This window comes from Oryza glaberrima, chromosome 8 (assembly GCF_000147395.1).
Source record: "Oryza glaberrima chromosome 8, OglaRS2, whole genome shotgun sequence".
NCBI classification, from domain to species: Eukaryota; Viridiplantae; Streptophyta; class Magnoliopsida; order Poales; family Poaceae; genus Oryza; species Oryza glaberrima.
This window is the reverse complement of record NC_068333.1, coordinates 16,551,503-16,675,072: the sequence shown is the minus strand read 5'-3', so window position 1 is coordinate 16,675,072 and position 123,570 is coordinate 16,551,503. Positions and strand designations below refer to the sequence as shown.

Below are 123,570 nucleotides of genomic sequence, written 5' to 3'. Positions count from 1 at the left end.
AGAAGTTTATTGAGGCTTCTGAGTACAATTGATTTGCCACTCATGGTTTGATAAATTCCTTTCAAGGCACTAAAAACTAACTATACATGCTTGGTGACATGTAAGGAGTTGCCCCTATTTTAGTTGCATAATGGCTAGTTATCAACGTAATTGTAGGTGTAGAACATTTTAGATAAATATATTTTACTGAAGGAGAGGTTGATGACTTATGCATAAAAAAAGGGAAGGAAAGAAAAAGAGTAGTTTAAAATGAATAAAATAAAATTACTTGCACCTAGAGCTAACATATTGCATATACTATCTTCTAAGTGAGATAACAGTCATCATCTCCAAGAGATATCAAATTTGGCTATCCAAATCTCCATTTAACCATCCATGCCAAAAGATTCCCTCATTCTTGTGCTCCAATAAACTTTCTATTTTGACTCTCTAATATATGCCTTTCCAGCCTTCCCTAGTTAAACAAGACGTAGGTGAACTTGGGATTTTTAGTGTCTCTAGGACAACGTTGCCCTGCCCTCTTCTCCACCACTACCTTGGCTCTTCTTCAATTCTCTAGTGACGAAGACTTGCCTCGACGGTGTTCTGACTACAAAGATGAGTTCTCCTTGCCTCTCTCTCTCTCTCTGTTGTTGCTGCCCATGGAGTTTTGGGAGGAGGTGGGCGAGGTCAAAACTGATGTGGTGCTAGGAAGAATGCAACGAAGTCAAGCCAAACGACGTTGAGTTTGGAATCTTCTGAGCTCGAGATCACTAGGTACGCAGATCAGGACTAGACCTAGAGGCAGTAGAGCAGCTCGTCTCGGTAGAGAGGTAGTGGCATTGATAAGGAGAGGCCAAGAGAGAAGGCGGGCGACATAGTTCGGCTCGGCAGGGAGGTAGCGATGCTGCTTGGCTTGACAAAAAACGATGATGCTCATGTGGGATGAGAGGTGGGGATGATGCAGGGAGGTCGAGGAGGAGGCAATAGCATAGGTAAGGGGAGCTAACTCTGCTTCTATTGCTGGCATGAGACAACCAACGTAGATGAGCGGTCTAACCGGTGTGCATACAGTGGTTAGACCGGCTATGCCAAGGACTTCATCAGGTTAGAGGATAAACTTTTGTTTCCGCTAAAAGTTTTTGTTCTTGATATTCGTACCATTCATCCCTCTCTGGTAGGCTTGGTTTTTTGTGTTCGATCCTATAAGGTGAACAGGGAGGGAACAAAGCTAGGATCTACCAGCTAAGGGTGTGTTCTTCTCCTAAATAATATGAGTGAATTATTTGAAATTTACACAGAGCTATACCATGTATTTTTCAAATTCAAATCATGAACTTTAACAAATTTGATTTGACATAGCTATGTGTAAATTCTAAATAATTTATTCATATTGATATGGACACTTAATATGTATTGGCATTTGGTGGAATGATTGAACTTCGAAGCCCTCACAACAGTAAAAATATTGAGCACCATAATGGTGTTTATAGCTTTTTTCAACTAATATCAGAAGTTTGTGCATTGTTTATCAGATAGCAACATAAATAACCCACTTTTTAGGGACCGCTACTCCCTCACCATCGCCGACTTCATCGTTTCCCGTGCCACCGCTTCCGGCACTCGACGGACTACGAGTTCCATCAACACAGGAGTAGAGCGACTATCTCGAGCTCCAGCGCGGCAGTGGTGGACTATGGTTAAAGCGGACTGTCAGGTCTGCAACTGGAGAGCGCTACAGTTCCCATCAGCCGGCCAGACCTTGGTGCGGCAGCGACGACGGCTAGAAATTGGTGTGCACCATGGTATCCCTGTTTCTCTACACATGTCCTGATCGGTCAGTGTTTCTTGTTTCTTTTTCTTCTGTTCTTCTACAAGATTTATTTGATGTGCCACTCTATTATTGTTGATTTGTTTGATGTGTGTGAAAGCCAATAATCAAATATACTACTCTTATTGACTGATTAATTGAAACTTCACCTGAGGGAATCGGATTCAAAACCACACTACGAAGAGTGAGATTGAGAATATTCTAACCAAGATATTACACAAAGTTGAACTATCCAGACTGTATCCGTGTTATCATCCCTATAAATGTTTGCTACTTTGGGGATGGTAGATAATATAGTTACCATGCTGATGCATTCTGATGACAACATACATTGTAATTCCCTATCCTAACATGTATCTGCTTATGAGCCCTCCTCTATACAGATTTTGGATAGACCTATTGTATTCTGCGCCACATTAAATTTCTAAAATTGCATCATACCTTTGGACCCGTGGTGGCATAATTCTGTGCTTAGAATTGTGGAGGTTACAGTACATCCACTGGTGGATTTACTTCGACAGAAAATGGGCGTGGGAGGAGAGGAGGGGGGGGGGGGGGGGGGGGGGGGGTACAAAGTTAACTCATGTATTTTACTTCATTCAGTATACGCTGTACTCAAGCAATTCTCCACGGAATTCACATTTATTCTTATTTATTAACATGTGAAGTGTAAAATCAAAGTGTTTTTGATTCTTTATTCTGTGATGAACAATTGGCATCTGTGATTATCGGTTTTGATATTTGGAGATTATTGGCAAAGTGGTTTTGGAGATGATTGGATTTACAGGTGCTGCTGGATAGTTGGTCCGGTCAGACCGGGCAGTGGTTGCCGGTCAGACCAGCCAGCCCGCGGTCTGACCGGCCAACTCTGTGTCGGTTTCGGTTTCAGGTTGTTTGTTTGGATATCCGTGATTGTTTTTTGTTTATGGCATCTAGATGGATACTATGCGTATGTAATACTGTTGTTTGCTAACAATGAGTCAAGTTGGAGATAGCTTGGTAGGAATATGGTTTCTTTGTTTGATTCATGTGTAGGTGACTTGATGCCTCAGGAGAGTATTGCCGGTGATGGATCGGGAGTCGACTTGGAGATAAGATAACGTCCGGACAGTCAGATATCATGTGGAATACTTAGGCTAAAGATCAATACACGTGGTTGGTGAAGATTCTATATGGCATACAATGGAGATATTGTGTGCGTATGGGATACGGAGTTGAATTTGGAAGGAGTCCAAATTTGGTATGATTGGAGTTTGTAAAGTTTGTTTCTTGTACGGGAAGGTTAGGTGGATTAGGACTTCTAGTATGAGTTTGATTAGTGGCTTTAGGCTGCCTACTTCATGTATAAATAGAGAGGGAGCGTGAGGCTTCCCGGTATCACTTTTAAAAGCATTGAGTTGAGAGTTGAGTTAGGGTTTCGAATTTAGCCAAGATTTTCGTGAGGAGTGCTGTTGTTGCACTTTGTAAACACAGAGAGAAGTAATAAAGTTGTCATCTACTTCGAGAGTTCTTTGATTTGTGTTTGCTAAGGTTCGGCGGTCTAACTGGCGAGACACCGGCGGTCAGACCGGTGGCATCGCGGCGGTCAAACCGGCGGGTATACGGCGGTCAGACCAGCGACGGCTTCAGGAGACAGAGGCGATTTCAGGGCGGTCCAACTGGGAGATCTACACCGGTTAGACCGGTGGATCAACTTCGTTCAGACCGATCTACATCGATTTGAGGGTAACTTTTAATTCCGCAAAAAGTTTGGGTTTTTAGGTATACTAACCATTCACCTCCTCTCTTTGGTTGGCTTAGTTCTTTCTATTCGATCCTACATGAAGGTGAAAATGCCAACGTTACCAGCACAACAGCCAGCAGGTTATCTAACTATCCTAACTCCTGAGAGTAGAGTATGCATTCCTTTTTATTATTTGTCCTCGATGTCCGCTAATTCTGGTCAATTTTGTCCTAATTCATATTTTGGATGGATTTTTCATCAATTAGTTGATGAATTCATTTGTAAGTGGACAACTACGCCACATATTCTGTAATTCAGATAAGTCATCATATAATGCTTTCCTTTTTCAGTGGTTTATAGTACGCTTTCCTGCAGTTAAATAGTTAGTAAAAATATTGGGCTGCTGAAATTGAAATCAGTGATGGAATATATTTTGAAATACATTTTGTTCAGTGACTTCTATTAGCTAGCCAAGTTTTCTTCAGGATGTTGCCATGATTTTACTGCATCTTGTTAACAGAAATGATTTTTACTTTCAGGAGTGTGACTTGACCTTGAGGATCTTGTATATACAGTACTTTTGGATTAGCAGTTTGTCCACTCTAATTTTATTTAATGTATGGTGAAGGTGATATGGAGGAAGACCAGAAGAGTTCATGAAGCTGAAAGCAATTTATTTGTCACTTTTCAAATGAAACAGTTGGTTTATCATCATGAAGATAAAAATGCATTGCCTTTGAGAATTATCAGTCATCAAGCTAGAAGAAAAAATGGTGTTCTTATTTATTATTGCACTTGTTCTGTCCTTGAAAAATGAAGTACAGAACACATGTTCATTCTCACATCCTATATGTTTTGTTCTTGTTCAGTTTTGTGCCAATTCAGTCCCTGGAAGATAAATTGCTAAAACACATGATAATCCTGACATCCTGTGGGAGTGTGGGTGGACCTGTTTTAGGCCTATAGTTATTTGATTAGGTTATTTACCAAAATTAGTTGTATTGGCTTGCTGTTGTTATTTGGGCACACTCTTATACGGGCTAACCCACGGCAGCTGTGGTGCACAGCTGAATTCAGGGGTTGTGGTGATTGACAATCCAATCCATATCATGTTCTTGTTACTGGCATCTTGTCTATTGCTTGATCTCACGTATCAGCGATCCATGATTGATCTGAATACTGCTACAAACAAAACTGGTGCATTTTGAATGTGTCACATTCTATGATCCAATCACACTGCAGGAAAAAGTGGTAACTTTTGCACAAGGCAAGAAACGGTTATATTCCAATGCATGCACTTCTTTTTTTTACAAATGTATCTAACATTACATGGTTGTTATCCCAAAGGTATCTCTGAAAAATGCATAAAAATATGGACGCGCTGTGGCGTGGCCATCGTGCGTCGAGAGGTAGAATGAGGCTTGGGCTGATCTAACAAACCAACAAGGCTTGTTTTGCTTCGATTGGGATAATCGGAACAGACTAAATTGCCCCTCCACCTTATAACGAAGTAAAGGACTAAGATCTGCTTCCAACTACACTACTACCATAACAAGTAGGGGTACAGTAAAATGTCCCCTTTAGATTACCCCACAACTATAACATACCTTCAACCAGGCCCATGCAACTTCTCGTCCTTCTAAGCTAATTATACCACCCAGGACAAAAAATACATCTTGATTCTGTACCTAACAAGCAAGAGAGTTTAGATTGGCGTAAGCATCCATGGTGTAGAAAAGAATATCATTCTACCATTTACCGTCTGAACCATTTACTAGAAAAGATTTAGACGATCGACCTCATCTATAAGCATGAATTCTTTGTAGTCTGTATTTGAAGACCATAGAACCTTTTAGACCTTCTCTCCAGTAATCCACCACATGATACAACCCGTCATAAGTAAATGCTGAGATTTGTTTAGCCCTTGAATAACTGTCATCCTTGCCATTTTGACCTTTGAATCCATGGATCACTCGGACAGGTGTCTTTGTCTTGATGCAATTCTTCAAGGCAAGATTTCCCCTCTCTAGCTTTTGATCCTCACTTTTCTTCTTACCAGTAGGCTGTCCTCCAGAACCAGTGTATATTAGTTCACCTGAACTTGACAATCTATCAGGATAACCTCCAGAAGCAACGATGCTTATTGCAACAAGCACTCCATTATGATCGGCGGTATCGATTCCTCCCTGGTATGGACGGTGGAGACCAACAAGGGCTAGCTCAACTCTGTATAGAAATTCGTCACCAACTTCGACAACACGAACATTTCCCACAATAGGTCCAGGTTTGATAAAGCTCGGCAATTTCCGAACGATTTTATCAGCTTCAAGGTCAGCTCTTAGAACCTTCAACGAGCCCTGTTTGACAGCATGTACAAGAGCCTGGCGTATAAACTGAAACCTCCTGCACAGCATCATGGTTTTCCTCCTATCATCAGCATTCCCACTTCCATGTTGCCCGTGATGCTGCACAGATGAGGAAGCATTGAGATACAACTTAAGTGTTCCATCATGAACAGCTAGTGCCTTCAAAATATCATCATCTTCCAAGATCAAAGCCTCTTTGTCGACAAGGCTGTCCTTGCCCCCTAATCCAGGTGTAGAGACAATCTTGATAGGAATATCTTTAGTTTGATATGCACCTTTTACCTTCAACTTCTTCTTAGGACCACATGGAGCACTATTTGTTACAATACACTCCTCTTTTCCCTTAGAGAAGGGACGTCTATGCAGAGTGTTCAGTGGTGACTTGACTGCTTTTCTACCTATCAATGGTATCTTACTTCTCATCATACAATCACCAAATACTTCTGTTGCAACATTCATGGATGATTTTCCCATCCTATCATTTTCACACTCCCTCGTACCCTTAAAATGTTCTTTGGAAGGACCCTCAGCACAAGGTTCAGCAGCGGCTCTGGGTAAGGTCCCTTTCCATTTGTTCATCACCTTAACATCTTCAGTAGCTGCAGCCATGGAATCATCCACAGCAACATTTTGTGAATCTACATCAGAGTATGCCTCCTCACCCGCTTCTCGGCGGCTCGCTCCGCCGCGCGGCGGCGGCGATCAACGCCTCCCAGCGATCCATCCCCCGCCGCCACCCGCCCTGCAAATCGCCACCACCACCACCACCAAGCCCAAAAAACCCGCACCAAATTAGCCGTTACACACATCATCCAACATGCCATCACATCACAACACGACGAACCGAAGCAGCGAACACGAAGAACAACACAGAGGCGAGGCGTACGGACTCACCTCCTCGTCGTCCAGACACCGGAGGCGAGAGAGCGCGCGGCGAGGCCGAGGCGGCGAGCCGGCGAGCACGGCGACGCAGTTGGGGTTTTTGCGCGAGCAGCGAGAGAGAGACAGAGAGAGACAGAGTTGGTGGGGCCGAGAAGAGAAGGATGGGTGATGATTGGTGAGGCGAGGACACGTGGCGGGCGGGCCGCACCTGAGGCTGAAGGATTGACTCGGGTCCGACTGTCCGAGACCAAACTGGTCCGGCTCGGTCGCGGTGCACGTGGCTGACCCAACGACGGGTGGATCGTGTGTTTGCTTGCAACCCGCCTGGCGCCTTCTCGTTTTATATAGTACCGGTGAGGTTTGCATTGGAGTAGGAGTATTTACTGCGGCGTAAATTAGTGGACTGGTAGTGGGCATTATTGCGGCAATGATGCTGTTCTACGATGGTAGCTGCTGAAACGGCTGCTGCTACTCCCGCCGTTTCATTTCATGATATCATTAGTGCAAGTTTAATGGTATAGTAAACTATTGGCTCTAAATCATTAATAATTAATTTAATAGCCAATTTATACAATAGTTAATTCCTCCGTTTTAGATTATAAAACGTTTTAACTTTGGTTAAAGTCAAATTATTTTAAGTTTCATTAGGTTCATAGAAAAATATAATAATATTTATAATATTAAATTAGTTTCATCAAATCAATAATTGAATATATTTTCATAATAAATTTGTCTTGTGTTAAAAATATTACTACCTTTTTCTACAAATTTGGTTAAACTTAAAGCTGCTTGACTTTGGCCAAAATCAAAATATCTTATAACCTGAAACGGAGGGAGTACATATAAACATATACTACACAATCAATATATGGTCTCATCTATCATACACACATGTGTCTTGGAGTCTGTGTTGTAGCTAGCTATAAATCTGTAGCCCGCTGCTCTTATCTCTCCTCTTTTATCTCCTTAAAATATGTTTATAGCTGGCTTATAGTCTGCTATTGTACCTGCTCTTAGTCGTTTAAGTTTGATCCAGTTTACGCAAGACAAACATATTACCAAAATATATTTAATATTATATTTAGTTAAACTAAATTAGTGTTGCTGATGTTACTATATTTTTCTATAAAGTTGATCAAACCAAAAGTGTTTGACTAGAAAAAAAAATAAAAACAACTTATAATATAAAACGGAGACAATACTATTTAGGGATAGTAACACTCCTCTTGTTTTCCTAATAGATTTTGTACTCACTTGGTTATGTTTTAGATAATTTGGTCCAATTCTAAAACTTCGACCATAATTTTTAGTTTTTTTCACTGAGCGGTCGAAGGACGCCGTCTAAATTTTGTTAGATTTTAAAAGGATTTTAGAATATAAAATCTCAGGAAACTAGTTTTGCCAAGGTAAGACCATCTCATACCGCTTAAAGCAAGACCGCCTCAAGGTTCTTAAACCGCTAATAGCTACCGCCACACACTAGACTAGGTCTGCAACACCATGGCGCTGAACTCTGCCGAAGATACGCACAATGTGCTCCTTCCAGATCCACCAAGTGATCAAGATCATGGCTTTGGTGAGCCATTTTCGAGCACATCACCATCTATCCTAGAAGCAGTCGCGCGTGCGTCGAGGCATCGATGCAAGACCAAAGTCATCAAGTGCTCTGTGCTAGCTAGCGCCTCCGCCGCCTCCACCGGAGGTCATGATGCACCTCGATGCCCGAGGACGCCTCCTTTGCCACGGTCTTCCTCCGGCAGCTGAGCTTCCGCCACCTCCCTCCTTTCTGTTAGGACTTGGGGGTAGAGAGAGAGAGATGGAAGTGGACGAAAGCGAGGAGGGAGACTGACCGAGCCCACTATTTTTTTATTACTTTTTGTTGTTTGGACTAACACGTCACCTAAAATCCAAACCGCTTCGGATTGAGTTAGGGGTTTTTTTTTCTGGTTTGAAAAGTTTAAGGGCGTAGGTATGTCTGATTTTGTAATTTATGGGGTTACTCGGATAGTGTCAATAGTTCAGGGGTAAATTCAGATTTTTTTTCTAGTTCTTACTACGGGCGAAAATGGGATGGGCATTTTCCGACCACCTGCCTGGCCTGAGGCTCACAAGAACATGGGAGAGAAAATGGATATTCGATACTATCCAAGTTCGAATCCAAATTCGTAAAAGATATGTTTTAATAAGGGAAAAGTTGTGTCCACTCGTATTCCCATATTATTATTATACATATATGAAAATCTGTTATAAGTCCATCTACAAACATGATAAAATATTGATTACACTAGTTTATAATATCATAGGTAATATTACATAAATGTTTTCTTGCTTTATCTCTTTTGGTACTTTAATTGCCCCTCTATATTTAATATGCATGAATTGCACATAGAAATTCTTTCATGTATCCGATTTTGAGAAATTAATATGGAATGTGATACGGGACAAGTGACATGTTATCCGATCCGGCACTACCTATACCCGATTTTAAATTTGAAGGAAAAATATAGGTTAGGATAGTACGAGATGGCCAGGCCGGAGTTCTATCGGTCGAACCTTCTTGTTATAGGTTGCCGAAGTGCCTTCCGTGTACTTGCGCATGTGTTCTAGTGCTTCGACTCCCACCCCTTCCAGGAGTTCGAGCGACACTTCACGCCCATTTTCGCCACCGGAAAACATCACCCTTGAGATTCAAAACCATACTATGAAGAGTGAGATTAAGAATTTTCTAATCAATATATTACAAAACAATTTTGCTATACATTTGTCGATAAAATTTCTCCTAAAAATTTGGCAGATGTAATACAGAACAATCGTAATGTAATTATAATGTAACTTGCATGTAATTATACTGTAACTTGCATGTAACTACAGTCTAACTTATACGTAACTTTCACATAATTTTGGACCGTTAGATTTGTTTCAAGATTTGTGCAAGTGAGGAAGGAAAAAAGTTACACACACATATGTCAGAGGATTCGTTCCCACGACTTCCGTTTCACCGAAATAGTATACTACGAAGAAACTTTTAAAAGTTACATACAAGTTATAATAGTTACAGTGAAATTACCACCGTGTTTAGTTCCAAAATAATTCTTCAAACTTCCAACTTTTCTATCACATCAAAACTTTACTACACACACAAACTTCTAACTTTTTCGTCACATCGTTCCAATTTCAACCAAACTTCCAATTTTGGTGTAAACTAAACACAGCCTACATCACAATTGTCCTATAATTTCATTTGTCAAATTTCTAGAAGAGAATTTGTCGACAAATGTACAGGTGATCCCATTCAGTGTACACTGTACTCAAGCAATTCTCCACGAAAGTCATATTTACTCTTTTTTATTGACACGTGAAGGTGAAAATGCCAAGGCTACCAGCACAACAGCCAGCAGGTTATCTAACTGTCCTGACTCCTGAGAATAGAGTATTAGAGTATGCATTCCTAATTCTGGTCACTTTTGTCCTTCAATTCGTATTTTGGATGGATTTTTAATTGAAGCTTGAGATGTGCTCCTATCTACAATCTGGAATAACCTTGAGATCAATTAGTTGATGAATTCATTTGTAAGTGGACAACTACGCCACATATTCTGTAATTCAGACAAGTCATCATATAATGCTTTCTTTTTTTCATTGGTTTATAGTAAGCTTTCCTACAGTTAAATAGTTAGTACAAAAATTGGGCTCCTGAAATTGAAATCAGTGATGGAATATATTTTGAAATACATTTTGTTCTATGACTTCTATCAGCTAGCCAAATTTTCTTCAGGATGTTGTCATGATTTTACTGCATCTTGTTAATAGAAATGATTTTGATTTTCATGAGTGTGATTTTCATATTTGGGCACACTCTTATACGAGCTAACCCACGGCAGCTGTGGTGCACAGCTGAATTCAGGGGTTTTGGTGATTGACAATCCAATCCACATACTCATGTTCTTGTTACTGGCATCTTGTCTGGTGCATTTTGAAGGTGTCACCTTCTATGATCCAAGTACACACTGAAGGAGAAGTGGTAGCTTTTGCACAAGGCAAGAAACGGTTATATTCCAATGCATGCACTTTTTTCTTTTCACAAATATATCTAAGATTGCATGGTTGTTATCGCAAAGATACCTCTGGAAAATGCATACAAATATGGACGGCGCTGTGGTTTGGCCGTCGTGCGTCGAGATGCAGAATGAGGCTTGGGCCGATCTAACAAACCAACGAGTCCTGTTTTGCTTCGATTGGGATAATCGGAAGACTAAATTGCCCCTTCACCTTAACGAAGTACATGACTAAAATAGCCATAGCTTTAGATGATCTGCTTCCTACTACACTACTACCATAACCAATAGGGGTACAGTAAAATGTCCCCTTTAGATACCCTGCAACTATAACATACCTTCAACCAGGCCCATGTAACTTCTTGTCCTTCTAAGCTAATTTTATCACCCAGGACAAAAAAAAATACATCTTGATTCTGTACCTAACAAGCAAGAGAGTTTAGATTGGCGTAAGTATCCATGGTGTAGAAAAGAATCTCATTGTACCATTTACTGCCTGAATCATTTGTTAAGACTAAATAATAAGCTTACTAGAAAAGATTTAGATGATCAACCTCATCGACCAGCATGAATTCTTTGTAGTCTGTATTTGAAGACCATAGAACCTTTTAGACCTTCTCTCCAGTAATCCACCACACGATACAACCCATCATAAGTAAATGCTGAGATTTGTTTAGCCCTTGAATAACTGTCATCCTTGCCATTTTGGCCTTTGAATCCATGAATCACTCGGACAGGTGTCTTTGTCTTGATGCAATTCTTCAAGGCAAGATTTCCCCTCTCTAGCTTTTGATCCTCACCTTTCTTCTTACCAGCAGGCTGTCCTCCAGAACCAGTGTATATGAGTTCACCTGAACTTGACAATCTATCGGGATAACCTCCAGAAGCAACGATGCTTATTGCAACAAGCACTCCATTATGATCGGTGGTATCGATTCCTCCCTGGTATGGACGGTGGAGACCAACAAGGGCTAGCTCAACTCTGTATAGAAATTCGTCACCGACTTCGACTCCACGAACATTTCCCACAATAGGTCCAGGTTTGATAAAGCCCGGCAATTTCCGAACGATTTTATCAGCTTCAAGGTCAGCTCTTAGAACCTTCAACGAGCCCTGTTTGGCAGCATGTACAAGAGCCCTGTGTATAAACTGAAACCTCCTGCACAGCATCATGGTTTTCCTCCTATCATCAGCATTCCCACTTCCATGTTGCCCGTGACGCTGAACAGATGAGGAAGCATTGAGATACAACTTAAGTTTTCCATCATGAACAGCTAGTGCCTTCAAAATATCATCATCTTCCAAGATCAAAGCCTCTTTGTCGACAAGGTTGTCCTTGCCCCCCAATCCAGGTGTAGAGACAATCTTGATAGGAATATCTTTAGTTTGATATGCACCTTTTACCTTGAACTTCTTCTTAGGACCAAATGGAGCACTATTTGTTACAGCACACTCCTCTTTTCCCTTAGAGAAGGGCCATCTATGCAGAGTGTTCAGTGGTGACTTGACTGCTTTTCTAGCTGTCAATAGTATCTTACTTCTCATCATACCATCACCAAATACTTCTGTTGCAACATTCATGGATGATTTTCCCATCCTATCATTTTCACACTCCCTCATACCCTTAAAATGTTCTTTGGAAGGACCCTCAGCACAAGGTTCAGCAGCGGCTCTGGGTAAGGTCCCTTTGCATTTGTTCATCACCTTAACATCTTCAGTAGCTGCAGCCATGGAATCATCCACAGCAACATTTTGTGAATCTACATCAGAGTATGCCTCATCAGCCACCTCACCCTCCTCCAATTCCTGGCTAACCAAACTATCACCGCCATCCGTAGCCACCACTTCCTTTGACACACCACCACAAGAAGCATCAACAGCCATGAATTCCAAACCTGAACCAGTCTTAACGTCCCTCCCACATCCAGGAGGGAAGCGGCGCGTCGCGGATACCATCCTCCTCTTGGGAAGCACATTCGCGGCTTGAGCTAACACTTGCTTCCACCCCAGCAATTCACCACTATTTGCTGCCCCTTCTTGTACAACATCCTCCAGTGAACCAACTTTGCAAGCGACCTGATTCTCATCCGTAGCATGCGAAGATTTGCTGAAGATTTGATGCACATTTGCAATTGGATCACCACCATCCACCACAGCTTCCAACGGCAAATCAGTTCTGTTGCCAGCGAGAGGAGGAACACCACCGTCGCCATCGCGGCCGCGGCCGTGGCGGCGCCCGAGTGGAAGAGCGGCGTCCCTTCCGCAACCTGGAGGAAACTGGCGAACGGAGGACACCGCGCTCCGCTTGGGCGGCGGCGGCGAACGCGCGGCCCGCTCCTCCATCCCCCTCTTCGTCCCCACCTCGCCGCCATTTCTCTTCTCCTCCGTCGCCACCGCCGCGCCAGCATCCCGCTCGCCGCCGTGCGTGAGCGTGGCCAAACCACCGGCCACGGCCACATCCACTGTTCTCACCAGCGCCATCATCTCGCCATCTCCGCCACGAGCCGTCCCCTCCTCGCCGCGCCCCCGCGCTCTACTGGTCCCCTCGCCTGAGCCCCCGCGCCCATCCGCGGCGACGGGACGAGGAGGATGGCGAGGTGGAAGCGCGTCCGGGCGAGCTTCCCGCTGCGTGCGCCGGCTTCTCCATGCCTGCGCCGCCTGGAGCAGCATCTCAGAGACGTCCAGCGTCGGCTCGCCCACCGATCGCCGCCCTGATACAATCACCATCACTGAACACACAAAGAGGACCAAATTAACAGTCACGCATCCCAGGCATTCGACGAAACCCAAGCAGAGGACTTGACGAACAGAAACAGAGGGCGTTCTCCTACCATCCTCCGCCGCGCCACCGCCGACGGCCACCGCGTTCCTCCCCGTCCCCGTCCCCGCCGCGTCCGCTGTCCTCGTCGGCGCCACCACCGCGCCCGCGCGCTCCGCACCTCGTCCGCCTCCACCATGAGCCGTCCACGTCCCTTCCTCCCCGCCTCGCCCCCGCATTCTATCACCCCCCTCGCCTCTCCCACCCGCAGCAGCCACGGGACGACGGGGACAGCGAGAAGGAAGCGCGGCCGCGCCCGCGCGAGCGTCGCCGCCCCCGCCCCACTCCGCCCACCCGCTTCTCGGGGGCTCGCTCCGCCGCGCGGCGGCGGCGATCAACGCCTCCCAGCGATCCATCCCCCGCCGCCACCCGCCCTGCAAATCACCCCACCACCACCACCACCACCACCACCACGCCCAAAAAACCCGCACCAAATTAGCCGTTACACACATCATCCAACACGCCATCACATCACAACACGACGAACCGAAGCAGCGAACACTAAGAACAACACAGAGGCGAGGCGTACGGACTCACCTCCTCGTCGTCCAGACACCGGCGGCGAGAGAGCGCGCGGCGAGGCCGAGGCGGCGAGCCGGCGAGCACGGCGACGCAGTTGGGGTTTTTGCGCGAGCAGCGAGAGAGGGACAGAGAGAGACAGAGTTGGTGGGGCCGAGAAGAGAAGGATGGGTGATGATTGGTGAGGCGAGGACACGTGGCGGGTGGGCCGCACCTGAGGCTGAAGGATTGACTCGGGTCCGACTGTCCGAGACCAAACTGGTCCGGCTCGGTCGCGGTGCACGTGGCTGACCCAACGACGGGTGGGTTGTGTGTTTGCTTGCAACCCGCCTGGCGCCTCCTGCAGGTGGTTCGCTAGCTTCTCGTTTTATACTGGTGAGGTTTGCATTGTAGGAGTATTTACTGCGGCGTAAATTTTTACTGGACTGGTTAGTGGGACGTTATTGCTGTAATGATGTTGTTCTACGATGGTTGATGCTGAAACGACTGCTGCTACTCCCGCCGTTTCATTTCGGGCCTATTCATTTTAATGTCATTTTTTATTTTATCAAATTTTAGTAAAGTTGCTAAAAAAGTGGCTATATTTAGTTTGCTGCTAAATTTTGGTAGCTATATAAGAAATCCTGCCAAAATTTTAGCAAAATTTGATAAGGTTTTTTTTTTCATCAGAGTGAACAGGCCCTTCATGATATCATTAGTCGTTTAGTGGAAGAAAGCTAGGAGGGAGACGTGCCGCTGGAGCCCACTATTTTTTTTAGATTGAGTTAGAATATCTGGGGTGTATAATATCTATTTTATATAGTTTGAGTGTATTTAATTTCTGACGGTGGCAAAAGTTTAGAGGGGTTAATTCAAACTTTTTCCTAGTTCTTACTGGGGTAAAAACGAGATGGGCATTTTCCAACCGCCCATGTGACTCGAGGCTCGTAGGAAGAATACAGGACATAAAATGGATATTCAATATTATCCGAATTAGAATCCGAATCCGTGAAAAGATATGCTTGTATTTCCCATGTTATTAAACACATATGGAAATATATTATAAGTCCACCTACAAGGCTACAAACATGATAAAATATTGATTAATCACTATTTTACAAGATCATAGGTAATATTGTATATTTTTTTCTTAATTTATCTCTTTTAATACTTTAATTGTCCATCTATATTTAATATGCATGAATTGCACATAGAAATAGATTTCCGTGTATGAATCTGATTCCGAGGAAATAATATGAGATAGGATACGGGATGAGTGATATGTTATCTAATCTAACACTATATCTGTACATGGTTTTAAATTAAAGGAAAAATATAGGTTAGGATAAAAAATGCCGTGATCCAACCCTACATGACCCCATTTTACCCTAGTTCTTACCATGGAATAATTCAGTCACGACGGGTTTACTTGACTCCAATTTTCCACACGCTGGATCAAGCCGTCCACTGTTCAGAACTGAGAACACAAACCACATGGGGTCATCTAGCACGGAACGAGGCAGGCAATCTACCTGTACTCCTTGAAGGTACACATGCCAGAAACGGTAAGGGTACTCACTGAAGTTTCCCGGGAAACAGGAAGAAAGAGGGCAAAGCTTATCTTTTGCAACGGAATCATATGTCCACTACTACTAAGAAGGGTTTCCTAGGCGGCTAGAATTTCTTTTCACGCACAACTACGAAAAACATATTTTGTAGCAACCAAAATAGGTTATTGTTGGCGGTCATAAGCTCCGCCACATACCAAGGGCCCATACGGGTGGTAGAGCATCCGTGCGCGAATTTCTTTTCATAAATGGTTAGGGCATCCACCTGAAACTAGATGTTGGTAAAAATTAGTAGGATTTACATATACGGCTCCACAACCATATGTAAAAACTTGATTTTCTTCATCCAGAGAGAGATATGGTTTGTTTGTTATGGAAGGATAGTGGTTTCCCACCAATTTAGCTTTGATGGTTTACTTGACTCCAAATTTCCATACCGTGTGTCAAGCCATCAAACAATCATATATAGCACAAATCACATGGACTGTTTGGTCATCTTGTACAAAATCAGGCAAGCATCCTACCTGCACCTGTAGAAAGTAGTACCAGTAGAAAACGGATACATGCCCAAAACGGCATCCATTATTCCATTAAGTTCCCCGGAAAACACGAAGAAAGAGAGGGTAAGCATATCTTTTGCAACGGAATCGATCGAGGTCGAGGTGTCTTAATTATTGGAAACCATATGCCAATATCTTGCCATCATGTATGTATCTTGCCATCATGTATGTATTTATGTGTAGTGGTGTGATGATATATATATCGATTGATCTACTTAAAAGAAAACGAGAAATGTGAAAATTATAAAACACAAGCAACCTAGTGCTTTACTGGTTGCACCTACCTACCCTTCGATAAAAAATGGAAAACTATTAATTGGTATAGCTAGGTTGTACATTGCACGAAGGAAAATTTTGGTTTGTGCTAAGAGTCGGAAAACTGTCTAAGTCTATACTTTGATCTATGTAGGCTAGGAGAAATTGTTAGGTCTAAATGTTAGTACGTACTGCTTTTCTATGTTCCGGCTATCAATGCGTCAGGCGGCAGTGGCGACGGCGATGACGGGAGCTCGGGCGGCAGTGGGGCTAGGGTTTTTCTTTTGGAATTTTATTTTTTTGTGATTTTTTTTCTTTTTACATGCGGTCGGCTTAAGCGCCCGCAGGTTGCGCTGGCCGCATGCAAAAATACCGATTTTCACATACCTTTTCACGCATGTGGCTGGAGCAACCGCATGCGAAAATCAGTTTCACCCGTATGCAAAAACGTGTTATGTAGTAGTGATGGTTTATCTAGTGGAACATACAAAATAAAAACACACCCCCACAATATTTCGCAAATGGTGGTATAAAATAGGGAGAGAAAAATACATATTTTTAGCAAAGTCAATTTAGCCTTATGGTTATCAACTACTACCTCCATCCCAAAATATTTGACGCCGTTGACTTTTTTAAAAATGTTTGACCGTTCGTCTTATTCAAAAAATTTAAGTAATTGTTAATTCTTTTTCTATCATTTGATTTATTGTTAAATATACTTTTATGTATACATATAGTTTTACACATATCACAAAAGTTTTTGAATAAAATGAACGGTCAAACATGTTTAAAAAAGTCAACGGTGTCAAACATTTAGGGAAGGAGGGAGTATATCATAAATATACTGATAATTTTACTAGAGTTACCAACTATATCATAAATATAAAGATAACAAATTCAGTAAGACATCACCCTGCAAAATTCTAAGCAATAGATACTGACCATAACATGCTCATGAAGAAACTGGCTATCAGTATCATCGGCTCCTGCCTCCTGGGTGCACTGCAACTATGCAGCACGCAGATCCGTGGTGAACTGGGTCAAGCAAGCAAGGCAGGATTCTAATGCTCAAGTGAAGACAGAAATATGTACAACGCCGCAGAAGTAGATCTAGCACTGAGAGAATAACAATGATCAATTCAAAATTGGAGCAATAATCAAAACACATCTGGAAGGATTTGTGGTGTTGCATCCAAAGCCAAGCAGCCAGCTGAAACACCATGGCCAAAGACGACTGGCCATGCATATGCTAATGTTTGGTATTGGAGGTGATCTAATACACTGTATAATTTAAATAATTATGTGATTAGTGGGTTGGTATAAAACATAAGCTAGTTTGTTGGGCGAGGCATTGGCTCCGCCTCTGGGGTTTAGCTAGCAAGATAGTAACACAGAATGTCCTTTTTATTACTATACGGAAGAAAATAGTGGTACTGGTTCTGTTTGGTAATGCTGCATTACAGATGTAGCCGGCTGCGCTGCACAGCCGGAGCTACACATTTTTTACCGTGTAATGTAGCTGCTGCAGTCTAAACAAGTACTCTACTATATTTTGCAATGTAAATTCACTACTACAAAACATCAAATAGGTATCGGTACTATAGGTGCCGGAAGTGCTAAAACCGGTACCTATAGGTCTTTTTCCACTTTCGCAGATTGAAATCGCAAAAAAACTGATACCTTTAAGCAATTATAGGTACCGGTTCTAAATAAGAACCGACACCTATTCTATAGGTGCCCCTTTTTTTTAAAAAAAATGGTACCTTTAATATATTATAGATATCGGTTAATTAAAAGCTGACACCCACAGAAATCGAGCCGAGCCGGCAGGCCCCACCACGATGAGATAAGGCTGAGGGGATAAGAGGTTCGCTCGCTTCTCGATCTCTCTCTTGCCCCTCTCTCCCTCTCTCTCTCTCGCTCGCTCTCGCCCCCTCCTCCTTCTCCCCACATACGGTGTCGGCGGTGGTGGCTTCTCTCCCACGACAGATGCGGCGGTGGGCGAGGCGGCCTCGGCGGCGGCCGGGGTGGCAACGGCGGGTAGAGCCGCAGTCGAGGTCGGCGTCGGCGGTAGAGACTTCTCCCAAGGATGGAGCGGTGGCGGCGGTGGCGGCTCCCACGACGGATCTAGCCTCAACGGTAGCCGGGGCCGCATCCGGGGTCGGCGTCGGCGGCGGAGGCTTCTCCCGCGGGTGGAGCGGTGGCGGTGGCGGCTCCCGCGACAAATCCGGCGACGTATCGGCAACGGTGATTTGTGCTATAAATTTGATTTTGTTTCTATGAAATTGTTGAGGGATCTGTGATTTGAGCTTCTTTCACATGTGATTTGTGTGAAACTTTTATGATTTGTGCTTTGAGGGATCTATCATTGGATGGATCAAAGATGGTGCTTTGAGGGATATGTCTTGGATGGATCGATGGTGACAGTGTGTGAAACTTCTGTGATTTGCTTTGGATCGATGGGGTCTCGAGGTGATGGGGAACGACTCGATGCATCGAGCCCCCCCCCCCCCCCTCCTTTTTTTGGATTCTTGGGACCAAAAAGGTGCCGGTTCCTAAACCGGCACATTTGAATATTGTTGGATAGTAGAAGAGAGAGATATACTGCGAATATTAGACACGTTGTATTGAGCCTCAGGGGGCCGGTATATATAGGAGTACAAGGGGAGGAGATAAGGAAGGAATCCACACATATCAATCCTATCCTAATATGACTCTAACTACCATATACTCTAACATCCCCCCGTAGTCCATGCGTGAGCAAAGTGGACACTTGGATTGGAGAAGAAACCAGCAAGAGTGCTCAAGACGAATGATTGCCCTTTGTGCCATGTCGATGTAGCCAAAGTGAAGGATGCGAAGGACCCGTGGGCGACGAAGCCATGCGTAAAGTAGCCATGGTCGATGTAGCCGAAGTCGGGAAGCTGATGTCGAGGAACCCAAGCCGCAGAGCGCGCATGGGGCGTCGTAGAGTGGTCGTGGACGCACAGGAGGGCGTCATGGACCAAGGTGCGTGAGGATGCACTGGAGACGATGACGGTGACCCGATCGCGGCAGTCATTGAGGAAGATGACGCCAAAGAGCCGATGTAGTCGAACTGTAAAGAAGAGATGTCACGCCGGGTTTGCCAGACTCGGGAACAACTCGGGACGAACACGCGCAACAGTGTTGCCAATATCGTGCCGGCAAGGCAAGGGACCACCATGAATCATACGCAAATGTCGGAGGAGACTAGCAAATAATGCCTCCGGGACAGTCGCGGCGTGAGAATGACGTAGAGGGAGAATTCCGGAGCAGCGCGCAGTTGCTGAAGAAGAGCGAAGTGTAGTCAAGAGATACGGCGACGCTTGCGATGAAACATGCTGGACGAAGAAGAAGGCAAAGTAGCAGGACCAACGGCCTGGACAGCGACATCGGTAGCTATGTAGAGGTAGCTAGACCACCAGCCTAGAACGGCGACAGTGGCAGCTTGGAGACACGGCGGCGATGCTCGAAGTAGACAAAGAAGACCCGAGTGGCTGACGATGACCAGTGTGGATGACGAGGTTGTCGATGCACGAACGACGATGAAGACGACGAGACGGGCGACACTGTGACCCGAAGGGGCGATACAGGTGTAGCTCCATGTTGATGCAGCGACGTGAAATCCAGCGGCGGTGAGGCCACAGTGAGGAGGACGCCTCTCAGTGTTCGAACAACCAGTTGAGGTGGACCACAGGCGGCAACACTGCGGCCCGAGAGGGCGACGTAGCGGCAACCCAAAGCTTGATGGCGTAGTAGATATGCTCGCAGGCGATCAGTTGCAGAAGTCATCATGTATGTGTGCTTGATCAGGTGATCAGCCCGAAGTTGCACACAACGGAACAATGAAGTCGAAGCCGAAGTCGATGCCGATGTCGGAGACACGTAGATGTTAACGAGGCGGTAGGCGACACAAACCTGATCTCTGGTCGGGAGAAAGAAGAAAGATACAAGCAACAACAACACAGTAGCAGCAGTCCACACCACACCACAGCCCTCCAACGCAACTCATGCAGGTCTGGTCACCATGATGTCAACGAAGTCAACAAGCCTAGATATCTCCACACCAATCAGTCTCTCTCCTCTCACTTGGCAGCAACGCACGAGATCACAGCAGAGACGATGGCTAGTCAACAGGGTCAAAAGGAGGCACTGCAGAAAGTGGTCACAGGGCGCTCGGCCAACGACTGTCCAGCCAGAGATGCTGACGGAGGGCGTCGGCGCAGCAAGACGGAGGCGGTGCGGAAGGAGTCCGGCGGCCGGGTGGAGAGGTCGACGGGGTGGTGCCGGCAGAGCGCGCCAGGCCGGGGGCGGTCGGGGCTCGGCGACGCCGGCCGTGCACCTCGACGCGGTGAGGAAGAAGCGACCGTCCACCCGGCGGCGGCGGGTATGGCTCGATGACGAGAACTCGCGACGCGACGACCGGTAGATCCATGCGTTACTGCGGCTGATGCTTGACTCAAACCACCATGACGCCGACGAGGGTCACTGGAGAAGATCGAGATCGATCCCTCACGGGCAACCACCATGACGACGAACCCAAAAAAAAAGGAAAACAAAAAATGGTGCCCGCCCCCGTGAGATCGAAACGCTCCCCGGGGCGACGAGCAGAAGCGCGAGCGGCGGCGACCCTACATCGCCCGCTTGGATACCATGTTGATAGTAGACGAGAGATATACTGCCAATATTAGACATGTTACCATCTTTCGTCGGTCGTCCAAAAACACAATAGTCCTAGTTTGCATAAGAACCAGGACTAAAGATCATTTTTAGTCTTGGTTCAAAGAAGTTGGCGGGTCTGAGTCAGGCCCCAATTATCTTTTAGTCCTGATTGGTATAAACAACCGGGACTAAAGATCTATTTTTAATCCCGGTTGTTTATATCAACCGGGACAAAAATAAACAGCCGAGCCGCGTGCCGATCTTATCTTCTCGGTATCCCCTCCCCTCCCCTTCTCTCCTTCATTAAGACTCGGTATCCCGAACAGATCGATCGATCAAAGAGGCCTCTTCCCCTTCCTTTCCCCTTCTTCCACCTTCCCCTCTCCTCTGATCCCCCTCCCCGCCTCCTCCTCCTCCTTCCCCTCTCCGCGGCGGCCGGGCGGCAGCGGCGGAGCGAGCCGGCCGCGCGGCAGGCGGCTGTGCAGCAGACGGGTGGCGGCGGCCATGTGGCAGCTGGTCGGGCGGCGGCGGCTGAGCGAGCCGGCCGCGTGGCAGGTGGCCGGGCGGTGGCGGCGGCGGCCCACGCTGGATGAGGCCGGCGGTGACTGGCCTCCCTAAGTGTGAGGCCCGCTAAGTTCGATTGTTAGGAGCGAGTTCAGATCTTGGCTCCTGACACTAAGGAGCTTTTTTTTTTATTTTGTGAATTGATGTGTAGATTTGTTTGTTGATTTGGGGATGATTTGTGGATTGTGGAAGGGCATGTATAGTGGATGATTGTGTATGATTTGTGAATGGTTTTCTTGGATGATTTATGTGTGTGATTTTTGTGTGATTGTGCTCGAGATATAAACAACAAAACAACAATGAAAAAAAAAGAAAAAAAGTAACACCAACCGAGACTAAAGATCCGGTTATTTCAACTGGTCCGGATTCATAGTCCCAGTTGCAAAACCGGGACTACAGGGGGTTACCAATCGGGACTACAAAAGGTTTCTTCAGTAGTGTAAGGAAGGATTACAAATAGGAAGGAATCCACACATATCAATTATATTCTAATATGACTCTAACTACCATATACTCTAACCAATATTCATATATGTGCCGCTCTATGGTGCTGGTTGAGAAAATCGATAACTATGTGGGGTTCCTAACCGGCACTGATGTGGTGTAGTGATTTTCTATATCTTATGGTTTGATATCTCCCTGCAGTGATCAAGCTAGGCATCAAATATTGAAACCACCGTCGATATGTTGGTGGAGACGCAGAGTGGAGTTATAGGTGCATAAGCATAACTACTTATCAAATGTAGTTCGGTTGTGCCTAAGGCTGTGCATGTTCGATACATTGAGTTGGGAACTAATCTCTTGCGCATGCAAAACACAGAGCGACTTATTAGCACATAATTAATTAAGTATTAGCTATATTTTTTAAAAAATAGATTAATATGTTTTTAAAGCAACTTTGCTATAGAAAATTTTTGCAAAAAATAAACTATTTAGCATTTTGGGAAACCTGCGTGCGGAAAACGAGAAAGGATAGTTGATATTAGATGACAAGTTTTATAGTCACATCTAATATTATCCATATCATCAACTAATTTACTATGGGACATTGTGAAAAGGTTGCTCTTTACATGAGGGGTCATTCATCCTCTCTCTCCTCTTTTCTCTTCTCTACCTTATCATTTAAGCTTATGTGTTATCTAGGAGCTCGTGGGCTCGTGCTTAGATGCTTATAGTACTTGCCGATACTGATAGACAAAAATAATCTCGTTAATCTTATTTTATAGGAAGGATGTAGAGTATTACGGTTGGAATAAGATCACTTTGACTTCCTCAACTGACCACCGAATCTAAATTGTATCCCTCAACCGCAATACTAGAAATTTTGAACCCCCAACTTACAAAACCGGTACAATTTGACTCTTTTGGTGGTTTTGGAGAGTGGTTTTGCTGATGTGGCGCACACGTGGCAGTGTTGACTTGGTCTTCGTCCCACGTGACGTTGACGTGGCACTTATGCTGCATTAAAATTAAAAAATATATGCGAAGCCCAATTGTCATTCACACAAAAATAATTGTGGGCCCCACTGACATGTGGTTCCTACATGTCATCCTCTCTCTCACCACCCTTCTTTTTCCTCCTCTCTCCCTTATTTCTCTCTCTCTCCCCTTGACATGAGCCGGCGGCAGGTGGGGGCTCGAGCAGCGGTGCGGTCGGAGAGCTCGGCGAGGAGCGCGTTGACGGAGAGCAGCGCGGCGGTGGAGCCCGCGATGACACCGAGCACGACGCCTGTGGTGCCCACCACCTTCCCGGGCGCCGGCCACTCGATCTTCGACATCTCCTGCGCGACGCCGACCCACCACCCGTCGCCGACGGCCGCGGTCTCGGCCTCCTTCAGCTCCGCCGCCACCGTCTCGGGGCTCTTCTCCCCTCCTCCTCCTTCCCGGCCTCCTCTGCGCCGTCCACCACCGTCGTGGACGCCTCCTGCTGCTCCTGCTCTTGCCCCTTCTTGTTCTCCTCCGCTCTTGCGCCCTTGGACTTGGAGCCGCGAGGGCGAGGCGGCCGCGGTAGCTGGCGGCGGCGGAGCGGGAGAGGGATAGGGAGATCGCGGGAGGGTAGAAGGTGGAGAAGGAAGCGCGCGAGGCGGCGGCGGCGGCGGCGGCTGGGACGAGGCGGGCGGCGTGGTCGCCATGGCTTCCCGGTTTGATGGGTCCAGCGGCCCGTCCGCCACCGCCATTCGGAGCTCTGGATCTAGGCCGTCGCCACCGCCGATTCGGACGCCGCTCCCCACGCACAAAGAGAAAGAGGGAGAGATAGAGAAGGGAGGAGAGGGAGGAAGAAGAAGGGATAAAGAGAGGATGACATGTGGGACCCACATGTCAGCGGGGCCTACAATTATTTTTGTGTGAATGACAAATGGACCCACATATATTTTAAATTTTAATGCCACGTAAGCGCCACGTCAATGCCACGTGGGACAAAGACCAAATCAACGCTGCCACGTATGCGCCACATCAGCAAAACCACTCTTCAAAACCACCAAGGGAGTCAAATCGTACTGATTTTGTAAGTTGGGGGTTCAAGATTTCTGGTATTGCGGTCGAGGGATACGATTTAGATTCGGTGGTCAGTTGAGGGAGTCAAAGTGATCTTCCATTACGGTTACGGTAAATAGTTTATCCGATCCGTTTGCCTTGGTGGACGGCCCAATACATCATCACGGCCTATCAAAGTTCGGCAGCCCGTACGGGCCCATGACTAGCGACCACAGTCCGGGCCCACACCCACACCGCCCAACCACCCCACTCCCCTCCCCGCCACGTCGCCATTCTTCCCGCTCCTGACCTTTCTCTACCCTTCTCCTCTTCTCTTCTCCTCTCCTCCCCCAAATAACCAAACCAAACCCTGTATAGGCTCGTATAGGCCAAGGCAGAAGCTTCCCAAACCCTCGCTCTGCCCGTCGATCTCCGTCGCCTTCTGATCCCCGCGCGCGCGGCTGCCTATATATAAGTTGCGGTGATCGGCGGGCGGCTGCACCGGCATGGGGCTGGAGATCATGACGGACGAGGCTGCTGCTGCGCCTTCGCCCGCTGCGGCGGCGGCGCGTGTCGAGATTTACCCGCTCTGCCGCTACTACTTCGGCGCCAGGGATGTTGCCGCTGGTGGCGCGGGTGCGGGGTTGGAGACCGCCGCCGACCGCGCCCTCCGCCTCAAGGCCAAGTACGCACGCGCGCGCGCACTACCCGCCACCTGCTCGATCAAATGCGTGACGATCATGTAATTTTGTGTGTGTGGTTTGATTGATCTGTGCAGCTTCGCGGCGCACGGGCTCCGGACCAGCGTCCATGGCGTCCTGCTGGTTGAGCTCTTTGATCATCCGCACGTGCTGCTCCTGCAAGTCAGGAACTCCTCCTTCCTCCTCCCCGGTGGCCGCTTGAGACCAGGGGAACAAGGTGCTCATCAATCATCATTGCTGCAATTTCCCAAGTTTTCCCGTAAAAATTTTAGGAATGGATTGAATTGAACCTACTATTGAATTCTTGCCATGTGCAAGTGTCTACTGCCGAGTAGGATGTGATTTTCTCCTCGTGGGAGATAATGCTAGTGCACCGGTACACTTGCAATTTGGATGACACGTGTGTTGCCTGGTATCTCTGCTTCAGATGTCCAAGGTCTCAAGCGCAAACTTTCAACCAAGTTATCGGTAGCTGGACATCAGGATGACGAAGACGGCGACGGGGACGACGAATGGCAGGTAACTGGAGTGAACAGAGATGTTCAGTAATGTTGGGAGTGAGACCACCAGTATGATCCAGCAAATTATTCATCCTTTTCACGTTGATTATCGGCTATAGATTGGAGAGTGCATTGGGATGTGGTGGAGATCTGAGTTTGATGCTGCTCCATTTCCATATCTACTTCCAAATGCCCGTGCACCAAAGGTAAAGAGCTTGACATACACTCCGGTTCATCCATGAACTATGTGGTTTCCTCAAATAATATTAATGTGCTTATAACCTGAGTGAATCATTTTATTGTTGCCTGTCATGAAGGAATGCATAAAACTGTTCTTGATTAAACTGCCGGTGTCTCGCCAATTTGTCGTGCCAAGGAACATGAAGCTGCTAGCTGTGCCTCTATCCCAGATTCATGACAATGCTCAGGTCAGTTTGGTTATCACCATCCAACACAAGGGATTTTACCATCTTTTTTTAAGCTCAGCTGCTTCAGCTGACTCTTTTTTTTTTTTGCAGGTATATGGCTCAATCATAGCTGGAATTCCAAACTTGTTATCGAAGTTCTCCTTGAACATCATCAGTGACTGAGATGCATGCCACATGCCGTTAAGATCAGTGACTGAGATGCATGCCACATGCCGTTAAGAGCTGTCACGGCTTTACATGAGACTAGCATATTCGATCTAGTAGTAGAACATGTTGTGTATAAACTGTGCCTGGTAGAAATATAAACTTTGGAATTCACGAGCTGGTGCTGTCCTGTATGTTGTGCAATCCTTTTTTTTTTCTTTTACTGTATAGAGGTAATGTATTGTATTTGTATATTTTATCAACACCAGGTGTGGTGTTATTTTTGTAACCCTTCTGATATGGCTGTAGAAATGAAACAGTTCTGTACAAGATTTGTGATTTTCATTGCCAGTCCTGACAAAAGCTGAACCAAGCACACCTCGCTGCGAGGACCAAACATGTCTTTTCGATTGCCCAAGCAAAAGATAAAGATAGAACTAAACAAACTTTAAAATATGATCGTTAGAACAGCCACACCCGGCACAACCTTTCGAAGAACATTTGTGTTGTACGATCCTCCATGAGCGTACAAATAGCTTTAGCCCAAAAGGAAGGCTACATGTCGTGCTGCAGCAGCTCGTTCACTGTCTGAGCAAGGTTAGGCTCGCTCCTGATGCTCTCGATCCATCTCGCGCTGATACGGACCCTCTCGAGGCTCTGCTTCAGTGCACGCTCGAACGATGGTTTGGTTTTACCGGCGAAGAACTCAGAAACTTCAGCAGCCTTCTCCTCTGTGGTGAACTGATCATGCAGAGAAAACGGCGAATTTAGCAGCAGAGCAAGGAGAACAATGAAGCAAAAAGTGGTCGGTGACTTCGCGTACCCGTGAAACAGTAGATTTGACGAAGTCCGATATGAGTGAACTTGATGGCCAGGTCTTCAAGACATGATCCCAGTTTTCCTGCATCATGCACAGATGGGCTCATGGTCATAAAAGTACAACTTACTCTGAACTCCTAATCAGACTTGCTAAAAATAACAGAACTTATTAATGTAACTTCTTCGTTTAGCTCATTATTACTGCCTCTGTCCCATAATAATTGTATTTATAGGATTTGAATTTGTCCCAAAATAGTTATCACAACGGAATACTAATGGTCTCATTAATCATTTCTTATTCAAATTTCTCTCTATTTTACCTTCAACTACCCTCCCACTCTTACCTATATACCATTTAATAAGGGGTATCATAGTCTTTCTTCTTAAATCTTAATATATGCTAAACAACCTAGAATTACAATTATTTTGGGGGCGGAGGTAGTATCAAATAGTGTGTTATGCAGGCAGCATCTCTTCTATAAAGTGGAAAAATGTGTTCTATTGTTATTCATACGCTACAAGCTTGGATTTCCCTCGAATAGCAGAGAGCTATGCAGAATTGTGGACTCGTGAATGGGTTTGGAGATTTAAATCTCATGGAGGTGATCATCAAAATTTTTTTAGATAATGGAATAAGTTTCCCAGCCATTGGTAAGGGCACAAAGCTCATTAGCAGCATACTCCTATTTGGTGCAACTGCATAAACAGCTTCAGTTCATCTGTCAGAACAGCTTTCCTATGATGTACTGTATCTCAGTAAAACCTTTTGCTTTTTTGTTTTCTGGTTGGCTAAAAGAGCAGGACCAATGATATTTGGTAAAATAGATTGATTGCGCCAGTTTTGGGTGAAGAGACCTAATCGTGCAAAGTGTGAACAGGGAGGGAACATCATTCAATTGCAGTAACTTGGATATTGGCACGGACGGTGCAAAGGAAGTTTTGATAATTTCATCTTCCCTATTTCATCTGTTTTAGTTCCATCGTTAACTTTAACAAATTATTTGTTCTTGTATTGAGATAGACACCTAGTATGCATTGGCATTTGGCAGAAAAATTGAACTTTGAACCCCTCACAACAGTAAAAAAATATATATATTGAGCACCACATACAGTGCTTATGTTTTTTCTTTCAAAAATATCAGAAATGTGTGCGTTGTTTATCAGATAACTATAATAATCCACTTTAGGTACCCTGCAACTATAATAACATACCTTCAACCAGGCCCATGCAACTTCTCGTCCTTCTAAGCTGATACCACCAAGGACATAAAATGCATCTTGATTCCGTACCTAACAAGCAAGAGAGAGATTAGATTGGCTTCTGTACCAATGGTGTATAATGGTTCTCATTCTACCATTTACTATCTGGAATCATTTGTTCAGAATAAGTAAAATATAAATGATTCAGAGGGTTAACCTCATCAGTAAGCATGAAGTTTAGTGCCTCAAGAACAATATCCTTATCCAGGCATGAAGACAATGAACCTAAAACAGAAGAAACGTTACTTTCCAGGACAACTCATCAGAAAATTCCTGCTGTCGCTTAAGCTAGACGGTTGGAATGCACAAACCTAAGATGCGTGACTTCTCCTGAGCTTCAGCTGTTTCTCTGTAGATTTTCAGGAGGGCATCATAACCAGCTCTGCTGGAGGTAGTAACAGTCCGCATCACAGCAAGATATGAAGCCTGCAGACCAATGCATATCAGTATGCTAGATATCATAGAGGTAACACTGCAGTAGTATGTTAAGCAAAAGCCTGAACCTTTCTAGTGTCTGGGGGAAGAATGTTAGTTTTGCGGTCTTTTATGAAGATATGGAACCGCCTAACTCCCTCATTTATAGTCTCATCATGTCCAAGTTTGACAAGGGCAATCAAGAGCAATGATCTAAGCATTACATCAAGATGGCTCTCGCCCTCCTTGGGATCCCAGCCTAGTGTTCTGATATTTAGAAGTACAAGAAGGATTTCAATATGATCATAGAAAGAAAACAGCAGGAATATAGTAAACAGAAGTTTATTAACAGAAACAAATTCACCAGTGGCATGAGCCAACTCAGAAGTAAATATACAAATGCACATAAATGATAATATCCAGATTCGTGAAATCCAGATAAACATGATGATGAAAATGGTAAAACATTAAGTTTGTTAGCATACTTGGCAGCTGATAGAAGAAGATTGATCAAAAGCTGTTTGATATCTCTGGACAATTCAGGAGTAGCATCAACTGATATTTTATCAATGCCTAAGCATACCTGTCAAAAAGGATGCATGTATTTAATATTGAGAACAATAGTTGATACCATAGAATCAATCAAAGATACAAGGTATATGATTTCATTGGAGGTGGCGAAAGGTTTACTTACAGAGGTTACATGTGAAAGCACAGTGTAATCAGACTCATTGCGATAAGCATTCAGCAGGCGAAGCAAGGATGTCAGTGTTTGCTTGCGAGCCACAGAAAGGGAGTATGAATCTTCCACAATACCTGCAGCAAAATATTGTGTTTCTGTTGTCAAAATCTTGACAAGGATATATTATACGAGTAGTATTGAAAATTCATCTTGTCATTACCAATCTTATCCATTAAAGAGAGCTTATTGGCTTTGATTGCCTTTTCAAGTCCAGCTGCAAGTTCATCATCATACTTCACTCTATAAAATCCAGTTTGGTCAACGTTCAATTTGATCCAACAGTTTTCACCCTTCTCTCCTCCGGCATTTTGGGAGGCAGTGAGGTCTATATGGACCTTATCAGTCTTGCCCTTCAAGAGAAACTTTTTCTGTGCATCATATGAGCCACAACATGATGTTATAGGAACAATCCACAAGCCTGGACCAGAGGATCCGTCCGATAGAAACTGTGCCTGTAATAGAACAGAGACTTCAGTAAGCTCCTCTTTTTGCAATATGAAAGCACTGATATGGGCCAGAAGAACGAAATTTTCTAGTTCCAATACTTCGAAATCTATAATTTTGCCAGTTATTGGATGCATTTGAGAAAAAAAATACAACCATACACTTGTGAATAAAGACATCAGCAGACCATACATGAATAACGAAAGAAAACATGAAACACAAAGCACACTATGATATTCTCATCTCCAGTTATTATGGTTCTGAGTTTCTGATCAAGGTGACATACATGTTGTCCTAAAAGTGTGTATGAGGAAAGGTGAGGTCCTCTAGACAACTATGAGAAGTTAAAAACAAAAGAAACAAACTAATATAAGATTAGATGTATGAATAAAAGTAGAGGTTCTGGAAAGAAGCGATCCTGAACAAGTGACTAGTGCAGCTAAAACTTAGACATATACCACCTCAAATCCAAATAAAAGTCATTTTAGTCTTTTACTCTTTTCAATCTCTCTTAAGTGCAAGTTACTGTAGAATTTTTGAGGCAGTTTTCTCTTTTTTCCCTCCATTCTCTTTCTACTTGAAAGCTACTACTATTATGAATAAATGGATCGTGTTTTTAATGGAATAAATGAAGGGAACAACACCATTTTGCTACTTCCTTAGTTCTTGGGAATAAGGCCAAAAAGACTTAGATTTCAGATTGGACGAAGCATAAGGCAATGGAATAAGGCAAGGTCGATGGATACATATATTCAGTTCTTCATGTATGTTGGTATAACATGAGAATGAGAAATCTGCCAGAAAACCTGTTCAAGGTGCAAATCATGTCCATCTAGTTTTGCATAAATAACAGGGTATCCTTGTTGCTTAGTCCATGTAGTCATCAAATCCTTAACAGGTTCCCCAGATTCCTCCTCAAGAACAGCCCATAGATCTTCTGTTTTGGCATTCGAGTAAGCATACTTCTTTATATATGATGCCAAAGCTTTCTGAAAGAGTAAAAAATTCACAAAATCAGCACCTGCCGAAGACTAATAAATTGTGATAATAAATACAAAGTCAATAACATGACACAATCTCATAGAAAGTCAACAATATGCTAATATGGGTACTAAAATTCTAAACGTTGTTACCGAGTATTCAAAAGAAATGATGTAATTGTAAAATTATGAATATCTTTTCTTTATTTATTTTTCCTGTAAAGAGACTCTTATCTTGGGTATAGTAAAGCTGGATCAATCTTCATACTTTGGTCTAAAAACTTATGAATATCTTTCATGAAAAAATCACTCACACCATTGTTTATATATCTCAACTATATATTCTACAGCCTTTGGTAAAAGTTGATATGACTTGTTGACCGCATGCATTCTATGATATCACCTTCTTTACTGGAAAGAATAAACAAAAACTAAAAAAGAAAAATCCAAACTCAAGATATTCTTCAGCAGATTCACCACAGATTTGCAAAATGACCAGAAACAAAGTCAAAGCAAACAATTACGATGCCCTTTATTATTTTTGGTCAACAAAATTTTCTTAATCAATCTGAGTTAAATGCAATCTGGACTTCTGTAGAGCCATCTAGCGCTGAGTTGTTTATGAAGAATATAAATATAACATGCGTGGATAAGAGTGTCAATTCAAGAGCGCTGATATACTAGCAGCAGGAGATGCTGGAGGCTGGACCATTGCAGAAAACAAGATTTTGGTAAATTCATTCAAGGAGAAAGAAGAACAGGATTTAACCTGAAAACGCTCTGCACCAAGGTAACTTTGCAGCATGCGAATGACGGAAGCACCCTTATCATAGCTTATGGAATCAAAAATTGCATCAATTTCAGAGGCATGGTTTATGTCAACCTGAACGAACATACCAAATAGCCAGATTAACAACTGGGACAAAGGTGCTAACTCTGTGAAGACAGAAATAGTAAAACATGCATGGCAGCATATTGACATATTTGAGTTTCTACCCAAAAAAAAATCTAATTTCTAAGCATCAACACCTGAATAAATTAAGCAAAGATTTATAAAAATATCAAAAATTGGTTGTTTTGTATGACTAGTCAGTATTAGGGATGAAAACAGAGCAGATAGTTCCCGTCCGCTCCGGAGAAAAACGAATACGGATACCTTTCGGATCGGATAATTCTTGGATAGTTCGGATACGGATACGAATACGAATATGGTATCGGGGTTTCTATCGGATACGGATAATAATTCAGATATCCGCAGAAGCCATGAGGCATACCCCGTTTCTTTATCTTTTTAGATTTTAAGAGTAGTTCATCTCTTAACACTAGTCCACACTATTAATATTATTTAAATTTTTAAAAATATTTATAAATTATACTACATTTTATATAAAATGAGCTAATTATATATGTTGATATTTGTTTCTATTAGAAGTTGAGTTGGCTTACGTGTTCCGAGAAAAAATTTGTTTCCGTATTCGTGTCCGATCATGTTCGATTCTTATTTGTATTCGAGATAATCCGTATTTGTTTCTGTATTCGAGCTATCCGTATTCGTTTCCGTATCCAGCAAAAAAATATGAAAACGAATATGGTATGAGCATTATCTGTCCATATCCGCTCTGTTTTCATCCCTAGTCAGTATGCATGCACAATTTGTATCCTTGTTAATTCACTTATCTTACTGCTTTCATGTACTTCCATATCTGTAATGCATATTTGTGCAGCATCAAAATATTATGTTTCTTATCCATCAGTGACTTCGCCAAAGCATACTGAAGAAAATTACCTCAATAGGATGAGACTCTGCAAGTGCATCCAGTCTGAGACCAGAGGTTGTCTCATCAAGAAATTGTGTCCAGTTATTCCATTCTGGAAATAATGCTTCCACAGCCAAATAACTCACCTGTTGAAACATATGGAATAATTAGCCGGTAAGATACACAACAATTGGACAATATTTCTAATTTCTCAAACAATAGTTTTCAGATTGAATACCCAGGAAGCAAAACCCTCATTTAGCCACAAGTGAGTCCACCACTCCATGGTTACAAGATTGCCAAACCATTGATGAGCCAATTCATGTGCAACAGTGATTGCAACCTAAAGAGAACAGATGTTAATTTTTCTTTCTTTCTTTCTTTTTTAAAAATAGCAGTTTACCTGGCCAAAACTACACATGAGGATTCAAGTGCGAGACTAACTCTCCAATAGTAAATGAAACAAATGAAATTGATAAAGATAAATATAGGCATAACCTGTTGTTTATTGGATGCTGAGGATAACAGCTCATCATAAAGTAAAGCTGTTTCTCGGTAAGTGACCAACCCATAGTTCTCCATAGCTCCAGCAGCAAAATCAGGAATAGCAACCATATCCAACTTCGGTAGCGGGTAAGGAGTGGCAAAATAACTGATAAAAGAACATTATTAGTTATTGTAGTGAAATAGGCACCATCCATGGTATTCTGCCTCATCTTTAGAAATAAAGCTTAGAAGCAAGACTATGTCGGAAGCTTACTCTTTGAATAAATCCAGTGACTTCACTGCAACATCTAGTGCAAACTTTCCTTGGTTACTCTTGCCAACTTGAGTATACACACGAACTTTGGTGCCTACATTAAATTAACAAAAGCCAATGAAAAAATGTGTAAAGACCAGGCAAAGAAGGGACATATCATATAGTTTGAATGAAAGAGAGCAAACAATGGAGACAGAAACTGAAATTCTACCTTCTAATGTTGAGCCCTCTATGTAATCAAATAAACCAACAACTATAGCCACTAGATAAGTTGACATAAGTGGCGATTCCTCATAATAGACGGTCTTGAGAGGTCCATGAACTGTCTCCTTAATTACTGGCATGTTGGACAGTGCTACCAACTCTGATGGAACTTCCAGTGTTAGCTTGAACTTAGCCTAAACCAGAAATAACCAGACAAGAGGTAATGTTATTTTAGATAATTGATCCAACCTTCCAAATTCTACAGAGCAAGGAGCCAAGGACCATGAAAATATGAGTAGTTAAGACCTGTGTAAAAACTAGAAGTGCAAACTGAATTTTTCTTTCATTACAATATTTTCCTGTCTGAATTACATCAAAACACTCCTAGGGAAACAACATTGTAGCATGTTAAACACCTTAAATGCAGGTTCATCCCAGCATGGAAAACATCGTCTTGCATCAGCAGCTTCGAACTGTGTAACTGCCATATTTCTTGACTCCCCCTTGTACTCATACTTGCTGCAATCAAACACGGAAACACCACCCACAATGCATTAAAAACATATCACAAGGATATAAAGAAAGTACAACCGGTGCACTCCAAACTACACTGATTATGTAATGTATACAGCTTTGTTACAAAAATGAAGATAAAATCCAAACATGGAGGTCCTGGATAATATATACAGTATTTATACATCACACTCCAATCATGAATCTTGGTGACACAAAGACAGGACAGGAGTAAACTAAGACTTACAAATGGTATATAGCACAGGAAGGTACTAGTTACATCAAATTGTGGCAATTTCAAATAAAAATGGAAATAAATATCCCAAAAACTATGTTTGTTATCCAAGCCCTATAATATTACAACATGCCAAAAAAATCATAATCAAAACTACATTATTAAGATGGATATACATATGCTAATGCTCTATAGGGCCTCGTGAACAGTGGGTGCTAGGCTGCGAGTTATGGATGGTGTTATGGTAGTATGGAGAGCAGCATACTCTACCAATAGCGTATAGTGTGTGTTTTGAAGACAAGATCAGGATCCTAGGCAGACACAAATGGTTCAATAAGTTTAATGAAGAGTGTTTCAGGATTAACAAAGAGTGGATGGTCGATCATTATAAGATAAGATTGTAGATTCAAGCTCACATCCTAAAGATCCTGAGATCTTAGTCACTTTCTAGGACATTACCAAATAAGATATAGATACTATCCATTGTCTTAGCACATCAAGCATGGCAACAATTTTTGAACCGGTACACCTAGCCCTTGTTGTTAAAGTTCATGTGCCAATGCTATTGATTGCTTCCAAACACACACTTGCAGTTTCCATCAAGTCACTGCTCGAAGCCTAGTTACTCATAACAACGAATAGCAGCTTCGGACCTCATCTAGTAGGTGTGAACCCCCCATGGTTCATAGGTATTCAAGTGGATACCCAAGATATTTGAAAACAATGCGTTATATCATAAAGCTTATCTTATTGTACTGGTTTAAAGCTTTCTTATTATATATCATGTCGAGGGTTCGATTCCTGCATCCTCAATTCTTTTTTCTCCTCTCTTTATTAGGTATTCAATTTTTTTGTCTTCTGTTTGTTAGGATTTCAATAGCTTGTAGTAATTGTTTGTTAGAATTTCAATAGCTTGTAGTAATACTAGTGTTAGGTGTCTTGGACTCTTCCATACATCCTATGTAGTATGTAATATTTTTCTTATTTCCTCAAGTTTCAATCGGTCGTCTCCAGCACGAAGAATAGATATTCTTAAGTCTTCTTTTTTAACTAATATTGGAGTAAGAATTTGAACCAATTATACATTTTCAGAAAAGTAGCCTCCAAACCAAAAAATTCTCCAAATTCATGTAAATCATCCAAACTATGGAAAACTATTTACTCATTTTTAATGGCATATCAAAAATGATTTTTCATAGATATCGTGACATTGTTCTCTAAAACTCGATTCTCTATCTAGAAATCCCACGTCCGCGACTACCATCTAATAAACCAGAACTGCAAGCTGTTGCTGCTGGAATGCCTCTTCGCACCTCATGTGAACGAGAGACTAGCAACAATCACCAGTTATCTGTAACTGAAAGAGGTGGCAACGATACCTCCTGTAGAAGCCTCTCATCTGATCGTTGAGCGTCCCGGTGAAGTCCATCTTGAGCACGCCCTCGCCGATCGGCAGATCCTGGCCGAACCCGATGACCACGATCTCGTCCTCCTCGAACTGCACCACCTCGGAAGGCACCAAATCCTACAAAACCCCATCATACAACGATTGAGCGACCCTGAAACGAACACACGGCAACAACGCAAACAGACACGGATGGTTAACGGGGGAGGCGGTGCGCGCGTGCCTGGAAGCGGACGGAGGATCCGTCGACGGCGAGCTCGGCGGCGTTGAGGACGAGGAATCGGGTCGGGGCGGAGACGGCGACGGCGACGGCGGCGGAGCCGGAGAAGGCGCAGGCGGCGAGGTCGGGGCGGAGGCGGAGGTCGTAGCTGAGCGGGGAGGCGCACCGCGGGAGCCGCGCCTGGCCCCGGAACTGCTCCGGCGAGGCCGCCATTTGCGGCGGGGGCGGCGGCGGTGTGGCGGTGCGGCGGCGGGAGTTGCGACGGCGAGTGGGGGAGTAGAGTAGTGGGGAAGGGAGGGAGGGAAGAAGACGATTATGCCCCTCGCCGCCGGCTAAAAAGGAAGGGAACTCTTGTTCGGTTGCTTCCGGGCCAGGATAAGCACCTTGGGCCCGCCACGTGTACAGAGCCTGAATAGGTTTAGGGCCTTTTGGCCCGGACCCAGAGGGAACCTTGGGCACTGTTTTAAAAGCCTGAGATCCTTAATACTCCGACCCCGTATGATAGGGTTTTAAACTCCAACTCCAGCAAGAGCTAACTCCTATATAAACTGAGGTGGGTATGAAAGTATTTGGCTAGATTAGTCAGCTCCACTCCACCACGTTCCTTGTAGGCATTTCGTCGAACACATGGTTGGCATCGCCTTGCTACTGTTGTCGCTGCCGCCACCCACGCGTCGCCCTACAGCGGCCGCGGCTGTTGCCGCTGTCGCTCGCCCGCTGCCACCATTGTCACCACTGCCCGTGCACCACCTCGGCCACCACAACCTGTGCGCCACCATGGCTCGCGCGCCTCCCGTGCACCACCATCGCCCGCGCGCCCGCTGACGCCGCCGCCGCCCGTGGCTCTCACGCGCCGCGCCGTTCCACCATCGCCTGCCGCCGCCGACGTTGACGCCGTCGTCCGTCGCTGGCTCGTTGCTGACTGCTGTAGGGAGGGAGGAAGATGGGGAGAGAGAATGGGAGGAGAGGAGATATGAAGGGGTAGTTCAGTGGTATTTTTGTGTAAATACATTAAAATTTTAAAGGGTAGTGGGTCTTTTGGGTGGAGTGGAGCTGTCGAGCAGCAAAAATCCAGCTCCACCCTCATAAATCCAGCTCCACCCCCATAGTTGATTTTTTAGGAGTAGCTCTACCAGCTCCACTTCCAAAAATGGAGGATCTGGACTGTTTGGCGCAACTCCGGCTCTAGATAAGTTGGAGTTGGGAGCTGGAACTATACCAAACGGGGCCTCCCTCTGTTTCATTATAAGTCGTTTGACTTTTTTTAGTTAGATTTATTTTTTTAGTTAGACTTATTTAAGTTTGCAAGTTTAAAAATAAAGTAACATTTTCAATACAAAACAAACATTATATCAAAATATATTCAGTGTTAAATTTAATGAAACTAATTTTATGTTGAAGATGTTGAAAATGCTACTTTATTTTTCTATTAACTTGGTCGTACTTAAAGAAGTTTGATTAAGAAAAAAAATTAAATGACATATAATATGAAACAAAGGGAATAGTTTATTTTCTAATTTTTGAGATATTAAATCAGAATGTGGATAAGAGTTTAGACGGTTTGGGGAAAATGAAAACTATTATTGATCATAAAATTACATGGACTTTTTCTATAAACTTGAAAAATAGTTTCCGATTCACCAAACTAATTCTTATCTATTTCTGAAGGAATAAAAAAAATACTAGAATTCTTAATTTTTCAAAAATGTTCTCATTGAAACAATCAAAAATTAAGAATAGGTTTTGTTGGTTAAAGTAAAAAATTTTCATATAATTTTTTATTGCATATGCTACTACATTTTTTTTCATGTAAGTTTGAGTACTTTTTCGTATTATTTTGTAAATATAAATCAAGTATAAATTTATAAAATTATTTCATGTTTAGGATAGAAAAATCAATTTTAAGATGGAACTTTGTTTAAATATGGAAATTAAATGATGATAGCGATGAGAGCTGTTATATTTTTCATCAACGAATGAGAAAGGTAACTGAAATTTTACAAATGACCTGAAATCTAAACCCTCCCTGCTTAAATGACAATATTATATCAAGACAAGATTTTTAATGGTGTGTTTCGGTTTGCCGCTTATCAAATTATTTTGACAGGGTAATAAATGAAACTTGCCATATAGTATTATCCAACTAGGCTCCAAAGCATTGCAACTGAGGATCCCTCAAGTGTGTTGCATGTTTTCTTTGTAGCATGAGAATTATGCACAAATAAATATCAGGACGGTTCACATTGACCCTACAAGATAGGTTTGATTTAGTTCCCAAAATTCTTTTTCCCAAAAACATCACATCTAATCTTTGAACACATGCATGGAGCATGAAATATAGATAAAAACAAAAACTAATTGCACAATTTGCATGGAAATAGCGAGACGAATCTTTTGAGCCTAATTAGTCCATGATTAGCCATAAGTGCTACAGTAATCCACATGTGCTAATGATGGCTTAATTAGGCTCAAAAGATTCGTCTCGCAGTTTCCAGGCGAGTTACGAAATTAGTTTTTTCATTCGACTCCGAAAACCCCTTTCGACATCCGGTCAAACATCTGATGTAACACCCAAAAATTTTCTTTTCGCGAACTAAACAAGGCCATAGCTCAGTTCATCACTCGTGAAAAAAACATATATTTATTTTTAGTGTTAAAAATGAGGGATGTAATTAAAGGAGCTCTTTCTTCTCAAATACGCAAGAAAGCTGGCATATTATTGCATCAGAAAAGGAGAAAACATAATACACGACAGACTCAACGCATCACGAACGCACCACAAACAAAAAGAAAAAAAGATTACACCCTAAACTAACAATAGGATCTTTGACACCAAAGATCAAAGATGGCTTCTTCTTGATCCACCAGTTACCAAGCACAACATCAATTATTTTTTTATGGGAATTACTGTTATGTATTTGTCCAACAGTATGGCATTTAAAAAAAATATTTACATCATACAAAAGGACATGAAAACCGTAGAAAAAAATTACAAAGATTGTAATCAATCAAGAACATTGAATCACCAACCAAAGAAAGAAATCAAAGCATTGACTGAGCCCTTGACTACAATGTAGTAACTTCTACATTTGTTAGAGTTTATTCTTTTAACTCTCTCGTTTTAATTCAACCTGTAACAGTCTCTCATGTACTCTTAATTTGGATGTAAAGGAGGTACACAACTTAATTCTTTAAAAATTAATATTGATTACCACCAAGTTTAACCCCCTATAGCATCAATGCAGTAGCTTTGTTAGAGTTAATTCTTGTAACTTTCTTGTTTTAATTCACCCTGTAAATAGTCTCTCATGTATGGCTATATATATTTTAAAGTTTGCATGCAATTGACAGTAAGAATTATCTCATTCCATCTCTCGCTCTCCCAGTTCTTTATACTTTTTCATGCCTGGTATCTTATGAATCATATATAGGTTGTTATCATTATAAGACAATTTTCATTAATGGAATAGATAGCCAGGTAGGTTTTCTTGCTAGCTAGTAGTACTACAGAAGGAAAAATAAAATGATGCTATTCTTAGCTGAATGAGACTTTCACTCTTATCCTCACAACAGCATGCCCAAATCCATACACTATCCTAATTATAGAGCTCAATTTTAGCTTGTATATATCCATAGAACTCAATTTTAGTTTGTATATATCCATACTACTTGAAATTGGTTTTGTTGTCCACAAGAGTCAAGGCTCACAGAAATCTCACCACAGATAATCTTGTAGTTTCTTGAGAAAGGCAAGCTAGCTAAGCTCCCATTCGCTCTGCATTTGAATCTTTGATTTGAGAAGCTTCATATCTCCATTTCATGAAAACATGACTGGTGTGTTAATTCCAAGCTAATATTGTGAACATTGCATCATGTTCTCTGTCAATGCAGATGGAAGCTGCAGATGTAGCCAAGGAACATCACAAGGAGGAGAAAAAGGACAAGGTAAACATTCTTCTGGTTTTTTGAAAAAAAAATTGTTGACAGGATAAGACTTATTCTCACTCATGATTGTGTGAGAATCATAAGAAATGACAGTCGAACTAGGAGAGTTCTCACAATAATACAAGATAATAAATACTAGTCTTCAAAACCAAAAAGAAAGGTGATACTATATTTGATGCTTACAACAAGAAATTCTCAAACAATCACACTTTAGTCACACAACCATGTAACATTGCTCACCAAACTCTGACGAACATCTGCACTCCTTTTTGCATGGCAATTATAAATCATCATCATCAAGGAACACGCCAAAGAGGCGAAACCGGAGAAGGAGAAGAAGGAGAAGAAAGAGAAGAACGGCGAAGAGGCGGCGAAACCGGCCAAGGAGAAGAAGGAGAAGAAAGAGAAGAAGGAGAAGGGCAAGGAGAAGAAGGAGAAGGTGGAGGAGACGACGGACGTGGCCAAGCTGCGAGCCAAGCTGGAGAAGCTGGACGCCAAGATCGACGACCTCAAGGCCAAGAAGCAGGAGATCGTGGCCCGACTCGTCCAGCTCGAGGAGGGTGCGACGGCAAATGCTGCTGCTGCAGATGCGGCACCACCTGCCAGCGGCTGAGGAGGAGGTGTTCTGGGATTCTTAGGCAGTTCTTGCAATTGGACAAGAGGAGAAATTACAAACATTTTCAGACATTTGCAGGATTTGCAGCTAGTGACGATCTGTTTCTGAATGGAAGCTTTGGTACAGAAATTTTTGCCTTCTTACGATGATGATGGTCTCAAGTCGTCTTTGCTGAAGACCATGGCGCCATTGAGTGTTGCTTGTATGATATGATCAGGAAGTGAAATTTATAGCGCAAATGAGTTTCATTTGCAAGATGGTGTTGGAGATTATGTATGTGTTACGATAATTTTACGACAAGATCGATTTAAATTTTCTAAAAGAATCAATTACTACAGAAATGTGCTCCTATACCTAATTTCTCTCGAAATTTATATCATTGTTTCTGCATGTCCTGTAAACAATTACTAGCAGAGTACCAGTAGAGCTGAAGAAGTGAAGAAATGCTTTTTTTTTTCCCTCTTGAGTTCGTGCCATCCGTTGAAAAACAAACAGGAAAAGGCGAATAATCTTAAGCACAGTTTCACGATTTTCAATGCAGAAATTCCAGATTCCCATCTCCAAACCTCTGAGCATCACCAACAGTCCACCAATAATCTATCCCTTAAACTGAAAATAGGAGGTGAAAAAACCCCTTCCTCCAAGAGATACCTAAATTGAATCCTAAAAACTAAAAGTGGGCCCTTCTGTTAAACTACCAACATAAATTCTATTTTTTTTAGAAATTGTTAACCTTAGTTTTTTTTAGAAATTGTTAAACTACCAATAGAAATTCTAGTTTTTTTAGAAATTCGCGTGGAAGGAGGGGATTAGGAGTCGTTCTCTCGCCCTCAAATACACGTACCGAGAAAATTGGAGATGGGAACTCCAAAACTCCAAAACATCCAGAGCTCTTTTGGGAATCTGTTGGACCAGTTTTTTTTTTAACCAAAATCCCAAAAAAATAGGATTGGGGATGGAATAGATAGACTGTTGGTGATGCTCTAAGGCATTGAACTGGCAGAGAAAAAAAGTATGGTACTCCCTCCGTTTGAAATACTTAGGCCAAAGGAAATTCATAAAAAATTTAAGGATTTTATTCCTATAGAAATTTTTCCTATATATCCCTTTGAATCAAAAGAATAAATCCTATAAAACCATATGAAATTTCTATGAAATGCCTCTTCCCAGACAAGTTTTAGAGAAAATTTAACATAAGGTAGAATCTCATGGAAAGAATCCTTTTAAGTCTTTATTTCTCCTTAAATTCTTGTGTTTTTCCTAATGTAGAACCTCATGGAAAGAATCCTTTAAGTCTTTATTTCTCCTTAAATTCTTGTGTTTTTCATGTGACTTAATCAAATGGCCATTCCTATCTTATACTGTATTTTACAATCATCTGTTTTACACTTGTTAGAATCATATGGTTTTTTTTTATTCCTCCGTTTTTTCATTCATGTAATTTAAAGGGGCCCTTTTAGTTGTAGATTTGTTCTGTCTTAACCATCAACTTTTAAAAATTTGTATAGATTAACAACATGTGAATTATATTTTATGAAAGCATTTTTCATATAGTAAATAAAAAACATAAACCTTATGATGTTAAACGAATTTTTAAAAATTAATGGTCAAAGCTACAAAAAAGTGTAACTTAGGACAAAGCAGCAAGAACGACAGGTAATCTCAAAACGGAGGGAGTATTTGATATTTCTCCACAAGCAGTATTGAACTCTAGCATTCTGGAAATCATCATGACATCACATAATAAGATGGGACATTACTTAAGGTCACTAACATCAATATGCAAATAATTCCAAACAGCCCGGTAACATTTAGGAATTATTTACAGAAACATGCAATTCAAGAAGTATATTGACACTCGTCTAGGGAAATAACCTCAGGAATTACTATGAACAAACGGTACTGAAGCACGCGTGCATGTGATACTTACAATAGAACTTCTTTTGCCTAAGTTTTTATCTCACAAAATATCGAATACGTAGATAAGGTATTACTGCAGACTTTCGTAATGCCCAAGAAATCCAGAACATCCATTCCCTGCCATCCTCTTAGATCAATTTGGCCTGGAGCTGACCATCTCTTATCTGCGCAGCGATATCTTTGACGGCACCTGGCCCGTGAGGGATGAACACCGAAGAGGACTTGGATGAGGCTCCTATCTCCTTCATGGTGTCGAAGTATTGCGTAACCAGAACCATATCCATGACATCCTTGGCAGAGGTCCCAGGCACGTTCTCGGAGAAGGCAAGAACACTGTCTCTCAGCCCATCCACTATAGCCTGACGCTGCCTTGCGATACCCAGACCAGCCAAGTACTTGGATTCTGCATCTCCTTCAGCTCTCTTGATCTGAAGAATCTTCTCTGCTTCAGCTTTCTCATTGGCTGCCACCCTCAGCCTAGCAGCTGTATCATCAAGTAACAGCAGTTAAAACTATGTTGCCGTCCAGCACATTTACAACCATACAGCTCATCTTTAGAAAAACACCAGACCAACCAAACATATATGTTGCAGGCCCTTAAAAAGCACGAAATATTTACTGGACTAGTTGATCAACACATTTTTTGTTGCACACAATGTAATAAATAGGTTGCAGTTACATGTGCCTGTGTTACTTATGACTGTTATGGTGCAAGTATTCACGAAGTTAATATTCATATATGTACATCTATATATAACTTTTCAGTGTTCCATCTATATATAACTTCCAGTGTTACTGTGTTGAAAGCCTAAAAATATTTGTGGCAACAATTTTCAGTGTTTCAGTATAAAACTTGAATAAAACTAGACAATATAAACATGGTTTTTGTTTCTCGGAAAGATAATTTAACATTTTCATGTCTAAACAGAAGAAAATTGTTTCCAATGCAAGCTCAAATGTCAAGCATAAACACCAAGCCAAATAATGTCTGAAGAAATGGAATGAATTGATGTTTTAATTAATAATTACCTGCGTTGATTTCATTCATTGCTCTCTTAACATGCTCATCTGGTTCGATATCAACAATCAGAGTTTGTACAATCTCATAACCATACATTGACATTGCCTACAGAGTATATACTAGGTCAGTATAAAACTCCATTATGCTCTAGATGACCACCAATTATTGAACACAAACCTTTTCAAGCTCATCTTCCACAGCTTTTGCGATCTCATTCTTCTGCTCAAATGCATCATCCAAGTTCATCTTTGGAACACTAGCCCTGATCACTGCGAGGAAGAAAGTTCTGTTAGCATTGAACAATAGAGGCAAAACATAGATAAGGTAATCAGAAGAGTATGAACTGCAAATGCATCGGATGCATGAATGTTCACAGCATACATGAACCTTACCATCAAAAACATACGACTGGATTTGCTCCCTGGTGTTGCTAAGCCTGTAAAAGGCATCTGATGCCTTCTCAGCAAGAGCACGGTATTGCACAGATGCCACAACATTGACAAAAACATTGTCCTGCAGATATCCACAAAATGGTATACATCGTCAGAGAGCTCAGAAAAGGTGGGTTTATTCTTTGATGCATCATGCATTAGTGTAAGTGAAGAATGAGGAAAACAGAGATAAGTGCACATAGCCATCATCAGTATGATATCATAAAGGAGTAAACGAATGGAACAAAATGCAAGAATTTTGAGAACCATTTTTTATCATGCCTGACAATTGCTCCAGACACTTGCCATGAAATATAAAAGAAACCAGAGTTAAGAAAATAAACTGGGGAAACCTTAGTCTTTGTTTCACAACGGACGTCCAGCTGCTGCACACGCAAGGAAAGATATCCAGCGATCTGCTTCCCTATGCACCAGGGTAAAAAGTGGCATCCAGGCTCAAGAACCTCATCAAACTTCCCAAAGGACTCCTTGATGGCTACTGTCGATTGATCTACTTGTACCAAACCGAGTGCTTGACCCATGGCTTATCTAGAAAGGAAGAAATGCAGAATTACAAATGGTGCCATATGCTAACGAAACAACTAACAACTGAATGTTTTGCCATAATCTTGCTTATACTCCGTTGGTGTTAATTTCTCCAATGGAAATTCATATTTCAAGTTTTTAGTACATACAAACAGAAACAAAAGATATGAACTAAAAAAGATAAAGCCATGGCTACAAATGAAGATGAATGAATGTATGTCAGGACAATAGATTGCCCAACGCATCCCAAATGAAAAGTCAAGCAATTGCAATTTCAGATAATTAGACCAAACAGTGTTGCAAAAAATATGTATATCTTGTTGAAAAGCATATCATGATAACACATTACTCAAACTTATACTGTGTAATCATTCCCTGAAAAATGCCTAAGATTACTACATCACAGGCTCACAGAAGTCAACAGGGTAATAGATGTAGCCATACAAAAGAAAAGAAAACAATTCACCATAGAAATGCAGTAATGAAAAAGAATGACGCAAAAGAAAACATATACGTGCCGATCAACTTAGTGCTGATAGCCTGATAGGATAAATCTGCTTCGGGATGTTCTTGCCCACTAAAGACTACAGATAAGCCAAATATATCATATAAATAGTTAAAGCTAAAGATTATGCTAATCCTGAGGACTTGGGGGAATGATTATACTTTTGATTAAATGCCAGCGCAAGCCACTCTGGCGATGCAAATAGGCCAAAGCACAGACGAATCAAACAAGACACTTGCCATGCAATTATTGTTTGATAAAAGTCAAGCGCTCTCACCCACAGGGCTCTATCCGACGAGGCGACAACTAAGAAAATCACAATCTTTAGCGAGTAGCATTCATCTGCGTCATAACTAAACACAATACAGCCACTTGGATACAGTTGTTGGGAATTATTATTTTTTTAGCTGAGGTGGGTACAGTTCGACGTTAACCTCCATCTCATGGACTAGTCTAGCAAAAAGAAGACGTGCTTGACTTGACTGAAAAAAAAAACCTCCTGAAATTTCCAAGCAGTGTGTGGACAAAGCTGGAACAGCACACCATCGAATTTTACCCCCACTCGCAAAGCGCAAGCCCTAAATCTGTCCGCACAGAAAGTGTAAAAAACCAAGAACTCAAACCGCGTCCAAGAACCAACCGCAATTCCCAGGCAAAACTCAAGGAAAAGGACCGGAGAATCGACGAAATTACCCACCACCCGATTCCAACATCCCCCTCCCCCCTCCGAGAAATTATCCGCCCAATCTCCTCCACGAGAGCTAAATCCGCCCCCAAAATAAAAAAAAAGAAAAAATCTAGAGGAAACCCCAAGAAACAAACGCTCGCCAAGAAATTCCAAGAAATCGAGGTCGGGGCTCGGGCTGGGCGCCCGCCGAAGGGGAGAGAGGCTGGAGAGGAGCGGGGTAGGGCTTACCTCGAGGAAATCTCCGGCGGCGGCGGATGGGACGGGATCGTCGGAGCGGCGACGGTTGCCTCGGCCCCTCCCCAAAAAAAAAAGAATCTTTTTTTTTTTTTGGGTGTATAAAGGAAGGGGATGGAAGTATAGAAGTGAGGAGGGCAAATTCTGAAAATCGTGGGGCTTCCGCCGCTGCTTATCAAGTATAAACCGTCCCTGTTTTTTTGCGCCTATCCGCAAGCATATGCCAAAATTAATACTCCCTCCATCCAAAACGAGAACTGCTTCTAATACTAATCTATGTTGATATTTATGAGACGGATGGAGTACGTCACAAATAAAAAAACTAAAATTACAGCTCTATCCATATGATTAGTCATCAAAGCATTTTCTCGATCAATAGGACAAATACTCACTTCGTCAAAAAAAAAAAAATCAACCTAGTATTAGATTAGTTGTTTCCTAGTATAACGTATCTGGATATATTTTTGTTTAGATTAGTTGTACTAAAACGTCACATTTAATACTATATTGATTTTTTTAGATGAAGGGAGTATATGCTAGATGACACATTCGCAGGTGTACGCATGCGCATATGTATTTGCTCGGAAAAAAATTAACTTCCTTTATTATTCTAAAATATAAGTATCGGTAGAGTTTTGATATTTATACCGTAATATATTTTTTAAAATATATATTCTAATTAATGGAAATCTATATATTTCCCGCCACTAAGATGTTGGGAAAGAATTAAACGACTAAAATAACTATAAAACAGAATATTTTCTCTCTACCTTTCGTTTCGCTAAAGAAACTAAAAACGCTTAAAGTTTGAAACGGATGATGTATTAGGTAAAGTCGTCAATCTATATAATCATAGTATCTTCCAATGCCAATCTACATACTGTAGTCAACAATCATGCGGATAAGACGAGTTTGGTGCCAAAAGGAAGTTGCGGGTCAGAGGGCACCGGATCACAGAGAAAATTAATTGGACTCCAACTGGAAAATTAATTGGACTCCAACTGGATAGGAGTTGTTGACTAGGAGGTGTTTAGATACACAGCTGTAAACTATATTAGGTATAGGGTGTTTAGACACTAATAAAAAAACTAACTACAGAATCCGCCAGTAAACCGCAAGACAAATTTGTTAAGCCTAATAATCCATCATTACCAAATGTTTACTGTAGCACCGCATTGTCAAATCATAAAGCAATTATGTTTAAAAGATTCGTCTCGCAAATTAGCCGTAATCTGTGTAATTAGTTATTTTTTAGCCCATATTTAATATTTTATGCAGGTGTTCAAACGTTCGATGTGATAGGATGAAAAATTTTGAGATGAGATCTAAACATGGCCTAAAGACGTTTCCTAATTCTTACTCCCTCCGTCCCTAAAAAGACAACCACCCCTCCTAATACAACGAATCTAGACAACCCTCTTTCCAGATTCATGGAACTAGGGGTGAAAACGGAGCGGATTCGGATGGATAGTGGTCATACCATATCCTATACTATTTTTTTAAAGCGGGTGCAGATGACGTGCAGATGCGGATACGGAGCGGATTATTTCGGATGTTGGATTCGGTGCGGACTCGGTTCGGAAATGAAATAAAATTGACGGATGTTAAGTTTATATTCAATCCATACAACAAGAAGGCAGGAATACAATGAGCAGCAATACGATGGCAAAACAACATCTGAATATGATCTCAACTCTCTAAGAAAATACAGCCAAAAGACATCCATAATATAAACAACCATGCTAGTTTCTGCAGCTGCTGCTGCTTTTGTACCTCTTTTTCTAGGTGCCATTTTTAGAGTCCTAATGAAATGAATGAAATTAATCAAACTAGATGTTGCTACTGACTTAGTTTTCCTAAAACAAAGCTCATCTCTAAATTTCTAAATCCCAAAATTGAAAATTCAAATTAGACAAAGAACACAATACCTGATTTGGAGCCAGCGGGATGGCAGGGATGGCAATGGGGGACAGCAGGCTGCAGGCAACGGTGGACAGGGGCTGGAGGAGACGGCGTCACGGTGCTGTGGCGGTGGCGGCTAGCGATGGGGAGTCAGGGCAGTCGACGGTGGAGGAGGAGGAGGCGTCGCGGCGCGGGACTGGCAGTTGATCGACAGTGGACGGGCCTGTGGCGGCGCCGGCGCGTGTGAGTGGTAGAGCCGAAGGGATCGATCGAAGGGATAGGGTAGGGATAGCTGGATAGGAAGATCGGGGATTAGGTCAACAAAAATGGGCTAGATGGGCCGGCCGATGTAAAATGGGCTCAATTGTGTAGTTGTTTGGCCTAAAATATGTGGATTATCCGCCAAATCGTCTATCGGATAATCCGCATCTGCCGGATATCGGTGATACCACATCCGCATCCACATGATAAAATCCGCATATGCATCCGCATCCGATGGATATCTAAAAACTCTTACCATATCCTCACTCCGGTCGGATTCGGAGCAGATCGGATCGGATAATATCCGCTCTGTTTTCACCCCTACGTGAAACTAAAAGGGGTCATATCCCCTTCTAGGTTGCTTTTTTGGGACAGAGGGAGTATGCACTATCCTCCAGGGCAATCTATACTTATTGCTAGTAGATATAAATGTTTATTAATAGAATATTCTTGGTCTGTTACAGTGAAACGGCATCGGACTCACCACGTGTCGTCCTCGTGCGGGCTGCTGGCAGCTCGAGAGCAAAATCGTAAGAGCAAGGATAATAATAGGGCTCACTTCCTACTATTAGTTCATCTTAAAACCATCATATATAATAAATTACTACATCCGCCCCAAAATATAGCAACTTTTGGCTATGAATCTGGACACACAATTGTCTAGATTCATAACTAAAAATGCTTATATTTTGGGACGGATGGAGTAGCTATAAGGTTGGCTACAATTTTCTTCTCTTCTCTCTATCTCTCACTTGTAAATTTAATGTATTTGTCTTGGAGCTTGTGTTAAGCTAGCTCTTGCATGAGAGCCAACACCCTTGATTTTTTTTTGTTACCTCTCTCTTCCATATAAGCTTATAATAGGCTTATAGCTCACTATTATCCTTGCTCTAACCGCAACCCCTCATCTCTCCTCTTCTCCTCCTCACCGTTGTCGGAGCACACTGCCTAGAGAACCTAGCTGTGAGTCATGATGGTGGCGACGGGGCTAAACCCCGATGCGCTTAACTTCTTGCGCGGGTGAGGCGATGTGGAGCTTGGCAAGCCCGGAGAGGCTACTATGGTGAACCATTAGTATGGGGCTACTGATACAGCGCCATCACGACTAGATCTGATGTGGTGTCCCTAGTCCATCATCTCCGCGTCAAATATGACTAGGGTCAAACGGCGAGGGCAATGGGAGGCTGGCGTGGTCAGGCCAATAACAATGGATGGCCGACCGGGCCGACGGCGACGATAATGGGAGGCGGTGTTGGGCAGCCGGCGTGGCCGGTTGGTGCGACAACTAGCCCACTCGGTGGTTGGTGTAGACGACAACACTTGTGATGATGGCATGTTTGTTATGTTTTTTTTAACCTTACTGTGTTGTAATGTTGTAACTTTTGTTTTGCTATATCAATATAAAACTTTGCACTATATCAAATAAAACTTTGCAATATCTAACGTGGATCATTTTAAAAACCTTGATCTCAAATACTTCATTATCCATTGTTAAATTCAACTTGGCCACTGATAATGACTTTTTATATGGTTAGACTACTATGATTGAAAAATCTATCTTACTATATAGTTGATACTTACTAACTTCTAAAACTCAACATGTAAGAGTATCACATCATCACCCACTAGTAATTAGTATCTAACGTATTTTAAATATCATGCAAAAATGACATATTATTTATAATTTTGTTGATTTTTTTAGAACTCAATATGCAAGCAATGTCAAATCATTATCTCCACATCATTTTCAGATTATTTAAAGATATACATTTACCATTTCTATAATGTATAACATGCATTCATCTACATATCTCGCAACAAAGCGCAGGGTATCAACTAGTAATATTGATGTTAGCATTCAACACGCTTTAATAATAAAGCATCTTTTCAGATATTTATATTTGTTTGTGAACAGATAGTGATCAAAATAGAAATAGAAATAGTATCAAGCAAGTATTTAGATGAGTAAATTTCATAAAACTACATATACATACATACATACATACATACATACATACATACATATATATATACATACATACATATATATATATATATATATATATACACATATATATATATATTATTGATCAAACTATCATAAAACTACATATTTAATGCATTATATCACAAAACTATAGATTTAGCGTAAAATTTATAAAAAAAAACTACATATTTAAGGCCAAGTTTCACATAACTACATATTGAATATCGAAGTTATCACAAAACTACAGAATTTAGAGGTCAAATCCTTAGCAATATTAATATGTTTGAGCTATAAACGTTGCAGTTTTGTGATTAAATTAGCATTAAACCAATATTTTTATGATAAATTTGCTACTTAATCTATAGTTTTGTGATCATATATCTTAAATATGTAGTTTTGTGATAAACTTAATAATAAACCTGTAGTTTTCTGATACAACACCTTAAATCTATAGTTTTGCGATAGTTTGGTAAAAATATTTGTAGCTTTATGAAATTTACTCTATTTATATCAAAGTTCAAATAGTATAAAGCAAGTATTTATGAATGGAGGGAGTATGGATTACCCTGTTTTTCTCTATTTTGACCTTGATGAGATATGGAGGTCACGTGAAGTTAACTAGTTCGGAGGTATGGGTGGTTTACTACATAATTAATTATGTTTTAGCTAAAAATATTTTAAAAATAAATTAGTATGATTTTATAAAGCAACTTTCCTATAGAAATTTTTTTTAAAAAAACACATGCGCGCAAAAAATGAAGGAGGAGAAGTTGGTAACTCACAAAAAAGAACAAAGCCTAAGAGCAGGTACAATAGCAGGCTATAAGCTGGCTATAAACATATTTTAAAGTGATCAAGGAAGAGAGATAAGAGCAACAGGCTACAGATATATAGCCAACTGCAGCACGAATTTTAAGACGTAATATATGTATGATAGGTGGGATCAGGTATTAATATTATAGTAAGCAACTATTGTATGAGTTAGCTATTATATTGGCTATAAATAATTTGTAGCTAGCAGTGGACTATACTATTATATTAAACTTGCTCTAAACGCAACATCTGATCAGAGCTCCAAGACATGGTCATCCGATCAGAGAATGATGCCTAACTTTATCATCGATCCAATCAGAGTGCATGGAATCATTAGAAAGAAAGAATCAAAGAAGTGAAAGGCGCTCTTAGGGCAAGTTTTATAATAGAGAGAGTAGTCAAATCTAATTTTGTCCAAATCATCTATATATTAATTTAAAGGTGATACATATAATAGATTGTATCTACTTACACTGCACCCAATTCACTTGCTACCAATCAACTTCTCTCTTTCTCTCCTATTTCTTAAAATTTGTGTGGAGGTTGCCTCTTGCATGATGGGTGGCTACTCCTCTCTCTCTTCTGTCCTTCACATTATCATACGAGTCTACATGGCATCTTAGAATTAGTGATAAGAGGCTTATAGTAATTGCCCTTATGACTTGCTCTTGATTAAGGGTTTGTTGCCTCTTCCAAGTTCCAACCCGTACAACAACAAATCAAATATATTATTGTCATTGATATTGTATAAAATTTTGTAATTCCGAAAGTTTTCACTCTCAAAAACTCTGCTAGGATTAAAAGTGGTAACAGACATAACAAGCCCCAAATCTTGTACACATATGATAGTCTCAAACAGTTAATTTAAATAAATTTATAGGTGAGAAAGTTAAACTATAATTAATAAACCGTTCAAAAATAACCAACATCTTTTTATTTCTTGACGGAACAACTTAATGAATTCACATAAATTAGTTTGATCAACCCTGCATGGCATAAATATCAATGTTCTAAATCTCCGGCTATAGCTGCTGCTATAGCCGGAGATAGCGGATGGGGAAGGTAATAGCTAGGATACACAAAGTTTGACGGTACAGTTTATCGGCCGCTAATAGCTACATTTAGCCGGAGATAGTCGCTAAAACACCGGAATTTAGCTGCACTTAGCAGTGCCTAAAGAGTTAAAATGAAAATGGGCTTTTGACATGTGTGCCTGTGAAGCCCACAAGGACCAAACACCATACCTAAACCCTAAATCCTCCATCCCCATTCCCCGCCCGTGCAGTCTCCACTTCTCCCGGCGGATGTGACATAGAGTGGCTGCGGGGGCAGCAATTGTGACCGGCGACGGCAGGGCTATTGCGACCAGCGACGGCAGCGGCTCTTGCCCCCAAGCAGTAGCAGCGACTCCTACCCCCAAGCCGCAGCGGTGCTTCTCAGGCAACGGCGACTCCCTGCTGCGGCGGTGCTTCTCCCGGCTCCCGGCAGCGGCGGAGGCTGCAGCTTCTGCCGGCGGAGGTGGGGGCTGCTGCTTCTTCCCAACGACGAACGATGACCATTCCTCCCTGTCCCCTGCACCAATCCTGCTGCTTCTTGTCTTCTTCCCAACGACGAGCAGCAGGTATGTTCAAGTGCCATGTATATGTTTGTTCTAGTATGAACTATAAAAGTTTAGGAGAGCTTTAGTTGGTCAGAATCTAACATATTGGCATGAATTGTGTGCTTCTATTGTTCATATCCAGTTGAATAACTCTTCTGATTGTTTTAGATGGAGTTATCATCAGAATGGTCGGTTCTCTGTTAGGTCAATGCACTTAGCTCTAATTAATAATGGTTACATTGACAGAAATAAGATTATTTGGAAACTTAAGTTGCCACTTAAGATCAAGATCTTTATGTGGTACTTGCTTAAAGGGGTGGTGTTAACCAAGGATGATTTGGCAAGACGGAATTGGAATGGTAGTCTAAAATGTTGTTTCTGTATGAAAAATGAGACTATTCAACATTTATTTATGGAGTGCCAATATGCAAAGTTTATTTGGAGAGCAGTTCAGTTCTCTTTTGGATTACACCTTCTTAGTAGCATATCTGATATTTTTGATGGTTGGCTTCTGGGGGTTGAAAAGAAAAGAGTAAACTAATACTTATTGGAGCCTCTGTCTTGTGTTGGGCTCTATGGTTGAGCAGGAATGATAGGGTTTTTGATAAATCACCATCTGTTTCCTATATGTAGGTAATTTTCAGGGCAACATATTGGCTCCGGCAGTGGACACAATTACAAAAGTGTAATGAAGATGTGGAGTTCCTGATTGTTGCATGTCGTAAGCTTGAAATGTCGGTTATGTAACTTTTTGCCAATTATGGATGAAGATTCACCAATAGACTGGAATAATGTTCTCCTTGTCCTGTTTGGTTTTCTTCTATTTTGGTTTGGTGTGTTTCGCTTTATTTTGGACTACACTATTTTAGAGTGCTAGATTGTAATAATTGCCTGTAGCTCTTTTGAGCAAAGGCCGGGATGTTTCATTCCATTATAAAAAAAAGTTTGACTGTATGAGTTAGGAACTATGAACTTATAAAGTATGAATTGGTGATGAACTCTATGTGCAATGAAATAAGTGATATGTCAATTTTTAGCTCAAATTTTGTCAAATTTTTGAATTTTTTCTCATATTTTACAAAACCGCTAAATGCTTTAGCTGTATCTATAGCGGCTAGCCCGCTATTTAAAACCTTGATAAATATACACGGAAATTTAGTATACTAGTATTCCCTCCGGGCTGATAATACTTGTCGTTTTAGATAAGGGTGAGGTCAAACTTTAGAATTTTGATTATGAATCTTTTTAAAATATTTGTCTTTCAAATATGGTGACTATATGTATATGTATAGATTAGTCTTAAAAATACTTTAATAAAATCGTATATTTGTTAATATTTTTATACATATTATAATAAAAAATAATAGCCAAAGTTGGCTTTTGGAGACTGTGTTCTTGTCCAAAATAACGAGTATTATCAATATAGAGAGAGTCTATGTTTCCTAAAAACGAAACCTGGAAATTTGGGCCGAATTTCACCCTGAATTTCCAGACTTCCTCTGTTTGTTCCTCCGTGCATCTGCGTGCAGGGAACTTCCCCTTTACAGTTTCCACTACTGGGCGCTCGTGCATGCCGTGTCCGACGGATTGGCAGAAGAGGCGTGGCCGGTCGGTGGCCACTCCGTCTCCAAAAATCCGGCCTAGGGCCATAGTTCCCAGAACAAAAATTTTCACGCTGTCACGTTGAATATTTAACATATATATAGTATTAAATGTAGGTAAAAAATAATTACACAAATCGTGTGTAAATTGTGAGACGAATCTTTTTAGTCTAATTATACTATGATTTAATAACGTGGTGCTACAATAAACATTTGCTAATGACGGATTAATAAGGCTTAATAAATTCATCTCGCCGTTTCCAGACGGAATCTGTAAGTATTAAACTACATTTGAAATATTTTAAATGTGGTTCGTATATCCGATATAACAACCAAACAAAAAAATTTCCCAACTAAACAAGGCCTATATCCATAAAGAATCTCAGGACGCTATAGTTTTTACTTATTTGCATTACACGTGTTATCGGAATAAACGAAAACATCTATTAAGGTTGAGTTCTTTTCCCAACTTTTCTAGCTCATCTCTCCTTTTCTACGCGCACGCTTTTCAAACTACTAAACGGTATATTTTTTTTCAAAAAAAGTATATATAAAACTTGCTTTAAAAATTATATTAATCTATTTTTTTAAAAGAATGTTAATAATATTTAATTAATCATAAGAAAATACATTGGCTATATTTTACGTGTGCGGAGGTGTTCCCAACCTCACTCACCTCCCGAACTTAGCCTAATCAGTGGTAGTGGACGTGAATACATCATAATCACAAATCTGGTAAGTGAAGACTTACATATCAGTCGCCTACTCTCTCAACGCTCTTCCCTGTGAGTCCCAATTTTGTTAACCAACGTGACACTGACTATGAAGTGGTTGTACTCAATTTGCTTTATAACATATTGACCGAATAGTCTATTTACGCCATGTTTAGTTCCAAAGTTTTTCTTCAAACTTTCAATTTTTCCATCACATCAAAACTTTTCTACACACGTAAACTTCCAACTTTTCCGTCACATCGTTCCAATTTCAACCAAACTTTCAATTTTAATGTAAACTAAACACAACAGTTATTTTAGGGCTAGTTCGTTTCAGGGCACACCTAACTAGAAATATTATTAGCATATGATTAATTAAATACTCATTTGTCTTATTATACAAAGGATTATACCTTCTTTTAACCTAAGAAAGTAGCAAAAGGACATGTGATAGGAAATAAATGATGGGTGAAAAAAATAGTACAAAACGTAGGTGAGAGAATAAATTAGTACAAAAGTGAATAGTGATAGAATAAAATACTACAAAAATTGGTAGGTGGAGAATATAGAGGTACCGGCTTAGGATCCTTTTGTTTAGATCATGGTGTAAAGTTTTGGCGTGTCACATCAGATATACGGATATACATTTGAAGTATTAAACATAGTCTAATAACAAAATAAATTACAGGATCTGTATGTAAACTACGAGACAAATTTATTAAGCCTAATTAATCCGTCATTAGCAAATATTTACTGTAGCACCACATTGTTAAATCATGACCCAATTAAGCTTAAAAGATTCGTCTCGCAATTTACACGCAATCTGTGTAATTAGTTATTTTTTCATCTATATTTAATACTTAATGCATGTCTCCAAACATTCGATGTGACATGGTGTAAAATTTTTGCCTGGGATCTAAACAGTGCTTTATATTTTACAAACAAATTTGAAGGGAAAAAATCATCTATGTTATGGGATGAAAAGAGTATTAAGTATTTTAAACATGAAAAATAAATTTATTTGATTTTTAAATAACTTTTATATAAATTTTTTTCATGCATACATTTAATATTTTGAAAAGTGTACTAATATATGACGAGAAAGTTGAAATATATGACGAGAAAGTTGAAGTTTAGAGTTAAAAGAAAATAACACATTGTTAATTAAAGTCAATATAATAATTTATATTATCTGATATTATTATACCCTCTTGCACGTATGGATATTTTCATATAGTAACTTAGGAGTTAATAACGTCTTATAATATAAAATGAAATGGAGTTAATAAATTATTATTATAATATAAAATTTATAAAATGAAGTGAGTAGCGGATAAATGCGACTGCCCCCAAACCCAATTTAATTATGGCCCTCTTTGTTTAGTCTTAGGTTTATTGGCCTAGACTTTTAAGTCAGCTTATTGGCTTATATGATTTATAAGCCAGTGGATTTAATGTCCTAAGTTTAGTGGTGGAGTCATACATCTATTTCATATAAGCCAAAAAAGCTTCTCCAACCTAGCTTTTGGCTTAATAGTGTTAGAGTGGCTTATGGCTTCAAAAAAGCCAAATGAAAAAGCTGCTTGTTTGTTTTGGTTAAGACTTTTCGACTTATAAGTTGGCTTATAAGCCTAAACAAATAGGGCAAATGTCAGTTTTGTAAAACTTGCAAATGTCACCCTAGGAAACAGCGGAAATTTAGCATCCACCCCCACCAATCCATCGCCCATCCGCTGGCTAAGCTACGGCCACTCGATCGCCGCTAGATTAGCTAAAAAGCTAGTACTAAGCAAGCTCACGAGAGGACGTGGGCGGCGGCGCGCGCGTCCATGGCGACCCGGACGAACACGTCCTCCAGCGTCGCGTCCGCCACCCCCCACGCCACTACCGGCGCCGCCCGCCGCGCCGCCTCCACCGCGCCCAGCACGCCGTCCAGCCGCGCCCCTCGCCGGGGCACCTCGAACCGCTGCGTCCCGCCCACGCCGTACACCTTCGCCGCGCCGGGGCACCGCCGCGCCACCGCGCGCTCCACCGCCTCCTCGTGCCCCGCCGCCGTCGTTATCGTCAGCGCCCGCACGCCGCCGTACCTCGCCTTCAGCTGCAACATCAATCAATCAATCAATCAATCAATGTACTTATTACTAAATAGCCGGCAAATTAAAAGAAACTCAAACTTTGAGATGAATTAATTCTGCATTTATTTTTACTGAATTTTTGATGTGTTCGAATTTCGTTACCTCCTTTGGAGTTCCGAGGCACTGGAAATTGCCGTCGACGAAGATGCCGACGCGGTCGCAGAGCTCCTCAGCCTCCTCCATGGAATGTGCTGAAATGTTCAGTGTTCATGTATATAAATTCAGTTCTAGTTGTTAATTAGTCACAAATACTATTGCAGTTTGCATGTATAGCTGGAAAGAAAAAATTAACCAAGAGGAGGAGTAATTAATTACTGGTGAGAATGATGGTACAGTTCTTCTTTGCTCTCTTAATGACATTCCAGAGATTGCTCCTCGATGTCGTGTCCAATCCGGTGCTCGGTTCGTCCATGTAAACAACCTGTTCAACATCAATGGAATCAATGAGAGATAGTTACAGCTGAAGTTTTTTCAGAAATGTGTGGAAGGGAATGAAGAACAGTTCATGGTAAATTTACTACCTTTGGGTTGCCAATCAGTGCGATGGCGACACTAAGCCTTCTTTTCATGCCACCACTGTACTTGTTCACCGATTTGTCGCCGAAACCGCTGTGGAACAGATTTACACTCTTCAGGGATTCATCCACTGCCTGGAATCAAGAAAAAAAAATCTGATGATCAAACACTAGAATTGTTTCCAATGTCATGTGTAGTACTACAAATGGAGTGACATTTGCAATTTTACTTGTAAGAAGTATAGTATGAGATTTGAAACTCTCAGTTTGACTGTATAAAGCTAGTGCTGTAATTTTACATGTTATTTCCTTTTTTTTTCATGGCTTCAATTAAACTACCTTCAGTAGAGCAGCACCTGTGAGATTCTTCAGTCGTCCATAGAACATTAGATGCTCTCTTCCTGTCAGAGTTTCCCAAAGCAAACTGCACACACATTGAACAATTTCATTTTTGTTGGCAATGATATCACTAACAAAACCATCTTCAGAACAAATGCAAGAACTAGCCACTTGCGATCATACTCGTGCTGTGGACATACACCAATGTTTGCATATATTTCATTCATATCTCTCCTCAAATCCATCCCATGTATGTAGGCAGTTCCATAAGTTGGCGCCACAAGTCCAATCATCTGCAAAGATAAATTGGTCCAAAGGTGTATTTGTTATTGGTTTTTTCATGTTATTGCACTACTAGGAAAAATGGATAAACTTAATTACTGCTTGATTCATGTGAAAAATGAGAGCTATTTTGAAGTGTTGATGAAGCAGATATCATAAATAAGTAGTAATGATTTCGTAAATTCTATTTTGACAAAACATCATAATAAGCACAAGAATATAGTGAAATATTCACCATGTTGATGAAGGATGTCTTCCCTGCCCCATTGGGACCAAGCATTCCGAAACACTGTCCTTTGCGCAAAGCAAGCGACAATCCTTTAACAGCAAGCTTATCAGGGTTTCCATTCTTTCCAGGGTACACCTTCTTCAGGTTATGGCATATGATCATATTCCTCATGTCCATTTCCTTCAGCAATTTTTTCACCACCTTGCGCTGAAAAGTAGAATTTTGAACAACAATTTATGACAGTATCCTTGTTGCATATTATAGTTCTGCATTACTTCATTATACCTTCTATCTTGGAAAACGCCATCTATTAACTTCTATGGACGTGTATTTAATCACACCTATTGCAGATAAAAAAAAAAGAAGCACGGCCATTCAGATGGATTGAGATCCTCTACCTTCGAAATCACCGTGCCTTTGTCCCACATGTCAGTGACAAAATCACGTGACTTTGAAGGTAGGTGATCCTGATCCTATTCGGATGTATGCTTAACTAACCTCAAGGAAAACATCAGGTTTTGCCATATCAGCAAACACCTTTCTGGACCTCTGTTTCACTTTGTCTGGTATCAGTGTTGGTGAAGAGTGCTTTGTTGACATAAACCCAAAGAGGAACAGTGGATGCCATGTAGGTCTATGATCCAGTAAAAATGCCACAGGAAGCAGAAGTATCCATTCTATAGACATTAGAAGCAAAACATCTTTCATCCCATTGATGGGGTCATTCAAGTCCCTCCATTGCATTCCAGGCTTTCCCATTTGCCTTCCTGAAAATGCATACTCTGCGAGCTCGTAAAATCCTCGGTAGAGGGCGAACCCGGGAACAAGCTCCATTGTCACAAGCCATTGTCCTAATAAACAGGTAGAATGGTAGTTCTTGATGAGTATCCAATAAATATATTCAGAATAATTCCTGTGAAAAAACTTACATAGGAACAATTGCAGAAGTGCTCATACTTACTTGGGAATGTAATATCTTCAATGAACAATTGTAGAAGTGCTTCTCCAAGAAGGCTTGATCCAAAGACATAAATGTAACTAATTACTGAAACACAGAAAAGAGGTCATTTGAAGAGCTACAGAATGAACAGAACAGAAGGTTTGAATTTTACTAACCGCTAGCAGTCTTGACAGACGAAAAGAAAGACGCAAGCAGAAAGGCGAGCACGATCTGAAGGTTGATATATAGAAAATAGAATACAAATTGTATGCTGTAGCTATTTAATCTGAAGATATCTAGCCCTGCAATACCAAAAAGAGTTCTCTCAGTGATTTCGAAGCTTACTCGAATGTGTTAAATTCTCATTTTCCATACTCTGTAGTTAACTAGCACAGTACCTATAAGGGACCCAAACATCACGAAGAACATCATGTAAGCTGCTGAAAGGGACAAGAAATAGGCGTGAGATATCATCCAATAAGGTCCATCCTTTAGCCCATGCATCTTCATCATCAGTCTTAAATTGTGCTGCTTCTCATAAACAAGATATGTCAACATTACCTGAAAAAACCATTGAAATAAATTGGTAAGTAACTTATGTATGAATCCAAGATAGCTTTGATAAGAGATCGATTGTGGGACGCGATAAAGTTAACTCACTGGAAGGAGGAGTTGAACTGTCCATGTAAAGAATAGTGCATCAAGGAGTGTGGTAAGGTCTAGCCTGATTTTCATTGCAGCTTTTGGCATTTCTTTCAAATATTCCAGGCGCATTTCTACATTAGGTCCTCGAAGAAACTTCAGATATGTGGTGGATGCCTGATGAAAATGCATAACAGTAGTGATAATACTAAGTTATTTAGGACCTATAACAGATGAACTCATTTTTAGGAAAGGACTCTGAAAAAAATTGGCACATATATCCATCTGGGCAACAAAAACAACACAAATGACAAGAACCATGAAGTGCTGTTCTAGAAGATGTGCTGTTTTTGCTACAGTAGCCTTGTTTTGATGGAACAGTACAGGAGGGCACCATGCCTTTTATGTAGCACTTCCATTTCTAGTTCTTACCATATATTTTTTGAATGCGGGTATCCCCATTTTTCATTAAGCGAAATGGTAAAAATCATGTTTTCCGGTTCTTACTATATAATGATTGATATTTCTTTAGTTCAGATAAATGCCCTTTAATATTCAATGGAGTATTCCTCTACCTAAAAGTGAAAGTTAAGTACCATATTAACCAACCGTGCAACACGCAAAACTGTCATGGGATGGTGTCCATTGTCCCTGCTGAAGGTAGAGTTGTATGAGACATACACATGAAACCTCCTCTTGCTTGTATCAAGAAAATCATAGCCTGCAAAAATGGACCTTAAAATAAGTTAGTTGTTCAACCCGCCAAAAAAAAACTGAACTGCTACTTTAGTAGCACAGTTGCAAGGAAAACTAAATTAAAGTACCAGCAAGATATTCGTTCGATGTCCTCCTCTTATTCCCACCCTTATAACCCTTATAAAAATGGTCATTCATCCCCGCTGAATTCCGGCACCACAGTGATAAACCTTGAACGCACTTCACATCTATTACAATTAAAATAAAAAGGAGTGCACAAATGCACAAGTAATTCATGGTTGAAAACATTTCATGCTAGTTGCTACGACTTCATACAAGCAAGAAACAAACAATCTTTTACCAAGTTGAATTGGCATCGCATCGTCAGAACTTCCAGAAGTATTGTGCGAATCCCATATACATTTTCTTTGAATCACATATAGGGTACTATTGGGCACAAATCCTGGTTCTATGAACAATACATGCGCTGGTAATGTGCTTGTACCCTGGAAGAAGAAATATTCGGTATCACCCTTTCCATCACAAATCAGAGTTAAAAAAGTATCGAATCTTTTGCGTAAAACGCCACTGATCACTCAAAATTTCAAATATTCAACTCACAGGGACTATTTTTGATAACTCATCAATATAAGATGAATTGTTGGAATTGGGCACACCAAAATAGTATGAAGGAGGGACATCTGGGAAAAATCCCCTTCCAAGGCCTGGCAAAAAAAAAAAGTTCCATTCACAACAACAAAAGCAAAAGCAAAAGTTGCAGCAAAACGCGTGTGATGTGTGTGCGTAGTGGTGTTTGTAAGGAAAATGATCCTCTGGCTTAACTGCATGTGTAATTGAGCCACTGACTTGTGAGCTATAGTAAAGTGAGACTCACATGTTAGTGACTCAACTGTCAGAGGATCTGCTTCCTACGTGTGAAATTTGACATTATGCCATTGTCACAAGTGGGTTTTGCCCAAATACCATTCTCCAAAAGGGATTCGATAAAATGCCATTATCAACTCATGCCTACTCGCTAGAATACTATTTGGGACCAAATTACCCCTCCACTCCTCTTCTTCATCCATCCATAGCTCCATTCCCTCTCCACCGAGGATAGTGGCAGCGGCCCGGCGTGCTATGGCCATCGCCTCCTCCTCCTCCTCCCTCTCCATTGGGGATAGCGGCGGTGCCCCGGTGGTCTCCGGCCATCGCCACCTCCACCTTCTCCTCCCTCTCCACTAGGGATTACCAGCGGCGCCTCGGCGGGCTTCGGCCATCGCTGCCTCCTCCCTCTACACCGGGGACAATGGCGCCACCTAGGCAAGCTCTGGCTATCGTGGCAGGGAGTTGAGTGCGACCCCTCTCTTCTCGTCACTACGCATGAGCGGCTCGTGAAGGATGGCCTACATCAAGCATTGCCTCGACTAGGTTCGCCATCGACTCCAGTGCAGGTCACCTTGTCGTGCACACCGAGTGCCGATGACGTGGCCTCTGCTTTCTTGCTAACGGTTAGTGCCCTATCTCGCCGACTTTGGGCCTCACCGACTCTACCTCTCCCTCTAGCTGTTGGCCCACCGGCATTTGGTCCCATCGCCGATCTGCTCTCCTCTCTCTCTCCTTCTCTCTTGTCATGTAAGGGGAAATGTTTGGACTAGCTGAAAGAGGGAGAAGAATGGAGGGTAATTTGGTCCCATATAATATTCTAGTGTGTAGCCATATATTGATAGTGGCATTTTATCGAATCTCTTTTTGACAGTGGCATTTGGGTGAAACCAACTTATGACAATGGCATAATGTCAGATTATTCGTTACAGGGTGCGTCTTTCATATAATAAAGAAAAAACAAATTTAAAAAATCGAAAGAAAAAAATGCAGAGGAGCTACATGAACAACATAAAAATATATTCCCTCCGTTCTGAAATGTTTGACACTATTGACTTTTTAGCACATGTTTGACCGTTCGTCTTATTCAAAAACTTTTGTGAAATATGTAAAATTATATACCTACATAAAAATATATTTAACAATGAATCAAATGATAGAAAAAGAATTAATAATTACTTAAATTTTTTGAATAAGACAAACGGTCAAACATATGCTAAAAAGTCAACGGCGTCAAATATTTTGAAATGGAGGGAGTACTACATTTGCTGGTTTGCATGCACCTTCAGTCAGCCGGCGGTTCTGGCCGGTGGTGAGCACGGCGACCGGGCACGGCTCCTCCGACGCGCCGCCGCCACCGTCGCTGCGACACCTCGCCGGGTGCAAGGGCGTCAGCGCGCGGTACGGCGTGTCCGGGACCTGTGTCACCGCCGGCCACCTCGGCGGTGCCGGCACGGCGCAGCTGAGCGCCTGCGTGGCCGTGGAGTGCTGCACGCCGCACTCCGTCGCCGCGCACGCGCCCGCGCCCGCGCGGCCACCGTCGCGGCGCACGCAGGCGCAGCCGCACCGGAACGGCGGCCGGTCCAGCTCGCCGTCGATGACGGCCTGTATCGCGACGAGCAGCACGCACAGCAGCGCCGGGAACGCCGCGATCGCCGCGTTCGCCTTGGCGTTCCTCCTCTGCCATCGTCATCGCCCATATATAAGGTCATCCAACAACACGCAAGAAAAATAAAAATCAGCAAGTTTTCTTGATAGTAACATCTCAAGAATCAAACATTATCTTCATCCAAGAACAAGTTTGAAATCGATTTCAAGAACCGGATTCGTGGATGGATGAAACAGCATTTGCATCACCATCACCTACCTGGAAAGAGAGGTTCTTGAGGAGGAGCGCGTGGACCTGCCTGAAGAACCTCGCAAGCCGTCGTCGCACGCGGCAAGAACCTGCCGCCGCCATTGGAGCAAAGCTTCTCCGAGCTCTGACAGATCAAACTCGACGCAACAACACAACGATCGATCGATCAGCAAGCTCGATCGCATATATAGCAAATCAGCAACGGTTTGCAGATTTGCAGTTGACTCAGCTCAAACCGACCAGCTGATCACCACGGCGCGGCGCCGTGAGAATCACGCGTCGGTTGCCGCCGGGGCATCAGGCGCCGGACAGGGAGAGATCAGCGGAGGATTGCAGATGAAGCTTCACTCCTTCCATGGCAGCACTCTGATCTCACTCCAAGAAAAGCTGCGTCATCGTCCCTTAACTATGGCGGGTGTTACGCTTGCATTTTAATTGTTTAACTCAAGCTTCGCAGTAACTGAAGTTTTGCTTCATCAGTTACATGAGGAGAGCAGAGAGATTGACAATGGCATGGCTGCATTGGGATTTGATCCATGTGTCTAGCAAGGAGTGACATATATATAATTAATATATATATATATATATATATATATATATATATATATATATATATATATATATATATAGTTAATTAGTGACTGGTCCTAAATTCTTCAGAGTTCAGAGCATTGTCACAGTGCAGAAGTCCCTTCTCTGAATTCAGTTTGCTAGCCACCTTTCTTGTTTTGGAGTTCAGTTTGGGACTTGGGAGTTATCTGAAGTTCTGAACTCATGGTAGCTAGTAGCTGAGACATCAAGAAGAGAGGGACAGGGATTGATGGAATAAGACAAGCCTTGTGTTCATCGCTTCTAAAACGGTACTACCAAATGGACTAAATCTTGTGGTTGCAGTAACTTCTCTTGACTCATCGTTCAAGGAATTTAGATTATCATCAGTTCATGCTTCCATTTTTTTTGTCCCCTTGTTATTCTATTTGCCCTCTGATGCTCTGTTAAGCAAGAGTTTTCATTGGTACGAAGACTGATGCTGCCCATCTCCACACTGATCTCATTGGTAGGAAGAAAGAATGGTATTAAATGATATAAGCAGATAGGTTTAGGTTCTTGAGTACTACTTACCTTGGGTTTGTCAGTAATGTGATAGCTTCATGTGAACGAAAGGTATCACCGTATCAGTACTGTAGAGTGATCAAATCATCCTTGGTGCTGGTAAATTCAAAGATGGATCAAAGGAAAGCACAGTTACCAACATAAGCAAATTGACAGTATCTTAGTTTAGAAGTTAGAGTAACCTCCCTTCGATTCCAGCAAATTGACTTTTGTTTACAGCATGACATAGTAAGGGCAGTCCCAACCACCATAACACTAGATATGGTTTCCATAAACTCCACATCATCAAGAAACTAGTACTAGACACTACTCTTCCAATGCAAACACCACTATTCTATACTTCAATTTAATGTTACTTAACTCACATGATGTCTTGGATATTGTGTAGGAACCATGTCTCATGCAAGACATGGTTTCCTTCTCTTTCCTCATTTATTCACTTGCCATATCATTTTTTTGTCCTAGGTGACAACTTATTTAATGCTATGGACACTGGGAATGCCCTAAGCAAAACAGTTGACAGATGTCTGAGGACTCTTATATCTCCTACGTTTCAAATTACTTGCTGTTCTAGGTTTCTCCTAGGTCAAACATCAATTCCTCTAAACTTATATAGTTTAACATCATAAGATTTATATTTTAATATATCCATCATAAAAAAATACTTTCATAATATATAATTCACATATTGTTAAACTACATAGATTTATAGAAATTAATGCTCAAAAGTAGAAATGTTTGATTTAGGACAAATCTAAAATGAGAAGTATTTTGAAACGTAGGGAGTATCAATATGAGGGTGATATGACTTGTACTCGTTCCATGTGAATTTAGATTTTAGTTTTTACAGCCAAAAATCTTATGATGCATTTTAAGATAACATATATTGTGTGACTTCTGTAAGTCCTGGACTATTAGAAATTCAAACAGAGCAGATGACTGTAGATGCTTTTCCTCCAAGGACTCCTAAAAACAAAATCTTCAGATTCTTATTTTTTAACACCAAGATAAGACGTTTTGACTTTGATCAAAGTTAAACTACAAGTTTGACTAGATTTATAGACAAATATAGTAATATTTATAATACCAAATTAGTTTCATTAAATCAATAATTGAATATATTTTCATAATTAATTTTTCTTGGGTTGAAAATGTTATTATTTTGTTCTACAAACTTAGTTAAATTTGAAACAGTTTGACTTTGAGCAAAGTCAAAACGTCTTGTAACCTGAAACGGGTATTTGACTAATGGTAATAGTTTATTCTCGTGGTTGGAACCAACGCATTAAACAACAAACAAATACGCTTCATGTGGTAGCTGCACAAGATTATAGCATCTGAAATCCCCAATCAAATAAATTACTTAGATAGATCAGTACCCAATGCTGTTTTGCTTGCAATTTCAGTTACGGCGACCCTATAATTACTGGTCAAAATTCAAAAGATTGATAAAAATAAGACCTTATTTGAGAAGAGGTTAGTATGAGAAGAGGTCTGAATCCATGATCTATCCTATTCCATATATAATAATACTCTAGTTTTTTTTAGAATTCCAATGCTCCCACAATAAAATGAGCATTGGTAACTATAGCAGTATAAAATCAGAATGAGTGGCCTCATTTTAGTTCTCAGAAGCTTCAGATTCATATTAATGTATCTTCGCAAAAAAAAAGAGATTCATATTAATGTATTATTCAGGATGTCATTGAAGGATAATGAATCAAAGAAAGATACAAGTAGGGACTAGGTAATGCTTTCTTAACATTGTTTTCAACATTTTACTAAATAAAACAAAATCACATATAGTTTTCTGTTAGCAGGAAAAAAATCGATATAGTTTTAAATATGCACATTCTGCTCAGCTGGTTCTAGTAAAAATCGACTTTCTACTAATTGGTGTTATACATCACAATATGAATTCCATAGTTGCTAAATATACAACTTTACCATACTACATGAACAACTCAATCACAATGCTAAGTAAAGGTTAGCACATAATTCAAACAACTATATACAACACATGATCCTATAGAAGGAAAAGAATAACCACCTATCGATCCATAATATTATTTACGCGATCACATTGACTCCTTGTGCTCCTTTGGCAACCTTGATGAAGACATCCTCCAAGGTGGTGTCGACGAGACCCCAAGCGTGTATGCTGAACTGTCTTTTTGCCCTCTCAACTGCATGGAAAACGTCTGCTATCTTCACCTCCTGTTTTGGCAGCTCAAATTTCTGCGTTCCTGATATGTGATATATTCTGTTTGCACTTGGTGACAAATGCTGAACCAGCTGTTTGACCTCCTGTTCATGTTCTGAAGATGTTGTCATTGTGAACACATATGTGCCACCATATCTAGCTTTCAGCTGCCAAAACAGAACGCAATCCAAATATTCAGATATTAACAAATGTTCATAATAGGCATGTTACATAAAGTGTATTTATTTGTTTTTGCAGGTAACTATGTAAATTACCTCCTTTGGATTCCCAAGGCATTGAAAACCACCATCTACAAAAATACCGAGTCTATCACATAGCACCTCTGCCTCTTCCATTGAATGTGCTGAAAAAAAAACATACTGGATTATCCATTATTATTCATATAGACAATTTAAAGAAGGTCAGAAAAGCTCATTACTTGTAAGAATGATAGCACGATTTTTCTTTGCCTCCTTCACAACATTCCACAAGTTATTTCTTGATGCTGGATCTAGTCCAGTGCTAGGCTCATCCATGAAAACAACCTAAAAGAACTTTTTCAGTTGCACATTCCATTGTATTATGTGCAGTTGAAAATCAACACACATAAATCATATTATAGTACCTTGGGGTCCCCAATCAATGAGATTGCGACACTAAGCCTTCGTTTCATGCCACCACTGTACTTCCCCACTTGCTTATTTCCAACACCACCGTGAAACAGGTTAACACTCTTCAGGGAGTCATCAACTGCCTGATAGTATGCTATTTGTCAGTTCAAATATTGATATATTCATGTGTAATATTGGAATTGTTACCACAAGACGAAATTAACACACCAATTTACAGTGAAGGTAAATAAAGAGATGAGTGTGAAGATAACTATACCTTCTCTAATTCAGCGCCTTTAAGATTCTTTAATCTCCCATAAAACAATAGATGCTCTTTTCCAGTCAATGTTTCCCAAAGTAGGCTGTATTTTAAGCAGCATTAGCAACCACAATATATTTTGCAATGGACAACCATAAAAATGGTGCTAAATAAATTAGTTTTAGAGCAAGAATCATACTCGTGTTGTGGGCATACACCCATATTTGTGTAGATGCTATCCATATCAGTGTTTATGTCCATTCCATGGACTAATGCTGTGCCAGATGTGGGTGGAATGAGCCCAATCATCTATGGAGGAAAAAACATGGAAAGTATATGCCAAGTAAGGATCGTGTAAGATTGTCTATTTTTTTTGTCAGAATTGAAGAGCTACTTGTTGCCACTGTACCATGCTGATAAATGATGTTTTCCCAGCTCCATTCGGGCCAAGCATACCAAAACATTGGCCTTTAGGAAGGGCAAGAGACAACCCTCGAACTGCAAGTTTGTCCGGGTTTCCATCCTTTCCATGGTAAACCTTCTTCAGGTTGTTGCATATGATTGCTTGGTTTGCATTTGGTTCCAGCAGAAGTTGCTCGACTACCTCTCTCTGGATACAATTTAGAAAAATCAGGAATGAAACATTTATGCAATTTGAGAATATGCAACAACACGATTTCAACATATATACAAAATCAGGATTAACTTACTTCTTGGGACACATCAGGGTTGTCCATTTCAACTACTACTTTAGACCCTTGTCTCCCAAAGCTCCTCCGCAGTGATACAGCACGATTTTTGAAACGTTTCAAGAAGAACATGGGTGTTTTATGGGCTCCACTACCCAATGATGAGATTTTATCCAAATAAAATGCCAATGGGAGCAGTATAGCCCATTCGACAACCATGATAATCAAGACAATGCGCATTCCATTCTCAGAGTCGCTCAGATTAGTCCACTCCATACCATTTGTTCCCATTGCATTTCCAGAGAACGCATATTGACCAAGCTCATATAACCCTCGGTACAGCGAAAATCCAGGGATGATTTCCATGACTACTATCCAACCCTCTTTGAATGGAGAAAAAAATGCTTGTCATGCATAAGATATAAAAAAAATAGCTAAAATAAATAGAAAAGAAACCTACTCGGAAAACTAGTAGACTCCACAAAAAACCTCAGAAGAAATGCCCCTAGTAAGCCAGAACCAAATACATATATATAACCAACCACTGCAGCACAGAAATTTATCAAATTAGTCATCCATGAGTCTTCTTTGGAAGTTGAGCATTTGAATTACAAACCTGTGGCTGTTTTTACAGAAGAAAAGAAGGCCGCAATGAAAAATGCAAGTGCGATCTGCAGATTTATGTAGATGAAGTAGAAAACAAACTGAATGCCGTAGTTATTTGTTTTAAAGAAATTTAAACCTGTAAGGAAGAAAGTTAATTTTGTAAGCATGATAAATTTATTTGCAAAAATACAATGGATTGAAGAAATTTCCAGTTGATTACCTATCAAGGATCCAAATAACACAAACACTATCATATAGACAGCTGATAGAGCAAAGAAGTAAGAATATGATATCATCCAGTAAGGCTCATCCTTCAAGCCATGCATCTTCATCATAATTTTCAGCTTCTGTTGCTTCTCGTACACGAGATATGTTAAGATAACCTGGGAACAAAATGAATTACCAACTAATTTGATATCCTCTGCAACTTATGTAAGAGTTAAGAAAGGTTGCATCTCATACTCACTGGAAAAAGTAGTTCAATGATCCAGGTGAAGAACAGAGCACCAAGAAGAGAAGAGAGATCAAATTTTGGTTTGGTTCCTACTTTTGGCATATCTTTAACATATTCAAGCAGCATTTCCACTCCACTTCCTCTAAGAAATTTCATGTATGCATTGGATGCCTATAGGAAAGATGGAATGAGTTGTATTAGTAGTTGTAGTGCATATGAAAATTGTTAGACTTGAGGTAGTGGAAGTTCAGTGTACGTACCGTGTTAACCAAGCGTGGAACTCGTAGCAATGAGATGACGTTAAATGCAGTGTTGTTGTTATATGTAGAGTTGTACCAAATGTTTATCTCAAGACCATTGTTGTTTGTGTTCAGAAAATCATAGCCTTTGGAGAAAAGCAAACTTAGACATAAGGAAAGGAAATCAATAGCGGCAAACACTTTTCTCTGAGGGGATCAGAAGATGAAATTACCTGCAATAAATTCATTTGTCTTTCGTCCTCCACTTCCTCCACCTTGCTGTCTATAACCTCTAAACAGTTCATTATTAATTTGTGATGCACTTTCACGCCATAATGATAAGCCTTGAACGCAGTCTATATCTGGACATTGCGAAATGCATATCAGATTTGGACATTTTCACAGGTGTAGGAAACATATATGAAAGATTGAAGGGACACTGACAGACTTTAGTCTTACTGTCGAAGTATAACACTGGAATTCAACATCAACAGAACATTTGCTAATCAAACATATTTAAATCTAGATTTTTATAGTCAAATGATGTTATAGAACTTTATGCCAATATGGCTTTGGTGTCTTATTTAATAATTCCTCCCCCAGTCCCAAATACATGTTGTCTTGAACATATACAGTCTCTAAAATGCATCTTTGACCGCTAATTTCTGTTGCAATATATTTATAAAACACGATAAAGCTATAATATTACAAAAGAGCATTTCAAAACAACCTGTATTTCTTACTGGAGGGCATAATTGACAAATAACGCAGTACGAGTACTTCTCTTTTTACCAGGCGTTAAGTCTGACTATTGATAATGACGAGGAATACTGTGCAATTACCAGGTCCCAGAATATAACTGTGACCAGTGTTGAGGTAGTAATTCCAAATGGCAATGGTTTTTTTTTTTATAATTTTATCATAATTACCTACTTATTCAGTATACCATATGCCTTTACTTCCTAGTACATAATAAATTAAATAAGTTAGGCCTAACAAGTTGCCCTGTTTTTGCTACCTGCTTCCTTCAAACAAAGATGCAGCTGAATGAACAACTGTGAAAAGAAAAGCAACTTACTGAGTTGAACGGGTACAGGTCCAGCTTTGTTAGAAATCGTTCGTGATAAATTGGACGAACACTGAGGTTGGACCACATATAAAGAATGCCCTGGGGTAAATACCGGCTCTATGAACTGCGTTGTCCATGTCCACGTGTCTGAGCCCTAAAACAAATAAATCCAATCAAGAGCTCCACACATTAGAGAACATGGTAACCATGACTGATGACTGTACAAGCAATTCTGCCATTAGGCATGAACAAACTCACAGCAACAATCTTGGAGAACGAGTCAAGATAATCCGTGAAATTCAGAGAGGGAGGCACAGCAGGGAACAGTCCACCTGAAAGACCTGCCAACAGTAAAAGCATCGATAAATTAATGAACACTTTTGATCCAAAGATTGAACTACAAATCAGAAGTTTTTTTCCCCCTTGTAGTATGCCTTGGAAACAAGAACATACTTTGAGCAAGCGAGCGGTTCATTCCGGTGATGAGGACAGAGGCAGGGCAAGACCCTGTGTCCCTGCAGGTCGGGTCAGGCAAACCGTCGAACGGCTGGGAGGCGATCCTGACGGCCCGGGACTCAGGGCGGGGAACCTGGACCAAGGCCGGCCATGGCGTCGGGCTCTGAATCGGGCAGCTCCCCACCTGGTCCAGCGTGGAGTGCTCGACGCCGCACTCCGTCCTCCGGCAGGTCCCGTCCGGCGCGGCGTCCACGCAGGCGCAGCCGCACTGGTACTTGGGCTTGTTGATCTCGTGGTTGATCACCCCCTGGAGCACCACGAGGATCACGCACAGGAACACCGGGAACACCGTGATGCACGCGTTCGTCTTCATGTTCCTCCTCTGCATCAGAGCAAAGAAACCGGTGAGGAAATCGAACCAAAACCTGCGAGATCGGGGAGACGCGCCAAGAAAGAAAGAGGGAGGAGGGGGACCTGGAAGCAGAGGTTCTTGCGGAGGAGGGCATTGGCCTGCGTGGCGAATCCGGCGGCGCCCCTCGACGAGGAGGAGGTGTCGGCCATCGTCGTCGTCGGAGGAGGTGGGGGGGAGAAGCTACGCTGCACCGGCGATCACCTTCGTCTCCGGGCTTTATAGCCGCCATTTTCAACTGGCTCCCGCCAATTCTGCGTCGTCACGCCGCCGCCGTGAGGGGTGGTGGTGGTCGCTCTCCGCGAGGGACCGTATTGTAATAAAGAGAAGTTGGGAGGGGGTTGGATGCAAAATCTGTTTGCCGTTAGGGTCACTGTCCTCCGTCAGGGAGGCCGTTAGCCCACGGTTCTGTACACTCTGCCTCCTGAAATCTGAATACCGTTAGCATGTTTGGTAATAAGAAAAAGGTTAATCATGTTTGATAAGAAAATATTTTTGGATCACTAGGATGAGTGCCAATGTACTATTAAGGACGAATTGATGATCAAGAGTTGCTATTTGGTGAATGTTTAACATGTTTGATAAGAAAATATTTTTGGCATTTCCCACCTGTGTTAAGTGTTAGAAACAACACATCCTAGGTTTGGCGAGCATTATGTAATAAAATAAATTTACTATTGGCATTCACTAATTACTAGGCTTGGATTCGAGGCGAAGAAAGAACAAAATCCGCGTTGAAGAACAACAAGATCGAAGAGGAGAAATTAATTGCAACGTGCATGATCTAAACCATGTTATCATGAAGAGAATCTTTGACAAATCAAATGAAATATCCAAACCAAGTCAAAGTCAAACATGTAGAGCGAGAGGGGAGGATTTCGTACAAGGGGCTTGTACTTGTACCTCACAAAGTGACAATGGACTTCAAGTGTGTGGTATAGGTTGAATTTCTTTAAACAACTCTGTTATTTAAGTTGAAAAAACGATGCCCTGCGGCATGATGGGATTCCATATACGTGGATTGCAAAAAGTCCACACGTATATTGTATAATCTGTGGAAGGGTAGGACTAGTTACTTGCTTAACATTTCCTTGGGCACTAAGACAGTGATTTAGTATTAAATTGATTGGGCTATTGATCATCTGTGGTTGCAAAGTGTTTATCTCCTGTAGATGATGTGGGATTAGAAGACAAAGTAAATTACACTTAGAATAATAATAGAAATTGTCCAAACAAAAAAAATATCTACCGTAAACCTCGCAATTAATACTTCCTCGAAGACACACAAAAGATGAGTGATTTTTATACCACATATTCTAGTGTAATTTTTTTTTATTTCACCTAGTGTAAAATGTGATACAAGCTTAGTTCCAATTTTTCTGCTGGAAATGCAAAAGAACTGTAGAATTTCTCCTAAAAAAACTCTTGAATTTAACGTGGTGCAACATATTACTATCTACTTAGATAGCCAAATTTGGCATGTATTAGTAATTATATTTTTTTTCCTAATTGTGCTGTCTATTGTACTGTGTGCTTATTGCACAACAGAATCTCTAGGAGTGGACAGATGATTGTTTTACAATTAGAGGGGAAAATTCAATTGATCTATTTGAATAGTAGATAGAATGTCAAAAGCGATGAGCTTAATTTCAGAAAACACCAAGAAACAAGTAGCTTTTCACGCAAAAAAAAAAAGCAGAAGAAACAAGTAACTCTTGGCGTTGATTAGTAATCAAAAAGGGTATGATAGCCCCAAAGCAAAAGATCGAAGTAGGAGTATATTACACACAAGAAAAACAAAAAGTCCATATAGTCACCATCACAATACACTTGGTCACAACTCACAAAATTTGCATCTGATTGTTCAGATCAAGTACAATTCAAGCACGTAGACATGTCAAAACTAAACTATATATTATATCACGCGCTGAAGAATTTTCATGTTGAATTTGTTTCGCTACCGTTAGTAACAATTCAATTCAAAATTTCAAATATGGCATAAAATTGGGGGGGGGAGGCTCAATTACACAGTTGCTTCAACCTACAGCCATTTAGGGACCTTTAGTTTATCATTTATGGTGAAAAAATTGAAAGGGGGGGTGCTCGGGGGATATCTATGGGTCTTGTGGGTGTAGGGGGGACTCGAGTCCCCTCTGCACTCCCGTTGAATCCGCCCCTGCACATGGGTGTGCCCTCGCATACATACATATGCCAAAATTCAAGTGACTATCATGAGACCACATCGAGCTTATTGTAATTATTAATCGATTTCCGAAACTTCACTTGAGTTCTTATAGCTAGTTGTAAATATCGCCGTTGGTGGTCAAAAGATAAGACCATTAGCATATTATGAAAACGAACGTCGTTGAGAACAGCAAAGTTGTCAACATATGTGGCACTACTAGCTAGCTAGCATGCACATGTACAATCTATCACCATCACACACATGCAATTCAAACTTGGATTATTTATGATCCCAATTATTTTGTACATACAAGTCACACGTATTGGATAATCTGTGGTTGAAGAGATATGAGTTTGTCCCCTTGCAGATCATGATGTAAAATCAGCAGCAAAGGTACATAAGCATTCTATATATATTCTTATAATAATAATAATGAAAATTTTCCTCACAAAAAAAGAATTTACGATGTACATTTTGGTCCTGTTTAGATCCAACCCCAAAATTTTTCACCTTGTCACATCGATCGTTTGAACACCTGCATGAAGTATTAAATATAGGCTAAAAATAACTAATTGCATAGATTGTGACTAATTTGTGAGACGAATCTTTTAAGCCTAATTGCTCCATGATTTGACAATGTGGTGCTAAAGTAAAAAATTGCTAATGACGGATTAATTAGGCTTAATAAATTTATCTCGCAGCTTACTGACGAACTGTAATTAGATTTTTAATTAGTACTCGAACACACGTGTGACACCTTATATAATACCCGATGTGACACGCCAAAACCTTATACCCCTAGATCTAAACACCCCCTTTGGGTGCCTATTCCTAATATATTTGACATACAGATATGCCAGAAATTTAACACTAAAAATGATGTAACTTAATACCTTCTTATAGACCTAAGAAAACTATTAATTGGTACTAACATGCCACATTATCTACACTTTGGGCTCCATATTTGGCATATATTAGTAATTAAATTTTTAATTACCAAATTTCCTACTATACACTACTACAATACCCATTTTCCCGTGCGGGTCAAATGTTTTTTGCGTGCGGGTGGGCGGTCTGCACGCCCCAAGGTGTCTGAAATGCGGGTGGCGCACTCGCACGCAAAAATCCGATTTTCGCGTGCGGGTGCTTATGTCGTCCGCAAGGAAAAACAAAAAATCCGGAAAAAAATAAAATTTCAAAAACAAAGAAAACCCTAGATCAGCACGGCGGCACCGCCTTGTCGTCGTCGGCGCTCGTCTGTGCCGCCTCCCGCCGGCCTCCGTGCCCGCCTCGTCGTCGTCGGCACCCGTCAACGCCGCCTCCCGCCGGCCTCCGCGCCCACCTCATCGTCATCAGTGCCCGTCGGCGCAGCCTCCCGCCGGCCTCCCGTCCACGCTCCCCTCCGGCCGCAATGCTGCCGACGCCCCTCCCGTCCGCCGGATCTGGGGAGGGAAGGGAGGGGAGGGGAGGGGAGCCGGATCCCGCGCCGATTCGTGGCGGGGGGAGGGCGGCCGGCTGCCGGATCCGTGCTGGGATGGCCGCCGCCCGCCGGATCCATTGCCTCCAGCACCGCGCCGTCGTCGTTGTCGCCGCGCCGCCACCGCCTCGCCGCGCCTCGCCTCCACCGCCGCACCACAATCGCCGTGGGCCGCCGCTGCCGCCGAGAGGCAGTGAGTGAGGAGAGGATCCTGTTGATGCGGAAAACCCGCACTGGCCTGAGAGATCTGCTAATTAACTCTAGTGCAGGTCCAAAGAAATTGCTTTCGGGTTCTGAGCGTGCCAGTTGGTTTGATTCTGCAACCAACAAGAAACAAATAAGAACAAAGTTAAATCCATCAACGATAGCCGATGACATATCGTTCAATACCAAGCCGATGTAACTTGTATTAGATTGGCGAGGGAAGATTAAGCGTAGCAATTATTAGATCTACTCGATCAGCTGTAGATGTCAACGATATACAATCTATCCAACGAAATACGTTTAGACCAAGTGATTGCGATAGATCGGACAACATGCCGAGACAGTATAAATCACTTATTTCTGAAGATACTTCAAAGTAGAGATTGTATATGCTCACAGCATAGCCGATAGAGCAAACCTAACGCGTATCGGCTAGTACTCTGATACCACCTTATACGTACTAAGATATCAAAACGGATGAAAATATAAAACATGGATCAACCTAAGTATCAGGATACCCTAACAGACCGATAGTAGAGCTCAATATACTTCAAACAAGTGAGATCTTAATATAAAGGGCAGATTTAGAAGATCAAGAACCATATAAGGAACAAGATAGCTAAACCAGGTAAGATCGGTGGAAACTCCGATACTATCTCTATTAGCATTCATAGGATGAGCTAGATATTACGGTTCAAGGCATTACTTAATAGACCGAACCTAACCGATGCAGCATTAAGTGTGGAGAGAACCATAAGATCTAAACACACCGAAGAAAGCTCCTTCGAGATGGTAGATATACTGTATAATCTAACTCAATGTCGATATCTGAATCTATCGGCCATTTTCGATGATAGAGGCTAGCTGATGGGGTTGGATGATGAGATTGATCTAGATTATACAACATATATGATAATCCGACGATTCACATAGATGAGATTAGAGTGTCATGAAGATGTAAGCACTAATCCTGAGAACGCAAACCGTCATAACAAGCTTTACCTCTTCGTCGGAGATCGAACTCGATGCAGTCCAACTCGAAAGCAAAAACTCGTTGAAACAATGAAAATAGAAAAGGGTGGCGATGCGCCGAAGTATTATTGAACTGTCATCCCTTGTTCACAAGGTGTCGGGCCATATTTATACCCAAAGTACATAATATGTCCTTGCTGGACACTATTCTATCTCTACAATTTAAAACACGAACAAGTCCCTTAGGCGGACTCTTACCAAAAATATCTCTAAGGAATCTAACAAAATATCCTAATTAATAGATACAATTGCCTTTTTTGGACTCCAATCCTTGCGTGGCAATGCATATGAAGTGCCTTAATTGATCCGACAATAGTTGCATGACCACCTGTTCGAGACCGACTGCATTGGCTTGTCTTTGTCAGATTTAGTGTCAGCCGATGCATATGGTAGCCGATGCCTTCCGTAGCCGATACGCACTCTGCTTTCCCTAACCAGATTTCCTCCAAATTCGCTTTGACTCTGGCTTCGAATCCGGTCCATGGCCTTACCAAATTTGGTCGTTAACAGATCCATAGGAGAGGAGAGGAGAATCGGCTGAGAGAGAGAAGACTTGGGGCCGGATAAAAGAGAGAGGGGACTGAGGCGCGCGGAAAAAGGGGAAATTTTGAAGTGGGTAGGAGGGAAAAGAGAGAGTACTATTTTCACGTGCGGCTCTCTTAATAGGTCCACACGGAAAAATCAGCTTATTTTCCCGTGCGGGCGACAGCCTAGCGCCGGTCCCTCTATTTTTCCGTGCGGTTCCACTTATGAACCACATGGAAACAAAAGGGGACAACGTCCAGAAAAATCAATCATGTAGTAGTGATATTGTGCTTATTGCACATCAGCAGCTCTAGGAGTGGACAGATCAGCATATTGCACCTGGGAAAAACATTTCATTTTTGTTATGAATGTTCCATATGATCTTTCAATAGATAACTATCAAATTAAGTTATAGGCTAACTATATTTGAGAAAACAAAGAGCAACCAGTAGCTCCTTGTGTGTAGATTGGTATTCAAGAAGAGCCAAACAAGTTCCCAAAAGAAGAAGAAGAAGAAGAAGAAGAGCCGAGCAGAATATATTATACAGCAGAGAAACAAAAGTTCAAATAGTCACCATAAAAAACATGGTCACAACTCACAAAAACTTGCATCTGATTGTTCAGAACATTTAGACATGTCAAAACTATCATATCAAAACATGTCAAAACTATCATATCATGCTGCAGAATTTCCATGTTGGATTTGTTCTTTACTGCGTGTAATAATCCAACACAAAGTTTCAAATATAGCATAACGGTTCTTTTCACATGGTCGTGCCATCACATATATTCCTAATTTGAGTGACTATCATGAGATCACGTTGAGCTTGTTGTGATTATTAATCAGTTTTAGGAACCTTCCTATGAGTTGTCCTAGGTGGTTATAGAAGATAAGAGTTGAAAACAAACGTTGACAACAGCAAACTTGTCAACATATGTAATACTAGCTACTGGCTAGCTATCATGCACATGTAACCTGTCACCATCACACACATGCAATTCAAACTTAGATTATTTATGGTCCAAGTTATTGTGTAGATTTATAAGATCTCATGTCATGGTAACATGTCATGTTGTGCATGGAATGTTGGTATTGTTAAGGCTAGTAATTGTTGCTTACCAAGCATTGAAAAATAATAAATTATAGTCAAATTAATAGGAGTATCAAGAGCTCCCAAAAATTATATCCATGTGAGGCTCACTTGTCTGAACTCAATTATCAAAGCACTGAATTTGGTGGATGTTTCGTTATTTTTTGGAGCATATATAACTTAACCTACGCGTACTTTGTTCAGTTTAATTATGCTCTCAGACATGAACTGTTGGCCAAATGCCTATGGTATTAGACATTGGGGAGTCTATTTGGATTTTGTTTAACAAAAGGTTAAACTAAAGGCCCATAACCTGGGACTGCCAATTGGATTGGAAAGTGTATCTGCTGGTTTAACTTAAGCTCATAGGATTAATTATCAGATGAAGCTATACACGCATAATTAGGTGTCATCTTTAAATTTATATAAGCCTTAACTCTTAAGGCTCAACTTGTGTGTTATAAACCCACGTATATACTTCCTCCGTTTCATATTATAAGACTTTCTAGCATTGCCCACATTTATATATATATTAATGAATCTAGACATATATGTGTGCCTAGATTCATTAACATCTATACGAATAACCTGAAACGAAGGTAGTATAATTTATCTCTCTACTATATAAAGAAGCTAATCCCATGCTATTAAAAGAAGCTAATGATTTTCTTTCAAAAAAAAGAAGCTAATGATGATTGTTAGTGATTTTTTCCCCATTAACATATCTTTAATTGGTTTATATTTTTGTGCCAAACAAATAGATCATTGGTGCATATTTATAAATTTTATACATAGAGGACAAACTATCGAAGTTTATAAATGAATGTAGTCCCGCGCTTAATTATTTAAAAATAGGAAGTACTTCCTCCGTTTCATATTATAAATTGTTTGGTCAAAGTTCTTTAGATTTGACCAATTTTATAAAAAAATAACAACATTTACAAGCCCAAATCAGTTTAATTAAATTTAACATTGAATATATTTTTATAAAATGTTTGTTTTTTTATTGAAAATATTAGCGTATTTTTCTACAAATTTAATCAAACTTAAAGAAATTTGACTAAGAAAAAAGTTAAACAATTTATAATATGAAATGGGGAGAGTAATACTTAAGATTATTTGATGAGAAAGATATTAAAAAAGGCTAGGATATTGTTCAATGTGATATTTTTTAAAAAATATAGTTAACATGGGATGCAATATTTTTTCCATTATATTTATAGACCTAATTTAGATAGATCCTACTCAAGCCACAGATAAGGGGGAAGCTCATATGTACTCCCTCCGTCCACAGAAAACAAATCTAGGATTAGATATGACACATTCTAGTACTACAAATCTGAGTCGTAGGTTTATTTTTTATGAGACGGAGGGAGTATGTACAAATATAACAATCTATTAATTTTTAATTTGAGGATTATGGGGAAAGGACTAATATAGTTTATTTTCAAGCATATGAAGTACGGATGTTTTTCTCAGTGAATATTAGTCTCTCGTACGTATGTTTTCTGGCTTTTTTTTTTTACGAATTGTACGTATTTATTTTTCTCTCGTACGTACACAGGAATCGAGCCTCCATGACTGCATCGATGGAGTAAGTTTGCATACTTACTTGGCTTAACGTAAGTTTGCGATAAAGTTGGTTTGCACGTGGTAGATTGGAAGCGTTTATAGAGTATTTAATGGATTTTTTAATATATAATACTTTCTCCATCCCATAAATATAGTAATTAAACTAGGACTGGATGAGACATTATGATATAATGAATTGAGCAATTCTACGGTCCTTGAGGAGGTACCATGAAGTATAAAAAAATTTAGTGTAAAATTTGGTACCTCATAGTACCTAGGTACCAAGAAGTACCAAATTTACAATAGAAAAAATGGTACCTCCTCAAGGACCGTAAAATTGCTCTAATGAATTAGTCCTATACTACTATATTATGGGACGGGGATCGAGAGAGTATATAAGATGAGCAAGGGTAGTACAGACATCCAATAGACCCTTTGGTCATCTGATACCATCACAATTTTCCCCATCACTATGATCAGTACTAGTATGCAATTAATTAAATGCAAGTTGATCTTCTTCTTAAGAAGAAAGTTGTCGGGCATGCAGCAACCAATGCAAGCTAGGAAATAAAGTAAAAATGCATCAATATAATGCAGTTTATATATAGTAAGGATCCATGGTCGATCTCCATACGACTTCTTTAAACCAAAGCATGACGACGTTCATTTAACCACCAATAGGCACTAGCTAGCTTAACTTCATCTCCAAGCATCCAATTTCCAAAACGTGAATCAGGCTGTGTTTAGTTCAGTGTAAAGTTTGAATTTTGATTAAAATTAGAGATGATGTGACTGAAAAGTTGTGTATGTATGACAGGTTGATGTGATGGAAAATGACTGAAGTTTGGATCCAAACTTTGGATCTAAACACAACCTCATTTTTAAAACAAACCAAAAAGAAAAGGATATCATCCAGGGGCCAAATAAAAATACAGTTAAATTTGACCGTGCGACTTGTTCAAATTACTAGTAATAATTAATTAGTGCAACTCTTGCATGGCAGCTCTGTCACACTATTTATCTTGCAATTAATATTGTGAGACACATGAACTGATCAGGGCATTCCCTTGCATCAGGTCAATGGCATCACTTAAAATTTGATAACCAGATGCAACCTGCTGCGATTGTTAATTGACTGACTGACATGGCAGACAATAAACCGTGAGCAGATACGCCGTCTGTTTTTGGTGTAGGCAGCCTCAATCTTTCCGAACATTCGTTTTGGATCCTTGAGGACTAGATGAAAGATTCCAATTAATCCACTTGAAATTGAATAAATTAATTAGCACTACTACAAAATTATTTTTTCTGGACAAGACCCTCCTTATATTCCAGACGGGTCATAAGTATTATATAGTCTGCAAAAATTGTTTCCCCGTTATAGGTTTATGAACCACACACGAAAATCCATTTTCGCAGATGGGCCCCTTGACAGTATTTTCGCATACGGGCCTGTTAAGTGACCCGCATCTGAAAATAGCGCGCATCTCCCCCACTCCCATCTCTCCCCACTCTTTTTTCTTTTCTCCCCACTTCTCTTTTTCTGGCATATATATTCACCCCTTCCCACTCCTCCTACTCCCTCTCCCCCTTTACCCACTCCTAGCGACGGCGGCGGCATCGGCTAGGGCAGCGGTGGCGGCGGCATCGGCGAGGGTGGCGTCAACTAGGGTGGTGGCGGTGGTCTCCTGGCAACCATGGGGGAGGGCGGATCCGTTGCCAGCCACTGTAGGGAGGCCGGATCCATAGCCCGCCACCACGCGGAGGACGGATCCATCGCTTGCCACTGCGGGGAGGGCCTCGGGTAGGCGATGACGATGATTTTTGCAAATTTTTTTGTTGCAGACGAACGGGAGATCCGCACGCAAAAATGACGTTTTGGCCGTATAGAAAAACCTTTTTTACTATTGTGGTTTAGGTAAATTTATAATATTCATGTCCCCAAATACATCCTATGTTCAAAAATATAAGCATTCCGAATGTTTAAAATTAATTTATAAATATAACAGAGTACTACTTATTATGGATATTTAGATTTTAGTTATGTAGAGGTCAGAACTCTACAAATAATAAATTTTCACTCAGCTGGAAACATCTGTTTCTTTTCCCTTCTTTTTTTAAGAAAAAAACTGCACACTTTCTTTCAAAGCAAAAAAAAAAAAAGATTGCACACTGTTTGATTGGATCTTGATTGGATCTTGTTTGCCTGACGGTGATCTCTCATGCAAGTTGCGCTCTGTATGTGTGATGTGATCATACGTGTGCAGCACACACATCGTTCCAATCAGTCAAAGAACTGGTGTAGCATTAAGATCTGTGGCTTGATGCGTCGATCACAATTTTTTTTAACTTGTGGCATTTGATTTGTTTTCAGATAATTGTCTAAACTTTTGGTTGATCACAATATATAGTGAATTGTGATCGATCTGATTTCTTTGGAGCCTAAACTTTGCATGCTTGTCGCCAAGAAACTTCCTTCGAGAAATGAACAGGGTATATTATTTTTGTTTGGACGTGGACCAACATTTGCTTCAGATAATGGCAACCAGTAATTAATTGGCCTTGGTAGGATGTGATCTAGCTTGCTTCTGACCTAAGTACAGCTGACACTAATTTTTTTTCCTTCGGTTTGAGGTTTGACTCGATGTGAAACTAATATAATAGATAATTGTAACAAGAAAAAAAATAGTATATGCGAATAGGATTGTTGTGTACAGTATAGGCTTAAACAAAACAAGAACATAATTAAGTGGGGGAAAATGTTCAAATACTAAAAATAACAGCGAGAAAAAACAGAGGCCAGTTGGATATTTCCCCTTTAATTTCCACGTTCTCAACTGTTGGCCAATGCCTATTTTTTCTTTCAACACAAACCAAAACAAGACAAATAAAGGAAAAGAAAAATGAACCGACGCCACCTTTCATCAAGTTTTAAAAATTTACATGAAAAAAGATTAGATTTTGGACTAAAAGATATCTTACTAGCAAATTTGATTTTCAAACTTTCCTTATACTCCCTCCGTTTCACAATGTAAGTTATTCTAGCATTTTCCACATTCATATTGATATTAATGAATCTAGACAATATATGTCTAGATTCATTAATATCAATATGAATGTGGAAAATGCTAGAATAACTTACATTGTAAAACGGGGGACGTAGTAAATAATCCTACTTTACCAGCAGACCCTTTCGAGTTTCAACAATATTTTACCCTTAGGCTCGCCCGCGGAAATACCAACAAACTCACTACGGGACAATGACACATTTCTCTTATGGCCGGTCAAGGATTTGACCTAGAAAATTCAAGTCATGTGAGCCTCTTCTTCCATATCTATCAGAAAACTCTGCTTGAAGAATATTATAGCCAGATCCTACTTACTGATCTTCCCTGGATAATTCAATTCAAAGCAAAAGCGTGTTTTTGCTTGCATATGCAATGCACATGTAATATAATCGGATCTTCTTCCATGAGCTTAGCGTATCATGCAGCTGACTTCTATCTTAATTATGACCGTTGAAATTATTGTTTTTAGCGCCCATCATTACCATAAAGCACTAATTAAGGAGAGTTTGTCAGCTCCTGTTGTTAATTAGGTCAACACACTTTAGTGGCCAAGAAATTCCCACGAAGTTAAGCAGCGAGCAGCAGTAGACGCGTCAAATTCTTCATCTCCAAGCATCCTAGTAAGTCGTTTATCGTTCCACACAATAATGTATCATTTTTTTTCCGGGAAATGCAGTAATGTAATTCAAACATATGTAACTAATATTTTTTAAATAATTTATGAAGTAGTTAGAAAAAGAAAATAACGTACGTGCGCTGTGTTATTTTTTAAAAGAAAATACTCTTGCCATATGCAAATAATTGTTATTTTAGGTATTAAATGTGTCTCAATAAGAATGATATTCTAGAGTAGTCCTGTTCTCCAATCACCTCTCATTCAATTTTTTTTTCCCATCTTATCCTAATCATTGTTTCACTTCCAACTATCCCTGGTGTAATAGAGAGCATATATCTAGGTCATACTCCTTAATTTTGATTGTCAAAAGGAACATTTATTTTAGGAGGAGAAACATTTTCGTTACACCACCAATATATAGCGCTACCACCCACTGGGATGAAGTAGTGGCTCTTTGCAATTACCAAAATCTATGTTTGTTTTAAAGAAGTATAGATTTCATAGGTTGGGAATAAATAGTCTACATGCATGCTTCATTGTTTAGTGGCACCCATATGTCTGGTGATAGTAGGAATAGATGGTGGCAGATTCACCAATTTCAAGTTTCCACATGTCGTTGGTGGGTGGTAATGGATTCATCACTCATCACCATCATTAGAGTTTTTAAAAGAAAGTATAGATAGTTGGTATCAATATAATTATAATAATTATAAAACTTGTTCCATGTAAGTTTAGCGGAGGGTATTTAACTTTTTTTTTTACAAAATACCTTTCTATCTAAGCTTAAAACTCGAAAGATACATTTTATTTTTTTTATTAATAACATAGTTACTTTAAAATTTAAATACCCACCGTGAAAATCATGCGCGGCCTCTACCCTTCACATGGTTCCATGTTATCAACCAATCAGAGCCCTCGGATTAAATATCACTAGTGGAATAACTAGAAAGAAGAGGACATGATCTTAGGGCACCCACAATGGTTATCTATAGGCTCCCTACAAGAGATCCATGTCAGCGTGTTTTTCCTACTTGGAAGAGATTAAATGAAGAGAGAGATTAAAGCTATCTACTAACTTGGAGATAGTCTATAGAGAAAAACGAGACAATGGATGAGAGAGCTATAGATATCCATGTAGACATACTATTGATGTGGTTTACTATTAATCTAGTCTATTGATAAGATGTACATATTTTATAAAGAGCACCTTACTTTACCATTGCGGGTGCTCTTAGACTAATGCAAAGTAGTCCTACTACTAATACACAGGTCAAACCTGCACGAATCCCTAGGCTGTAGTACGGTTCTCTAACCAGCAGGATGGACGGCCTCGGAAACTCACAAATACGTACGTCGACGGCAACACGTTTTTTTTACAGAAACAGAACTCGTTCAATCTACACTTACACACCCACAATTTTTACAATAATACTTCTCGAGTCCTGGTTTATGGACCTTTCTGTGTTTCTTTAGAATCCAGAGGGTGTAGGTAAAAAAAAAGCTTAACTGTTCTCTGGCTCACGCAGTCCCACAGCTTATTAGCCGCCTAAAAGTTGTTAACTATACAGTAATTTTTGTTAGTTTGCAGATGATCTCTTCTAAATTTATTATCATGACCGTTCAATTTTATCATACGGTTGCTTTCACTTCACATATTGAGGATATAGTTTCAGAAAACAATCAAACGATTAACATTGACGTTTGCCGTCCGTTTGTTGGCTTAGATGTAGGTAAGGATACTTCCTTGCTATTCCTTCTGAGCAAAGAAACGTGTATATATTTGGGAGCTTTGAAATGCAAATATTCTTTTTTTAAAAAAACAATTAGTATGGAAATTGTATGTCTAGATTTGCGCTGGAAAGTTGCTTTTATTATAGGACAAGACTACTGATCGGGCGTCCGATCCAAAAATGTAAAAATCAGGCGCCGTCAGCGCCACGCATGCGTGTAAAACCACTTTAAACTATTTTTTCTCTTAAATTATTTATCCAAATCATGATCCGATTGCACCATATAATTCGTTGCAATTAAATCTTGAAAACAAGACCACACATGGATATATTCTGGTGAAAATTTTTTTAGCTTATTATTAAATTATTTTTAAATGTTGCACGGTGTTCCACCAAGTATATCGGAATTGTTTCACTAAGTAGATCGAAAATGTTTCAATCATTTAAATCGGGAGTTGTTTCACCTTATATAAAAACAATGTTTCAGCAAATAACGAAAGAATGTTTTAGTTCACTGCAATATTAGATCTATATATAGTGAAATATTGTGAGTACACTATGTGAAACATTTTGGGTGGAAAAAAATGAAACGAATTCCCTTAATAAAGGGTTTCCAAAATATGTGGGTGATTTGTTGCAAAAGAATATCTTAACTCACTACAACATTAAATCTATACATAGTGAAACATTGTGAATACAGTAGGTGAAATATTTTTTTGAGACACGTGGTGGGGCCAAGGGAACGTGCGCACGTAGGGGGTGGAGCACCCGATCCTGCTCCACCCTGTCGGTCGCCCGGACCTAAGCATTTTCCTTTATTATATCATAATATGCCTGGTTCTAAAAATATATTATAGTAGAGACGACTAGAACTCAAAATCATGTGCAAAATTTGTTGGAAAGAGTCCTTTTTTGTTTGTAAGTATAGCTTTTCCAAACTTATATTTCGGAGACGGTGTGATTCCGAAAAGGATATGTTCATGAATGAATTTATGGTTTTTTCTCATTAAACGTTAACCATATAGTGCAAAAATGTCCATGATACACTTGTTCTGGTATTTATTGCATAATGTGGCTATACCTTATATATTAATTAATTAATTTGTACTCATTACTCTGTTCAATGCTTACGTCTGAAGATAGATAACGACGCGAGTATGATACACTCTCATTAAAGCTTTTAATTTGGTCCTTTGTCCACATTTTGGGCTAAAAGAAATCAGCAACTCTACTTTGCAACTTTGTGCTTGTAAAAAAAACAAACTTTGTGCTTGCGTTGTTTTTGGTTAGCTCAATTCCTTTTATATGGACTTCATGTAACACCTGAAATTCCATTTACAAATAACTTACTCCCTTTATTTCTAAATATTTGACGCGTTGACTTTTTTAAATATGTTTGACCGTTCGTCTTATTCAAAAAAAATTTAAGTAATTATTAATTCCTTTCCTATCATTTGATTCATTGTTAAATATATTTATATGTATATATATTTCACAAAATTTTTTGAATAAGACGAACGGTCAAACATGTGTTAAAAAGTCAACGACGTCAAATATTTAGAAACGGAGGGAGTGTATATATAGAAAGTTAGAGCAACCATGTGTTCAGTTTGTTAGTAGTAGCTAATAGCCTATGCGTTGCAACGAACTTTATAATAGAAAAAAGGGTTATCAATACTAGTAAGTCGATTACACATGTAACACCGAAACAAACAACACTTCTAGGATTTTTATTATTTTTCTATTATATAAACATTCATTAGTCACACGTCCTGATATAATGCAACGAGTTATAATTGTATGTACAAATTATATAAAAAGACATGACTAATTAAATGAGCTTACTACTAGGTAGGTGGTGGTGGTGGAACCATGATCACCACTACCTTCTTTTAATATAGTATAGAAAAATTGGCTCGGATTTAAGTTGGTCATATGTTTTTAAGTACTTATGTGAAAAAAGATGTTTACAAACCATAGACTGGAATTTTCTGAAAGAAAATATCTTCTTTGTGTAAAGTATTGGATAGATATATTAGTGGTTTTTCTAACATGAGAAATAAAATATATACAGTACAATATATAATCAACAACCCACAAACAATACGGCTGTAAGTTTTATCTAGGTTATTTCCATTACATAGCACCAGCCACATCCGCAACGCTAGCCCTTCGCTCTTTTTCCTTGAAGCTTAACCAAAAGAAAAAAAAAAAAACCCACATCACTCCACGCGGCAAAAAAAACCGCAACCGCAACACACAAGCAGCAGAGGATGCAGTGCAGTCCGTTCACTGACACGTGGGACCCACAGACCCCTGGGTCCACGTGCCAGTGAGCAGCACTGAAGCACTGGAGAGGATCTCCACGGCAAGCAGCAGCAGCAGCGTCCGTTACCTCCCCATCCGGCCGTTTTCTTACAAATCCCCCCCTTATAAATACCCCAATTCACCAACGCCCCCTTCTTCTTCTCCAACTCCTCCCCAAGAAGCGAAGCCAAGAACTCCTCGAACTCCGCCCTCCAATGGAGCTCCTGAGCGGGGCGGCGCTGGCGTGGCAGCAGTACCGCGCCCTCCTCCGCAAGAACGCCACGCTCACCTGGCGCCACCGTCGCTCCGCCTCCCTCCAGCTCCTCTCCTCGCTCGTCTTCATCTTCCTCATCTTCTGCATCGACCGCGCCATCCGCTCCCGCTTCTCCTACACCACCGCCTACCGCAACGTCCCCGACCCGTCGCCGCTCGTCGCCCCGCCCATCCCGCCATGCGAGGACAAGTACTTCGTCAGGGAGCCCTGCTACGACTTCCTCTGGAGCGGCGGCGGCGGCGGCGCCGGGAGCGCACGCGTCGCCGGGATCGTCGAGGCCATCCGGAGGAACAACCCCGGCAGGCCGATCCCCGCCGAGAAGGTGATTTCTGGATTTAGATTCATCTTTTTTTTTCTGTACTTATCTCTTTGTATCTCCGCGGATTTCCGGTTGGGAATAGAAGATTCGGTTTTCTCTCTGTTCTTGTAGATTGGGCGCGATTGGTTGTGTGATTTGGGCGTGCAGGTTCTGGTTGATTAGTTTGGGTTGCGAGCAATTCCGCTCAAGCACGTTTGGTGTGAGGATTTTGGGTTTTTGGTGGAGAACGATTTGCTCTTTTTTTTTGGGCGTTTTTGTGATGGCAGAACGGTGTGGTGCATACTGAATTTCGGTTTTTTTTTTATTGTGAGTAGTTGTTAGCCTCTTGAAAGAGGAGAATTCGAAGCATTTCGAGGATGTATCTTATGAGCATCCGTTTCTTTGCTTTTGCATTTCTGAATTTTGTATTCCCCTATTCCTGCAAATATTTTTGTAGTCCCTAGTACTGGATAAGTTTGAAACCTGAGCATGCGTGTTTCACTGTTAGGGATAGATATGGATTTGTGAATTCTGAGCCAAAACAAAAATAATACCGAGAGATTGATTCTAGTGCAAAATCACTTTTTTTTAAAAAATAATAATAATAAAGAGATATTCTTATAATCTTTTTGGAGCAGACATGCCGATTTGACGTTTAACTGTGATAGTCTGACTTTGCAATTTTAGTTTGTTATTTGTTCCGTGTGGAGATGTCAGCAGTAAGTACTCACCTAGATGGTGGACCTTGCGAACTTTTCAAAGAAAGTATGAAAACGATGTTTATTTTGTTGTCAACGTGGATTAGGAAGCATAGGAGTTCACTAGGAACATCTAACTTCATTTAAGCTTGTCGTAAGTACACTTGATGTCATTTTCATGGTATGGTACTAGTGCGTGGCTTCTTGATCCGTTGTGTATAACGCCTTGTCTTGCTGGAAATAAAGATGGTCGCATTGCGCGTTGGAAATTTTTACGGGGAATATACTAATTCTTTTTGTTTTTTGGGAGAACTACCGGTTGCCATAGATTGGATGATAGATTGATACAAGTACACATTTAAGTAGTGTTGGTCTTTTGTATAAGAACATGCATACTTTTCTTATTTCCTAATGAATATTCAAATTATGATGATCTGAGAGTAAACGCTGAAATTCTGCTGTCTAAAACTTACACAAGATTTATAGAACCTCCTGTTCGTGTGAGGATTTTAATTACATAATTTATTGGGTGTGCGCCTTCATATGTCCATTCATTACCAATCGACATAAGCTTGGCCTTAGTGGTAAACTGCAAACGCAGTATGCACTAGTAGTTTCTTCTGTACTGCTTAAATAAGATTCATGACCCTAGAATTATTGTTACACTGAACATGTCGTCTGACTGTTTCTGCTAAATTTCTCAGGTCTTGGGTTTTAATACTCCAGATGAAGTTGATGCTTGGCTTTTCCAAAATCCAATGCGCTGCCCTGGCGCCTTACATTTTCAAGTTATAAACGACACTCAGATAAAGTATGGTATTCAGACGAACTCCACTCCGGTAGCTCGGAGAGGAACATATGAGGATCCTACCTTCAAGTTCCAGATACCACTTCAAATTGCAGCTGAGAGGGAAATGGCGAGGCTGCTGATTGGAGGTATTGCTACTTCCATGCCTTTTTTGTTACTTCTGTGCTTTGTACTTGGTACCACTTATGTCATACCCTTTGACATCAATTCCGGTTGTTCAGTAATTCATGAAGCCTTTTGACTAGATTAATTTGAACTATTTATGGTATGCTGCAGAAATAGTTGTTAGCTGTATGTATGCTTCTGTTTGATAGTTGTCTTGGCAAATAACAGTATATATTTATACTGATGAATGTGACAGACCCAAATTTTAGCTGGACTGTGGGGTTCAAGGAGTTCGCTCACCCAGCTACAGAAACCTTCTCTACTATTGCCCAAGCTGGGCCAACTTTCTTCCTTGCTATTGCTATGTTTGGATTCGTTTTTCAAATCAGTGCGTTGGTGACAGAGAAAGAGCTTAAGCTTCGTCAGGTTCGAGCTCCCCCATACTCTGCCTGTGTTGTAAGATTTACATGACACCACTCAAAGTTTGGTTAATAATTGCAGGCTATGTCTATCATGGGGCTCTACGAGTCAGCGTATTGGTTGTCTTGGTTAACCTGGGAGGCTTTCGTCACATTACTTTCAGCACTTCTTACTGTTCTCTTTGGGATGATGTTCCAGTTTGACTTCTTTCTGCACAATAACTTTGGGATCCTATTCCTCCTCTTCTTCCTCTTCCAACTGAACATGGTAATTTTGACATACTAACCATCAGTCTCCTATCTCCATTTAAAATGTTAAATTTAGATAATAAAAACATGCTTGCATGGTTGGTTTTTACACATTTCCTGATTCCCGTTACAACTTGCAAAAGAAAGAAGTTTTTAACATATTGTCCTCATTCATGATGCTTGCTGCAGCTTAGTTTTGCCTTCATGATATCCACATTTGTAACAAAAGCAGCATCAGCTACTACTGTTGGATTTGCAATATTCATTATTGGCTTCTTGACACAAGTAAGTTTTCTGAATTGTAATACTATGGATCCAGTACTTCAATTTCTCAGAACAAGTGTGTGAATTCTTTAATTTTCTTATTGTGCAGCTTGTTACAACCTTTGGGTTCCCATATTCAACTTCCTACCAGAAGTACTACCGGACAATATGGTCCTTGTTTCCACCTGATGTTTTTGCCCAAGCCCTCAATATTCTGGGCAAGGCAACGGCCACTCCTGAAGACAAAGGAATCAGCTGGAATCAGCAGGGACAATGCCAATCTTTTGAGACAGATTGCGTCATTACTATTGTACGTACGAATCATTGCTTATTGGATATTATGTTGTTAAACCTTATGCAAATATCAATCTGAATGTTCACAACGATCTCATAGGATGATATCTACAAATGGCTCATCTCCACATTTTTCTTGTGGTTTGTCCTGGCGATCTACTTTGACAACATAATTCCAAATGTCAATGGTGTTCGAAAGTCAGTGTTCTACTTTCTGATGCCTTCATACTGGACAGGAAAAGGAGGAGGAAAGTTGCAAGGTCAGGACTGTTTGAAGTTCTTGGTAGTTCTGGACAAAGTTCTAGCTATAGTTTCTTGCATTACTTGCTAATCTGTATGCTCCATTACAGAGGGAGGACTCTTTAGCTTTTTTGGTTCGAACCGCCCAGCTGATGATGCTTCTCCTACTGATGAGGATGTTATTGCTGAGGAAAATCTAGTAAAACAACAAGCTGCAAACAATGAAGTAGATCCTGGTGTTGCAGTTCAAATATGTGGTTTGCGGAAAACATATCCAGGGAGTTTTAGTATGGGTTGCTGCAGATGCAGGAGAACTAAACCGTTTCATTCTGTCAAAGTAAGTCCATATGTCACTTCTTGTTGTGTAAAACATGGAAGATTTGCTTATTCTGATTACTGATCACAAAAAATTCTCCAGGGTTTATGGGTGAACCTTGAGAAGGACCAGTTATTTTGCCTTCTTGGGCCCAATGGAGCTGGTAAAACAACAACAATCAGTTGCCTGACTGGAATCACACCAATTACAGGCGGCGATGGTTGGTATCTTTCTTAAAAGCAAAAGCTTGTATAGTTGTATTGTTTTGTAATATCTAATAAGCCATTTTGAACATTGGCAGCGATGATTTATGGGCATTCTGTTCGAAGCACTGCTGGGATGTCGAATATTCGGAGGATGATCGGAGTCTGTCCGCAGGTAGGTGCTTTAAACATTGTTATATTACTGATGCATGTGAATTGATCAAAGGAAGATAAACATTCGTGATTTATTTCTTTGCAGTTTGACATCTTGTGGGATGCGCTAACAGCTAAAGAGCACATGGAGCTGTTTGCTAGTATCAAGGGACTGCCTCCATCAACAATCAAGTCGGTATGTTTCTTTAGAACTGATTACACGTACTCCTCTCTAAAGCACTTAATTTAATTGTCTTGCATTGATCTTCCTCTGATTGTTCAACCAATGCAGGTAGCAGAACAATCCTTAATCCAAGTGAAGCTCAGCCAGGCAGCTAATGTTAGAGCAGGTAGCTACAGTGGGGGAATGAAACGCCGGCTAAGTGTTGCAATAGCTCTAATTGGTGATCCAAAATTGGTCTTTCTTGATGAACCGGTAAAGACTGTCAAATTTGCTACAAACTTTCTTCCAAACATCCCTTATCATGTGCCGATCTAACAATGTATATCCTACACAGACTACTGGCATGGATCCAATAACAAGGAGGCACGTCTGGGACATCATAGAGGAAGCAAAGAAAGGAAGAGCTATTGTCTTGACCACCCATTCCATGGAGGAAGCTGACATTCTGAGTGACAGGATCGCTATCATGGCTAAAGGGAAATTGCGGTGCATTGGGACTTCAATTAGGCTGAAGTCGAAATTTGGAACGGGATATATTGCTAATGTGAATTTCTCTGGAAATGGTCACACACAAAGCCCTAACGTCAACGGAAACACTGAAGTCCCGGTTAACCCTAACATAGAATCTGTCAAATGGTTCTTCAAGGAAGTATGTGGCTCATCACTAAATTCTATATCCTTCAAAATTATCTTTTCATATAGTAGAGCTGGAAATCATGTGAAATTTATTGACAGCGGCTTGATGTGGACCCAAAAGAGGAGAGCAGGACATTCTTAACGTTCGTCATCCCCCATGAGAAAGAACCACTTCTGACGGTACTGCTTCCTGACCCAAAACTCTGGCTGTCATAACATCATGCTTTAATTTCATGATAGGCTAATATATTTTCCATTAAGCAGAGGTTCTTTGGGGAACTCCAAGACAGGGAACGGGAATTCGGTATCTCAGACATTCAACTCGGCCTCACGACGCTCGAAGAAGTATTCCTGAACATCGCAAAGCAGGCAGAACTGGAGAGCTCTACTGCTGAAGGCACCCTGGTTACTCTGAACCTATCATCAGGTTCATCTATTCAGGTTTGTTCCTTAGTACCCCTAAGAACAATGCTGCAATATTGGACATGAAAAGGATAATCTCACTGCTATGTAGAGAACTTCTGTACAGCAGCAACAGTACAGAAAACTCTGAAACTTGCTGCTATGCTGTAATTTGATTGTGTGATTTCTTCAGAAAACTCTGAATATCTCTTTGATATCACTTCCATTTTCTATGGCAATGCAGATACCAAAGGGGGCTCGTTTTGTCGGAATTCCCGGAACCGAGTCGGAGGATCACCCAAGAGGCGTGATGGTTGAAGTTTACTGGGATCAAGATGACAATGGATCACTCTGCATTTCTGGTCACTCTGATGAAATCCCTGTCCCAGCCAATGTTCAGCTGGGTCGGCCCCCTTCGCTGTCTCGTAGGGCCTCAGTGGGCCGTGGAAACCCTGTTGGGTACATCATTGATCCGAATGAGGTCACAGCAGCAAGATGAGTGCCAAAGAAAGAAGAATATTCTGAGAGTGGATGAATTTAGATTGGTCTTCATGTAAATTATCTCTAGGTGTAATGCAACTATAGATATGTTTGTACTAGAACAGTGTATTTTTTCTGTTTTGTGGTAAAGGAAGTGCTTGATGATAGATACAACATGCTTACATCTTCCATTTGGTGGCTGACAAAGAGCTTGACGATTACAGATGCAAGAATGACAGGAATTTTTACAGTGATTTAATTTGTTGCATTCAGGACGGTAGGATGTTTGGGGTCCTTGTTTTGTCGCTCATAATTTATTTTTTTTGTTCACGGGTGAAGTATATAATTATCAATCTTATTGTTTTAGAAATATAAATAATGTGCTCATTAGATGCATTAGTGCATTGTTCCTGTTGTTTATACATTTCATACCATAGGGATCGTACGGTTTCTGGTTCCCACGGCCACGATATATATAGCTTCTGCCAAATTGAGTACACAAATAACACTTACTAAAAGTATTCTGAATTTCTATATTGCTTTTACTTTGTTTGTGAGATATAAAAATAACAATTTTATATTTTTTGGAATTTTATATTTTTATTTCTTACAAACAAAATCAAATTTGAACAGGATTTTTTTTACATGGTTACAAAATATCATCATATCTACATTTGTGATTTTTTTTAAAAAAAATTTAGACAACTTTTTGATTGGTGTTTGCACGAGTTTTCACTTAAATTGAGTTTTCATCACATATTTACCCCAAAGAAATTATGTACGATTAACATTTGCGACACTTAACCGAAGAAACAGCTATATAAGCTAGCTTAAAGTTTTGCAATCTGAAATTACTGATCAGTGTTCACTGTTTAGTACCAAAAGAAACTGATACGTCAGCTATTATTTAATCTGAAAGTACATACATGGATGATATATATGTGCACGTTATATCTGAGGTAACTGGGCAATAGCTAGTTACAAATTACAAGTTAACTTGGGTGAGGGATTAAATTGAGATCCCAGATTGCGTGAGGGCAATTCCACTTCTTTACTGCAAGTTTGTTGATTGCAGTTCATGGAATCAAACTGGAAAATGGTAATTGCTCATTCAGGAATCAGGGCTCATGAGTCATGACCTGGGCTATCTGAATGCATATCCACCGACGAATCATTTGATGCTGCAGGATCCGAGTCACGGTTTCCAGGGCAAAAAATGCCATCTGCAAAGCATCCTGTGTCACCGCCTTGCTGTACATGGTACAGTTGCAGGTTTTGCCGGACAGGGCTGGATAGCGCTTTCGAAAATATCATAGAGTCCTTGGAAGGGTTTGATGGTGTGATTGAACAAGATGGCGGCTGCTGCGTGCTTGTGTTGGGGATGTGCATTGGAGCTTGGAGATTCTGGAATGCGTGTTGCGATCTCGGTGAAGTTAATGCATTGTCACCTCCATACTCAATCTCGTGCTACATTCAAGAAAAACCCATAAACATGGCTACATGGGTAAGGAGTAAGGACAGGAGCTATTAATGAAATGTGATGAAATATCATCGTTCATAATACTACAGCCTAGCTGAGAGGTTCAGTGAACAGATCATAGATGTGAAAGTGAACTATATGTAGTACAATAAGAGTGTGATTAGTCTACAAATAGAAATCTGGACCTGGATGTGGGATGCTATGTCAGATACTGTGAGCCTCAAGCCAATTTCATGCTGTCGCACCATCCACTGGTAGAGTTTTTCCTGAATAAAACAAAATGGCTGCACATTATTACCAAGCATAATCTATCAATCTAAACAAGAGCACGAAAAATGCTAAGCACCAGTATATGCAATTGGGTCTGTGCATCATAGCACCAATTATTGTCCTGTTGTATGGACACAATCCCTGAGGATTGATTTAAACAACTAAAATACTTGTCTATCTATACCATATTAACACAAATGGGGGACCAGATGACTAAATCAATTATGTATTTGGTACTGTGCCACCATCACTTAAGCTTTTTGTAAGGAACAACGCATTCAAGTATGCCAAATTCATTACACAATATCACTGTGTCCTCCCATGAATTACTGCAGCCTGTTGGTGAACCAAAAAGTCCATCAGATTTTAAATCTCAATTGGTGTTTCAGTAGGCAATGGTAGTTTCGGTGGTATTGCCTCTTCTAAGTCATTCAAAACTTATAAGAGAAGATTGAACCACAACCAAAATGAACTAATGCACAATAACAGAACATGTAGTACAGGTGTACTAGTTTAGCACAAGTTGATGAAGGCAAACTTGTAAAACTTAAAGAGCACTCCCAGCAAGCTGTCTTACAGCACCAAAACAATTATAGCTAAAATCTATCACAGGGGGGATAATTTTGGCTAATCTTCCAACCTAGAATTTGCTTATTGCAATGCTTTAAGATGAGAAAAATAAACATGCCTTTTAAGATTAGAAAAGCATACCTACACCTAACAGTACTACTTTTTAATTGTGAACACCAAACAAGCAAAAGGAAACTTGTCAAAGATCCTTTAGAAATAGTGTAGAAGGAAACCTATCCCATACGTTTCTCTATTATGTTCTGTACGCCAATCCCTTTTTTTATCTCTTTATTACTATTAGCACAATCTAACTTCTTTCTTTTTTTTGAACGACAAGAGCACAATCTAACTTGTGTCTTGGAATACAGAATTGAAACATTTCCACCTAAGTTTGACTAACTGATGGTAAACAAATTCACAACAAACCACGATTTCTGCAATTAAACGAGAATACCAATGATGAAAACAAAGATGCATTTAGGTTTCAGTCATCATGAAGTAGCGATAAACTGCAATTTCAGATGGTGTGATGACGCCCACACAAATTAAAAGTGTGAATTAACTGAGCAAAATTTGCATCAAGAAACAATTGTTGTCATAACTCATAAGTGGCAACTAAAACCAAACATGAATAGCAGTGAACACCAAAATAAAAAATCTCCGCACAATTTCACCACAGCTGAAGACAGAATATAGCAAATATTGCAGCTTTATATGCACAGAACCTAGCAAAAAGGTGAAAATCGAGAGTTCAATTCTCCACAAAATGTAAGTATCGAAAACAAAAATTCTGAAGAAAGAAGCCCCATGACTCAAAATGTTCAGCGTCCCACCCGCACCGCAACACCAAAAATCTTTCGATCCAAGAACTGAAAGAAATCGAGGAAAAGGGGCCAAAAAAACAAATAATCTAATCTTTCGATTGCAAAACGGACCAGAAGTTCACCCGACTGGAAAGGGTGGGACTTGGGGAGGGGGGGATTTTAGCTCGGGGCGTACCAAGGCGTGGCGCTCGCCGGCGTGGAAGGAGAGGCGCTGGTGGGCACCGGCGAGCGCGTAGAGCTGCGAGAGCGAGTTGGCGGCGCCGCGGAAGGCGCCGTAGAGCGCCCGGTCGGCCTCCTCCTCCGCCGCCCGCGCCGCCTCCGCCTTCCGCTTCCTCCCCGCCATCCCGGACCGACGACGACCACCCGAGCCCTCAGGATTCGGGATTGACGGCGGCGGCGGGGAGAGGGAGGAGGATGGAATCCGCTCCGCGGCACGAGGAGGAGGAGGAGGAAGACGACGACGGCGAGGGCTACGAGCCTATCATGCGTGCGTCGCTGCCGCGTGGGGCCCACTCTCTCAGAGGAGTAGCTGTAGCTGCCATTGGGGCTATTTGGAGTGGAGAGGTTGGGTGTGCTAGCACGTGGGAGCGGAGAGAGACGGTAGTTGCACTGAGCGCTGGGTCCCTTCGATGTGGGCCCACATGGCAGTGGCGCTAAGGAGTTCCCCGCTGGCGGTGATGTACGGAAACGGATAGCTTAGAGCATCCCAGCAGTCCACATAAATTTGATCCTCCCTGTTCCTATTTGGGTTTTTTTTTTCGACTCCCCCGAAAATTTCGCTCGGTTTTTTTTTTCTCGCACGAATTTCGCTCTTTTGTTTTGCACGACTTTTTTAACAAACAGTGTGAAAAAAACCGGGCGCTATTTCCAATTGGGGGCGACGTAGGAAAGTTTCTAGGCAAAAACACCTTGATTTTTTATAATAGGTAAAGATAAAGATACAGATATTCCTATTTAGATTACATTCGGAAAAGATTTTCTCTTCGTATCTCTTCTTACTCCAACAGATTATCTATATTATATCCATTATATCGCACCATCCTATATTTTAAGAATATCTTTCAACTAAACAAATATACTCTATTCTCACATCTCTCTTCCTCTCTCATCTAGCTCCTTTTACCAATTTCTCCTCCTCTCTTCTACTTGTACTCCGAGAGGATAGGGAGAATGAGGGGAAGAGAGAGGCCGGCGCGGCTCGATGCAGGTGGCATAGGGGCAACATGGGCTTGGCGGCGTAGGGCCGATGCGGGTAGATGCGGCTCGGCCAAGGGCGGTGATGGGGTCGGCTCTAGGGCATGCGCTTAGGGCCAATGTGGGTACATGTGGCTTGGTCGTGGGCGGCGCTCAGGTCGACACGCGTGCGGCGCACGGTTGGAGGTGCCACGAATGGAGCTGGTCTGTCCGCGACGACCACATCCCTCCTTTTCCTAGAAAATCCCTCACGTCTACATTTGGTACATCATTTCCTAGTCCCGGCCGCCGTTGCCACCCTAGTCCTTGTCGTCGTCAAAACGAGTAGAGGAGAGGAGGAAGGCATCGATCCGGATGAGGGTGGGAGTTCTGTTTAGACGTCAACAGTTGTGGGGTAGCGTGAGGAGAGATGAATGCCAAATTTGATGTTTCTCTCTCTAGGATGGAGGATACGCTAAATTTGGAGGGTGGGATGGTGTATTTGCTGGATCACGTTTTTCTTCTCCTAACCGCTATTTTGCCAATCGATGTCTGGATGGTATATCTGCTAGGACGATACTCTTAGGACCTGTGTAAAGAAAGGAACGATGTAAATTTTTAGTGATATTAATTAAAGTGTATATAGATCTTTCAGTGGTATAAAGCTAGACTTGTAAATTTTGGATATCATGGAACCAATTTCCCGAAGAGAAAATAAATCAATTTCTGGTATGCAGAAGAAATGTTATCATAGACAGGCAGCGTATAGGTCCCGCCTAGCGTTCTCCACAAGCCTATCTCCTTATGGACCCCCTATGGAGATCTAGAGGGGCATTGGAGAAAATCGCTTTTGTGCTAGTGGTTGCACATTTGTGGACGGTTGGCTGGGGGTAGACCCTTGGTTGAGCTACGTACACTGAATCTATAAATGGAAAAAGTATGAATTACCCCCCTAACTATCACGTTAGTACGAATAACCCTCATCGACCCAATCCAGAGCAGTTTTGTCCTACTTGGCGAACGTGTGACAATTTAGTCAGTATTTTTCTTTTTAAAAAATGGTGGGGGTCAACCTTTCATATATACTCTCTCACCTCTCTCTTGAGAGTGCCATTGGGATCGGCGACCCAGTGGCCGATGATGGGCAGTCGGTGGAGGCGGGTGGAGCAGCGTAGAGGCTAGCACCTCGAGGTGGCGGTGAAGTCCAGGCAGCGGCCTAGGATGGTGATGCATGGAGCAGCGTGACAGCGGTAGAGAGTGGTCCATGGCAGCGCTGTGGAGACGATCCGGTGGCAGGCAGACCCTACCATATTTTTAAAAGAGGGGAAAAAGAGATGCGAGAGAGTATGATAGGCAGGCCCCACCATATTTTTAAAAGAAAAGTATCACCAATAGTTGAGATTTAGTTCAGCCACGTCATTAAAAGTTGTAAGCAGCTAGATTAGATCATGATCATATAATTAGCCGTTCGATCATCCTGTTTGCATGTCCTTCCCTTACGTATGATCCAGTAAGTATAGAAGCAATAATTTCACAAAGAACATTACCCTGGCAAAAGAGAAAAAAGAAGGCTAGGGTGTGTTCATATTTAGAAGAAATATGGATGGGGAAAGACTGCAGGTCTAGAATAATACAAGGCAAACTATGATGCCATTGAAATCCAAGAGAATTGTAAAGACAAGTTGTCATGGAGCTTGATAAAAGATGGAAAAAAATTATGTGAAATCCTTTTATGAGGCTTTCAAATTCCAATGACAAATTTCTATCACAAAAAACTTTGGACATTCAAGATTCCGTTGAAATTGAGGTTTTCCTTTGGTTCATACATAAGATAGTATATTAACCAAAGACAATCTAAAGGCCTGATAGTTTTTCCAGTCAAAAAAAAAACCAAAGACAATCTAATTATAGAGGAGAATGGGCAAAAATGGATAAAAGGAATGCCTGTTTGGGGAAGCTTCCACTTCTGCAGCTTCTCCCATAATCAGAAGCTTTCTCAAATAGTACAGCTTTTGGTCCAGATTCTAAGAAGCTGTAGTTATAAAATCTAGAAAGTGAACTAAGCTGGGAAACTCAGCTTTTCTAGATTATCATAAACTGGCTATACCATCTAGCTGTTTCTCAGAATCTTAACTCCCCAAACAAGCCTAGAAAATGTCTGTTTCTTGACAAGGAGGAAATAATACAACATCTTTTCATTCAATGCTCAATGACAAAGATTAATCAGCAATGTAGTGATCTGCTCTTTTAATCGTTAACTAATTCCGAACATGTAATACTTCTTCGGGCCGTACTTTCTGAATGACTTCAATTATGAAATGAAACAAATATATATAGTGATGATAGTGGGACCGTGGGAGTGGCTATAGTTATTTTGCCTATCTGGAAATTCAGGGAAAATTTATCCTAAAAGTCCCACTGAATTAATATTGTTTGCTTGCACTAGATTAAAACTTGGGCTATGTTGTAGACATCGGAGGAAAAGGCCAAGAAGACTACTATATGGGAGCCAATTTCTAAGCTGAGTTCTTTTGTTGTCCCCAACTCATCTCTACACGTGCACACTTTTCATACTATAATTGTGCGTTTTCTTTTGCAAAAATAGATATATGAAAGTTGCTTTTAAAAAACCCTATGAATCCATTTTTCAAAAAAAGCTAATACTTAATTAATCATGTACTAATAAGTTGCGCCATTTTATGTTCACAAGGGATGAGTTCTCAACACCAAGCAACAAACTGTTGTGTTCTTTAGCCAAAGTTCTCAACTCACTTTTCTCGTTTCTCATACGCATGTTTTCTAAATTGCTAATCGATGTGTTTTTAAAAAGGTTTTTATGGGAAAGTTACTATAAAAAATTATATTAATTTATTTTTAAGCTATTACGTCTTTAATCATGTATTGATCCATCACTCCGTTTTACATGTGGAGTGGAGGGGTTCCCAACCCCTCCAAAAGAAAACAGGGTTGAGTTATAAGTGAAATCTCCAACCCGAGGTTAGGATGGAAGAATGGCACAAGAAGACTTATAGTGAAAGGAGGATGATGAGCAAATTAAGAGCTGGAAGTTCTCTAGGAAAGTCCGTGTGCAAACCTTTTTTTTAATGTGCTGTTCAATGCTTTTGTCCCTGTTTTTTTAGTACTGGACCTACTGGTGATGGTGGTATGACATGCTAAACCTCTTGCTAAGTCCCTGATATGCTTCATATGTGGTCAAGTTGAGTGTAAGGTCGTTCTGTATACGAAGAACTATCTTATCTCATTCCAGACAATGGAAATGGGGGCTCTCAAGTCGTTGATAAGAAAAAATAGTAGTAGTGATTGTTGATTTGTGGCGTAGATCTCCAATTAATCGTCTTCTTACCATTACAGAAGATTATGTTATACATATATAATTTGATAATGACAAATTCTTTCCCTGCATACTTAATGTTTGATGAGATGCAATCAGTTCTCTTTCTTCTCTCTTCCACTGACCATCTATAAAAATCAATTTGATAGTATCATGTGAATGCATACAGAGTACGGTTCTGATGTCCATCCGAACCCTTCTATCTACCAATTCATTGGGTCGCAAATGCAATTGATACATCTGCCAGCCAAAACCTTCATGGTTGCTGGGTGAAATCACTTCTATATATGTGGCCCTCTAAGCTCTGCACTAGTCTTCACATTTCTGATATCAAAGATCAAACTGATCTGGCTCTAGTTCCTTGATCATCTCATACTTGGATATAGCCACAAAAGAATGCCACTCTGTTGTGCCAAATGTATTTGTCCATTACTATTGTTTTTTAGTTTCTTATGTTCTTCCTAGGTCAAACTTCTCTCATGTATGGGTTGCATTTAGTACTTCATTCCTTGGGAATGGGAAGAACCAGGAAAGCCAGATTTTGATGTAAAAAACTTGAAAGTGGTACTACCGAAGTGCCACAGTCAAGCCAGGTTGTCAAAGGTACTCCTGAGGTGTACGCTGCAGTTGCAAATAGAATGCCTGGTAGCTGGTAATTTGCTATGATCAGGATTTTATCTTTTTATTGAGTGATCATACAGAAGATGATGGACTGCCGTCTTCTCTCTCTACTAGACTCCCAGGTCATGATTATTGCGACTTGTTTCCCCATGACTGTGAAATATATATTAATCGCCCATGCACCCAACTAAGAGTTTATGAATTTTAAATCACAAAGTACATGGGAGGGGTTAGCATGAAAGTCTTTCTGTATCGTTTGCTCGTAGCCTGGGGAACTTGAAAAATTCCCACCATGAACTGCTGCGTCATACTCTTGCCCTGTTAAATACAATGGTTTTTCTGCACCATGCCTGATCACATATTCACATGCACATTAATGTTCGTTGATGTGCTCATTCACCACAAAATTGTAATTGGCAACCAGCACATGAACCCCTAGGTTTTGATTTGTGTACTGTCAGAAGCTCAAAATTGTACTACATGAACCCCTGAGTATAGGCCATGCCACACTTCTATGGTGCGGTGGAGCTAATAAATTTATTTTAATATATATCACTACTAAAAAATGATTTTTCACGGCGTCACCCAATCATTTTCGCTGGCGGCTATTTGTGAAAACCTCCAGCAAAATTATAACGATGGGTGGGGGGCTTCGAACCGCCAGAGAAAACTAATCTTCGTTGGCGGCCAAGTTAAGCGGGCCGCCAGCGAAGATGTAGCGGTTTTTGCTTGCGACGCACCTAACAGACCGCCAGCGAAGATGAAGCCATTATCGCTGGCGGATTGGTGACGTGGGCCGTCAGTGAAGATGAAGCCATTTTCGCTATCGAACCTCCTAAAATCCTGCCAGAAAAATATATTTTTTGTGGCGGACCTCCTAAGACCCTGCCAGCGAAAATCTATTTTCGCTGGTGGTAGGAATAGTGTTTTCCCGTATTAAAAGCCTACCTACCCACATAAATCCATGCCCGCAGAAACCCCCACCCATAGAAATCCGCGCCGCTCCACCTTTCTCACTCTCTCCCTCCGTGCGTCCTCCACCTCTGTTCCTCCCTTCCTCCACGCTGCTCCGGCACTCTCTCCATCTACGCCGCCGTCTGCCTCTCCTCCCTCTGGCCCTCCCTCTCCGAGCCGTGCCGCGCACATCATTGTCGCGTACTGCCACGACCCTTCCTCTCCCTCTCCTTCAGCTCTCGGTGAGTCGGTGACGGTGATGGCGACGGGAGGTGGGCAGCGGCGGATCTGACGGCGGGGTCACAGGGTTGCGCGGATCCAGCGGCCCCAGGCCCCACGATGGCGACGTGGTCACGGGTGGGAGACTGGGAGAGCTTCGGTGCGGGGCATGGGGCGTGGATCGACGACAGCGTGCCCCTCCCTCCTAGATCTGGTGCCGGCGGGTCTGGGCGGTGGATCCGATGGGGCCCTCAGCAACAAAGCAGCGGGGTCGCGGGCCACCGCTGGAAGATCTCCGGAGGTCAACGGACAGTGGGTCCGGCCGTGGGAGCGCCGTGGTGACTCTGCCCTCCCTCTCTCAGATCTGACGCCGACGAAACTGCATTTCTGTTCCCTCTCGGCGACGAGTTGTTGCTCATGTTGTTGTTCATCATGCTATATTGTGACATGTTGTTCATGTTGTTCTTGGATTGTGACATTGTATTTGTGCTCATGTTGTTCTTGGATTTGTATTGTGACAAGTTGTTCAACAACGGTAGATTGGAACACATTGGGATTGTAATTTTGACATGTTTTTGGATTTGCATTGCAATGTGGATTTGGAATGCAGGACTGCTGCATCTAGGTATTTTCAAATTTTCATTCAAAAATTTCTTTACTGGCGGTTGGAGAGCAGGTGCGGTGCATATGTTCAATTTTTTTAAAACCAAAAAACAAGCTTCACAGGCGGCTGGCTTAACACAAACGTTAGAGAAAATAGATTTTTCCTGGCGGCTCGTGTAAATCAACTGCCAGCGATAATTGATTATCGCTGGCGGCTCGCGTAACGTAACCGCTAGCGAAAATCGATTATTGCTAGCGTTTGAAGTCCCGCCAACGAAGACTTTGGATTTTCTGAAGCCTTTGATTTCAGGCAGCTAACCTATCCGCCAGAGAAATGATTTTAGCCGCCAGGAAAAACCATTATTTAGTAGTGTATTATATAGTTGACTTATTTAATATGTTTGAAATATTCATCTTTTCATGAAATCTTTATGTAAATAGAAAAATATACTGGGCATGCTTAAAGTACTTTTGATGATATATAGATCTAATGGTGTTCTTTTTACTTTACTTATTTTGAATAAATATTGTTAGACCAAGTTTGAGAAAAATAATAATTGTGCATCATATGTTAATAACAGAATAGTAGAAATACTTCAGAGTCCACACAGAACCCACTAAGACAGGCCACCAACGTTGTTTGATACCGGCGGTACATCATGTCTACCCTCTTAATTAATTAATTGCCATCCACATGTGAGCTCAGGCAGCTGAGCAGGGTGGCCATGTATTGGGTCTACCTATGGTTCTCTGTTGCTTATATATGTCAGTCCTTACCTTTGCCTTTTAATTACTTTCTATGGCCTGTTTCTCCATTATTCACATACCTTCTTTGCTACACACGTAGCAAATATGAGCTTGCTTTAACTGATGTACTTAGCTAGTGCTGGCCATGGAAGCATTGTGCTATTTGCTTCAGATCGGAATGGGTGTCATCAGGGAGAAGACAAGCACATTGTTCTTCATCATGATCATTTCCATATGTTGGCTGTATACTGGATAGGGAATACCTTGATCCCAAATACAATGTTTCAGAATATGTGTAGTTGGACTTTTCTCATTTTTTGAACATGTCATTGGTATGGATGTCCTAGCTAGAGAGCCAATAAAAAATTAATGGAAGTAGCATTTTATTTGAACTCATAGCTATACATAAAGCTATTATTTATTTCTTAGAAAATCTACTTTAAGTTAATACCCACTGAATAGCAATGTCTACTACCATAAACCAATAACTTATTGCAATGGGGGTACTTGTCACTTTGCTGGCCCTTCTCTGATATTTATATAGCACAATTTATTCGTCTTTGTCTTTGTCATCATGCATATATAGAGATAGTTTACACCTGCAGGGCAAAGGACCAGAATTAAGCACCACAAATAGAGGTCTCACACACTTTCCTCCTCTCGCTAATAAGAATATATATAGCTACTCTGTTTACACGGCCCTGTATCTACGAATTCCTTTACAAGAGAATGGGTAGGGTGTCGTGGAAAGAACATACAACACTTGCACCTTTTGTGTTTCGCAAGGTTTCACTCAAGGAGAGAGAGCCGCGTAAGCGATGCTCGAAGGGCATGGAAATCGTGCTAGCCATGTTTGCGGGATAGAACCTGTAAATTTTCATTGTGGCATGGGACTGTGACGCTATGCACAAAGATCCCCAAACTAACCCAAGCTTCCTATCCAGTTTCATCGTCATTCTGCTGCTCAATCAACGCGCTTATGATGGATTATGACGATGACAAACCCATCCATCTTAACGTCTAGCTAACAAAATTGAGACATCAAATAGACGAAGGGATGGAGTATTTTCTCTCCGGAATTAATGAGATGAAGGATTTGATGGACTTCTATAGGAATGTATATCAGATGTGCATGATAAGCACCGGACATCTTATTAATGTCCTATTTTGTCCCTTCGTCTCATGGTAAAAACAACAGCAAGTAATCAAAATCAAGTAATCAGATGATGCATATAGGTAAGAATATGTCATGACATTAGCAACAACCATATCAGCTAAGAAAATTCAGCATGATGGCAACAAATATAGCCGTCCACATTGAAAAAATATCATAACTAAACTACTAATTTGTCCCAAAAAAACGAATTGTGTCCAGGTTACTAGGTAGGATTGGTCTTTTTTTTTTAGGACGGAGGGGGTACAATGGTACATAGTAACAGTGTAACACACAAACCTGGATCTAACAACACAAAATCAAATAGCAAACCGACAACAAATACTTAACAAATATAATCAGTGCTAACGAGAGACCCTATCCAGATACCTTAACTATAGTACTAGTCCATCAAGCAAGTAGAAAATATATTCCTATCACCTAAAATAAAATTTTGTATTAAACTACTCATCCAATCTACGATCTGATTACACCGTTGTGTTCGTAGGAATTAAATCTTTATAACAAGATCTCACACGATTATATTTTGATAAAAAATACATATTACTTTTATAATATATCTAAGTTATTTTTAGATTTCACTAAATTACTTCTTAGACATATAAAAGTAAATTAAATAAAGCCTAAAAGTAATTTACATATATTAACTTAAAAATGAAAGTAACTTTTAAAAGTAAATCCGTTATGGATGTAAAAACACGAGTCTATCTAAAAATTAAATTTAATCAACACAAATTATGAAATTGACTAAAAATGATAATAAAATAAATAACTCACAACATTATGAATGTACGAGAAGTAATTTAATCTAATTAAAAAGTAATCTATATATAGAGTAAATATCACAAAACACCGGATTTTCAGGCGCATTTATCTTAAAACCACAGGTTTAGCAATTTTTATCACAAAACCACACCTCTTGGGGCATATGTATCAGAGAACCCAAATACCACCTGTTTCATCCCTTTTCACGTTTCCGTTTCTCCCGTTCACTGTTTTTGTTGACTAGTCCCGCAGGAACAGCTTATCTGAAATGCTAATATGATCAACAATACAATTACTCTGCTATATGAGTACAGATTTATGTTAGGAACCGTTCACTCAGTTAACATTTGGTTCATCAGGCTGTCAAGCATAACCCAATGCAAGTTCTCGCAAAACTTACATACTCATGTCATTCTCAACACTTTTGTGCTATTAATTCAGCTATCTTAATCAAATCAAAACATTTACAGCATATGAACCAACTCCTGAACTTCTATGCATCTACTCCTTCCCAAGCAGTTCTCCTTTGAGGACTTTGTCCTATCAACACATACCATTCTTATGGTGGTCGATCTGCTCACTTTGGCTCACTTTGACCTGAATACCTTCCAAGCAGTTCATCCTCAAGGTCCTCTCTTCTCATGTGTTCTTGCTATTGTGGGTACGGAAGAGGTGGTGCTATGATGGGAAATGGCGAACGGGAGGGATGAAAACAACGAAGGGAAGGAAAGGAACGGGATATGGGTGATGTGATACCATATGCCCTAAAGGGTGTGGTTTTGTGATAAAAGTTGCTAAACATGTGGTTTTTGAGATAGATGTGCCCTAAAGCCTGGTGTTTTGTGATATTTACTCTTATATATATATATATATATGATAAAAGTAACTTATATATATAACAAAAGTAATTTACAATATAGATATTTCTTTTATCAGAATATAGTCATGTAATATCTTGTTGTAAAGATTATAGATCGGATAAGTAATTTAAAAGATGTCATTGTGCCATGTATAAATGGATGGTGACCATGTACATACCCATCCAGCTAACAAATTGATGGTTTATTTTTTCTCTGGAACGATAAATCTTTGACAGCCGTACGTGCATGTAGGGTACGGTAAAAACAATGGCAAGTAATCAAAACTTGTAACCACAGATCGATGATGCATATAGGTAAGAGTATATATGTCAGGACATCAGCAACTATCCTGCAGTGACTGTGAGCAAAGAAAATTCAGCAGCTACGCAAATAGTAAATTCAAATGTTTAGTTTCGGTATAAAATCTCTGCCTAGCAGCACGCAAGCAAATATGATTCTCAACATTGAAAGAAAAAAAAATATCAGGGCTAAACAACTCAGAAGCACACCAATTAAAACTAGACTTAGCGACTCTAATTAAATTAGAGCAAAATGTAGGACACCGTAGTTTTGTGACATTTGCCGTAGAACTCTCTAAAAATATGTCGTAAAGCTTTGCCATACAACACTCTGGTTTTGTGACAATTTGCTAAAAAAAATTATAGCCATTATTATTTTCACATTTTGGTTACATGAAAAATTAGAAAGGACACTTCTGCTTCTGTGCCAAATTGTTAGGCAGGGTTCTGTAATTCGACTAAAATTTCCAAACTTTCAACTCTTTTGGGCCTCCGGTGTGATATAATTCGTCCTCGATTTTTTTCTGGTTTCAAATAATGTTTCAACTCAATCAATGTCTATTGTCATTTTAGTTTTTTTTTTCCAAATGTTCTAAAATTTTCCGTTAGGAAAAGTTTAGATATTTGCAAATTTGTTTATATCCAGAGAAAATTTATTCAAGTTTCAAATTTTCTAGTTCACAATTTAAAAAAATTTCATTCTATTGGTCCATTGGAACATTTTTTATTTTTGAAATTCGGGATAAAAATTAAATCGGATCGAGAATGCAGCTTGACATAGCGGTAAAAGCGCGTCATTTCTAAAATTTTATCAATCCAATCGAGATGAAAATATTAAAATAATGGACATTGTGTGTTATAGTAAATTATGACAAAACCGCAATATCCTATAGCAACGATATGTTTTTTTTAGTTTCCCATGACAAATACCAAAACACTGCAATGTCGTGATAAATTTTGCCCTAAATTAAGTATAGATCTGAAAACAAGTTCCAGTCTTACAACCTGAGTTCATATGCCCTAGGAGCCAGCAATACATGATCAAGCAATACATGATCAGAAAGAGCTGGATCTCACAGGAACGCCAGCCAGAGAAGCAATGGGCCGGGCATGCTCTTTTGTCTCAACCATTGTGTGGAAAAGGAAAAAAAACCTACTCCCTCCGTTTCACAATGTAAGTCATTCTAGCATTTCTCACATTCATATTGATATTAATGAATCTAGATATATATATTTATTTAGATTCATCAACATTAATATGAATGTGGAGAATGCTAGAATGACTTATATTGTGAAACGGAGGAAGTAGATGGCAAGTATGCCCGAAAAATACTTGCCTGACAATGACATTTGCTAGAATGCTCGTCACTTTGCTAGCCCCTTCTCCTCTGATATTTATATATAGCACAATGCATTATCCTTTTTGTCATTGTTATCACAGATATATATAGAGAGAGATTTTATGCCTACAGTACAAAGGGATATATAGAGCTGAGTACAAAAACACTTAATCTTCCCATGCCTGACAAGAATATGAAGCTACTCTTCCCACAGTGGTGAATTTCTTAATTGGGAATGGGTAGCGTCAGGGAAACAACATACAAAGCTTGCACAATTCGTGTTGCGAGCGGCTTCATCCCACGGTGTTGGTGATGCTTGAAGGGCGAGGGATTCTTTAGTTGTGAATTAGGGGTACCAGGATAACCAAATTTTGATGGATACAATGGGCTATTCTGAACCCGGTTTGGCAGAAGGTAAAGCAGTATACACACAGTCTAGCATCAAACACAAGACACAGCAGTTGAACTAGCTTGCCATAGCAGGCTCTCCTGCAGCTGGTATATAATTCATTTGCTTTGGTCAGGAACTCAGGATGCCTTTCAGTACGTTATCCGGAAAAAAAAAATTAAATTGGTGGCAGCTCAGTACATGATTACTCTGATTATTTTCCATCATGGTCGTGCACTGAAAAAACACCAGCTGTAAATATGAAACCGAAAAGCCCTAAAGTTGGTCGCTGTCGTCTTCTAAGTATACAGTGTTGTTCACTCAGCTAGAACATATAACCACAAACCGTCGGAATGTCATGCACAAAGTATCGATCAGGCTGCACTGTGCACAGCAGCTACTCCCAAAAGGTTCATGAATCTCTCCCAAAATCCAAGTTTGTGATTATTCTGATTTGTTTCTCCATGAATATGAAATATTGATTTCCTAGCCCACCCATCCATATTTTGAATAAACATTGTGGATCTTTAAAGCACAAAGTGCATATGAGGGGTTACTATCCTTTTTGTGTTGTTTGTTGGTCCTACTCTAGATCACTTCTTATTGAATTAAAAAAAAAATAGCCACGCTAGTACTCCAAGCTAGATACAAAATGATTTTTTCTACTATGTTCGTGTTATAAATTAAATACTACATGTTCATCTCGATCTTAATACACATTGATGTGATATTCTCAAGGGGGTTAATTTTGGAAGCCAATAATAACAAAGAGAAGCAACAAACTGCAGAAAAAAAATCTAGTCATCCTCTTTACCTGTATGGACTTGTTCAGTTAATCCCCCAAAAAAGGGATTGGATGGGATTGAGGGGGAACAATTCCACACCACAATAGGTGCGGATATATAAAACCCCCTCCGAATCCATAACAATCCCCTTTGGGAGCGCTAATCGAACAAGGACTAAAAGAATTCATCGCTTTGTGCTTGTTTTTTCTCTAGGAATACAACTTCGTTTGCAGCATGCATGCCTGATTGTATGCATCGTTCATTGATTAAAGTGAGCTTTCACCACAACAATGTACATGGCACCAGGAACATGGATCCCTATTTTCATTATTGCACTTTTGAAAACTCAAATTCTACCTGTCATGCTTCAATTTATTCTATGGTAGTCCTAATTTTTTTTCAGAGCATGAATTGAACCACTACAACAAGGCACTGATATTGTTTAATACCCCTCGGTATGGCATATGTCTACCCTCTTGCCATAGGCTTGTGCCATGGTAGCTGCCGAAGGTGTTCGTGTGTTGGGTCCGCTAGTGAATCTCTCTTGCTTATATAACACATTTCTTAACTTCGCCTCTAGCTTTCCGTAGTTTGTTTCTCCATTGATATACCTTCTCTGTATCGCGTAAGAAATGAGCTAGCCCTTCTCTGGTATACTGCCATAAACCAGTAACTTATTATCAGGGGTATTTGTCACTTTGCTGGCCCTTATTTTATATAGCACAATGTATTCATCTTTAGCGTTGTCATCTCGCATATATAGAGATATTTTACACCTGCAGTGCAAAGGACCAAAGCTTAGCACCACAAATAGCGGTCTCACACACTTTCCTCCTCACTAGCAAGAATACGTGCATAGCCACTCTGTTTACACTTGCTTGTAACTGTGAATTCCTTTACATAAGAATGGGTGGTGTCGTGGAAAGAGCATACAATGCATCATTTGTGTTGTCAAGGGGTTTCGTTCAATTAGAGCACGGGGCATAGGTACAGCAGCTATAAATTTCCATAGCAGCATGGTATCATGATGCTATGCACAGATATCCAAATCCTGTCTCGTACGTTATGGTGCTGATCAATTAACGCACGTATGTTGGATTGTGACGATGACATACATGTCCATCTTATGTCAGCCAAGAAAATTCAGTAGTACCTACTCAAACAGTAACTTCAAATCTTTAGTTTCGGTAAAAAATCACTAGCAGCAGGCAATCAAATATGGCTGTCAACATTGTAAAAATATCAGGACTAAACTACTTAGTAACACACAAACCTGGATTTAACAACACTAAATTAAAAAGCAATCTGACAGAATGTTTAAGCACTAGCAACCATAGAGTCCTCCCGTTGTTCACCAACAATACATGAACAAAAAGAGTTGAATATCACAGGAACTCAAGCCAGAGAAGCAATCACCAGCCATGCTCATTTGTCTCAACCAACTGACGGTAATAAAAACTAGGGAAGATGGGATCATGCCATCGACCATGATAATGTGGCAGAGAAAAAACCTCTCATAGACAACAAGTACACCAGCAAAAAAAAAACCCAATCCAATAATGACATACTGTACCAAGGAAAAAGATCTTTTTAACTTAAAGAGAGATGTACCAAATAATAGGGACATATTACAAAATAGGTATTCACATGGAACTCTCATTTGGATGGGTTTCAAACATGTTCTCTAAACTTGTCCTTTACACCAGTCTGTCACACACCTCATGTATGATACTAATGCCCATGCCACTACTTGTGCAGAAGTGTCACACCTCGACTTGGCACAACACAAACAATGTTTAGGAGGGTGTGCCACGTAGAACAGCGAACCATCCTCTACGGAACCGCAATGATGGTACCAATCCGAGGAAACACTATTGAAAATTTTTATACCTATATGTAACCATGGGTAATCATGGGTAGCAACCTTCATCCAGAAACAACAACATGTAAAACCAAGTGTGATTTTGGTTTATTTGTGATGGAAAATTGGCAACGAAATATTTAACCATGAGTTGGTTTTGAGTGAGAAATTTGGTTTGGATTATTGGCGATTTTAGGCGTCAGTGCTTATGACTAACGTGGGCCAGGTTGCGATATATGTGCCCAGAATCGGATGTTTGGTTTACGTGTGTGCAGGTGATCGAAGTCAACCACGGTCAATGACGAGGACCGGGACTATGCTCAGGGAGGAGCAGAGGTCCAGCACGGTCAAGAGGCCATGTGACAAGGTTGGACTGACGTCATGATCCCTGATGGTCAACCTGGGTAGACAGCGGATCGGGACTAGACTCAGGGGGAGTTGAGGTCCAGAACGATCGACGAAGCCGTGTGACAAGGTTGAGATCAAGGTGACGCACGATGGACGAACACCGTATCAGGAAGACTTCGCAACGGGTTTCACAAGGTCAAGTGTGCAAGTGCCGTGTTCGCGAAGAAAATGGAGAATAGAAGAGGAGCTACAGTACTTCGAAGTACTATAGCATGCAGGTATGCACTGGCGTGCGCATGAGATGGCAAGTGCAGCTAGCTGATTGGCTAGCTAGCTTGAAGCATCTAGGCCCCCGGTGTTAATTTTGGTAATTAATGACAAGCACTAATTGTGGACTAACCGTTGTCTTTGAGCTATACATTTTAAGTTAGGTCCACGTCATATGTGCGCATGGATGATTATCGATGGATTAAAATTGACGGCGCAAAGCAAAGGGAAAGAAGACGGTAAAACTAGCGCTTTAATTTAGAATTGATCGAGGTGTAGGGCGATCAAATTTGCTAGTTTAATTTTAGTTTCGCCGTACTATTAAGAGGGGTAATGACCTAGCAAAGAGATGATTTTAATTGCCACATTAGGTCATTGCATTTTCATTTGTGCTATCTTTTTCATTACACACACATTCACTTGCAAATTCACTGGGTTCGGCCTAACCAGGGGCGGTTAGACCGGCCACATAGTGGCGGTCTGACTGGCGTGCCCTGGCCGGTCTGACCGGCCCTGCGGGCGGTCTGACCGGCGGCACTTTCCCGGTCAGACCGGCCCCCTGGAGGCCGAGATGATGCTGCTCGGGATGGCCGATACAGAGCCGACGGAGCCGTAGTCGGTCAGACCAAGCTGATGGCGGTCTGACCGAGCCGAGGCCGGTCTGACCGGCCACCCCATGTCGGTCTGACCGGTCAGGCCGATGGGGCCCTCTGACAGCACTTCAACGGCTAGTTTTCTAGCCGTTGCAGAGTAGCACGGTCTGACCGCCACATACCTTCGGTCAGACCGGCAGAGCACAAAGTTGAGTGATTTCGCCACCAACGGCTAGTTTTGGTGGGTGGGAGTATAAATACTCCCCCACCAGCAGCAAGAGGGCTCTCTTGGCACCCAATTCAATTGCATACACCCCTTGCACCTCTCTCACACTCACTTGAGCTTTGTGTTCATCCATCTAGTGTGTTAGAGGGTTGTTTAGCCAAGAGTCAAGTGCATTTGCTTCCATTGTAGAGCTAGTGTGGCACTTGATCATCTCCACACCGGGTCATTGCTTGTTACTCTTGGAGGTTGCCGCCTCCTAGACGGCTTGTGGAGGAGTTGCCCGGTGACCTCTCCGAGAAGATTGTGGAGGAGGCCCGGCGCCGGTTTGTGAGTGGTTTGGAGTTCACCACCTTCGGAGTGAAGGAAGAACTACCCCGAGTGATCGAGGCTTGGGTAGTCCTCTCCGTGGGCCGGCTCCCGCCTTGCCCACCCCTTGACGAAGGGGGCGTGCGGTGGCTTCGTGGTTGAGCGGTGGAGTTGGGCTCGCCTCAACGGGGAGTAGGAAACCGGCGAGTTTCCGAACCTCGGTGAAAAATCTCTTGTCTCATTGTCTCATTTGATTGTCGCATTTACATTTGTGCAATTTACTTTCCTAGAGATATAATTGAGCCACTATCACCCTAGGTTTGCAAAACATAACTTAGTTGCTTAGTTAGAGTTCACCCTCACCAAGCCTAGCAACTTAGGTTAGATTTGATTAGGTGTTATTTAATTTTTAAAATCGCCTATTCACCCCCTCTCTAGTCGACATCTCGATCCTACATTTACACATGGGCTCGGTTGGCTGGCAGGGAGGCCAGTCCGAGCAGGCCCAAGACAAGACGACGGCCCACGGCATCGGCACCATGCGCGGGCAAGTGCGTGAGATCGCGCAAGGTGCACGCGCGCGGTGGACACACGGCGGCAAGGAATTCGGCGCGCACGAGCGTGGGACCCAAGCGGTTTTCGTGAGCGCGCGCGGAGCGGCTCGGCGAGACGCGTGGCGGCTCCGGACTGGGCATGGGCGTGCGTGCGTACTGAGGAAAAGGAGACGGGACGCGTATGGAACGGCTGGGCAACGTGGCAAGCTTCGATTCGGCAAGACGGAGACGGCGCGGATCGATCTCCCGATCGGTGCATGCTGATTGGCTCGGAGGAGCCTTCTCACGGATCGCGGGGCCCACGTTGAGGAGCACGCGGGCGCGCACATGGGAGGAATTTGGTGCGGATTCTTTGTGAAAAGAGGATCCCGGTGTGGCAAGTGACGTGGCTTCAATCCAGGCTACTTCCTTAGGATGTAAGGAACAACGTAAGGCCCAGATTGCATCTGAGTTGGGGTTTCACCCTAAGGGCATTTGTGACAATGTCTTAGGGGGTCTTAGGCTATAAAAAGAGTGGTGGATGCAATGGTGGAGTTGCTCCTTTTGTAATCCTTTTGAGATGCTCGATGAGAGAGTTATGGTGTGAGTTTGGAGTGTGTTTGCCCGAGAGGCTTTTGTATCAGGATTAGTTTGGAGTGTGTTTGTCCGAGAGATTTTAAGTTTGTGTTAATGTTCCTCTGAAGGTTTATGTTTGCTCCTAGTTTAGCTGTTATTTTGTATCACCTATGAATGAAATGATTTGAAGGATTTCGTTTTTTCCTTGTTCATTTACATTCTGCAATTTAAATTCTGCTTGCAATTTGAACTTTGCGATGATGAGTTTTGGCTATCTCCTCCTCACCTCTCACCTCTCTTCTAGTTTCGGGAATTCCTTTTCTCTTCCTCTTCTAGTTTCGGGAATTCCTTCTCTCTTTTTTTCTAGATCCGGTTTCTCTAATAGCTGCGGTTCTAGTAAGCATTTTGAGAAATCCGGCTTGATGAGTATTTTCGGGGGCAAGTTTTGAATTGCTATATTCACCCCCCTCTATAGCCGTTCTTGGTCTTTCAATTGGTATCAGAGCCCGGTTAAGTCCGTTGTAACCTAACCGTGGCAACGAACGCCGCTATGGAGGAAAAATACTCTGCGAAACCATTTCTTTTCGATGGACACAATTTTGTCATTTGGAAGGCATGAATGGAGGCCTACCTCCTGTCGCAAGGGCATAATGTGTGGAATAAGGTTAAATCACCTTACACTATGCCCGATGATGCTGACATCACACCTGCAAACATGGCTCAGGTTGATTTTAATTATCGTGCAAGAAATGCAATCATTGGTGGGATTTCTTCTGGTGAATTTAATCGTGTTCAACACCACAAGTCCGCTCATGACATGTGGACTGCTCTGTGCAATTTCCATGCGGGAAATAATGATATTCAATTGGTTCATCCGAATCAATTTCATAAAGAATATCAAAGATTTGAGATGCACCCAGGAGAGTCCATTAATTCTTATTTCAAGCATTTTGGTGAAATTATTTCGAAGTTGAGATCTGTTGGGAAAGAGTTTTCTGATAATGATAATGCTCGCTATCTTTTGAATTGTCTTGATTATGGTGTTTGGGAAATGAAAGTTACTTCCATCACAGAGAGTGCACCTCTGAGTGACCTTACCATGGACAAGCTTTACTCAAAGCTAAAAACCCATGAGATGGATGTTTTCCATCGGAAAGGCCTCAAACACTCGATGGCTTTGGTACCTGATCGCTCTGGTAGCACTTCTTCGACTGACTCAGCTTTTGTGCGTGGTGGCTTTTCACTTGCCGCTTTACACTCAATCACTGAGGAGCAATTAGAGAAGATCCCTGAAAATGATCTTGCTCTTTTTGCTAGAAAATTCTCAAGAGCTTACAAAAATGTGAGAGATAGAAAAAGTGGTAGAACCAATGATCCAATCGTATGCTTTGAGTGTGGAGAGCCAAACCACAAAAGAGTAAATTGTCCCAAGCTGAAAAACAAGAGTGACAAGACGTTCAAGAAGCCCGAAGGACAAAGGCGAAAAGGGAGAAAAGAGTTCATGAAGAAGGCGATCTTGAGTTCATGAAAAGGGAGAAAATTGTCATTGATTCCTTCAAATCTATTGATTCATCTTCATCTTGCATTTCTCTGAAAGCTGATCTTGAGACTGCTAAGAAAGAGAATTCCTATTTGCAACAGTCATCAGAAAGGTTTGCTCAAGGAAAGAAAAAGTTTAACATGATCCTAGACCAATCCAAAGTGTCCATAAAAGTGTCCATAAACAATCAAGGTATAGGCTATGATTTTGCTGAGTCTTTGAGGATAGGTACACATGAGATTTTAGGTGTCACAGATGGGATGATAGAACTAGCTCAAAAACCTATAACCTTCAAGTCTGCAGGTTTCATTGGAAGCACTAGTTCTAGTTCACCCAAAACTTCAGAACCAAAGATGGTACCTATGACTAGCAAGTCTGAGCCTGTAGAGTTACCTAGACCCAAAAATCCAAAACAAGTTGAGCACAAGCAAAACCGGAAACAAACCAAGCCTATAGAGAAAACCAAGTATGAGTGCACCTATTGTGGGAAAGCTGGTCATTTGGTAGGTTTTTGCTTTAGAAAGGCTAAAAAAGAGCGACAAGAACGTCTTAGGACTAGAAGAGCTACAAGAGTCCCTGAGAGGTTCGAGTGTGCGTGTCATTGTTGTTCAAGTGGTGTATCTCGCTTTCCTCGTCGAGATGTGCACCCTCGACGTGACCTAGCAGGGATGGGGAAGAACAGGCAGAGTCAGAACATGCATTCTGTTGGGTTTGTTAACTCTGTTTTTACACCTCATTCGAGACAGTACTGGATTCCAAAGTCCTTGCTCACTAACCCTAGTACTAGCTCGACGAGGGTTGTTGCTTCTCACATGTGAAGTTTTGCAGGGAGGCAGAAGGACACTTGGCTTTGATCTTTTTGTTGCAGGTATATGCCAAGTGATTCTTCTTCCTCGAGCTTGATTGCACTTAGGCCGGGCTTGTATGACTCCGTGTGCCTGTTTGTTGCATCTAGGTCAGACACTGACAGCTCCGTGTGCCTTTTTGTAGCATCTAGGCCGGACTTTTGCTTATCAGCGTGCTTTTGTGACAAGTTAATCGATACTTACTGTCCCTGCACTTCAATTCTCTCAATTCAATCCTTTTTATTCTCCTTGTCAGCTTGGATTGAGGGCTAGTTCTGGTTCATTACTCGTTGGTCATGGATTTTTCTATTGCTTTCTCATCTAAAATGGTTCTGGGTTTTCTGAATGGCTTGCACCCCTGTTGATGCGAAAATTTGGTCGTTAACAACTCTTAGATGAGGCTTTTTAGTTTCTTTGTGATCCTACTTGCCTTGACTTTTTGATTTTCATATTATGCCCTATGAGCTGTGTGCGATGACAATGGGCTGGAAGTCAAATGTTCATTTTTAGAGACTTTGTTTCTTCTTGAATTGAGTTATGATCTTTTGCCACATGTTTCACAACAAATTGCGTGCTAAGAAGATAAAGTCTTATACTTGTGGAGATGGCATAAGGATTTTTGGAGTAAAGTTGCTCTTTGCTAAAAATGAGCTTTCTTGAGAACTTGGCATCTTTCCAAATCACATTGCATTTCTTCTGGTTGTGAGTTCTTTGTTTTCAAAAGCTGAAAATTGGATAAGCTCGAGTCTTGCATTGAGGGGGAGCTATTTGTTTTTGCATGCATTTGCACCTCATTGCACCATATCTACCTTCTTGCACTGTATTATACTCTACCTTAAATATGAGCTTTACTTGTTATCTCTTGGTCATCACTATGCTATGCATGTATCACTCTTATGCTAGTTTGATCTCTTGTCTAGCTTTCATTTGCTTAAGTAGCTTGTGTGATCATGTTATGCTATTCAAGCTTGTTGAAACCTGCTTAAACTGACTATTCATTTGAACTTAATCAATGTGCAATGCTTGCTCTAGAAGTTTGTTTATGTTGAAGTATCCATCTCATAGTCATGCCATTTTTACATTCTTTTAGCAATAACTGTTAATACATGCTTTTGAATGCTCATGCTTATTTGTCCATACTTTGTATGAACCATGCTTTACAAGTTTTATTTTTGTTTTTGTCCGGGCTACTGAGTGCGTTTACGCATGAGTAGTGCCGAAGATAGCACTGAGACAGCCTGTAATGGGAACTCTAGATAGAAAACTTGATTGAGGTCAGACGGCAGTGTTTGGCACAACCATCACTTGCTGACTGATAAGATCAGGTGGACCGTCGTGATTGTGCTATTGTCTTTAAAGAAATTAAAAAATCATAAAAATAAAAGTCTTGAGAAAAGATTAAAAGCTCATGTTCTATGCTTTGTTATCATGTTGATACTCTTTATGAACTAGGCATTAGCACATTAGCATGGGTTCATTGCTTTGATTATGTAAATCTTGCATGATTATGAATTGATTTGCTTCTCTTTAAGCTTCTTCTAGAAATAGCTATGCACACTAAATCACAAATTCACTTGAAAGCTTTTTGCTTGCTGGCGATACTATCTTGATTTTCATGACATGTTTCATACTTCTTTTGCACATGGTTAGCTAGGCTTGAGCACTTTCTTGTATCTGCATGATCCATGTATATATTTTGATGCCTTTAGATAACTTTAACAGCTCATATCAACTAAAAGTTGCAAGTTACATTTCATTCCCTTCATTCTAGCATCTTTTTGGTCTTGATGTAATCATTGTCAAAGGGGGAGAGAAAATGTAAATTAAAGCAAATTTGCATTCATTGAAAATCTAAAATGTGCTTTAAATCCTATTGAAAGGGGGGTTAGGCACATAGGGGGAGCATTTTGCATTTGCATCCCTTCTATATTCGTTTGTCCCTTGGTCTTGATTTTTCACTCTTTCAAGTTAATCAAGTTGACTCTTGCAAAATTCCTTTGCTTTCAATTTCCAAAAATCAAATTTCAAAATCTTGATTTGGGTTGCCAATGTTTCCATCAAGAGGGAGATTGTAAAACCAATTGTGATTTTGGTTTATTTGTGATGGAAAATTGGCAACGAAATATTTAACCATGAGTTGGTTTTGAGTGAGAAATTTGGTTTGGATTATTGGCGATTTTAGGCGTCAGTGCTTATGACTAACGTGGGTCAGGTTGCGATATCTGTGCCCAGAATCGGATGTTTGGTTTACGTGTGTGCAGGTGATCGAAGTCAACCGTGGTCAATGACGAGGACCGGGACTATGCTCAGGGAGGAGCAGAGGTCCAACACGGTCAAGAGACCAAGTGACAAGGTTGGACTGACGTCATGATCCTTGATGGTCAACCTGGGTAGACGGCGGATCGGGACTAGACTCAGGGGGAGTTGAGGTCCAGAACGATCGACGAAGCCGTGTGACAACGTTGAGATCAAGATGACGCATGATGGACGAACACCGTGTCGAGAAGACTTCGCAACGGGCTTCACAAGGTCAAGTGTGCAAGTGCCGTGTTCGCGAAGAAAATGGAGAATAGAAGAGGAGCTACGGTACTTTGAAGTACTGTAGCATGCAGGCATGCACTGGCGTGTGCATGAGATGGCAAGTGTAGCTAGCTGATTGGCTAGCTAGCTTACACATGGGCTCGGTTGGCATAGAGGCCATGCCGACGCCTGATTTGCTCCAGGCCCAAGTGCTTGGCTGGCAGGGAGGCCAGGCCGAGTAGGCCCAAGACAAGACAACAGCCCATGGCATCGGCACCATGCGCGGGCAAGCGCGGGAGAGCGCGCAAGGTGCGCGCGCGCGGTGGACACGGGCGGCAAGGAATTCGGCGCGCACGGGCGTGGGACCCAAGCGGTTTTCGTGAGCGCGCGCGGAGCAGCTCGGCGAGATGCGTGGCGGCTCCGGACTGGGCGCGGGCGTGCGTGCGCACTGAGGAAAAGGAGACGGGACGTGCATGGCACGGCTGGGCAACGTGGCAAGCTTCGATTCGGCAAGATGGAGACGACGCGGATCGATCTCCCGATCGGTGCATGCTGATTGGCTCGGAGGAGCCTTCTCACAGATCGTGGGGCCCACATTAAGGAGCACGCGGGCGCACACATCGGAGGAATTTGGTGCGGATTCTTCGTGAAAAGTGGATCTCGGTGTGGCGAGCGACGTGGCTTCAATCCAGGCTACTTCCTTAGGATGTAAGGAACAACGTAAGGCCCAGATTGCATACAATGTCTTAGGGGGTCATAGGCTATAAAAAGAGAGGTGGATACAATGGTGGAGTTGCTCCTTTTGTAATCCTTTTGAGATGCTCGATGAGAGAGTTATGGTGTGAGTTTGGAGTGTGTTTGCCCGAGAGGATTCTGTATTAGGATTAGTTTGGAGTGTGTTTGTCCGAGAGATTTTAAGTTTGTGTTAATGTTCCTCTGAAGGTGTATGTTTGCTCCTAGTTGAGCAGTTATTTTGCATCACCTATGAATGAAATGATTTGAAGGATTTCGTTTTTTCCTTGTTCATTTACATTCCGCAATTTAAATTCTGCTTGCAATTTGAACTTTGCGATGACGAGTTTTTGCTATCTCCTCCTCACCTCTCTTCTAGTTTCGGGAATTCCTTTTCTCTTCCTCTTCTAGTTTCGGGAATTCCTTCTCTCTTCTTTTCTAGATGCGGCTTCTCTAATAGCCACGGTTCAAGTAAGGATTTTGAGAAATCCAGCTTGATGAGTATTTTCGGGGGCATGTTTTGAATTGCTTTATTCACCCCCCTCCCCCTCTATAGCTGTTCTTGGTCTTCCACAACAACAATATAAGGGTGAGTACTTTCAATGGCTTAGGTGTAGGGACATGACCTATCCTTCATTTTCTTCGACCTAGACTATGAGAAGGGGAGAGTGAGTACATGATAATAAGAGAGAGAGAGTACATACTTCCATATTCCCCTAGTCACTAGAAAATGTGAATCATGCAAGCTTTGCAAATTCTTTATTTTAAAAATATTTTTCAAAATTTAAGTTGGGTTTTTAATATACCACTGAAGGTATCGAGGGCACTAATATTGGAGGTCAATAACAAAGAGAAGCAATAAAACAAAATAATGCACATGGAAGTTAAAATATTACAACCATGAACGGATCCAGGAATACATGATCTTTTCTGCATCATGCACGATCAGATGCATTGTTCATTCATAAAGTGAGCATTCATGACAAAATTGTAGCGAGCAACCGGCACATGAATCCGTGTTGTTTTATTGGTGTACAGTCAAAAGCTCAAAACTATATATGCCATACCACCTTCTATCTAGCAGTGGAACTATTGTCTCTGTTTTTCTAATGCATGACACACTTGACTTTTTTATTTGGATTATTCTCCTTCTCTAAAAATATTTGTACAAACGACAAACATACTATACATGCTTAAAGTACTTTTGATGACAAATCTAGTGATGCTCTTTTCAGCTTACTTAACTAAGTAAATAGAATAACCATTTCAGTCAATGCTTGAAAAGGATTTTAATTGCGCATCATATATTAAAAAACAGTGATAGTACAAATATTCCAGAGATGTGCAAAACCCACTAATACTGGCCACCAACACTACTACTTGATACCAGTCTCCTCCTCAATTTTACTCAATGGTGTCCCAGGAAAAAAGTTCAATTGCCTCAGAGGTGTAAAGCAGGGAGACCCTATCTCTCCCCTTCTGCTTGTCCTTACTGCTGATCTTCTTCAATCTATGATCAACAAAGCTCTCAACCTGGGAGTCCTCTCCCTTCCTATTCCTCAAGTTGACACAAAATTCCCTATAATCCAATACGCTGATGACACTCTTATCATTATGAAGGCATGTCAAAGAGAAGTTTTCTGTCTTAAAGGCATCCTGCAATCTTATGCCATATCCACTGGATTAAAAATCAACTTCCACAAATCTTCTATGATCCCAGTCAATGTTAATCAGGATAAAATTGAACTCCTGGCAGGGACATTTGGATGTACAATTGGAGCTCTTTCGTTTACATACTTAGGTCTTCCGGTTGGAACAACAAAACCAAAAATCTGTGAATTTGCACCTCTCATTGATAGAGTGGAAAGAAGACTCCCGGCTATAACGATGTTTTTGAATCAGGGACAGAGACTAACCATGGTCAACTCAGTCCTGCCATCCCTACCAACATTTTACATGTGCACTCTTAAAATCCCTAAAAAGGTTCTGCTGCACATCGACAGAGCAAGAAGGCATTGTCTTTGGAGAAAGTCTCATGAAATTGATGCAAGAACTCACTCACTAGCAGCATGGGACAAGGTCTGCAGACCAAAAAAAAGAGGGGGGGGGGGTGGGTGTCATCAATTTAGAATTTCAAAATTGTGCCCTCTTGATGAAGCATCTCGACAAATTCTTTAACAAGAAAAATCTCCCATGGGTAAAACTTCTCTGGACTTCATTTTATACCAATAGATCCATGCCACCGCATGCATTACAAGACTTTGGATCCTTTTGGTGGAAAGATATCACTCGACTAATACCTCTCTTTAGATGTATCAGCTCTATTCAAGTCAACTCTGGAGACACAGTTCTCTTCTGGAAAGATCTCTGGTCAGATAAATTATTTCAAAACTCCTTGCCCACTGTTTTCTCTTTTGCTGTTAATGAAGATCTATCTGTTAGAGCTTTTCTTCAAAATAATTTGGCTCAAAACTTCCTCCTGCCTCTATCTCCTCAAGCTATTCTTCAATTCAATCAATTATCAGACCTCCTGGAGAATATTCTTCTCACTGATCAAAATGATATTTGGACTTACTCATGGGGACCAGTCTACAAGATAAGAAAAATGTATGACCTCTTCTTTGCTCACATTACCCCTCACCCTGTTTTGACATCTATTTGGAAAAGCAAATGCACCATGAAAGTGAAGGCATTCCTCTGGTTCCTTCTTATGGATCGATTAAACACACGAGACATGCTACAAAGAAGACACCTTTCTATTCAGGATGGACCTTCTTGCCGAATCTGTAACTTAGATATTTTGGAGGATATGTCTCATCTTTTCTTCACATGCCCATTTGCTCAAAACTGTTGGAATTCCCTTGCAATCTATTGGGATGTGAATCTTGATCTTTTTGACATGATCCAGTCTGCGTTTGGAAATTTTGGTCAAAGCTTCTTCGTGGAAGTGGTGGGGACTGCATGCTGGCAAATTTGGTTGAAAAGAAATGCCCTCATTTTTGACAATGTCCAACCATCACTTACTATTTGGAAAGCTGATTTCAAGGAGGATTTCACTCTTCTTTTGCATAGAGTGAAGGAGGAGGACAGACCTAGATATCAATCATGGATTGACAACATTTTTTAATCTTTCCCCCTTTGTAAATATTTTTTGTAATTTTGTTGTAACTCCTATTTATATTTAATATAATTACCACAGTAGGAGCCTCTCCTACTGTGTACAGTCAAAAAAAAAAAATACAACATGTCTACCCTTTTAGTTGACATCGACGTGCGAATTCAGGTAGTGGCGGAGGGTGGCCATATATGTCTTGGGCTGTCAGTTCCTCTTTGTTGTTTATATCATTCCTTACCTCCCCAATGGCTTTCTGCAGCCTGTTTCTCTATTGACATAACTTATTTGTTACAAACATAGCAAATATGAGTTGGCTTTAACTGTTGTACTTAGCTAGTGCTGGCTGTGAAAGCATTGAGTTGTTTGCCTAGGATCGGAATGGGCGTCATTAGAGAGAAGACAAGCATACTGTTCTTTGTCATGACCATTTCGATACATCGGCTCGATCGTGGATAGTGCCTGTGTTGATCTCACACACAATGCTTCAGAACAAGTCTCGTTGAACTTTTGTCATGATTTGAGAATAACATAGATACAGATGTCCTAATTGGCGAAAAAAAAAAACTCGAAGTGGCATTTGATTTGTGCACATACCTACGTGAAGCTATATTGTGTCGAAAAAAAGCTACATTAAGCTATACCCACTAAACAAATAACAA

The 123,570-nt window shown here is 41.0% G+C and overlaps 8 protein-coding genes and 1 pseudogene across 10 annotated transcripts; 3 read left to right on the top strand and 6 right to left on the bottom strand.

Moving 5' to 3' along the window:
• Nucleotides 1-4,728: 4,728 nt before the first annotated feature.
• LOC127783083 (uncharacterized) lies at nt 4,729-13,867 on the bottom strand. Its single transcript, XM_052310348.1, has 3 exons — nt 13,668-13,867; nt 11,395-13,565; nt 4,729-6,601 (listed from the first exon to the last, which is right to left on the bottom strand). Exons 1-3 carry the CDS (start codon nt 13,831-13,833, stop codon nt 5,333-5,335), a joined length of 3,606 nt encoding a protein of 1,201 aa, XP_052166308.1. The 5' UTR covers nt 13,834-13,867; the 3' UTR covers nt 4,729-5,332.
• Nucleotides 13,868-24,565: 10,698 nt separating this feature from the next.
• Nucleotides 24,566-26,224, top strand: LOC127782666 (pre-mRNA cleavage factor Im 25 kDa subunit 1-like). Of its 2 annotated transcripts, XM_052309935.1 has the most exons (7): nt 24,566-24,942; nt 25,036-25,175; nt 25,386-25,477; nt 25,578-25,664; nt 25,776-25,886; nt 25,977-26,072; nt 26,108-26,224. In XM_052309935.1, the coding sequence occupies exons 1-6, from the start codon at nt 24,764-24,766 to the stop codon at nt 26,046-26,048; spliced, it is 681 nt and encodes a 226-aa protein (XP_052165895.1). In that variant the 5' UTR covers nt 24,566-24,763; the 3' UTR covers nt 26,049-26,072; nt 26,108-26,224. The 2 variants fall into 2 exon arrangements, with proteins under 2 accessions (XP_052165895.1, XP_052165894.1); XM_052309934.1 differs by having other exon boundaries at nt 25,977-26,218.
• Nucleotides 26,225-26,350: 126 nt separating this feature from the next.
• Nucleotides 26,351-36,093, bottom strand: LOC127782664 (aminopeptidase M1-B). Its single transcript, XM_052309931.1, has 19 exons — nt 35,787-36,093; nt 35,538-35,683; nt 33,827-33,929; nt 33,418-33,604; nt 33,207-33,300; nt 32,945-33,098; nt 32,685-32,789; nt 32,476-32,592; nt 31,459-31,572; nt 30,516-30,698; nt 29,426-29,717; nt 29,218-29,339; nt 29,009-29,106; nt 28,613-28,790; nt 28,421-28,535; nt 28,267-28,334; nt 28,062-28,139; nt 26,854-26,931; nt 26,351-26,771 (listed from the first exon to the last, which is right to left on the bottom strand). The coding sequence occupies exons 1-19, from the start codon at nt 35,994-35,996 to the stop codon at nt 26,586-26,588; spliced, it is 2,628 nt and encodes an 875-aa protein (XP_052165891.1). The 5' UTR covers nt 35,997-36,093; the 3' UTR covers nt 26,351-26,585.
• Nucleotides 36,094-39,446: 3,353 nt separating this feature from the next.
• On the top strand, nt 39,447-40,673 carry LOC127782668 (protein PXR1-like). The gene is made up of 3 exons (XM_052309936.1): nt 39,447-39,532; nt 39,675-39,728; nt 40,030-40,673. The coding sequence occupies exons 2-3, from the start codon at nt 39,675-39,677 to the stop codon at nt 40,339-40,341; spliced, it is 366 nt and encodes a 121-aa protein (XP_052165896.1). The 5' UTR covers nt 39,447-39,532; the 3' UTR covers nt 40,342-40,673.
• A 1,387-nt stretch (nt 40,674-42,060) lies between these two features.
• Nucleotides 42,061-45,918, bottom strand: LOC127782665 (hypersensitive-induced response protein 1). 2 transcript variants are annotated; one of them, XM_052309932.1, is made up of 6 exons: nt 45,684-45,918; nt 44,070-44,265; nt 43,678-43,798; nt 43,463-43,554; nt 43,294-43,390; nt 42,061-42,748 (listed from the first exon to the last, which is right to left on the bottom strand). In XM_052309932.1, the coding sequence occupies exons 2-6, from the start codon at nt 44,256-44,258 to the stop codon at nt 42,393-42,395; spliced, it is 855 nt and encodes a 284-aa protein (XP_052165892.1). In that variant the 5' UTR covers nt 44,259-44,265; nt 45,684-45,918; the 3' UTR covers nt 42,061-42,392. The 2 variants fall into 2 exon arrangements, with proteins under 2 accessions (XP_052165892.1, XP_052165893.1); XM_052309933.1 differs by lacking the exon at nt 45,684-45,918 and adding an exon at nt 44,781-44,907.
• Nucleotides 45,919-56,250: 10,332 nt separating this feature from the next.
• Nucleotides 56,251-63,189, bottom strand: LOC127782854 (ABC transporter A family member 7-like; annotated as a pseudogene).
• A 2,908-nt stretch (nt 63,190-66,097) lies between these two features.
• LOC127782853 (ABC transporter A family member 7-like) lies at nt 66,098-71,423 on the bottom strand. The gene is made up of 18 exons (XM_052310128.1): nt 71,261-71,423; nt 70,784-71,168; nt 70,589-70,671; nt 70,340-70,484; nt 69,495-69,623; nt 69,283-69,407; nt 69,035-69,193; nt 68,789-68,951; nt 68,579-68,704; nt 68,423-68,506; nt 67,984-68,345; nt 67,683-67,883; nt 67,473-67,582; nt 67,292-67,376; nt 67,029-67,157; nt 66,843-66,948; nt 66,679-66,767; nt 66,098-66,570 (listed from the first exon to the last, which is right to left on the bottom strand). The coding sequence occupies exons 1-18, from the start codon at nt 71,345-71,347 to the stop codon at nt 66,271-66,273; spliced, it is 2,868 nt and encodes a 955-aa protein (XP_052166088.1). The 5' UTR covers nt 71,348-71,423; the 3' UTR covers nt 66,098-66,270.
• Nucleotides 71,424-87,153: 15,730 nt separating this feature from the next.
• LOC127782086 (ABC transporter A family member 2-like) lies at nt 87,154-93,199 on the top strand. The gene is made up of 16 exons (XM_052309151.1): nt 87,154-87,598; nt 88,977-89,208; nt 89,442-89,611; nt 89,687-89,872; nt 90,043-90,138; nt 90,227-90,427; nt 90,512-90,671; nt 90,762-90,988; nt 91,070-91,187; nt 91,269-91,345; nt 91,430-91,519; nt 91,616-91,759; nt 91,842-92,156; nt 92,243-92,323; nt 92,408-92,584; nt 92,790-93,199. Exons 1-16 carry the CDS (start codon nt 87,218-87,220, stop codon nt 93,042-93,044), a joined length of 2,910 nt encoding a protein of 969 aa, XP_052165111.1. The 5' UTR covers nt 87,154-87,217; the 3' UTR covers nt 93,045-93,199.
• A 697-nt stretch (nt 93,200-93,896) lies between these two features.
• On the bottom strand, nt 93,897-96,694 carry LOC127782087 (uncharacterized). The gene is made up of 3 exons (XM_052309152.1): nt 96,345-96,694; nt 94,691-94,771; nt 93,897-94,492 (listed from the first exon to the last, which is right to left on the bottom strand). The coding sequence occupies exons 1-3, from the start codon at nt 96,510-96,512 to the stop codon at nt 94,151-94,153; spliced, it is 591 nt and encodes a 196-aa protein (XP_052165112.1). The 5' UTR covers nt 96,513-96,694; the 3' UTR covers nt 93,897-94,150.
• Between the last annotated feature and the right edge of the window lie 26,876 nt (nt 96,695-123,570).

Bases quoted from the DNA above. Each gene is read 5' to 3' on its own strand.
- LOC127782087 (XM_052309152.1), bottom strand. From the start codon at position 96,512: ATGGCGGGGAGGAAGCGGAAGGCGGAGGCGGCGCGGGCGGCGGAGGAG. The intron at 94,772-96,344 runs GTACGCCCCGAG...TGTTTTATTCAG, and splicing joins CCGGCGAGCGCCACGCCTTG to GAAAAACTCTACCAGTGGAT. The intron at 94,493-94,690 runs GTCCAGATTTCT...TCTTGAATGTAG, and splicing joins ACATAGCATCCCACATCCAG to CACGAGATTGAGTATGGAGG.
- LOC127782086 (XM_052309151.1), top strand. From the start codon at position 87,218: ATGGAGCTCCTGAGCGGGGCGGCGCTGGCGTGGCAGCAGTACCGCGCC. The intron at 90,139-90,226 runs GTAAGTTTTCTG...CTTATTGTGCAG, and splicing joins TTATTGGCTTCTTGACACAA to CTTGTTACAACCTTTGGGTT. The intron at 91,760-91,841 runs GTAAAGACTGTC...TATCCTACACAG, and splicing joins TGGTCTTTCTTGATGAACCG to ACTACTGGCATGGATCCAAT.
- LOC127782666 (XM_052309935.1), top strand. From the start codon at position 24,764: ATGGGGCTGGAGATCATGACGGACGAGGCTGCTGCTGCGCCTTCGCCC. The intron at 25,478-25,577 runs GTAACTGGAGTG...TATCGGCTATAG, and splicing joins ACGGGGACGACGAATGGCAG to ATTGGAGAGTGCATTGGGAT. The intron at 25,665-25,775 runs GTAAAGAGCTTG...CCTGTCATGAAG, and splicing joins CAAATGCCCGTGCACCAAAG to GAATGCATAAAACTGTTCTT.
- LOC127782668 (XM_052309936.1), top strand. From the start codon at position 39,675: ATGGAAGCTGCAGATGTAGCCAAGGAACATCACAAGGAGGAGAAAAAG. The intron at 39,729-40,029 runs GTAAACATTCTT...ATCATCATCAAG, and splicing joins AGGAGGAGAAAAAGGACAAG to GAACACGCCAAAGAGGCGAA.
- LOC127782665 (XM_052309932.1), bottom strand. From the start codon at position 44,258: ATGGGTCAAGCACTCGGTTTGGTACAAGTAGATCAATCGACAGTAGCC. The intron at 43,799-44,069 runs GTTTCCCCAGTT...GGATATCTGCAG, and splicing joins GTTGTGAAACAAAGACTAAG to GACAATGTTTTTGTCAATGT. The intron at 43,391-43,462 runs GTTTGTGTTCAA...TATACTCTGTAG, and splicing joins TGGAAGATGAGCTTGAAAAG to GCAATGTCAATGTATGGTTA.
- LOC127783083 (XM_052310348.1), bottom strand. From the start codon at position 13,833: ATGCGGGGGCGAGGCGGGGAGGAAGGGACGTGGACGGCTCATGGTGGA. The intron at 13,566-13,667 runs GTAGGAGAACGC...TTGTGTGTTCAG, and splicing joins CGGTGGCGCGGCGGAGGATG to TGATGGTGATTGTATCAGGG. The intron at 6,602-11,394 runs TGAGGTTGATCA...GGGAGGCGTTGA, and splicing joins AAAGAATTCATGCTGGTCGA to TCGCCGCCGCCGCGCGGCGG.
- LOC127782664 (XM_052309931.1), bottom strand. From the start codon at position 35,996: ATGGCGGCCTCGCCGGAGCAGTTCCGGGGCCAGGCGCGGCTCCCGCGG. The intron at 31,573-32,475 runs GTAATTTTCTTC...ATGTTCGTTCAG, and splicing joins CAGAGTCTCATCCTATTGAG to GTTGACATAAACCATGCCTC. The intron at 28,140-28,266 runs GTTAACCCTCTG...CTTGCTTGTTAG, and splicing joins ACTTCATGCTTACTGATGAG to GTACGGAATCAAGATGCATT.
- LOC127782853 (XM_052310128.1), bottom strand. From the start codon at position 71,347: ATGGCCGACACCTCCTCCTCGTCGAGGGGCGCCGCCGGATTCGCCACG. The intron at 68,346-68,422 runs GTAGGTTTCTTT...CTCCATTCAAAG, and splicing joins GGAGTCTACTAGTTTTCCGA to AGGGTTGGATAGTAGTCATG. The intron at 66,768-66,842 runs GTAATGAGCTTT...TTTTTTTTTCAG, and splicing joins TCGTGCTATCATTCTTACAA to CACATTCAATGGAAGAGGCA.